General features: G+C 42.9%; 1 protein-coding gene and 1 long non-coding RNA gene across 2 annotated transcripts; both read right to left on the bottom strand.

Moving 5' to 3' along the window:
- Positions 1-18,208: 18,208 nt before the first annotated feature.
- LOC131273147 (NBPF family member NBPF4-like) lies at positions 18,209-57,459 on the bottom strand. The gene is made up of 9 exons (XM_058275393.2): positions 57,231-57,459; positions 55,364-55,412; positions 54,395-54,570; positions 52,824-52,872; positions 51,858-52,033; positions 49,937-50,176; positions 34,675-34,862; positions 22,142-22,391; positions 18,209-18,825 (listed from the first exon to the last, which is right to left on the bottom strand). Exons 1-9 carry the CDS (start codon positions 57,457-57,459, stop codon positions 18,209-18,211), a joined length of 1,974 nt encoding a protein of 657 aa, XP_058131376.2.
- Positions 57,460-58,239: 780 nt separating this feature from the next.
- LOC131273132 (uncharacterized) lies at positions 58,240-60,763 on the bottom strand. Its single transcript, XR_009180294.1, has 3 exons — positions 60,573-60,763; positions 60,269-60,480; positions 58,240-58,335 (listed from the first exon to the last, which is right to left on the bottom strand). It is a non-coding gene; the product is annotated as an uncharacterized lncRNA (long non-coding RNA).
- Between the last annotated feature and the right edge of the window lie 83,416 nt (positions 60,764-144,179).

Raw genomic sequence — 144,179 nt, forward strand, 5'->3', positions numbered from 1 at the left:
ATCTTTTTGCACAGAGCCAAAGATGTGGTGTGAAGTGGCATCTCACTGTGGATTTAATATGAAATTCCCTAATAGCTAATGATACTGAGAACCTTTTCAAATGCTTATGAATTTGTATTCTATGGTAACTGTCTATTCAGGCCTATTCCTGGTTAAAAAAAATTTTTTTTTTCTTATTAAATTAAAAGAGTGCTTTTTATAGTGTGAATGCAAGTCTTTTATCAGAAACATGATTTGCAAATATTATCTTCTAATCTCTGGCTTGTCTTTTCATTTTCTTAATGGTGCCTTTTGAAGCTCAAATGGTTTAATTTTAGTGAAGTACAATTTATTAGTTTTTTTATGGCTCATGCTTTGAGTGTGTTGTCTTAGAACTCTTGCCTAATCCAAAGTCACACAGATTTTATCCTATCTATGCTTCTTCAAGTTTTAAACTTTTAACTCTGAGCCATTTTGAATCATTTGCTGGGTATGGTGTGGTTTCAAGCAAAGTCCCTCAGGGGAGGTTCATCCTGTAGGAGAACATGGAATGTAAGTTAAGTCTAAGAGTCATTCTGCTCCATTCTGGGAAAAGGAGATTTCCTATGTTTGTCCCAGTTAGTGATTGTCAGGGAGTGGTATAAATGGGTTTGGGGGTCACACACTCCCTGGTTATTCTGGATGAGGTAGAGCAAAGTGGCTCCAGTACCTTAAAGGCAGAGTCCTTAGAAGCAAAACCCAAAACAGGGGAAGATGACCAGAGGGTAAAAGGGCTCCCTGTTGATCTGGCTGAGCTGCTAGAGGGTCGTCTTCTGGGAGGATGGAAAGGAAGGCTTGCACACAGCCGGAACTAGGAAACCCATGTCTGGGCATAGGAGCAGAGTCAGGGTACTACATAGGTTAGTAGTAATTTTTGCCAATAGGAAAATAGTGTTGTTTTGTGTTTTTCCTTTGCTATCATAAACTGTATCAGTGATCTAGAGTTACACCTACAAAGGAAATAGGGGTATTTGACTATCTAGGATCCTGCCAGACCAAGAGCCAGTCTGAGCACTGAGAGGAGTTGAATGTTGTTCGAAAGTTCCCAACCCAGAGACCCTATATTGTTAAGGTTGTTGGGTTTCCTGTGTGTGCTCCAGGTAGACAAGCACACTAATGGTGATACTCTTAGTACACAAATAGACCAGGAAACCTACTATTACACACACATACCACATTACCTATCACCCTCCTTGCACAGCATCCAAGAGGGAATGGGGAAAATGTGTAAGGCTGGTTGATTAGTTTGAATTATTTTGCATCCTCAGATTAAATTGAAGGCAAGTAACATAGGGAGTCTACTGGAATATTCTCTAGGTTTGGGAAGTGAAAATGTGGGCAAAAAGGACAATTCAATTGTAAAACCCAGTATAACAGATAATTTCTTAGCTTTCCCAATTCACAAAAGTTTTCTTTCATTTTTTTCCAATCCCATGGTCCCTGACCCAGGGCTAAACACACTCAGACCAAAAAATTGGATATCAATAGATAAGGGACCATATCTATATCTATATGCTTGGGAGTGCATATTCCTCCTGGGACTTTAGTGTGGGTTATGATGTCACACCATGTAGCTAAATTAAGGGTAACATTTGACCTACCTCATGCAGACTTCCTTAGGCTTCTCCTTAACCTCCACTCTAGGTTAAAGGTACATCTGTGCTGGTTTGACCATTGGGAAAGGATATGCATCAATGGAGGAGATGACAGCAGACAGAAGGTGAGCTCCTTTAAAGTATATCATCCACTAGTTCTGGCAGACAGTGCAGTGAAAAGCAGAGAGTGGCTGTGTTTCTAGGCCCTCCAGCAAAGACTACAAAGGCCTTGATGGACATGGACCATGAGTAATTTTTTTTAAATTATCTCTTCTTCCTAGATGTTCTGAGGTGCCTGATTTGTTAAAAGTAGAGTTAGTTAAGGAACACTTTTTCTTAATATCTTTTTGTTAAAATTCATAGGAACTATTGTTGGGTTTTTGGAATTACCAAACCTCCTCTCTGGGTAGTACACATTTTGTGCACCAGTTTGGGGAGGAGGGAGAAGGACCTGCCAAGGACTCTATGCTAGTGTGATTATAAGAGACAAGGTTAACCACTGTCCCTACATTCATGCATTTGGTTTTTCACTGTGCTGTGTATATAGTGCACATAATGGACAAACTCATCCTAATTTACCATATCTAGTCCTCTAGATGTTAAAGAGGTGACCAGTGAATGAGAAAGTTGAGTTGGTAAAATTGGCATGTTTTGTATATGTTGTGTTGAAATTCACTGGAACGATTTCTTCTGGACATGACTTTTGGGTTTGACTTTTTTCACCCACCTCTAGTCATTACACTTGCCTGCACTTGCCCCCTGAATTGGTGGTGGAGTAAAGAGAGTGAGGAGGGGATGATGGTAATGAGGCCAAATGGTAATGCTTAGACAGATTATAGACTCATAATCTATGATAGACAGATGGTCAGAATACAACCATTGTTATGTGTGTGCAATTTTGATTTTCAGGGGTTGGAGTTGTCCTGGGTGGTGCTGCAGGGACAGTTATCGTACATTGTATGTCCTCCCATGGCCCACTGGGTGGACTGTGGGAGAGTGTGGGCTATGGTGTGGACCATTAACCATGAGGTGCAGTGGTGCTCAGAGATGAATTCACCAAGTGCGATGCATGTCTCATGATGATGGAGGAGGTTGTTGTTGTGGGTGGAGGAGCTAGGTAAGGGGGGTGGGGGGTATATGGGGACCTCATATTTTTTTAATGTAACATTAAAAAATAAATAAAGACAAAAAACAATACTATTTATGTAAAGGACAAGTAAGTTCTTCTTTGAAATAAGTAATCTTTCTAAGTATTTTTAAAGCGTTTGATTTGCATGAAAATAGAGGTAGTAGAGCACTTTTAAACATAGGTGGGAAAGGGATGCAGATGTGGCTCGAATGACTGGGCACCCATCTGCGACACGGGAAGTCCAGGGTTTGATTTGTGGGCCCTTCTGGTGAAGGCAAGGTGGCCTGCATGGAGAGGTGGCCCACATGGAGCACTGGTCTACATGGAATGCTGACCCGCACAGGAGCGGTGGCCAGTGCAGAGAGCTGGAGCAGCAGGATGACACAAAAAAGAGGCACAGAGGAAAAAAATGGGAGACTTAGCAACCAGATAGCTGAGGTAGTACAAGAGATTGAGAGCCTCTCTCTCACTCCAAAGGTCCCAGGATTGGTTCCCAGTGCTGCCTAAGGAGAGGGCAGGTGGACATGGAAGAATGTGCAGCAGGTGGACACAGAGGAAGACAGCGAGCATATAAACAAGGGGGGGGGGGAGTTAAAGAAATCTTTTTAAAAATTGGTGGGAAATATTGTCTTTAGAAATGGAACTGTACTCTTGTTTATTGGTTTGAGGAAGTTGGGAGGGAAGAAGGTGCAAAAGGTATTTGCTAGTGTATACTAGAGAATATCTGATCATCCATTGGATGATGGATGATCCATTGATAATCCATTGCACTAGTGTTATATGCATTCATTTAACTTTGCTGTACTGCACATATTGTGTATACACTGGGCAAATCTGTTCTAATTTTATAATACCTAGTGTCTAGATATTAAAGAGGTTGCCAATGTGTGAAAAAAAGTAGGGTTAGTGAAGAAGAAAAAAAGTAGAGGGAGTGAAAGAACACATTTTATAGGTATCATTTTGTTAAAATGCATATGAACTATCTTTTGAAAAGGGAATAGTCAAACCACCTCCAGAGCAGTACATATTATGCTTGTGCTGTTTCAGGGAGGAGGGAGGAGGATGTGCCAAGGACTGTAAGTGAGTAGGACTGTGTTAGACAAGATAAGCTGTCATCCTGTGTGTTCTGTGTATTTTGTTTTACTTCGCTGAGTATATAGTGTATACAATGAACAAACAAGTCCTAATTTTATATCATCTAGTCTCTCTAGGTGTTAAAGAGGTTGACAGTGTTTGGCAGAAATAGGTTAGTAAACTAACACGTTTTGTACATTTTGTGTTATAATTCATAAGGAAGACTGTTGAAAACAATGGAATATTATTTATCTATGCAAAACTGTTAATATCCACTCTAGGCATTGCAGATGCCATCACTGAGTTGACAGTGATGAGAAGGGGAAGGTTTTTAGTCCAGAACACCCTTATTTAGAAGACGCTTTCAGATTTTATCCTTTCTTATATGCGTGTGGTTTATTCAACGTGACTGTATGTTCTGTGGACAAACTTAAGTCCTTATTTGAAACATCTAGTCTTTCTAGATGCTTAGAAGTATACAACATATGCTAAAGTAGAGTGTGAAATAATACTTTAAATGTTCTCTGTTAATACATGGGAATGGCTGTGTTTGGGGTTGAAAGGCAGGATGTGGGAGGAGAGGGGAGGAGGACAAGGGGATGTGGAGCTGAACACCAGGTGGTTCTGTTCCTAGGCCCCAGCATGGCAGACCGTCTCTTTGGAACCCCCATTTCTGCATCACACACTCCCACACCCCCTGTGGTCACTCCTTCCCCAGCCTCCTTTCTTCCCTAAAGAAGAGCCTCTCATCTTCTTCCTTCCTCTGATTTGCAAAGTTTTTCCTCTTCCACTGGATCCCCCAGGGGTGGGCCTAAGTCCTCACCAGCAGCAGAAATGTTCCCTCCCATTTCCCACACCCCAAGCCTTCTTATCCATACCCTGTCTGTGGCTGTGGAGAGTCTAAATACTGAAGTCTCCTGAGAAAACAGCAAGCACAGGCCTGGCCTCCTAGTCGGATTCTAGGTCCATCCTGCTGACTCAGAATCCAGCTGTCTCCAGTCATTTTAATAGAGGATTGTGAAGACATTCATCTTGAAAGTCTGAACTTGAGTCTCTGGGGAGGATGTACGTGGAAAATGATTAGTACTTTGGGATATAACTATCAATCTACTCATTCATATACATAACATATACACAGCTTTGTTTCATTTTATTCATAGGAATGATATCTCTGTATTCATTCATCAGCTTTCTTTTCTTTTTTCTTTTTTCACCACCTCCAAAATCCTTGGAGTGGCTTAACTGGAATTCCACTCCTTGTCCTGGAACCCAGAGAAACACGTGATCATGATCCCAAGGACATCGGTCTAAGAAGGACCCTAGCAAGATTGTGAGAGAAACAAACCAGAAGCAACCCAAATGTCAGCCTTGACCAGGAAGGGTAAACTATGGTGGTCTCTTTAATTAGCAATAAAATTGATGAAACACTGAGAACTATTAAATCCAACCTTTTTGGTGAAAAACCATATATAGCATATGTATACTGTAAGATTACAGGTTAAAACCTAAACCTGTTAGGACTGCCTAATGAGCACAAAAATATAAAGTCAAGCAAGGATCCAAATATGAATATTAGTGCTGACTGCTCAGGGCAGGAGTGGGTTAGATCAGGAGGGGACATGTGGGAGCTTCTAATAGATATGCTGTAGGTGTTGATCTAGTTAAGGTTACATGTTCATTTGTAACAATTCATATAAGTCTCTACATTTTTATGCCCTTTCTACATGTTTTATTATATAGCTAAGAAAAAACATCATGTCTTAAGGATACATCTCCTAAGATCTAATATTAACTGAGTTTTCTTCCCCCACAAATTTCTTCAAATGTGCAGTTGATTAATCTCAATCTGCACAACATTTTCTGAGGTGTGGGTCCTACTATGTCCACAATGAAACATGGAAAAGGAGAAAAGGTGGCCCCTGGCCCAACCTGTCAACTGGTGGTGCCAGCATGGGTACCAGCCTTGGGTGGCAGAGGCGGAACTGACAGCCACAGACCTGAGTGAATGTCTCTACCAACAGTGAGGGTCCTCGAACCTAGTGTTTGGTGGAAGACTTGGCCTGAGGAGTCAAGCATTGTCGGGGAGAGAGAATTATCCTAACTCGTGGGGCTTGCATGGTAAGAAATGTAGTAACCATGGCAGAGAATAGACTTCCCAGTACCTTGAGGTATATTTTACTCACAGCAGAAGTCACCTGGCAGTAGAGCAGCAGAGGCTTAAATAGCAGCTTCTGGAGGTGGCTCACCCACATAATATGTGGCTCTTTTGAGATCTCACTTGACTTGACCTTCCCCCCAACACATGCCCCACCACTTCCCTGCTCCCTTCTCCTCCCACTCTGCCAACTGGCCAATGGCAGGCCAGCACAAGGAAGAGGAGGTGACTTAATGAATCCCACACCATTTTCACTGATTCCATGGCCTGTCACCCCTTGATACTTCTTCATTCAGATCGCATTTTAAAACTATTGCTCTTGGAAATTAAAAAGATAATAGCAAGAATATAAAAAAACACTTTGAAACATTTGCAAGATAATATAAAGGATGTCCTCTGAAGATCAGAACAAGAATTGCAAGGAAATAGAGGAAAGATAAGACCAGAGGCCCTGCCCACATGTGCAAGTATGTGTCTCAGGATTTGCAGGTAGAAAAGAGCTGTTAGGACATCAGGGACTCACCCCCATCGGGGGAAGGAGTTGACAGCAACAGAGGGGCCAGGTGCCTCATGGAGAAGCGGTTGGAGAGGGCCTTCCACTACTCAGTGGATCGGCCTTTCCGCAGGATCCAGTAAAGCATTTTAGAACATCATACATTAAAGGCAGGTGGGGAAAACTTACAAATCTATATTAACTGTCTCCTAAAGAAATGTAGACTTTCCTTGGATAGTAGGTATATGAATTGTGTAAATTTATTGCCAACAGAACTTCCTGATTCTTTAGATATTGCTCTAATAGCTAAAGGAGCTCAGTGTTTAAGTTGGACCACCAGAAGATTGGAGAGCACTTCAGCTTGATGGCAGAGAGAGTACGCATATGGTGCTCAGTGCATGTCTCTGTCCAAGAAGTTGGTGGTTTGAGTCCATCTAGACAAATTAGGTTCTGCCTAATCCAGGCCCTTGAAAGCTGTGTTTCTGCTTGCACTTTCTCTGTTAACCAGCTTTTGAACCTTATCCTCCATATCTCTACTTTAAATCATACTGGGAACAACCTGCCACAACCCCAAAGATCCACATTACTAAAAGAATTTAGCAGAAAGAATCTTTTCTCACAAATAATTTGAACCAGTAGGTGTGTAAAGATATAGCTGTGGCTTGCCAGATGCTATAGCTTGTTTGCACATTTTTCTGGATTTGTGAGAGATGAGGTGATTCACAGAAGAGTCTTGAGATTGACTTCATTTTACTTGCCATGACTGTGATCCCAGTCTGCAGTGCACTGGTGACTCTCCCAGTCTGAGAAACGTGAACTCCATGATTGGGATTGAGAAAAATAAAAATTTTGAGAACAGAGATGATTTGGTTTTTTATTCATTGCCCCTAACCCTTGCAGCTTGCATGCTGTCTGTTCTCTGTGTCCATTCACTGCACGTTCTTCTGTGTTTGCTTGTCTCCTTTTGTTGCATCATCTTGCTGCATCAGCTCTCCATGCTGTGTGGGCTGTCAGCTCTCTGTGGTGCATAGGCCAGCTTGCCTTCACAAGGAGGCCACGGGATGTGAACCCAGGGCCTCCCATATGGTAGATGGGAGCCCAATCGATTGAGCCACAGCTCCTTCCCAAGATGATTTGTTTTTCATTTCCATTCAATTGGGACTTTAGATATTGGATCTTTCCTTTATTTCTAGTTATGAAAACTGAAGATTGCAGTTGTCAAAGTTGATCTGGAAGAAAATAGTGGTCATTGTTTTATCACTCTTCTTGGATTTGTTTCTTCTATGCTGATAAGTGATACTTTGTAAAAACCTCCAAACATGGGCTCAGGTAAACAGAAGCTAATACCAACTTGCCATAGGAAATAATGCTGATCATGAACTCTCAGATACTGTTAAACTGACATTAGGAATTTTACTATTTTCAATATTTCAGAATTTTGGTTCAGAACATTAAGGAGACATTCCTCAAGTGAGTGAAATATCCCTCAAAGTGTCCTTCTTTCAGGAAGTAGGACTTTGTAAGAGTTCCTTAAAAGGGAGTGCAAGGTTTTCATCTGTGGTTCTTTGATTTCTTTTAGTCATGTAAGTATTAGCATACACTTATATGAAAATAAGAAACCAAGATAGCAGAGAGGCATCAGGATATAGTTTTCTATTTTTACAAAACAAATTACACAATATTGAGTTAGTGGTTCAGAACAACACACACTTAATAGCTCACAGTTCTCTGGGTTGGAAGTCAGGGAAAATGTGGATGGATTTTCCCCTCAGGGATTGAGATAGTGAAATCAATGAATTGGGAGGCTGAATTCTCAGGCAGAGCTCATGTTCTTCTTCTGAGCTCATTCCAGTTATTGGCAGAACTCAGTTCCTGTATTTGCAGGACTGATTCTCAGTTTCCATCAGACATGGGATATTCTCTGATTCTAGAAGCTGCTTGAATCCTTTCTCATTACAGTCTTCATAATCTGTCTTCAAACCTGCAACAGTGCATCAAGTTCTCACATTCAGACCCTCTGACTCTGTCACCTCCTACCACCCAGAGCAATCTCTGTGCATTTAAGGAGTCATGTGATTAGTCAGGCCCACCTCTATAATTTCTACTTCAAGTCAACTGTGCCATAGAAATTAACATAATCACAAAATTGATGTCTCATTATACACAAAGATTCTGGGGGTTTCAGTGGGACATATTCAGGGGGCCATTTTAGAAGTTCTGCCTCCCACATTGTCACCCTGGGCCTCAGAGTTTCACATTCCTCCCTGATGCAAAACATGTTCACACCTTCCCAAGGTTCCCCAGGTCTCATCCGGATGCAGCATCATTTCAAATTCTATAAAATCTCATATAAAACCATTGGGTTCAAAAATCTAAAATCTCTTCTCCATCATTTACATCAGGTGTCGATGAGGCTGCTGAGGCAATCCATTTAATACTGATCGTGATTCCATTTCTTCTCCATGAGTGGTCCTGTGAAAATGAAGAAACAATTTATCTGCTCCAAACATATACTTGCAGGACAGGTATATGATAACATTAACATTCTAGTTCAAAATGGGGATATTGACAGCAAAAGATGAGGCCCCCAACCTGAGGGGAAATCCTCAGCCCTGACTGAAAATCACAGTGATGGTAGGAACCAGTTTCTTTCACCCAGATTGGCCTGCAAACCTTGCCTAGGCTTCACCTCCACCTCTGGCAGGGGGAGGCTGGTAGGTCCTGCACCAGTCTATCCCAGGTACCTTTTTCTGGCACAGAATGAAAATCAGAAGTTTACCGGGGCAACTGCAGTCATGTTGGACCCACACTGCACAGATTGCTGCCCATACCTGCAGCTCCATCCCCACCCCAGGCAGGGTAGAAAGGGGCATGAAGCTTCATCAGTCTCTCTGGGCATCTATAGTCTAGGCCTGCATGACTTGGATTATTCCTCACAGCTGTGTCTCTGTCCCTACCACTGGCAAAGGTGAAAGTTGGGAGAAGCTTCATTGGTCCCCAAGGCAGTGAGGGCAGCTTGAGCCTCTACAGCTTATAGTACCAACTACAACCTTGGTGCCCACTGTACAACCAGCAAGGCAGAAAGGGCAGGAAGCCCTAAACTAAAAAGAAAAACTGTACCCTGAATAAATACTCTAGTAAGCCAAATGTCAGGACACCAACAAAAAATTACAGTCCACACCAAGCTACAGGAAGCTATGGCCCTGTTAAAGGAAGAAGATAAGCCTTCAGATAATGTAAAGGAGTTGAGACAACTAATCATAGATATTCAAACAAATCTTCTTAATAAGTACAATGAGATGGCTAAAGAGATTAAGGATATTAAGAAGACATTGAATGAGCACAAAGAAGAATTTGAAAGCATACATAAAAAAGTAGCAGATCTTATGGGAGTGAAAGGTGCAGTAAATGAAATTAAAAAACATTGGAATCATGGGGGAAGTGACTGGCTCAATCAGATGAGCTTCTATCTACCACATATGAGGTCCTGGGTTCACATCCCAGAGACTCCTTGTAAAGGCAGGCTTGCCCACACACTGCAGAGGGCTGCCTGGCCCACAAGTGCTGTGGAGTGCTGCCTGGCCCACAAATGTCATGAAGCACCATCAGGTTCACAAGCACTGTGGTGCACCACTGGCCCACAGATACTGTGGAGCACTGCCTGGCTCGCAATCGCCATGGAGAGCCAACTCAGCAAGGTGACACAAAAAATAAGGAAGACAAACAAGAACACAGAAGACCACACAGTGAATGGACACAGAGAGCAGACAGCAAGCAAGCCCCAAGGGGGAAGAGGAAATAAAAAACAAACAAACATTGGAATCATATAGTAGCAGATTTGAGGAGGCAGAAGAAAGGATTGGTGAGCTTGAAGAAATGGGCTCTGAAAGTGAACATACCAAAGAACAGATGAGGAAAAGAATGGAAAAAATTGAACAACTTCTCAGGGAAATAAATGACAGCAAAATGTATGCAAAGATACATGTCAGAAGAATAAAAAAAGGGAAAAGGGGTAGAAGGAATATTTGAACAAATAATGGTAGAAAATTTCCCAACCCTATTGAAGGACATGGATATCCATGTCCAAGAAGCTCAATGTACTCCCAACTGAAAAAATCTGAACAGACCAACTCCAAGACACATACTCATCAGAATGTCAAATGCTAAAGACAAAAAGAGAATTGTGAGAACAACAAGAGAAAAACAATGCATAACGTATAAGGGATACACAATAAGATTAAGTGCTGATTTCTCACCAGTACCATGGAGGCAAGAAGACAGTGGTAGGATATATTTAAGATACTACAAGAGAAAAACCTCCAGCCAAGAATCTTATATTCAGCAAGACTGTCTTTCAAAAATGAGGGTGAAATTAGAATATTCACAGATAAACAGAAACTGAGAGAATATCTAAGGAATAGACCAGAATTTCAGGAAATACAGAAGGACATGCTAGAGCCTGAAAAGAAAAGACAAGAGAGAGAGTCCTGGAAGAGAATCTAGAAATGAAGATTATATCAATAAAAGTAATAAAAGTGTCAAAAGAGTGGTGAAAATAAAATATGACAGATGAAACTCAAATAGTCAGGAACAAACTTATCCAATGATGTAAAGCACTTGTATTCAGAAAACTGCAACTCAATGTTAAATCAAAAAAGCCCTAAATATCTGGAAGAACATTCCATGCTCATCATGGATTGGAAGACTAAATATCATTAAAATGTCAATTCTACTCAAATTGATATGCAGATTTAATGCAATCCCGATAAAAATTCCACCAGCATTAAAGAAAAAATTGAAAACATGATCATTAAATTTATTTGGAAGGGTAAGGAGTCCTGAATAGCCAGAAACATCATAAAAAGGAAAAGTGAACCCTCATCTCCAGACTTTAAATCATAATACCTACCTATAGTGGTAAAAACAGCATGGTACTGGTCTAAAGACAGACACAACAGACCAATGGAACCAAAATTATGGTTCAGAAATAGACCCTCACAGCTATGGTCAAGTAATTTTTGACTAGCCTGTCAAACTCACCCAACTCAGGCAGAACAATCCATTCAACAAATGGTGCTGAAAGAATTGGACATCCATAGCTGAAAGTAGGAAAGAGGACCCGATCTCACATCTTTTCCAAAAATTAACTCAAAATGGATTAAAAAACTAAAAATAATAGCAAGAACCATAAAACTTCTAGAAGAAATTATTGGAAAATATCTTCAAGACCTGATGGTAGGTGGTGGATTCTTAAAGGCGATAAGAGAACGACTGAGTGGATTACTGATGTTTAATGTATGTAGAAGTGTTAATTAACTTTACTATAAAATTATGGAAGTGTGTAGAGAGGATGGTAACACACTGAGTAACAGCTAGTTTAGGTGGGGATTTGGCTGAAAATGGTAGTCTAGTTATATAAATGCCAATTGACAGAATGCTTGAGAATAATCTAGGAACTGGACAGCACAGTAAACCAAGAGGTGGATGAGAATTGTGGCTGATGGTACAGATGCAAGAATGTCCTTTGTTAGCTAGAACAAATGTATATCACTGCCACAGGGTGTTGGGAATGTGGAGAAGCATGGGAAAAGTACAGGTGGAATGACCTCTGGACTGTGGTTAGTAGTAATAATATAATATTCTTGCATCTATGCAAAAGATGTATACTGTGTTGGTACTGAGGCAGTATGGAAAATGTGAGCCTAATGTACACTATGGACATGGCAATAATCTGATGGTATTATTTTATCTGTAGCAAATGACACAGCACATTCTGGTGTGTTGATGGAGGGGTGTTGTTTGGGAATTCTGCACATGTGCATGATGGTTTTATAAGTTTACAACTTCTGTCATAAAAAATATTTTAAAAATAATAGGGCGAGTTGGGGGAAGAACATACCAAAGGTAAGATAAGAACTATGATCAGTAGTAAGATTTTGACAGTGTTCTTTCATAGTTTGTAATAAATATCTCATGACAATCCAAGGTGTTGGTGAAGAGATGATGTATGGGATCCCTATATGGTGTTATGCATGTTTGCTTTGTAAGTTCACAACATTTACTATACACTTAAATGTTTATATACATTCATATATAAATGATATAAAGATAATAATCAGATTGGTTAGGGAAAAAATACTTTGGTAGTAATATTTTGACAATGCTCTTTAATCATTTGTTAAAAGGTTTAAAAACAACGCCAGTTATTGGTGGTAGGGTTTGATGTTATATATATTTGCTGTTATATATTTTTGTTTTGTAAGTTCACAGCTTATTATACATTTATTATTTATGTATGAGTGATATATTTCAATAAATTTAAAGAACATTAAAAAAAATCAAATAGTGGCTGGTGAATATGAGCATACAGACAAATAAATAAAAGGTGTTAAGAAACTTCCACAAGTATAAAAAAAACAAAATCCTATTTTAGCTCAGAGCTGGCTGTTGGCTGTCTGAGGCAGGTAATGAGTTGGGTGTCACTGAGAGTAGTCAAATAGAATCTGGAAGACCTTTTGCAGGGAAAAAAGAGACAGAATTCCTGCACTCCAGAGAAGTCAAACCAGATAACCTCTATGGTTCCCTGTGAAGCCTATCTTCTGTTTACTCTGAAGGTCATAATTACAAAGTTTTAAAAAATTAAAAATTAAAATAAAATAAAATAATAAAATAAAATACAGACAAAAAAATACAAGAAGGTGTCATGAGCAACTTTACACAAAATAATTTAAAGGTATAGCCCTACTGGTCAAACTCTCTCATAAACCAGTTCAAAATGCCTAAACAAATTGTAAACATTGCATCCAAAGAATAACGCCTTGACCAAGATTGTTTATTCCTGGAATGAAAACTTGGTTTTCCATTTGAAATCAATTAAGTTAATTAATCTCATTAATAGAAAAAAATGCAAGCTGATCTCAATATATGCTGATAAAAGCATTTGGATTGAAAAAAAAAAGTCTTAGCACAGGAGGACAACAAGGGAGCTTCTTTCAACTGATTAAGACAAAGGACGACAGTGAGAAGGCTTTCCTGCTGGCACTGAGGAGGAAACAAAAATACCTGCCACCAACACTTTTGTTCAGAAGGGTCCTGAAAAGTCTCAGCAGAAGAACAAGGCAAGAAATGACAAAAAGGTATAAAGATTGAAAAGAAATCAAAGATTATTAGTAGATGCCACAATTAGTAAATTTTCATGAATATTCAACAGAATTACATGTCTATATACCAGCTAAAGTCGTTAAATACTGAAATTTGGAAAAGATGCCATTTATAGTAGCATGAAAAAAATTAAGACAAAAGATATTTACCCAGAAAAGTGTCATAAAACATAACAGAGAAAAAATAACAAGACCTAGAAACAAGGACACATACAAGATGTTCATAGGTTAGAGAGTCACCAGGGAGAAGAGATCACTTCTCCAAGCTGATCAAGGCATTCCCAGTGAAAACTCCAGCCATTAGCTGACGGAGATGGACAGGCTAAGCTCTAAATTTAAATGAAAACAAAAAGATTATGAATAGCCAGGACAATCCTGACAAATTCAAAGTAGGAAACATAAGACTTGTGAGAGTTGCAGAGTAAGGGAAGTCTCCAACACAGATGGAGAGCCAACAGAACACTGGTATCCAGAATACATGAGGGATTCCGGGAAGATGACAGACTAGAAAGACACTGGCTCTCTTCTCTCTAGAAAAGCAGCTAGAGGACAGGCAGAAACAGCCTGGAAAAAGATCTTCTAGGGTTTAGAACACCAGGGGAAGGCTGGACACTGCCCGGAGGAGAGACAGAGAAAGGAGAGGAATTGTGATGGCAAAACTATGAGTTAACAGCTGTGGCTGCTGCCAGCACCCTCCCCACCCTGTAGAAACTTTAGAATTCTCAGGCCTCGATCTGGGCTATGAGGAAAGGGTGCCCAAGGGATCCACCTCCCCAGGAAAGGCGAGAGAGGGACACAACCTGAGGCTGACTCAGCTGACCCACAAATTTGGTCTGCTGTGTCCCATGAGCCCTTCCAGGCTGCACCATTTTTGCCTTGGAGCTGGCAAAGGGCTAAAGAGAGCCAGGAATAAAGGGATTAGATCCTTCCAGTCTCCCTCTCTCCTGACCAGGACTGGTTGTTGAGGAGTCACAGAGGTGAGTGGAATTATTCCCTACCCAGGGAAATGGAGGGCCTGCCAGCAAGGTCAGAGAGCTGCCTCTGAGAAAGTTTGAATTATGAGGCTCTTGGCCTCCTGGCAGGACACCCTCCATCACATTGATCCAGTCTGTCACAACAAACACACTCCACCAGGCATGGAACTGAGAGGGCTGTCAAGGAGAGCCATCTGCTGGCAGCCAAGGAAGTGCATGTGAAAAAATTAAAAGTAAATAAGTGAAGAGAGGCTTTTCCAGCCTTTCTAGCCTCCCTGCCAAGACCCTTGGAAGTGGGTCTGTGACCCGTTATGGGTCCAGGGCCCAGGTTTGAGCAACTAACAAGGGCAATCTTAATCAGAACAGGATGAACCAAGAATCAAAAAATAGCAGTAACACACAGCCTCCTGCCACTAATCTCTACAAGAGAGAAACTGAGCTTCTGAGAAAACTCAACATCCTAATTAGATTCCTAGCCAACAGCAAATATTTTCAGCCATACTCAGAAATTAGAAGACATGACCCCAAAATAGAGAAGAGACATAGGATTTGAGACAAATCATCACCAAGATGCATACAAATTTCCAAATTCAAATTAATGAGCTGAAAGACAATATGGCTAAAGAATTAAAGGACCTCAAGAAGACACAGAGCAAGCAAAAAGAAGAATGTGAAGATCTGAATAGGAAAGTAACAGAGCTCATGGGAAAGACACAATAGGTGAGATCAAAAACACACTAGAGGCCCACAATAGCAGACTTGAAATGATAGAAGAATTAGTGATACTGAAGACAGAACAGCTAAAACTGAAGACAGAAGAGAATGGAAAAAATTGAGCAAGGGCTCAGAGAGTTGAGTGACAGCATGATACGCAACAACATATGTGTCATGGGAGTTCCAGAAGGAGAAGAAAAGGGAAAAGGGGCAGAGAGAGTATTTGAGGAAATAATAATGGGAAATATCCCAACTCTCATGAGAGAAATTACTTTACAGAACACATAAAGAAATCCTACAAATCTGAAAGAAAAAGACATTAGAAAAATGGGCAATGAATGTGAAAAAGGCTTCCCCCAAGGGGAGACCCCCAGTAGCCAATAAACATAGGAAAAGCATTCAGGGAAATGCAATTCAAAAAGCTTAAACTAAACTGCATGACAATGCCCAGCATGAGTGGGCAAACAGCTATCAAAGTGGACACATGGCAACACCCAGCATGAGCATGTAAGTAAGCTACCAACGTGGACGAATGGCAACGCCAAACATGAGTGTGTAAATCAGCTACCAAAGTAGACACATGGCAAACAGCATGAGCATGTAAACCAACTACCAATGTGGACACGTGACAATAACCAGCATGAGCGTGTAAATCAGCTATCAAAGTAGATACGAGGCAACACTGAGCATGAGCGTGTAAATCAGCTATCAAAGTAGATACGAGGCAACACCCAGCATGAGTGTGTAAATCAGCTATCAAAGTGGACACATGGCAACACCAAGCATGAGCATGTAAATAAGCTACCAAAGTGGATGTGTGGTAACACCAAACATGAGCATGTAAATCAGCTACCAAAGTGGACACGGGGCAACAAGCAGCATGAGTGTAAATCAGCTATCAAAGTGTATACATGGCAACACCGAGCATGAGCATGTAAATGAGCTATCAAAGTGGACGCAGAACATGCTGTGACTGAGCATTTCCCCTCCACATATGCACACACAAGTGCACACCGACATGCACCAAAGACAAGTCAGAGAAGGCTCAAAGCAGCACTGCCCAGCAGGGCTAAGCAAGTGTGAGAGCCCACGTGCCCATCAGAGACGATCAAGGGCCTTAGTGTGGCAGCGTTCTCATAACAGAGATGTGGAACAGCCACGCTCAGTAGCACGCTTCACGTGAAAGAGACCAGCAAGGCCGCAGACCGTGGGACTCCATCGCGTAGGTTTGGAAATGGCTGAAAGGGACGTGTGGGTTCAGATCAGAAGGGGGCTCCTGGTACAGGGGGAAGGGCAGCCTCGCCCCACTCCCAGGTCCTGGAGACGGCACGGATGAGCCCCCTTCTCTGGAAGCATGCCCTACCCCAGCACGAAGCTGAGGAGCAGTGCACAGTTTAAAAGCGAGCTACCAGGGTGTAGACTCATGGCTGGGGCTGATTGCTCAGCCACACTTGTGGAGACCTCATGGGAGGGAGACATCCAGTGCTCCAGTGGCCGCAGGGTGGGGCTGAATGGGGTAGGAATGTTCCAGAAAGGCGGCATCAGGCGCATGAGGCACCAGATCCGACTGAGTCATGCCACTCCATGCGAGACGACAGAAGGCAGCAGGCAGAAGGCACACTGGGTCCCAGTCACAGGGCATGGGCTGGGACCCTGATGACCTGGGGGTCCTTTAAGGGGACAAAGTGCGTGGAGTGCCATCTAAAGATGACCCCACGGGAGCCCCCTTCTAATCTGACTGTGAAATGTGACTGGCTTCGCATGTGTGACCCGAGCCCCTCTGGGCTGACAGGCCTTCCCTCCCCAGGGTTGCCACGCAGCCTGACCCACTCCAGGGCAGCGGACTCTGTGGTGACCAGACCTCGTTCGGGCTCCTGCCCCGCCACTCCCGCAGCTTCCCCTCGGCCAGCGTCGCACCCTTTCGCAAAACGGTGCTGCCTGCGGCCAGCGGGAAGGGACTTCTCGTCCATGGCACGAACAGGAGCTCAGGGCGCCCACGCCCACGAATGGGTCACTGGCGTCGTGGGCACAGCCACCGCGCTGACGGCACCCAGGAGCGCTCTCGTCCACCCACAGCACAGGACACGCGCTGGAAGACACGAGGCCAAGGTCAGGGGCCCCCGGCGCTCCTCTGCCGTCCTCCAGATCAGCGCCATGCCAGCCGACTCAGAACTGCTCGCAGGTGACGTAGCGACGACAGCGAAAAGCCACTCCTGCAGCACGCAAGGAGCACGATGGCGCACCCTCCCAGGTGAGGGAAGGAAGGACACAGAGGGGAGTGGAATTATCCCCAACCCGGGAAAGGCCGAGCCCACGGAAAGGCTCGCGGGCCAGCACACGCCTCAGGAGACCAAGGAGGGCCAGGAGAGCCCAGTGTGCAAGTGACATTAAGGAGAGGAAACGGCGGCAGCGGGGCGGCGGCGCCAGCCCATCCTGAGCCCCCTGTCAGCTCAGCGCTCGCTGCAAGGAGAGAGCCGACCCCGGAGGTCAAGTGCACGGAGGGCGGCTGGCAGCAGGGGCAGCGCGGGGCTGAGCCCAGCTCACCTGCCCACGTGCGGGCTGGAGCCAAAGGCGCCCGCGGGAGGGTCCACCGCGCACGGCTGGGGCTTCGGCGTCAAGGCAGCCAAGGACTGACCCAGGGGACGACGACAGGACTGCACGGCTCAGGGCACTTCCACGGGCCACGAGGGTCCTAACAGGAAAAAACGGCAAACTGGGGAAAAGCACCAGCGACCCCAGAAACCTCCTCAAGTCTAAGGGAGTCACCACCGCGGTGACAGAAAACCAGGCCAGATAAGAGACAATGGCTGGGAGAAACGTCGCTAACGCCCAAGCAAAGCCCCGCGGGAGCCACGGGTCAGGCGACGGCGAGGAGTAGAGTGACGTCCCCGTGGGCTCAGAGTCCAGCCCCGCGCTCCTGAGCGGGCCCCGCTCCCCGGCGCCCAGAGCCGCTCCTGCTGCGCGGTCCCCAGCCCAGTTCCAAGGGACGAGGCAGCGCGGGCGGCGCGTCCCGCGGGCGCTGAATGGCGCGTCTGCCCCGGGAGCGCCCACGGCCGCCGGGCGGCGCGGGTGACGGGCTCGGGCCTGGGGGCGGCGGGGGCCGGGCGGGCCCTGCTGCGGGCGGGGCCGGCGGGGCGGGCTGGGGTCCCCTCGCGCTCGCGGCGGCCCCCGTGTCCCTCAGGGCGCGCCGCTGGGGCCGAGGACGGGGGCGCGGGCTGTAGGGGCGCCCGGCGCTCGGGGCCTCGAGCCCGGCTCTCCCAGGCCGCTGGCTCCGCCGAGGGCTCGGGGCCCCGGGAGGCGACGGGACCCTGGCGGGAGCAGCGCCCAGGCGGCCCGAGGGAGCCCGCAGCGCGCCCGGCTCAGAGCAGGGCGCTGGGGAGGGCAGGGAGGAGGACGGCGCCGGGGGCTGGGGGGCCCGGCCGGGAGCAGCGCTGAGCGCCCTGGAACTCGGGCGACCGCCCCCACCAGTGGCCCGAAGGAGGGGCCTCCCCGAGGCGGCTTGGCCGTGGCTAGCTCCAGGGACCCAGGGGAGTCAGGAGAGACAAGGAAGCACCTCAAGGAGGGGGCGCCGCGGGGCGCGGGGGCGAGTCCTGGCAGTCAGCCCTGTCCGCGGGGTCCCGACGCCCAGTGCCCAGGGCTGGAGCCCCGTGACCGGCTCTCAGCGCCTCAGGCCGGCGCGGGTGCAGTGGGACGCCCTGAGCCCCCCTGCAGCCCAGCGCGGCCCCAGGCGGGTGAGGACCCCCGGTTCGTGCACACGCTCAGGCCGCGGGAAGGGCGGTTGAGAAACCTCCCCTGGCGGCGCCCAGCGCCCTCTGTCACCAAATCGGGACCCAGGGCCACCAGGCAGGAGAGGCTGAGGAGGGCTCCGTGCCCCTCCTCCCCCACCGCAGCCTCTGATCACTGGGATCGCTGCTGTTTATGTGACAGCGTGTCCTGAAGAGGAGCTGCGGGGCCCACCAAATTCCCACAGCCAAATAAAGGGTGTCCGCAGAGCCCTCCCCCAAAGACCCACATGGACCCCAGGTAAGGGGAGCCCGGCTCAGCGCCCCCAGCTCTGCTGCCCTTGGAGCCAGCCCCAGGATGCATGCAGGGCGCCCCCAGCAACCTTCCTTCACCTCCCATCACCCTGGTCCTCTCTTCCCTGGGTCTTTTGCCATTTCCAAGACTTCTTGGGTTCCAGGGAGGGGTCTTCACCATAGGGAGCAGGAGGTTAAAATGCAGGTTTTAGTAAGTGGGGTGCATGCCCCCCGCGTGCTCCTGACTAGTGTGCCATAGTGGGAGCTCGATATGCTGCTAGTGTGTTGGCCTGTGCAGGGTCCTTTGCGTTTGTGCGTGTGTTTGTGTGTATGTAGGGGAGGGGGTGAGGATAGAGGCCCTATACCGGCTTATGGCAAGAGGTGTGGGTGCGTGTTTGTATGTGTGTGCTTGTATGTGTGAGCTTGAGTGTCTCTAATTAGGTCTCACCAGCTTACACGGAGTGGGGTCCTTGCTATAGGATCAGGTAGCCATCTGGGAACTGCCTAGACTTCCTCTTGGTGTTCTGGGCTGGGGGCTTGGGAAAGAATATGGGGAAAGGGTCGGCTCCCTGTTTCACCTGATGTTTGCACCCTCTAAAGGAAAATTCCTCCAAGGGATGGAGTCCTGCTTCACTTGGACCCACCTGTTAATATGGAAGAGAAATGGCCAAACCCTGAATCAAATGAGATGCTGTCACTTTAAAGTCCACACAGGGCAGACTCAGGGGTTTTGATGGGAATTTGGGGAATCTGGGTACTGGGTGACAGAGAAAGGGGGGAAGTCAAAGGCAGGTTCCTTTTCTGGGGCTTCACAAGTCCAGGAAAGAGCTCGGCCCCTGCCTCTGTAATCATAACAGCCTAGCAGTGTCTCAGGTTTCTGGTGCTCTGGGGAGGATCGGGGCAAGTGTGCACCCCTCACTGTTTATCAGGGGGAAGGAAGAGTCCTGGGGACCTGCTCACCCACCAGAGTTAGGCAGGGCCTCGAGGAAACTTCATTTGGGGGCAGCTCTGGGTAATGGGGAAGGAGATGGATGGAGCACTTTCTGAAGATAGATTCTTCCTTCCTTTCCCCCATCACAAGGCTTGAGAAGCCCCAGGGACTCCTTTCCTGAACGGCGCCTCCCCATGCTCCATTGGAGTGAGGGCCCCTGGGGAGGCCAGGCAGACACGGCGTGCATGTGAGTGTGTGCGTGCAAGTGTTTCCATACTGAGAGACCTATAATTTGGGAAAGGGTTGTAGATGGAGAACGCATGGCAGAAGATGGGGTTAATTGCCTGAAGCTGCTAGGGATTTCCTCTTGTTTCTTGCGTGGCTCCAGAACACTGCCGAGGCGCCAGGGGCTGTGGGAAGAACCTCACAGTGAGGAGGATGGTTCTGGGCAAGGCCTCCCTTCCTTTCCTCCCCTCTTAGGAGGCTCCAGTTAGGTCCCTTGCCACCCTGCCTAGGACTTGTCCTGGACTTGGTCCCAGGGGTCAGCCTTGATTTGATTCCCTGATGCCTCTTAAAGGCTTGCCCGACTCAGCAACAATGCTGCGTCTTCCTGCTGGTAGCGCGGCTTCCAGACTCAGCAGCTGTGACTTTCCTCAGGTAAGAGGCAGCAGTCCTGCTCTTAGACAGCGAGGCTCTGGGAGGGCAGGGGCTGAGATGCTGGGGTCGGGCTCTGGGCTCCTTGGCTCCAAGGGGCCACTGTAAAGGCCATTAGGGAAAAAAAGAGTGGAACTATATATGTGGCTTTAAATAATTTATATATATATATATATATATATATATATATATATATGTATGTATATCTTCTGGGGAGAGATAAAATCAAATGTGTGTGCAGGAACCTGCCAGGCGGGTGGGTGACTGAGCTCCACACATGCTCTTGTACATACACCAGTCTCGGGCCAGAGGCTGATGCACAGCCACAGGGAATCTGCCTTAGGAAGCTCCTGCGGAAGCACAGCTCCCCAGTTCATTTTGGAAGGGGGTGAGAAATCAGAAACGAGGTCCCATGTGAGGAGTTGTTCTCATTTTCTATTTAATTTTCAATTCATAGAAAAATGAAGCAGGAAGGAAAGTGAAAGAACATACAGGCAGGACTCTGGCCCAGAGAGGGGATGAGAATTCCACAACATTCTCTAGCAAGTTGGTGCCATGCCCAGGGCCAGCACCTATGTGGCCTGAGAGCCAGGGCAGTTTCCTCCCCATTCCCCCACACTAAGCTCTGTTCTGTCCCCAGCCCACCTCCACACTCCCCCCAATTCAACCCCGGGTCTTTCCTCATCAACTTCTCATTTCAGAGCCGCATTTCAAAGCTGCTCACCTGGACACAGGACTCTGGAGAGAAACAGTCCAATGTCTCAACCTCTCTCCCCACTAAGCACACACCCACATACAGGCGCACACACACACCATGCACACACACACACAGAATGCATGTTCTTTCCCCAGTGCCTTCAGAGCATTACAAACAAGCAGGGACCCAGTACTCAATATGACCACAACAGGTAGACAGAGTCCTGTACACCATTGGGGCTGTACCTCACCCCTTTATTAAGGAATGCTTTACTTTCCAGACATCAAAGAGGACTCCCATCCACCGATGCCAATACTTCAGGCTAATTTATTTCTTTATATTAATGAGAATCTCACCCCTACATGTTTATTCATACTGCAGGCACATGAGCTCACACAAGCATACATGCATACATGACCTCATGCACACATATTCACACACAGACCCAGAAAACTTTCCTACTTACTGTATTCTCCAAAGGAGAATTGCAACCTCTGCACCATATCCTGAGCCTCTGTGTAAAGACATCACCTACAGGAAGAAGGGGCCTTGTGGCCCCTGAGAAGGGGACATCTAAAGTCCTGTGAGTGACAGGTCCTTGAGAATTCACAATCGGGCCCATGCCAAAGGGTGCTCCCGATTCCTCGATGCCTACTTCAGAGGACAGGCCAGCCCTGGGAAGCATGGGGTTTGCAGGCTTATCTGCAACATAGCCTTTGCCTTGCAGCCTTTTCTGTGGCTGGTGGTACTTTAGTTCCCAGAAGTGGCAGCTGTGACTCCTCTTCAATGTAGGAGAATCAGCTCAGAGATTAAGAATCAGCATTTGGGCTCCTGCTGAGTTTAAACAGTCCAGCTCAGGCTGCAATGAATATATTTGAAGGGGTACAGCCAGGGACTCTAAAAGCACTCCCCCATCTTAAGCCCAAATAAGACATATTCTCCTCTGTAGTTCTTGCAAGAATTTGTGTTATTGACCACAAAGTCCTCTATTTCCCTGAATAGATCTTGCCTCAAGTGTCCTTCAGTGAGTGAGGAGACATTTTCTGATGTGCATCCTCTCTTTTGCCTGTAAAAATTAGCTGATCAGGCCACTAAGGATAGATACTGCTCTTTTCTCCCTGGGTCCCCTGTGCTTTAGTCCAGAGCTTAACAAAGTATCCCCTGAACTCCTGCTAAACACATTAAAAAACATGATGGGAGTCATGTGAATAGATCAGGTCTTCAAATGCCATTCTCCAAATAATGCCCCCTGCCCCCCACTGCTGGCATGGTTTTCCATTCCAGGTTTTCTGGAAAGAATAGATACCTTTCTTTCTTCCAAACCGTACCTTGAGTCTCCAGTTTTTGAAAACCTACCCATATCTCAACGTCAGCTCAAATGACCCATCCAGGATGTTTTCCCAAGAGCTGACTTTAGTGTTAATGTCCTTTTCCCATGTTCTGCCACATAATTCTATCTGGAACTCTATTTTGACTAGTGCCTCTCTTTGCCCTGTTTTACAGCTCCTAGGTATATATCCATCTTGGCCTTTCCAGTATGGTCTTCTTGGGGTCATCTTTTTATCCCCTGGGACCAATACATAGTACTTGTTCTGTGATTGTTGGCTGAATTTAATTTTAAAAAAAATAATTTTTATTGTCTTTTTTTTTTAAAGATACAGAGAATTTTTATTGTCTTTTTTTTTTTAAAGATACACACTCTCCCTGTCAATTTCCTCATACTTACTCAAAAGAATGTAATCATGGCTCCAAAATTACACCACCTATACCAACAATATAGGAGGACCAATGATGATATAGACAGGTAGAAGGGCATTCTACCTGGAAGCAAACATTGCCCTATTGTGTTCAGGGCCTTTACTTGTATTCTCTCACTGAATATTCCTTCCCACCCAGTGAGCAGATACAGCTTCTTTACAGAAGGAGAAAGTGAAGCTCAGGCTGATTAGGTGTCACACCTAGGTCTTCCTTGCTTCAGCGACTCTGCTTTTTCCACTGTACCCCTGGATTAATGGCAGCATTGGATAGCTAACAGGGTTGCCTTGTTTAATAGATTCTAGCAAGAGCAGGGACTTAGCACTGCCTCTTGGAAGTTAGGTTACAGAGTCCTAGAATCAAAACACCTCAGAGTTTAAAGGTTTCTCAACAACCAAACCTTTCTTCTTATTCAAGAACCAATAATTCCTTTTGTGCTATCCATATGCATGACTATTCAGTCTCAGCTTTGGCACTTTTAGCAACAGTGAGCTCATTACCACAGGATCCAGCCTAGTTCATATTTGGAGAGCTCTGACTTCTCTCCATCAGTCTTTGAATGATACAACACAAGTGTAAATCCTTTTTCAATGGTCATTTCTACAGCTATTATGGCAGCATAATCACATCACCACATGCATCTTCTTACAGACTGGAAGGTCCCACTTCCACAGCTCTGTCTCCTGTGTCATTCATTTGGAGGCCTCTGTGCAGGCTGGATATTCTTCTAGGGTTTATTTCACTTCGAGAGTTTAGAAGACTCAACTTTGTAAGAGTCACTTTACATTGAGTGAGAATGAAAAGGAGGATTCATTCATTTATTCATATAACAAATTCTTATTGGTATCCTACTCTATACCAAGCATTGCCCTAGACTACTGCTGTCAAATAGAGCATCTTTGATGATATAAATGTTCTCTCTGCTGTTCAATATGGTAGCCACTAAATGCACGTGTTTATTGAGCACTTGAAATGTAGCTTGTGTTACTAAGGAAAAGAACTTTTTAAATTTTTACTGATTTTTATTTTAACTTAAATACCTACATGAGGCTCGTGTCTACTCTATTGGATAGTGCTGAATTAGACATTTAAAAAGTAGGATGAATAGGGTCCTGTTTTCATGTAGCTCATACTGTAGAGGAAGAGATGGATAGTCAATGATTAAAGAAATAGATAAGCACACTAATTTCACATAGTGGTAAATAATTTGGATAGTCTTTTGGAAAAGAAGGTGGACAGTGTAAGTTTAGCTAGGTGAGTTGGGAAAAGCCTTCTATGAGAAGATATTGGAAGTCAGATTTAAATGAGAAGGTACCAGCCATGGAATGTTGCAGAGCAGGAGCATTGTAAACAAAGAGAAAAGCAAAGAAGAAGTCATGGAACATGGACAACCTCAGCAACATTCAGGCACAGGCCAAGGGCCAGAATGACTGAGGCTTTGAAGGAGAAGATGAGCGGCATATGACAAAGATAGAATTGTAGGCACAGGACAGATAATACCAGGGTTTCCACATGAGGAGGACCTGAAAAACCTCCACCTCTCCTTAGCATTTCCCTGTTTGAGGAACAGAGGAGTCTAAGGACTGAGGGAAGGTTGGGAATTGCCAGATGTTTAGCAAGAATCCCCAACAAATTTTCCCCATATCCATTCTTAATCAGTCATCCAATGGCTTCCTTTGATTCTTCATGTCTAGCTCTTCTCTAAATGCTTTGCCCTGGAAATAATCAAATCTAAAGGGAGGGGGAGAAACAGGGGAAGGGGAAATGGACAGAAAAAGAGGAAGAAAATGAATAGCTATGGAGAAGGCAATGGAAATGAAATCTGGTGAAAGAGGAGGAGAGATGGAGTCGGTGTGGATTGGTGATTGTGTGTCTTGTCTGTGAAAGGCCTGGAGTGAAGTCACTTAGTTGGGATGGTGGTGAGGCCTGCTAGCTGCTGGCAGCCTAGAGAGGAGATACACAAATCCATTCATTACCATTCATGGCAAACTGATAATTGTCATTACAGAAGTTGAATGAATATTTGAGGAAAGGAAAGGTAAGAGGATGATGCAGTGGTGGTGATGGTGAAAGTGATGCTGGGATGAGGAGGAAGAGAAGTGGAAGGTGACAGTGACTAGACACGTTTGCAGGACAGATACTGTATCTTTCAATGGCTATCTCCACTGATTCCTAATTTGATGTGGTAAGAGCAATGGCTCTGAGGACACCTGATTCTAATTCAGGCCCTACCTTTGATTATCTGGAAGGAGGACCAAACTGTGCCTTGACTTACTGAAGGGACATTGTCCAACTCTGAAGAAATGTTACATGGCAGAGTTCTTGTTAAAAGCAGAGAGAGAAATGGCCACGCTTTATCATAAGCCTGAGATGTCTTCTCAAAAAGAGCACATTTAAGAGAATTCAGGCCTCAGGACACAGTCTGTGACTCAATACAGGGGACAGAGTGGAATAGATGATAATCTGGCCCAAATATTGTAACTAATATTATCAGAGTGATTAAGTGTTTACATGAAACCCGCTGTCCTCGAATACACAAATCTAAAAGTGCAAGACACTACATATACTGCCTTAACCCAATGAATGGCCTGGAAGAGAGTATAACCTACTACATAAACTATAATCCATGCTGTATAGCTGTGCTCCAAAATGTACTCATCAAATGCAGTGAATGTACCACACTAATAAAAGAGGTTGTCAATGTGGGAATAGTGGGGTTGTGGGGAGAGGAGTGTGTGGGAGAGTCTTGTATTTTTAAGGTTACATTTAGTATAATTTATGTATCTTTAAAAAAGATAATAAAATGGGGTATGGGAAAGGTTGCCTAGAAACCTATACAGAGTCCTTGAAGCTGAGGGGGCAAAGAAAATAAGAAGATAATTATTCTGAAGAAAAGTGAAATTAACCTTTTTCATGTGAGGGTAAAGTGATTTTGTCTCCCAAGGGAAATATTTTGTCTCCCGAGGGAAAGATTGCAGGTGGCCTAAGGAGAATAGATTTAATCAGACAGGGTATGAGAAAGTTTTTAAAATTGGTAAATAACCAGGCATTCATGGTATCTCCATTGGAGGAGACACAAAGATGTAGAGAATCAAGATGCAGTTAGCCTGGTGAGGACACAAGATATATCTTTCTAATAAATCCTGTTCTCAGCTTGTAGGGGTTTTTTCACAGGGTACAAAGCTCTATACATGGATGTCAGGACCAATCTGGGAACACCTAAGAGACTCTGACCCCCAAGGATGGGGCGATAGATTATAAATAGGAAAAGATGCACTCATTTTTGTTAAATTGCAAAGTTTGGAGGAGCAGGGTTCCAAGTAAATGGCCCATCTGAAGAGCTAGAACCTTTTGTCAGGGTTGACCCAATACTCTCCTGGAGGAATTTCTGATGTATCCTTTATCTAGTTTGTGAAAAGCCCTGCAAATGAGCCAGTGGCCACCTGTAGGAGAAATAATGGATCCTGGGGCAATTTGAGACAGCAGCCTCACAGACTGCAAACTGGTTCAGACAGAAGATGGGTGGGCACCCAAGATGTGATTGCCTTTTGGGGGACCCACCACTCACAAAAGCTGCAGTCAGGGCTTCAGTCTCCATTCTAAGGATCTGCAAATGTATATGAAACTCTGCTGGCTTGTGGAATTCCTGGAATGTCCAGCATTCTCAGAATGCTGAGAGAGATTACTGCCAAAAGTTTGTGTGTTTACATGGTAATGGTTAAGCTAAATTTCTCATGGAATTTGAAGGGGTCTGAGTTTATAGACACTTCAGTGGGGAAGGACTTTCAAGGAGTATTGACTGCTATTGAAAAAAACATTGAACAAAGCACTGGGCATTAAAAAAGAAAATCAGTGCTTTGGTATGATGAAGAGTATTGAGGAAAGATAGAAAAATATAACACCCTGCAGAGGTGGTTTTGCTGCTAGGATGTATTTTGGAGACAAGACTCTTTTAGATGAAATGGTCCTCATCAGAAGCCATTGCCAGAGATGGCCAAAGCATGGCAGTGCCCAGAGGGGCCATAAAGAATTTTATTCTGAATGCTTATCAATAGGACAGAATCATTCAATGCTTGGTGATGCTTCTTACAACTGATTTCCAAAAATATTAACAGGTCAGTCACAGTTCTGCCTGTCCTCTCCTTTTATACCTGACAATGGGAGCTCTACATTTAGGTAGATGGAATTTGAGTGTATTCCAGAAATATCTTCACCCCTAACCTTTAGAGATGGTCAAAACATCAGAAAACTATTAGAAACCCATCTAAGGGTGGGAAAGTGTATGTGACAGACACGTAACCTTGCCTTTCTGCTGTAATCGGTTGTAGATATAGATTACCTTCTCAAATAGTCTAAAGAAGCTCCTGAATATATAGTAGCATTCCCTATTTGATATGAGGAAACTGAGCCTCACATCAGTGATGCCTCTTGTTCAAACCATAAACTGAGTCATTGGAAGATGGAGAATCTGAATCTCATTCTGTGTGACTTGAAAGTGTAGAGGTGAAAGCTTGGGCACTGGACTTTGAAGGCCAGCTCTGCTGTTTACTGGCTATCTGACCTTATCCAGATTACCAAATATTCCTGTGCCAGTTTCCTCATCTGTAAAATGAAAAGACAGGAACAGGAACTCTTCATATAGTCATTATGGGGAATGATGAGTGTCAGTGATAGGGGTTTGAACAATGCCTGGCACCTCATCAACACTGTATAAATATTAATCTATTGTTACTTTCATTATGATCACAGTATTGCATTAAGTTAAGCCTTGCCATGGTACCCCCAGCTATGTTCTAAAACTGGAAATATCCTGTAGCGAAGAGGCTTTTGCCAAGTTTTTGGCACCACATTGCAAATGAGCCTGGTCAGTGATGTTAATTCCCCTCCACCCAGTATAGTAACATCATAGCAAGGATTAGGGAAATGGAGCATTGGAGAAGTAGGCAAAGCACTGAAAGATGAAGAATTTCCAAGGCAGATATTTTATTTTTGATATTACCCTGAGACAGAACCCAAATATGGCCAGAAGATCATCTGCTATCAGAGCTGAAAGTCATCTTAAACATCATCCAGCTCCCACTTGCAATTTTTTAAAACATATAAACTCTTTCTTATCTAAAATCAAACAGTTTCTAAGTTGGTACTAAAAACTCAGCTCACAGCAGCCAAGCTCACTGTGTCTCTTGATGTTTTAATTAATAAAATTAATTAAATTGTTTCCTTGCACTAAAGAGAAGGGTCCCACTGATATTTGAACACTGTTCCCCCAGTTGTATTCCACTCCCCACGCTTTCTATCCCCCATCACCTCCCTCTTCTTTGGATCCTCCTCCCCCAATGCAGCGCATTCCAACATAGACATGAACAGCCAGAGTCTGAGAGGAGGATAAGGAATACATCTATCCCTGTTCTAGACCCTTTGGAGTCTTTGTGGGCAAGGTAAGGGAATTGACATCCACCAGTATGGGTTCAGAGTAAAAGTTGTTTTATTGTCTGGAATGGTCCCACTGAGATATGAACTCTTATGTTGGTTTCAGAGTCCAAAGATCTCACCATTACACCCTAGAACCACTGGCAAGTGTTAACCCCTGATGCTTTGGAGGTGTGTGGGCCTCCTCCCATGTTGTCTCCTTCTCAAGGACTTCCTTCCCAGACATTTCCTATCCTGGTCACACAGGACCCCCGTGGGATCCTCTGCAATAGAAGGAGATGCCCCTGGCTGATGATGTCCACAGACTAGGTGACCCATATAAGGAAACACTGGTCCAGAATGGCTAGTGTGTGTCCTTGGAAGTCCAGGGAAACTGAAACCAGGGAATACCTTTGCTTTTTGGAAGTGGAATTCAAAGTGGAAGGATCACAGCACCCCCTCGTGTCCCTACAGGGACCCATCTCACCTAGACCAGGGGCATGTCCAAAGTAAACCAACCTAATGCCCTGTTGACACCCTGGGGAAGTCTCCCATGGCCCCTGACCTTCAGCTTTTCTCAAGGCCTTTCTGTTCTCCTGGTGATGTGGGGAGTCTTCAGCACCACAGGCTCTTGAGGGTGCTGCCAACTTGTGGCCTCAGGGTCCTCCAGCAGTCTCCTTGCAGGGAAGGCCTTGTCTACTCTGAGCAGGATGTAGAGCACTGCCAGGTCCTAAGCATCACACTACACAGCATTGCTGGCCTCAGTTGGGGACAGAGAGTCATCTGTTATGACCAGGATTTGAACAGAAACTGCCATGGCCCTAACACAGGTCCCTAGGCACACCATGGTCACAGCTGGAACCAGTGTGGCCAGGTGTAAGTTACCATCTCTTGTAAGTAGACAACATTTTCTTCTGGGCTATTTCCTCAAGGCCTAGAGGGGCATCTCCTCTCTCTATCCTTTCAGCTTTCTCAGTTCACCCTCCTCCCCACGTGCTTGTGTCTCCCCTGTTGAAGGTTTGAGGCCTCTGCCCCATACTGGGTGGGGAGTTTAGAGCCATTCCAAGCAGTGCCGTCTAGATATTCCCATGATCAGGACCTATACCTGGTTCTAAAACAGATGTGGATATAAATTTTTTAAAAGAAATTTTTGGGATACAACAATATATAAAAAGAATTACACACAGTGACCCAGTGGTATTCATTCCATGTATGCAAGACTATTTCAACAGAAAATCAATTAATGTAATTCATTACATCAGTATGCCAAGAAACAAAACTAAATAGATATAGTAGTACATTTAACAAAATCCCCTCATTTATGATAAAAATAAATTCTCAGCAACCTAGATATTGGAACTTCCTCTACTTGATAAAATCCATCTACAAAAATCCTATAGCTAACATAATACTTAATGGTGAGAACTAGATGCTTTTCCTTGAGGTGAGGAGCAAGGCAAAGGATGGTCCCTCTTAACAAACCTATTCAACATTATACTGCAAATCCTAGCTAAAGAAAGAGACAGAAAAAGGATTGAGAGATATGCAGACTGTGAAGTAATAAAAACTTTCTTTGTTTGCAGATGAAATGATTGTTTATATAGAAAAATCCAAAAGGAAGGATAAAAAAAAAAAAAGACACTCCTGTAACTAATAAGTGATTGTAGCAAGGTCACAGGCTATAAGTATAATATTCAAACATCACTTGATTTCCTAATACCAGCAGAAATGAAAAATACAATATCATTTACTTTAGCCCTCCCGAAAAGCATAAATCTAACAAAATATGTACAGGATGTAAGGATGGAATACTAGAAGACTGTAGTTAAAGAAAGTTAAAAATGATCTACATAAATGGAGAGAGATTCTATGTCCTGGATAGGAGGAATTAGTACTACTAAGATGTCAGTTCTTCCCAACTTGATTAATAGATTCAGTGCAATCCAAATCAAAATCCAAGCACGTCGTTTGTGGATGCTAACAAACTTATTCTAAAACCTATAAGGAAATGCCAAAGAACTCTCACTTTTGAAAACTATTAACATTCTTCCATTTTGGCTAACTTTAGGACTAAAAGCATTGAATACACATGAAATGTTAGGCATACCCCTTCCACTGAATCCTAGGACAGAATGCCTTCATTCACTGAGCACCTATTTTGTGCTTACTAGATACCAGGATCAGCTGTGGATAAGGGGTGGTATCTGGAGCAAAGCTAAGGTCCCTGCCCCATGGGGCCCACACCTAGAGGCACCAAGAGGGGCAGCACTGTATAGACAGACAATTTGTGTTCTTTCCATGACCATCTACTGGTTCAGATCTGTGGATTCAGGGTGAGAATGACAGGCAAAGTAGAGTGAAGAATGGAATATGGATGACTTCAGCCTGATAAGCTGTGGTTGTCACCCTTGGGGGCAGCTTTCAAGGTAGTGAGAGGAGGTGGGGAAGGTAAGGGCCTGGCATTTGATTGCCAGAGTCCTGCACTCACTTGAACTCCTTGTCAATGCCCAAAGGAGCCCAATGACAGAACTCAGTGTCACTGGCACCAGTGATTATTTTCTTCCCATTTAAAAAAAAAAAAAGCCTATTTCTGTTACTCAGATTGAGCAAACTCTATAGAACTGTCCTCAAGTTCACAAATTCTATCTTTTGTCATCTCTACTATAGAGCTCATCCAGCAAGCGTTTTTCAATATTGGTTATAGGACTTTTCATTTTTATTTATAGCCATACCAGCCTAATTAGACTTAGTGTTTGCATGGCAATTAAATTTTCCATCTATTTACTTCCAACTTGTGTGGCTCCTTCTATTTAATGTCAGTTACTTATAAACGGGTAGAGTGCCACCATAGCTTTTTATGCAACATTAATCTATTGGCATATATGGAATTATTGATATGGCTCAGTTTGAGTCCACCACCTTGCTATTAGTATATTTTGTTCCCTTTATTGTTGGTTCTTTAGCTACTACGTTACAGTAAATTTCTTTATGTTTGACTACTTTAGCAAGTTTGAACTCCATTTCCTTTGGTAGATCCTCATTTAGCTTATCTCATAACGCTAGCCTTCACTTACAAAAATCAAGAAGACTTAGGTGATATTCAATATTGTTGATGAACTCTTAGTTAAACCACATAATTCATTATGTATATTTTTCATTTTCCACAGAACAACAGGCAATGTTGTTGTTAAATTATGGCTGCTACAGAATACACATGGCCCCCTTGCCTGATTCCAGTGTTTCTCATTTTGGTTTAAGCTTTGAAATGTGGAAGCCTCTTCAAATATCTTAGAGCTTTCACCCACAGCCTAGTTCCAAAGTTACTACCACATTTTATCTGCCAAATTCTATATTTCATTTTCTCTTGCTTTATGATGAATTACTAGAAAGGTTGGCAGCTTAAAATAATGAGCATTTCCTATTTCAGACATTTTTTGTTGAGCTATAATCTGGGAGCAGCATTCCTGGGTGGTTTTGACTCTGGATTGAACCAATGTATTCTCCTTGTAGAACTAAACCCAAAACCAAAGAAGGGAGAAGATGAGAAAATAGTCTATAAATGGTGTATGTTTAGGATGGCAGAGTTGACACAATGACAAGTGGCAGGTAAAAAGAGAAATAAAACAAGAGAATAGGGTCATTGATCAAGGGGTAGAAGTTTGAAGTGGAGAGAGATCTTTTAAAACTTATAAATCAAACAAAAGATGTTGCATACCTTAATAGGTTTTATTCCAATTGTAAAAATAGTGTATACTATTGTTTCTCAGTAAGAAATAACACACAAACATCACATGCTCAAACAAAAGAAATAACATGGAGAAATGCAGTAATATAATCTAATACATACAGTTAAGAGAGTCTACAGCTCATGAGTTGTAAAAATAAATATAAATAGGGAAAATTATATTTATGATGATATATATCCATGTGAAACAAAAAATAATGACCACAGTGAATAAAAAATACGTGAGTCCACAGTGATAGTCAAAACAAATTTAATAGTAAGGAAAGGGTTGGGAAAGCTATTTTTTTTTTACAGCAGAATAATAGCAATTAAAACAATAGAAGAATGACTAAACTAGGAAATTATCAACATAGAAACACAAATAGTGTAATTGCCAAGGAGCAGAGATGATCAAAGAAGCTGGGAAATTCAGAGAAATATTATTATAGAACAGGATATTAACTACTCTAAAAGTACCACTCTCCAGATTACTGCATCATAAAAATAAAATAATATATCTCCACAGTGCAGAGTTCTGCTAGACCCCTCCTTACCCGGGTGACAGACCTAGGACCACAGTAATGCTGGTGGACGCACTGGACATCATCCCTCTACTGGGATGTGCTAGGAAGCACACAATCTTTCAGAAATCTTGCCCAAAATGTTAATCTGAATTTAGTCTTGAGCAAAATAATCAAACAACTTCAGAATATAGAACATTCCATGAGAAACCTGACCTGGCCTCTTCAAAAAATTCAACATCACTATGAACTAGAACAACAAAACAGTGAGGACACACTTTTGGTTCAAAAGTACTATAGACTAAGACCCTTGGTTGTGAACCAAAAATACATCCACGCCATTGTGTTATTATAGCTGTTTGTGATGTTGGCTGTTTGAAGAGGACAAGTAGGTTGTCTTGTTGAATGGAATATATTCTGTAGTTGTCTGATAAATTCCTCCTGATTAAATTCAAGTTAAAAATTTTGAGCAAGACCACAGTATAGTTAATTCTGTGTGCTTCCTAGCTATCCCATCTGCTGTCAATAGATGTCCAATTTCACATGCTGTTTCTTCCACCTGCTCCTTCCTCCAGTTACAAATAGTTGGGGATGGAAAGGAGCAAGGATTAAGGACACTCATATTTGCCTGTCGAATTTGGCATTGGTCCCACTAAGTAGTAATCACATTTGAAGATGGAAAGAAGATGATTTTTCCAATCCATATACACTTTTGAACTAATAATAAGAAGTGGCTAGTAGTTTTGGAATTGATTCCCAGGGATGGATGTCTCCAAGGGTCCGTTTGGACTTTGACTTGAACTGTTGTTTTATATATATATTTTTTTGGTCAGGTAGAGAAGGTACTTTTCAAAAAAAATCATTTCATTCAAATTAGTAGCATCTTTCCAGCAGAACTTAATATCTAAGATAAAAAAGAAAAAAAAAATCAAATGAGATTCCTTGTCAGTGATTGCTGGTAGTTGAGCTGGAGTGACTGCTAAATTGTGATAGAGATCAGGCTTGTACTGAGATTCTATTGAACTTATGATCCTAAATGGTGGAGCTGTGGAATGGATCAGGGGTAGTGACAGCCTCAGATTAAAGGAAACATGGCCCCCCTTAAAGTACAGTCCAGCCTATGGAGGAAGACAGAGATCTGCCCAGCCCATACCAGGAATCAGCAATGGTCCTTCTCATCACTGCACAGAGGCCATGTCTGATCCCTACCACTCTTTCCTCAGCTGCCAGTTTTCACCTCTGTCCCCTTTGTGTAGAGCAAAATCAGATTTTCACACCTCCAGACTGGGATTGAGTTTAAAATAAAAAATGCAAATTCAGAAACTGACTGCTGTAGGAATGAGAGGGCACATTGCCGGGAAACAGACCCTCCTCAGATTTGAAGTCCCAGGTTTCCCTGTTATTGTGAAGCAAGGGGAGTGTGGCCAGCCGGACAGAAGCTGTGAAAAAAGCAGAGTTCAGAAAATAAACAGGAGATGGAGCTGGTAGGGTGGGTCTTGGACCAACTTCAAGGTAAAAACAGGCAGAACTAGATGAGGTAAAACCATCTCTTGGAGCAAATAAGGAAGTAAAACTGCAGTGGGAGAATGAGCAATGACCCCATAGAAAAAGCAAGAAGGAAAACATGCCCCAAAGAACCACAGATGTGTGATTACCTCTGTCTGAGCATGAAGGCCAGGGAATCGGCATGCCAACTTCCTCTTACTGAGCAGCAGTTTTCTTTTTAAAATCTTCTCTTTCAAGGCACTGGTGGCATCAGTGTGGCCAATGACTTGACACCCATGATTGTTGGCTGCCGGATTCTCAAGAGAATCACACTCTAGCTTGGGAGAGGTTTTCATGCCTATAGAAGCATCAAAACCCAGTTATGAAAAATAAAAACATGGCCAAACAGGTTCCATTGTTTAAAGCCTTACTATGATACATTTTATCAGTCAAAGAGGGGGCATCAAAGAACATAAGTCTCTGGGAAAAAACAAGGCCAATAGAAATTCCTGGCCTGGTAGAGGCACTTCAATATTAATTCCTTCTTGATCATTGTTCCATTAAACAATAATATACACAGTGAGAGTATAAACACTTCAGTAATTTCCTTCTTGTAGATCTCTTTTCCATTCAACAAAATAGATTGCTAGGAGGAAACTGCTCCCAATATTGAATATTAAATAAAAGTTGAGTCTCTAAAAAGGAATTGTCAATAGGTGGTGAGGGCAAAGGTAAGGAAATCACACTGGATGCAGACAGTTATTGGGAATGGAGAGATTGGAGTGAAGTTAATACGATAAAAAATTGAAGGAAATCCCATAGGGAAAAGACTTCTTGAGTCCGGTGGAAGTTAATTCTCTTTAAAATGGAGTACCCACGGACTTCATCTGGATTTAAAGTACTTGCTAAAATACATAATATATGTTATATATAACCCTTGTATAATACATATAGAAAATAAATATCATTTCTACGACATAAGATATGAGTGTACATATATATTTGTGTGTATATATCTAATTGAAAATATGATTAATGAGGATTTTGGTGATATGGAGTATGGCATTCTAATCTTTCTTCTGGTAGTTGAAATTCAAAAAATGTAGAAACAGAAGGAGAGGAGGGACTTCCGGCAAGATGGTGGCTGAGTGAGCTTGCCTTGCCGTCTCTCCTGGGAAGAGGCAGCTGGACACCGCTGGAGGTTCTCCGGGACCAGGCTTTTTCAGGATTTTTTCAGGGCAGGAAGTGTCTGGACATCGATTTGGTGGGAAGGTAATGGAAAGGACTGGTCTATAAGATATAAATTGAGACTTTTCAGGAGGGGGAGGCAAGATGGCGGCTGAGTGAACTTCCCGGTTACTAGCTCCTGGGGGGAATTGGCTGGGAGGCGTCGGAGACTCTTTGGGACCGGCTGTTTCGGGATTTTTCCTGGTCCGGAGGTGTCTGGACATCGATTTGGAGGGAAGGTAACAGAGAGGATCCATCTGTGAAATATACACGGAGATCCCAGCTACGTGTGGAGGATTCCCTCCTTGGGTAGGTGGAGCCGAGGCAGCTAGCACCACGCGGAGCCCCGGCGGGCGGCGGCCAGGGTAGCCCAGTCCGGCTGAGCCCGGCTGAGCCGCGGCGGGTGGAGGGGCGGAGCCCAGCTGAGCTCGGCCGAGCCCAGCCGCGCTGCGCCGGGCGGCAGGCGGGAAAGCCGAGCCCAGCCGAGCCCAGCCGAGCTGCGGCGGGCGGCGGGCGGCGGGCGGGGGACTGGAGTCCAGCTGAGCCCAGCCGAGCCTGGCGGTGGGGTTTCTGTTCTTTGGTTTTTTTTTTTTTTTTTTTTTGTTGTTGTTCTTTTTTTTTTTTTTTTCAATCCTCTCTTTCTTGTCCCCAATATTCTTCTTATACTATTTTACCTTAACAATACAATAGGTCCTACAGGAAATACCTCACATTTGCTGGGTTTCCTCACCCTCCACTGCCTCATTTCTCTGTGAATAGATTTAGCCTATCTACACTATCCCCTTTCCCCTACAACTTGATATCCTCCACCATCTGCTATCTCTCCTATATTCCATCTCCCTTTCTTTGATCCATAAAGTGTCTAACTCTTAATTTCTAATACCTTTGTTTAGTTTTCCATCTGGTATTCGTCCCTGAAACTATTACCTTTCTTTTCTCTTTCCCTCTCTCACGAAAACAATAGCCTCTTAGTACGTACCACATTCCTCCCATATTCAGTCGTCTACCTCATTATAGGTACTTTCCTACTACTATAACTCTACACAATTTACATGATCTAACCTCCATCCTCCCAGAACTCATATTATTGCTTTGTAAACATATATCACCAATACTACTTCACACTTTTTCCTTCCTTACACAATTGACTTTCCCCAGCACTAATACTTTCCTTTAAAGTGAGCTTAACTAGCAATAAGAAATTGGAATAAGAAGAACAAAGTGACAAAGAGAAGATATAACACTTACGCAAAAACAACAGCTAATTAATCTCCAAGACTAGACAAAGAGGCTAAGGAACTGATTAAACCCGTCAAGAAAAAATGCTGACAAGACAGCAACAAAAATCTACAAACCAAACCAGTAATCAGGAAAACATGGCTGAATCCAATCAACAAACTGAAAATCAGGAAGGGGGGCAGGACTTCGCACAAGCAATGAAAGATCTCAGAACATTTATCACTGACAAATTTGATGAAGTAATGAAAGAGGTTAACAGCGTGAAGACAACACTTGGAGGGGAAATTGCAGACATGCGCAAAAAAATAACAGATATGATGGAAATGAACACCACAATTCAAGAAATCAAAAATACACTTGCAGCAAATATCAGCAGACTAGAAGAGGCAGAGCAGAGAATTAGTGATGTGGAAGACAGTGCATTGGAAATCAAACAGATAGTAGAAGTGGTCAATAAAAAGGTAGAAAAAATCCAGATAGGACTTAGGGACCTGAATGATAACGCAAAACGCTCAAACATACGTATTATAGGCATTCCAGAAGGAGAAGAGAAGGGAAAGGGGTCAGAAGGAGTGTTGCAGGAAATAATGAATGAAAACTTCCCAAATCTACTGAAAGAGACAGATGTACATATCCAAGAAGCACAGCGCACTCCACTGGTCATAAACCCCAACAGGCCCACCCCAAGACATATACTTGTCAAATTATCCAATGCTCAAGACAAAGAAAAAATTCTAAAAGCAGCAAGAGAAAAGAAAACCATCACATACAAGGGAAATTCCATAAGATTAAGTGCTGATTTCTCATCTGAAACGATGGAGGCAAGAAGGCAGTGGTATGATATAGTCAAGGTACTAAAGGAAAAAAATTTCCAACCAAGAATACTCTATCCAGCTAAACTAGCATTCAAAAATGATGGAGAGTTCAAAATATTCACAGATAAACAGAAACTGAAAGAGTATATCAACAAGAAACCTCCCCTTCAAGAAATTCTTAAGGGAATTCTGCAGGAAGAAAGGAAAAAACAGGACAGTCAGAGATGGAGGAGAGTGTAAAAGCAACAAGAAAGACAAAAATAGAAGGGGAAAATAAAATGATACAAACAAAGTATAACAAACACAAATCCAACCAAAATATGGCTACCATAAATAACTCTCTAAACGTAATAACACTGAATGTCAACGGATTAAACTCACCTATCAAAAGATTCAGACTGGGACACTGGATAAGGAAATACGACCCATCTATATGCTGCCTACAAGAGACACATCTTAGACCCAGAGACTCATGGAGGTTGAAAGTGAATGGCTGGAAAACAATCATACAAGCAAACAACAACCAAAAAAAGGCAGGAGTAGCTATATTAATATCAGACAAAATAGACTTTAAATGCGAAACAATTGTGAGAGACAAAGAAGGATACTATATTTTAGTGAAAGGGACAATTTGTCAAGAAGATCGAACAATCATAAATATTTATGCTCCTAACAAGGGCGCCTCTAAATATGTGAGGCAAACGCTGGAAAAACTAAGTGAAAGAATAGATGCATCTACAATTATAGTGGGGGATTTTAATACACCACTATCAACTCTGGACAGAACCTCTCAAAAGAGAATCACTAAAGAAACAAAACATTTGAACAGTATATTAGAAGAGCTGGATCTAATAGACATATATAGATCATTACACCCAAACACAGCAGGATATACATTTTTCTCAAACGCACATGGAACATTCTCCAAGATTGACCATATGCTAGGCCACAAAGAAAGGCTTAATGAATTCAGAAAGATCGAAATCATACAAAACAATATCTCTGACCACAGTGGAGTCAAGCTGGAAATTTGCAAGGGACAGAGACCCAGACTTCACACGACAATTTGGAAATTAAACAGCACACTCTTAGAAAAACAGTGGGTCAAAGAGGAAATCTCAAAAGAAATCAATGACTACCTTGAAACAAATGATAATGATAACACAACATACCAAAATTTATGGGATGCAGCAAAAGTGGTACTGAGAGGGAAATTTATAGCCATAAATTCATATATCAAAAAAGAAGAAAGAGCAGAAATTGAAGAATTAACTGCACATTTGAAGGAATTAGAAAAACAACAACAAAGTAACCCAACAGGAAGAAGAAGGAAGGAAATAACAAAGATAAGAGCAGAACTAAATGAAATAGAAAATAAGAAAGCACTTGAAAAAATAAACAAGACCAAGAGCTGGTTTTTTGAGAAGATCAACAAAATTGACAAACCTTTAGCGAGACTAACAAAGAAAAAAAGAGAAAAGATGCAAATACACAAAATAAGAAATGAGAAAGGTGATATCACCACTGACCCCACAGAAATAAAGACTATCATAAGAGGATACTTTGAAAAACTATATTCCAACAAAAATGACAATCTAGAGGAAATGGACAAATTCCTAGAAATACATAAGCAGCCCATACTGACGAAAGAAGAAATTGATGATCTTAACAAACCAATCACAAGCAAAGAGATAGAATCAGTCATTAAAAATCTCCCAACTAAGAAGAGCCCAGGGCCAGACGGCTTCACAGGTGAATTCTACAAAACATTCCGGAAAGAACTAACACCAATCCTGTTGAAACTATTCCAAAAAATCGAAACAGAAGGAACACTGCCTAATTCCTTCTATGATGCCAACATTACCCTAGTACCAAAGCCAAACAAAGACACCACAAGAAAGGAAAATTACAGACCAATTTCTCTAATGAACCTAGACGCAAAAATACTTAACAAAATACTTGCTAATCGTATTCAACAACACATTAAACGAATTATACACCATGACCAAGTGGGATTTATTCCAGGTATGCAAGGATGGTTCAACATAAGAAAATCAATCAATGTAATACACCATATAAACAGATTGAGAGAAAAAAACCACATGATTATATCTATAGATGCAGAAAAGGCATTTGACAAAACACAGCACCCCTTCCTGATAAAAACACTCCAAAAGATCGGAATACAAGGAAACTTTTTGAACATGATAAAGAGTATATATGAAAAACCTAAAGCCAACATTGTTTACAATGGTGAAATCCTGAAATCCTTCCCTCTAAAATCAGGAACAAGACAAGGATGCCCATTGTCTCCGCTCCTATTTAACATTGTCTTGGAAGTACTGGCTCGAGCACTGAGACAAGAACCAGATATAAAAGGCATTCAAATTGGAAGGGAAGAAGTCAAAATTTCATTATTTGCAGATGACATGATCCTATATATAGAAAACCCTGCGAGATCTACAACAAAGCTCCTAGAACTCATAAATGAGTTTAGCAAAGTCGCAGGTTATAAGATCAATGCGCAAAAATCAGTAGCATTTCTATACACCAATAATGAGCAAGATCAGGAGGAAATCAAGAAACAAATACCATTCACAATAGTAAATAAAAAAATCAAATACTTAGGAATAAATTTAACTAAAGAGGTAAAAAACTTATACATCGAGACTATACAAGATTGTTCAAGGAAATCAAAGAAGACCTAAATAAATGGAAGAATATTCCCTGTTCATGGATAGGAAGACTGAATATTATTAAGATGTCTATCCTACCAAAACTGATCTACACATTCAACGCAATCCCAATAAAAATCAACACAGCCTTCTTTAAGGAACTAGAAAAACTAACTATGAAATTTATTTGGAATAAAAAGAGGCCCCGAATAGCCAAAGACATATTGAAAAAGAAAAACGAAATAGGAGGAATCACACTTCCTGACTTCAAAACATACTACAAAGCTACAGTAGTGAAAACAGCATGGTACTGGCATAAGGAGAGACACACAGACCAATGGAATCGAATTGAAAGTTCAGATATAGAACCTCATGTATATAGCCATATAATATTCGATAAAGCCACCAAACCCTCACAACTGGGAGAGAATGGCCTATTCAACAAATGGTGCCTGGAGAACTGGATAGCTATATGTAGAAGAATGAAAGAGGATTACCATCTCACACCTTATACAAAGATCAACTCAAGATGGATCAAAGACCTAAATATAAGAGCCAAGACCATAAAGACCTTAGAAAGCAGTGTAGGGAAACATCTACAGGACCTTGTAATAGGAAATGGCTTCATGAATATCACACCAAAAGCACGAGCAGCAAAAGAACAAATAGATAAATGGGACTACCTCAAAATTAAAGCCTTCTGTGGTGGGGACCGGGAGGGAGTGAGGGTTCAACAGTGAGCCCCTGATACTAATGACTATGCTTGTGAGCTGATAAACCCAAAATAATAACAAGGCCTAGAGCAACTTTGTGCCTGGGAATTTCCTTCTGTCAGCCTTCATGTTACTCAAATGTGGCCAGTCTCGAAGCCAAACTCAGCATGTAAATGCAATGCCTTCCCCCCAGCGTGGGACATGACACCCGGGGATGAGCCTCCCTGGCAACGAGGGACCACTATCAACTACCAACTGATGATGCAACTGGAAAATGACCTTATACGGAAGGTTCAATGCGGATCAGCAGAATATCCATGTCTACATAAAATACCATGACTTTAAAATGCTGTTTGACCTAAAGTAAGGGGGAAATGGAAAGGAGAAATGAGTTTATATGGCTACGAGTTTCTAAAAAAGAGTCTGGAGGCTGGCAGAAGGTTTGCCCTCATGCACAACTGAGCAGAGTCAGAGAGACAGATAAAGCAGATACAACCCCCAGATATTGGTTCCTTTGAGGGCTAAAGAGACCCATGGGAGTTATGGTCATGGCCGATGGGGTTAACTACCAGGGCAGATGGCCCCTCTTTGGAAATGGTGTTTATGTGTGATGAATCTGGACTCAGATGGGATCTCCCTTCATAAGACTTTCATGCTAATGTGCTGGAGGTGCAGTTAATGTTGGGGTTTAAGATATATTTAGGGGATTTGAATCTCTGGACTGACAATGTGATAGCCAGATCCTGAGCCTCAACAGACTCCAGCACCTACAATCTGATTTATTGGACTTACCACACTCAGCTAAGATGGAGGTGAAGAAGGACAACCACCACACCATGGAGCCTAGAGTGATTACAACTGAAAATGGGAGGATTGCATCCAGCATTCAGGTGGAATCTGAGCCTCCTCTTGACATAAAGGTGCAATGGACACAACCAATCCAGTGTCCACATAGAAGAGGTGGCATTGGATTGGGAAAAGTGGACATAATGGACAAAGGGTATGGGGAAAGGCAGGAAGAGATGAGAGGTGGAGGCGTCTTCGGGACATGGAGCTGCCCTGGATGGTGCTTCAGAGGTAATCACCGGACATTGTAAATCCTCACAGGGCCTACATGATGGAATAGAGGAGAGTATGGGCCATGATGTGAACCAATGTATATGAGGTGCAGAGGTGCCCAAAGATGTACTTACCAAATCCAATGGATGTGTCATGATGATGGGAACGAGTGTTGTTGGGGGGGGGGAGAGGGGGGGGGGGGGGGTGGGGTTGAATGGGACCTCACATATATATTTTTAATGTAATATTATTACAAAGTCAATAAAAAATAAAAAAATTAAAAAAAAAAAATTAAAGCCTTCTGCACCTCAAAGGAGTTTGTCAAGAAAGTAAAAAGGGAACCCACACAATGGGAGAAAATATTTGGCAACCATATATCTGATAAGAGACTTATAACTTGCATATATAAAGAACTCATAGATCTCGAAAACAAAAAGATAAACAACCCATTTAAAAAATGGGAAAAAGATTTAAACAGACACTTCTCCAAAGAAGAAATACAAATGGCTAAAAAGCACATGAAAAAATGCTCCAAATCCCTAGCTATCGGGGAAATGCAAATCAAAACTACAATGAGATACCATCTTACTCCCATAAGATTGGCAGCCATGAAAAAAACAGTAGAATACAAATGCTGGAGAGGATGTGAAGAAAGGGGAACACTCATCCATTGCTGGTGGGAATGCAGAAGGATCCAACCATTCTGGAGGACAGTTTGGCAGTTTCTCAAAAAATTATCCATAGATTTGCCATATGACCCAGCAATACCACTGCTGGGTATATACCCATCAGATCTGAAAACAAGGACACAAACCGATATATGTACACCAATGTTCATAGCAGCATTGTTCACCATCGCCAAAAGTTGGAATCAATCCAAAAGTCCATCAACAGATGAGTGGATCAATAAATGTGGTATATACACACAATGGAATACTACTCAGCTGTAAGAACCAATACACTACAATCGCACGTGATAACATGGATGAACCTTGAGAATCTTATGTTGAGTGAAGCAACCCAGGCATTGAAGGACAAATACTATATGACCTCAATGATATGAAATAAGTTAACTGCCTCAGAGAGCTAGAGTCTGGAAAAGTGGCTTACTGGAAATCGGGGGGTGGAGGAAGGCTGTGAGTTAATGTCTGTAGGGGTGGAATCTGTGATGAGCTGGGGGTAAGTATGAGCACAAAGAAGGGACAAAATGGGGGCAAGGGGTTACCTTCGGGTGGGGTTTTCTGGGCTTGAGGGGGGCTGGGGATGGGAAGAGGGGTAATATGGTCCAAGAAATAGGTGGGAGGGAGGGGCAACATACAAACATGGGAGAGTGCCAGAAGTTCATTGAGAACTAAATGTTGAGTAAAACGTATCAAAGTATAAGTAGGAGGGTTACCTGGTTAGGACGCCCAGGGGGTATGGTCTGATGCGGGACGGACTCCAGAGGGAATAGCTGAAGGCTCATTTTGCCAAGGTGGGTTCTACCATTGGGTGGGGTGGACCCATATCCTGGGGAAGACTAATGCCGTCGAATAGAGAGAACTGTATCTCTCGTGAGAAAGGACGGCTCCCAGGGCATTAGATTGGCAGGCGTTGTGGGCCCTAAGGGGAGGGGAAAATAGACGTGCAATGGATGGAACAAAGGTAAATAAGGGGGCAAAAGAGGAGTTATGTGAGAGTACACAAGGATGAATATAAAACAGCTAATATTACACCAAAAACATATAGGGGACGACAGACTAATAATGAAAACCATAAGACAAAACATAGGATAACTAAAAAATTTAGAAAACTGTACAACCTAAAGTATGGACCACATAGTAAGCACAAATGTTACCTTGTTTGAAAACTATAGTTTCGGAATCTGTACATCAGTTTCAGGAAATATGATATGAATAAGTTAAAAGATTATTGCTGTGGAAGGGAAAAGGTTTTATGGTGGATCTGGGGAAATACTGTATATTGTATATATGAGTTTTGGTGATCTAAGACTCTTCTGAAACTGACATTATGTTGGGATTCACTTTACGGGAAGTTTTGGATCACAGAGTGGTTCAACAATGGCAGCGGAGGAATACTGATATGGGATGTTATTGACAGGATATATATGGTTGACAGGGAGTTATACAGGGCATATGCCCAGGGTATATGGTAATGTCTATATATACTCATAGTGGAAACAATTAATAACAACAGCTAGGGGGGTACTGGGCTCCTGGCCGGGGGGTCACTGTTGTGGGCCCTGGGAGAGCAGCGGCAATCCTCCAGGTGCAACGGCAAGAACCAGGAAGGAAGGAGGGCCCAACAGTGGGCTCTTGATACTAATGGCTACACTTTTGAGCCTATGCACCTGCAATAAGAACAAGGCCTAGAGTAGCATTGTGCCTGGGGGTTTCCTCCTGACAGCCTTCATGTTACTCAAATGTGGCCACTCTCACAGCCAAACTCAGCGTGTAGATGTGATGCATTCCCCCCAGCGTGGGACACGACACCCGGGGATGAGCCTCCCTGGCACCGAGGGATCACTACCACATACCAGCTGAAGAAGCAACTAGAAAATGACCTTGAATTAAAGATTCAATGCGGAACAGCAGAATATACCTGTCTACATATAATAACATGACTTCGGGAAGCGGTTTGACCTAATGTAAGGGGGAAATGGAAAGGAGAAATGAGATTATAAGGCTGTGAGTCTCTAAAAAAGAGTCTGGAGGTTGTCAGAAGGAATACCCCTATGTACAACTGAACAGAGTCTAAGAGACAGATAAGGTAGATACAACCCCAGGTATTGGTTCTTTTGAGGGATAAAGAGACCCACGGGTTCTATGGTCATGGCAGAAGGAGTTCACTGCCATGACAGATGGCCCTTCTTTGGAGCTGGTGTTTCTGTGTGATGGAAATGGACTCAGAGGGGATCTCTTTTCACAAGACTTGCATGCTACTTTATTGGAATTGTAGTTGGTGCTGGGTTTAAGATATATGTAGGGGATTTGAATCTCTGGACTGATAATATGACACCCAGGCCCAGAGCCTCAACAGACTTCAGCTCCTACACTTTGACTTATTGGACTTACTCCACTCAGCTAACATCGAGTTGAAGAAGGTCAACCACCACAACATGGAGCCTAGAGTGTCTACAACTAGAAGCAGGAAGAGTGCATCCAGTACCCATGTGCAATCTAAGCCATCACTTGACATAGGTGTGCAATGGACACAACCAATCCAATGTCCACAGAGAAAATGTGGAATGGGTGTGGGAACGGTAGCCATGGGGGCTGCTGGGTGTGGGGAATGGGAGGAAGAGATGATATGTGGAGGCGTTTTCGGGACGTGGAGTCGTCCTGGATAGTGCTTCACGGACAATTACGGGACACTGTAGATCCCCCCAGGGCCCACTGGATGGAACGTGAGAGAGTCTGGGCTATGATGTGGACCATTGACTATGGGGTGCAGTGATGCTCAGAGATGAACTTACCAGGTGCAATGGATGTATCACGATGATGGGAGAAAGTGTTGCTGTGGGGGGAGTGGGGGGCGGGGGCGGTGGGGTTGAATGGGACCTCATATATTTTTTTAATTGTAATTAAAAATAATAATAATAAATAAATATTAAAAAAAAAAAGAAAGTGAAATGATAAAAAAAAAAAAAAAAAAAAGAAACAGAAGGAGAGAGAGATGTCAGAGTGGGAAAATGATGACCTGTTAGGGACCAGATAGAAATCACAGGGTGGAGGAGAGGGAGAATAAAACTAAGAGTCCTACCTACAATGGCTCTTTCTGCAAATGCTGGCATTTGGTCTGATTTCATGACATGGCCTGGGTGGGAAGTGAGTAGGAGAAAGAACAACCTAGCTGGTGGCCTTGAGTCTTGTTTGCTGTTGTGGGAAATCAAGAAGGAAAGGAGGGGCTAAAGGGAAGAGAAGATAACATCAAACACTTCAAGATAAAATAGCACTTTTGAGGACTGTGGGAAGATGGAGACAGACTAACAGGCAGAGCTGGGTGCACTCAAAAAACAATGGAGAAAGGACAAAAAGTGGTCTGAGGGACCTGCTTTGAGAGTCACTAGTCCAGGACAGTGTTTCACAACTCTCAGGAGGGTGCAGAATAGAGAAAAGCAAAAATAAGAAACATGAGTTACCAAGCCCTCCTAGCAGCCAGGAAGGGCTCCGCTCCCCCACCCCCAAGATATTACATTCAGGTAAAACCCCTGTCTCAATGTAGCCAAATGAGATCGGAACAGACACTGTCCTTCCTGTCAGCTGTTTCAAGAGAAAAGGAACCTGCATGGTTTTTTCCTGTGGATTTGGCCAAAGAATCCACTTAGAATCTCTAATCTGGATTCAACACAGGAACACACAAAGCCAGGACTGAAACACCTCCATGGAAAAATGCAATGGCTAGCACCATCTCTTGGCCTGTCTGGAAACAGTATGAACAAAAACTGTTTTTGCTCTCTCTATCCATCCCCTGGGAGAAAATCTACACCCCAAATGTGAGTCCCTGACCCAATTTTGAAAACTTATGATGGGCAATTTTTAAGACTGAGAATAAGTTGAATGAAAGACCTGAGAAGAACTTTGGAAAAACTAGGCAAGAGAAAGAAATTAGCCATCAGATTAAACACAATGCTATACTCAGATGCCTACATATCAGCAAAAAATTATAAGCCATACTAGGAAACAGGAAGAATGCCCCAGCCAAAAGAAGAACCAAATATTGAAAGGTATACAGGATTTAAGACAATCAGTGATAAACACACAACTCTTGTAAATCATTTCAAAAAATTAAAGGAAAACAGGATGAAAGAAACAAGGATCTTAAGAAGACACTGGGAGAGAATAAAGAACAATATAAAAGCCTGCAAAGAAAAATAACATGCCTTATGGAAATAAAAGACTTAGTGGATGAGATTAAAAATATATTAAAGGCACCTAAGAGCAGATTTGAATTGCTTGAAGGCACAATTAGTGTTTTCAAAGACAACATCTGAAATGGAAAAGAAAGGAGAATAGAAGAGAATAGAAAAAATGGAAGAGTCTCAGAGAATTGAATGACAAAGTAAAATGCACAAACATTCACATTATTGATGTCCCAGAAGAAGAGAATGCAAAAAGGGAAGTAAGATCATTTTAGAATATAATAACTGAGAACATCCCAACCCATATGAAAGATATAAAAACTAACATCCAAGAAGGGCAATGCACCCCAAAAAGAATAAATCATCATAGGCCTGTCCGAGACACCTACTATTCAGTATGACAAATATCAGAGATAAAGAGGATCCTGAAAGGACAAGACAAAAGCAAAGAATCAGACACAAGGGGAAATTGACCTCTCATCAGAAGCCATGGCAGAGAGATGAAAGTGGTATGATGATTTAAGGTCCCAAAAGTGAAAAACTGCCAGCCAAACATTCTGTATCCAGCAAAAATGTCCTTCAAATATGAGGGTGAGTTCAAAGCCTTCACAGACAAACAAAACCTGACAGAACATGTCACCAAGGGACCAGATTTGCAAAGGATATTCAAGGGGGTGCTGTAGCCTATAGGAAAAAAAACTAGGATAAGAAATTTGCAGAAGAGTTTAGAAAGGAAGACTATCAGGAAGGGTAAACCAAAGGGTAAGAAGACAAAAATAGAAAAATATAACAAGAGAAAGGTGAAGGACAAAAGGGATGAGGCAAAACAAAGTGTTCAAGTAGCCCTTCACATCTATCCAATGAACCCTGAAATATGGAAAGAACACTCCAGGAGTAGCAGAAAGTGGCAGAGAGGATTAAACAGAGTGAAACAGCAGCAGAAGTAAGATTTCTCACCAAAGTAAAATCCTGAATATGACTTTGAAAGTGATGAAATTGTTGCTGTTTGTGCATCTATTGCTGAGAAACCAAAGACGGCTTCGACAAGTAAAAGAATGGTTATCCTGTCTGCTTCTGGGACTGTAGAGACTGTAACTGAGAAGGAAGATGGTGCTCCAACACCAGATGGTTCTGTTTTCATCAAAGCTCGATGAAGGAAAATGCATAGCATGAATTATTTGAATCTGTCTTTTATGATTATCATTTAAAATTTTAGACACAGGGACATTTGTTCTGGAGAAACAGGGCAAAAGTCCTGTTTGTTAGATAACTTTTCCAGATGAAGCATATAAATCTAAATGGTAGCATTATTGTACAATATTTGGACAATTCTTTGTTAAGTAATGGCTTATACTTAAGATTAGAATTCTGAGAAATGTTTTCGATGTATGAATTTAATCCAAACATATGGATGAATATATTTTGAAGATGCAACTTGAAAGGCAAATTCTTGAATAGTAATAGCTAGGTCAATGGTATTAAAATGTTGAATCATTGACTTTTGCTTTATGAGAAAGGAAATGAGTGATTGCCTTCTCTCCTAGGAATATACTGCTCTTATTATTCACTCTGTGTGCCTGGCTTCTGTAGAGTATGTTACAAGGCTTTATGTTTTTTATATGTATTTTCATTCAAAGTTGTGGTTTTGTTATATATGCAATCTTTGAAAATTCAACCAAAAAGACATGCAAATGTGAATATTCTGAAGTTTCTCTAAATTTTGATTTTTGCTTAAGTTTTTGTCTATAAAGAAGTTATAACAATGGAAGTAGCCTCCTCCAGTATTTGTCAGATGTGTGAAGTAGTGATATCTGTCACAATGATGAGTTTTTAGATTATTACTCTATGTAGGTTAGTCCCTACAACAAATGTGAATTTCTAATGAGCTTTTCATGTAACTTTTTTGTAATCTAAAAATTCTTTTAAAAATAAAGTTTATTGTCTTTCTTTTAAAAAGAGCACTTGTGAGGTTGGTCTGTTCCTCAGTTCAGAGAAGAGGGCATCCTTGTACAGCTGAGCACCTAGTGATTAACACAGCACAGATAAAGTAGATGTTATGTGCTGAAAGCTGAGTGTCACAAAAAATTGGAGAAAAAGTAGATCCTGATGTGAAAAAAACTGAAGGCATGGTCACCGAAAGTGAGTGGAGATGACTATTTAAATGGAGTACCATAAAATAAGCTGCTTTGCATGCTTTACTTTATGAAAGTATCTTTTTTAAAAAAAAAGGTGTGGGGGTGAACAGTGAGTAGAAAAAGAAGCTTGATTTATCAGAAGACTGAATTGTGTGTCCAGGATTTACACCTATACACAATGTATGTAACAGGAGAAATTCACTTGATGAGGGAAGATAAGAGAAGAGGAAGAAAACTGGCAAACAGCCTTCTGAGATGCAGGGAAGGGAGGGTCTTGACCATAAAAATGTGTTACTCTAGATGTGATAATACATGTAAAATCAGAAAATAAGGGACCAGAGAAATACAAAGCTAATATTACATACTCCTGCCATTTACTGAACAATTTTTAATTAAAGTATGCATTGTGAAATATGATCTTGCTTAATGCTCCTATAGGAGGTGGATATTATTTTTCTGGTTTCACAGATGATGAAACTGAGATGAAAGGACCTAAAACATGAGTAACTTGGACAAGTAAAAATGCTGGTAAGTGGCCAGGTCATATCTGATCCTAAATCCAATGAACTTACTGACCTTGAAGTTTTAGAGAATCATGGGATTCAATGAGAGCTTAAGCAAGCAAGGGAGAGGCCCCATTCTTTTACCCAGATCACTTGCATGAAGTATAGCCTGACTAGAGCGTCATATTCTTCTCTTATTTCCTACCTTGCACAGATGACCATTTGTTTGCAGACTCAGTATTGGCTGTGAAGCTCCAGATGGTGGAGACAGGGCTGAACCTAGGTCTGTAATCCCCACTATCCCACTGGCGCTGCAGCTGCAATTGGAGGCAGTTGTTAACCAAAGGGCTTGGCGTCAGCTGCAGCTGCAAGCCTTGCATATATGAGATGGGATGGCTCATGTGTCCAATCAGGGGGCCTGGGTGGTAGGCATCACAGCTGGGAGCTGGAAGCAGAAGAGGTATTTAGGATAATCAGTCTAAGTTCTTGCTCTGATAAACTCTCCAGAACACCCTTCTTTTTCTTCCCAGTGACAGCACCCTGATCCTCAATATCTAGGCAAAAATTACAGGCACCACTGTGTGAAGATGTCACTTTTCATATGGTGGCAGGGGATACTGAGATGAAAATTAGTGCCACTAAGAGACAGTATTCACTGGCATGCATGGGGATGTGTGTGCAAATGAATGCCACTGTCACAGCCCATGCTGGTGGAGCTTATGGTCTGGCACTCAGGTGACATTGCTCCAAGGACAAACCAACTTAGAAAAGAGACAGACTGGTGCAGATCTGAGGAACAAAGTGGGTAGACATGCCCCAAAATTAGAGTCAAGATTGCTGACTCCTTGGATAGCAATATGTGCTCAAGGCACCCATTTCAGGGAAGAATATTCACAAGAATATTTCAGGGGAACTGAGATGTCCCATTTTAAGGAGGCAGCTCTTGGAGACACCTGCATGCATGTGTTGCCCTTGTGCCTGTGATTCACTTGATCCTTTCATTCAATAGACCTTGCCAGTTTCCTCTGCCCTCCAATATCTAGAGATGGCTGGGGTGACAGGCATGAGATGGGAGATGAGGAAAAGTGTGAAGATAGCTGACTCTGATATCTGTGGTTAAATATCTTCTAGAGGCAGTTTCAAAAGGAGATGGTTTGACAGGGGCATCTACACAGCCATGTGTCTCAGCCTAGACAGAAGTGTGGGGCACAAAGAATGTACAGACTCCCTGAGGTCCAGTAGGAGACTTTTTCTCTATCATAAGTGTTCCCTATGGGCCTGAGCTAGAAGAGTGAGGACTTCCAATTCATTATATCTGAGGGCCAGTTTACTGGGAGGTTCCTGGGAGCTAAGAAGTCCATGGCAACAGGAAGGAGTCAAAGAGCTTTGCTACATATTGGATAGGATCTGTGATCATTTTGGGAGAAGGGGAGAAGGTGCATGTCCAACGCTGACCTTCAGAGGTGAAGCCCCTGACAGGCCATGAACTTGAGGATAGAAGGGGCTCAGTACCAAGGAATTATCTAAAAATCTCCTAAATGAGAATCAAGGCTGTCAAACTCCTTGCACAGTTATAGGTACTCCAGGACATTGTTCCTAGTTGAATATTAGCAACAATTCTGGAGACACATGATTCCCAACCTTAAAAGGGAGCTCCTGCCAATGCAGGCTATACACATAGGTCAAGAGGGCTCAACAAATGAAATGAATGTCTCATGATGATGGAGGAGATTGTTGTTAGGGGGCAGGAGTGGGGGGAGGGTGGTAGGGAGTATAAGGAGACTTCATATATTTGAATGTAATATTAAAAAAATAAACACACAAAAAAAGAAGGTCTGAGAGTCGGTCTTGGATTCTTCACACTCTCCATCAGAGCTGCCTTGGAAGCTCCACCCACCACTTCTAGCAAACTCTACGTGAATTCAAATAAGGATGAATGAAAAAAGACCTAAACATAAGAACCTGAGCTTATGATTTGATCATACCTATTTTATGATCAAGTTTAGTCTCTAAAAAGAAAGTGAAGACAGAGTATATCAAAGCCTAGACGGGAAAGGGGAGAAAAAGAATGAAAGGCCTACTGAGAGTGCGGTGGAAGTTAATTCTCTTCCCAATGGCGTACTCACGGGCTTCGTCCACAGCCAAGTCAAGTTTGTAGTCATCAAACAGGAAGCCACCGCTGCGGCCAGGCCTGAGGGAACCAGGCAGGTCAGGAAGACTCGAGGGAGCCAGGTAACGTTCCTCCATGGAGTCCCGAAGGACTTCCTTCACTGACTCTGCCTCTTCCTCTGGACGGCAGAACCTGGTAGAGTTGACAAGAGAGACTTGAAACCCAGAGGGTTACCTAGCACAGAACCACCAGGTCCTGACAGGAGGCTTGAGAGAGAGGTCAGAGCAGGCAGAGGCTAGGGCCACTCGACATGGAAGCAAGCCACCCTGCTGGGACGAGGGCAAGTCGCGGTGTCCTAAGGGCAGGAGAGAGTGAGAAGTAGGTGACGAGTCACCTGTACACAGGCCAGAGACTGCCTGATGGAGGGGGCTCGGCTCCCTCTGTAAGGCACATAGCCAGGATGGCACAGAGCACCCCGGGAGAGCTCGGAGAAGGACTGCAATTTTCTATGTTTCATGTGCAGAGGCCTAAGGAGTACTTGTCCCAGAGGTACTGTAGTTTTTTTTCAGACCAATGCCTCCTATGTCTCTTTCTCGGAGCGTTTCGACATGGACGATACCTTTTCTGCACGTACATTCTTTTCTACAAGAAATCTGCCACAATCTAAGTCAAAGAGTGCTGCAGGCAGACACACAGCTCGGCGTGCTTTGACCCACCCAGGGGAGGACAGGTGGTTTCTGTGAGTGTAGACACTCCCTGAGGCCAGTTATACTAGTTCACCTGAGGCCCGACTGGCTACTCCAGGACCGTGAGGAGAAGAGAAGCCTTACGTGAGAGAAGGACGTCACCCTGGTGAAGGGAATGGAATCAGTTCAGGACACACTAGAACCTGAGGCTACTCTAGACTTCTCTGCCTTTCTTTCTGGGAGCTACTGTCCAAGCGCTTCCTGCTATTGGCCCTCGCCTGATCATTGGCTCTTACCTGGCCTCCAGTGGCAGTTCTTCTTCACCCGCCGCAGCCTCGGGACTTTCTGCAAACAAATGAACAAACACCCGGTCACACATGGAACTGCTTGACTTTCGCTTATTATCAAGACAGTAGCCGAAGTGATCATGGAAACCGAATTATTTTTGGATGAGTTCAAGGGACACTAAGAACATTTGACTGAAAGCCCCCCTAGTTTGTATTTCACGAAAATCAACGGGCTTGGATTTCTAACCCTTCAGGCCAAACCTTCCCAATCTGGATCCTTGTCGTGCCGTGCTCCGTATCCAATGGGGCAAGTGTTAAACATGTTCTTTAACCATCCCTTGAGGCTCTTACAGCTGTGTCTGCCATCCTGCCATGAATCTCCTTGGCAAACACAGTGCCTCCACGGCCATCAGGGCTCTAACACAGACCCATTCCTTCCTGGAAGGCACGGAAAAGAATTCCTGACACACTTCTCTCTACGCACTGGGCCTTCCTAGAGACTTATCGATCGACGTCTACTGTGTTCACTCGGGAAAAATTCACTACGGGGAGTGCTCCAGGGTTAACCACATCGAGCTCCTGCATCCGGCCCCTAAACTGAGGCCAAATTGAGGCTGTTTCTGCTTTTCTGACCTGGACTCATGATGATTACACTTTTCCTTCTATCACAACCGTGTGACACGAACTGTGCCACATGACACTTGTGGAAACCCAAATCCATGATTATAATTCAACCCCTTGCACTCAGTAAGAAAGGATGGGGGAAATCCTCAAGGTCCCCAACCCTGATTTGGGCAGAGGTAAACATCTGTTGTCTTCCCAGAGTTCCTAAGGAACTGGACGCAGTGCTGTCCAGAAGTGTTGCTGCAAGACGTAGGCTTTGCCCATTGAGCTCTCCTGACTGCTCTTGGTCTAGACGAGTGTATCCTGTTACTAGACTGATGGTTGGTTGGACTCTACAAACTTTCAGAAGGGGAAAACTGGGTTGAAGTTTCATAGACGATACGATCTGGGACCAATCGCGGGCTTGGGGACAGGGTCTGTGTCACAGGCCACGGCCATGGGATTTACACGGGGACACTTCTGGGTGAGGAGAGACTGGGGCCTAGCGCCCAGGACTCACGTGAGCAACACCCCCAGAATTAGAGTCAGGACGGCCAACCTCCTTCCCTAGCCATAGGTTGTCCAGGGATATTGTTGCCAGAGGAATGCGGGCAAAAGCGTTTCTGGGGAGACAAGGTGCCCCATCTTAGAGAGGAGCTCCTGCTGACCACGGCTGTACACGTGAGGCAGCGGTCACTCAGAGTCGGCCCTGGCTGCATCCTACTCCACGCCCAGGGCTGCCTTGTGAGCTACACCCACCGCGGGCCTGCAAGGTGAGGCGGGAGCGTGCAGATGCCTGACTCAACCGATGCCTGAGTTTCACATTTGTTCCTAGAGACTATTTTCAAATCAACATGGGTCTACAGGGCTTATGTGCAAAGACACCTCCCAGCCGAGACAGAAATGGCGAGCCCAAAGAAGGAGAAGCCTTCTGAGAGTCCGGTGGAAGTTAATTCTCTGCCAAACGGCGTACTCACGGGCTTCATCCACAGCCAAGTCAAGTTTGTAGTCATCAAACAGGAAGTCGCCGCTGCGGCCAGGCCCGAGGGAACCAGGCAGGTCAGGAAGACTTGGGGGAGCCAGGTAACGCTCATCCACGGTGTCCCGAAGGACTTCCTTCGCCGTCTCTGCCTCTTCCTCTGGACGGCAGAACCTGGTAGAGTTGACAAGAGAGACTTGAAACCCAGAGGGTTACCTAGCACAGAACCACCAGGTCCTGACAGGAGGCTTGAGAGAGAGGTCAGAGCAGGCAGAGGCTAGGGCCACTCAACATGGAAGCAAGCCACCCTGCTGGGACGAGGGCAAGTCACGGTGCCCTAAGGGCAGGAGAGAGTGAGAGGTAGGTGACGAGTCACCTGTACACAGGCCAGAGACTGCCTGATAGAGGGGGCTTGGCTCCCTCTGTAAGGTACATAGCCAGGATGGCACAGAGCACCCCGGGAGAGCTCGGAGAAGGACTGCAATTTTCTATGTTTCATGTGCAGAGGCCTAAGGAATACTTGTCCCGGAGGCACTGTAGTTTTTTTTCAGACCAATGCCTCCTACGTCTCTTTCTCGGAGCGTTTTGACATGGACGATACCTTTTCTGCACGTACATTCTTTTCTACAAGAAATCTGCCACAATCTAAGTCAAAGAGTGCTGCAGGCAGACACACAGCTCGGCGTGCTTTGACCCACCCAGGGGAAAACAGGTGGTTTCTGTGAGTGTAGACAATCCTTGAGGCCAGTTATACTTAGTTCACCTGAGCTCCGACTGAGTATTCCCCGACCGTGAGGAGAAGAGAAGCTTTACTTGAGAGAAGGACATCATCCCTGGTTAAGGGAATGGAATCAGTTCCAGACGCACTAGAACCTGGGGCTACTCTAGACCTCTCTGCCTGTTCTGTCTGGGAGTTACTGTCCAAGTTCTTCCTGCTAATGACCGTCGCCGGATCATTGGCTCTTACCTGGCCTCCAGCGGCAGTTCTTCTTCATCCCTCGCAGCCTCGGGTTTTTCTGCAAAGAAATGAACAAACAGATGGCCCTTCTTTGGAGCTGGTGTTTCTGCATGATGGAACTGGACTCAGATGGGATCTCTTTTCACAAGACTTTCATGCTACTTTACTGCAATTGTAGTTGGTGTTGGAGTTTAAGATATATTTAGGGGATTTGAATCTCTATACTGACAATATGATAGCCAGGCCCTGAGCCTCAACAGACTTCAGCTCCTACACTCTGATTTATTGGACTTACCCCACTCAGCTAACATGGAGTTGAAGAAAGTCAACCACCACACCATGGACCCTAGAGTGCCTACAACTGAATGCAGGAGGATTGCATCCAGTATCCATGTGGAATCTAAGCCCCCACTTGACATAGATGTACAATGGACACAACCAATCCAATGTCCACAGAGAAAATGTGGCAATTTTGTGGGAAGGGTGGCCATGGTGGCTGCTGGGTGCGGGGAATGGGAGGAAGAGATGAGATGGGGAGGTGTTTTCAGGACTTGGAGTTGTCCTGGGTGGTGCTTCACAGACAACTATGGGACATTGTAGATTCCCCCACGGCCCACTGGATGGAATGTGGGAGAGTGTGGGCTATGATGTGGACCATTGACTATGGGGTGCAGCGATGCCCAGAGATGTACTTACCAGGTGCAATGAATGTGTCATGATGATGGGAGAGAGTGTTGCTGTGGGGGGAGTGGGGGGTGGGGGCAGTGGGGTTGAATGGGACTTCATATTTTTTGAATGTAATATTTTTAAAAAAAATGAATAAAAAATTAAAAAAAAAAAAAAGATATGAACAAACGCCCAGTCAGACATGAAACTGCTTTAGTTTGCTTATTATCTAGACAGTAGCCTAAGTGATCACGGAAACCAAATTATTTTTGGATGAGTTCAAGGGACATTAACAACATTTGACTGAAAGTCCCCATGGTTTGTATTTCAAGAAGTTTCACTCAGGTGGGTTTTTAATACATCTGGTAAATTATTCCCAGTATGTACCATTGTCATGGTGTGTTGTATCTCAAATAGGACAAATATTTAAGTTGCTTTTTTCATCAATGCTTTGAACTTACCACCTAATCTCCATCCTATGATATTGTTCTTTTCCAAACACATTAGCTCTATGACCCATCAGAGCTCTAACGTTGACCCCCTCCTGTCTTTAATGTATGGAAAAATCATCCTGCTTCACTCACCTCTACACATTTGATCCTTCATGGAGACGTAGAAATCTGTTTCTACTGTGTTAATACAGGAAATTTATTATGGAAATCATTTCATATAAACTACCCTATGCTACTACATCAAGTAAGTACACTCACACAAAACACAGGGTCTTTATACTATTTTGAAGTGAATTCATAAATATTACATTTTTACTGAAACCATAATTGTGAAACACACTCAGATTCATATTGCTGGTGTGGAAACCCAAATTCCTGAGTTAGAAATCAAATCCTGATGTCTACACACAAAAGATGGGTAAAGTTCCCTATCTACTCCAGAGTTCCTTCAGTCTCACAATACCTCTTCTCACCACCTTACTTTGGTCAACTAAACTTCTTTGGGTGCTTCTTACTTCCCAAAAAGCCATGTTCTATTGAGTAATGAAGGAGACATAAGTAATAATGTGACCTCCAACCTAGTTATTTATTTTCTGACCTCCTGTGCAGGCAATCCTGATTGTTTTGTGGCCACAAATGCCCCCTGGGAAGGCAGAGAGCAGAAACAGTTGTCCTTTCCAGAGGTGGGGAGATGTGGCTCTCTTTTGACCCTGGCAATCAGAGCAGCTCTGGGTCCTCAGGGCCTGTGGCCAACTTACCTGACTGGAGCTCGTGGTAGAGGCACTCTGCCAGCTTGCCTCCTTGATCCAGTTTCTCTCTAAAGCTCGGCCACTGGGAGCTGTCAGGGTCATTGATCATGAGTAGGTCTCTGAAGAGCTGATGGAGCATGTAAGAGACATCTCTCCCTCCTTGCAGTTTCTGCCTCATCTGGAGCAGCTCTTGCAGGTGATCATGAATTGGGGAAATGTGTTTCCTATGATGGGACATGAGTGAAAGTTTAAAAATGCAAAGGGGTGAATAATTGTTTCTTTGTTTGCCTATTGTTTTTTAGACAGTATCAGGATCAAACCAGGCACATCACACTTGGAAAGTAGGTGCTCAACCACTTGAGCTACATTCGTTCCCCTGAATGACAGGTTTTAATGATTTAAAAGACTTCTTTGAGAATATCCCAAAACTTTTCCACAAAAATTCTATCTCATGTTTAGTGAAATGTGTCTTACAAAGAGAATGAAAAGTTTAAAAAACAAGAAACAGGAAAATGGCCTCCTTATCAGAGCCTCTCCTAAAAGATTCTGTGAAAAATCCCTAGCCCCACACCCCACTTCATTCTTCTGAAAACAAAACCAGGTGGTTTTTGACTCTGCTTCCTAAGGATTCCCCTTGATATCTTTTCTCCTCAGACAAGCCCATTTCATGATGTGATCAAGAGTGTAGTATGCAGAGAGGGGACAGAGAGCCAGACAGCCCGGTGGGAGAGGTACAGCTGGTGTGAACTGGACAGATGAAAGGACAAAAGGAAGGGTTAAGAAAACATTGTTTTCCATCAAAAGAAGACAAGTCATGATGAGTCAGAAGTAAAGTAAAAAGAAAGGAGGGTCTGCATAAGAAATGTCCATATTTTATGATACAGCTATTTAATTTTTGGATATATATCTGGCCAATCTGTACTCGGATTGTAAATTTCTGCCCTTGCCCTTGCTCTATTTTTCTCAGCTGAGCTGCCCCATGGCAGAGCTTTATCCACCTTCCCTCCTTACCCCAGTCTCACAGCAGATGCAGGCTTCTCTGCCAGCTCCTCCTCTTCAAACTGCAGCTTCTCCCCCAGCACGGATTCCAGGATGTCTTTATATTGTCCAGGCTCTGAGAAAAGAGAGACATGACGGCCTCACTTGAAGGTGGACATGCTGCCTTCAAGGGAGGAGGTAGGGTCCATCCCTTAGTCAAAAATAACCCAAGTGTGAGACTCAGTGCTGGGATTTCCATTTTTTTATTCCTCAATCTCCAGCTACATGGCATGATTTCTGATCATTTTAGAGATGAGAAATGAAAATCTAGCCCATTTCCAAAACTGGAAAACGCTGATTCAACTGCAATGAATCAAGCCAAATTCATGTTCCCTCAGGTCTCACGGTGAATGCTGGGCACCTTTACCAAGGCTCATCACCTCTTAGGTAGAGCAAGAAGCAGAGAGCTAAAGGAGAGAAATGTGGCAGACTGGGAAGACCCCTAAAGACTATCAGTTTTGTTCTACTGTGAGTTTCAAGAATTTCAAAGATTACACAGATAATATACATTATCTAGAAACTATTATGTAAACTATAAGGCTCAAGACCCATAAGTGCCTAGAAGAAATGAGACCAAACACTAGTACATTTGCTTTCAATTACAAGTAGAAGAAATAATAATAAAATATTATACACTACACCTGGCTCTGCTGTGAGAGCTTTACAAAATTTAACTAATCTCTTTGTTTAAAAAACTTAGTGAGGTAGGTACTACTGTGGAACCATTTTAATAGGTGGGGAACCAAGGGTCATAGAAGACAAACAAATTGGATCTGAACCCAGGAACTCTGGCCCAGGCTCCATGCTCTTCTTCACTGCACTGTTACCTTCATGCACAGTTCATGGGAGATATGTTTCTTCTTCAACTGCATTTTGCCTCCAACATTTATATTATGACCATGAAAAAAGGACAGGAGTATAACTCAGTTTATCCATTCCTCAAAGTGTTCCACTTAGTAACATACTTTAACTATTACTTTCCTGATTTTCAGGCATTTTCAATAAAGCAAATCCCCTCCATTGGTTTATACAAAAATAACTATAGGAAAATGAAGCCAATTCAGGTTCAGAGCTGACAAGATGCCATCGATTCATTCTGTTGTGCATGTCCCCTTGTTCTCATTATCCCTTCAGACCAATGGGTTTCCAAATGTGAAGGATGACTTTGGGGAGGGAAGTGGCTTTCCCCGACACCGTGACCTGGGCTTTCCTGGGCTTGGTGTCTCCTCCACTTAGCCTAGCTCTCAGCTTGCCCATGTGTCCTAGCTCAGATGCTGAAGGCCCACCCACAGCTCCTGGCTGCTCTGAGGCATGGAGGCTCCCCAGCTCAGGGAGAGGCAGGCAGGCAGTACCAGATACTCTGATTCTCCCAGATTCACACTCAACCACACCACAGAATGGAAAATGGCTTCCTTGTACTTAAGTGGAAGGAGACACTGCCTTCAGAAGCAGGACTTCCTTCTCACCAGGCAGAGATGCACAAGAAGTTCAGTGAGGAGCAGTCTCCTGTTTAAACTCCTTCAAGGCAAGCATAGTGTCCTAATGTGACATTTCCCCAGTGTAACAAGAACAGTGCTTTCCCAATGGGGCCACCATAGAAGGATCAGTTCATAGAAGCCCATTAGTCCCAGGATATCTAGACCAACAGTGATGTCATTTCTCCAGTATCTGATCCAACAGAGCTTTCTAGAGATATTGCGTCACTCATTACCAAGAAAAAAAAAAACAGTTTTGTGCCTATTCTGAGAACTCATAAAGTGAGATCTGAATTCTTGTTCTTTCACTCTTGCTGCTAACTTGGAAAATTAGTTTTACCTCCCTGTGCCTCAGATTTCCACCCTCTGCAAATGGAGAGAAAAATAGGTTATTTCAACCTAAAGATTGTGGCCTGGATGAAGTTCTTTTTGAGGTAGAGGAGAGAAGAATAAAACCTGGAGGGTCTTTATGTTATCACAGGGAAGACAGAAAGTCCATCATCACCATGGGAGTCTGGACCCTATAGGACTTACTGTATTTCTGTAGCTGGTTGGCCAGGGAGTATGCAGTCGCTTGCGATATAAGGAATTTCTCTGTGAGGTCTCTGAAATCCTGTTTGCTTTTGGCCAGCTGGGAGCGCAACTCCTGGTTGATTTCCTGGATGCTCATTTCTGTCCTGGGAGCACAGGAAGTGTGGAGAGAGACTGCCATGCTGAAGCAGGTGGCACAAGAGTGGAGGCCAGGACTGGGGAGAAAGTCAAGCACATGACGGATTAAAAGTGAAATCAAGTGTTGAATCAGGAAGGAGAGATGAGGATACTGTAATTCTTAACTTACTGTTAGGAAAACTTTGATCAATTCTCTACAGGTCTTGAAGGTCCTTAACACACAAAACAAGTTCAAGATGCCAGAGCACAGAGCCTTAGGCACTGCCTGGGGTTCAGCCTCCAACAGGAGAGCTGGAGGGAAGGCCCAGTGCTCCAGGTAACTGCCTGCTGGCTCAATAACAGAATTAGAAGGTGGGGGTGTCATGGAATGTTGGGAACCTATACCCTCCAGTTGCCTAGGGCAACTGATACATGAGGTCAACTGGTCCCCTCTAAAGGTCACCACCCATGGGGTCCACCCTTTCAGCAGTCCCTCTCAGTTTATGTGTGGCCTTGTGCTGGTACCACCCATCTAACACTTGCCAAAAAATCTAAGCATTTCTCATTATTCATTCTTGTATAGATAAAGAATATCGATCACTCCCCAAATCCTTATTTTCTTTAAGGCCTCCCTGAAGTCATGCCACCTCCTTTTAAAATTCAAACTGATTTTATGGTTTATCTTTGGCAAAAATGGAAAATTCTCAGACTAACATTGTTGTTCTCTGGGTTTTCTATATTTTACCTATCTTAAAAATGTAGAAAAAACAGCAACATATTATATAAAAAGTAAATGATTAAATACTCCTAAAAATGCTTAGTTTACGTTCTTTTTCTGTATCCTGTTTCTTTCCTAACTATGGGAAGCCCAGCAGGCTTTTCATTAAATTCACCTACAGACTGTCAGCCTACCAAGTAACCCTCATTCTATATGAGTGCGACACTTTGCTTTTACACATCACTAAACATTACATTTTGTACTCTTCAATTCTATATTTTATTCAGGCCCCACAAGAATTTTTTCCAAGATGTTCAAGTGATTAAAATAGTCAATTTTTCCTTAAATACTTGTCAACCTGATGCCATTTACGTGTTTTTAATACACCACATATTGAATAGAACAGGACTCAAGAATAGGTGTAAGGAATATTTCTTGGTAGGATGTTTGTGTTGGACTAAAATCAGAACATGGTAAGACCAAGTCATTACTCTGGGGTGGTTGGTGAACCCCAGGGAATGTGAACTATGGGGCTCAGTGTCAGAGAAGGTTAAGGAGAATTAGGCAGGCAGAGGATAGTGGGCAACTGGGTCATTCTTCAGTGACTCTTTCTCCCCACACTTTCTAGTCATCCCTTTCTACCTGGGTTTTGTAAGCCTGGCTCACAGATGAATCCGCTGTGGTATCCTCTCTTCATTTGAGTTGCTGGATTTACCTGAGTAGAAGGTGACATGGGTGTGACCATGAGCCTTTGAGCAGTCATGAAAAAGGAAAAAAGCAGTCAGGAATAGGAGGACTGGATCAACTACTTCCCCCACTTTCTTTTTAAATAGGAGGTACCAGGCATTGATCCCAGAACCTCATACATGGGATGAAAGCACAGAACAACTGAGCTCTATCTACTCCCCAATAGGAGTTTTTTGTTGGATTGTTTGCTCTTTAAGATGTGCTGGGAATTGAACCCAGCATCTCATATATGGGAAGCAAGTGCTCAACACTTGAGCTATATCCTCTCCCCTGCATCCACCCCTGCCTAATAATATAAATTTTTGTAGTTTCCAGTTTTGGGCAATTATAAACAAAACTACTAACAAACATCAAGGAAAAGATTGTTGTGTAGGATATATTGTGTGAACACTGAAACTTGAGCATCTGGTCATATCACTGGTATATGTTTAAATTTTTAACAATTTTATCTTTTCAAGTGCTTGTACCATTTTTCTTGATCACAAGTGGATGAGATTTTCTGTTGCTTTAAAACCTCCCTTACCTGGTAATTTCAGTCATTCAGTTTTAGTTATACTAAGAGATGTGTGATGGTGTTTCACTTTAGAGTTAATTTATTTCCCAGATGACTAATGCATTGAGCATTTATTCAAGTGCCATTGGCCCTTTATATATATTCTTTGTAAAGATCCATTCAAGTCTTTAGCCAATTATTTTATTGCATTGATTATCTTGTCGGGCTTCATGATATATTCTACAAATTGTTTCTTGGAAATAAATATATATTTTTTCCTATTTAGTGTCTTATTTTCTCATAATGGTGTTATTTTTTGACATAAACATTTATGTGTGTGTGTGTGTCTCTGTGTGTGATAATTTATGGAAAAATTCATTGCCTAATGTAATGATGAAAATTTTCCTATATTTTCTTTTGAGAATTTTAATAGTTGTAGTTTTTCCACCTGCTATAATCCAGGTTTAGGGAATTTTGCATACGTGGTGAGAAAAGGCTGCTATCTTCAATACAACATTTAACTTTGCTACCCTCATTTCCTGTAAAGAGTTAACATTATCCATTGAATAGCATTGGTCCTTTCAGTGAAAAGCAATTGACCAAGTTTGTCTGTCTATGCCTGGACCTCTCTGTTCCATTAATCTGTATGCTACAGTTTTTGTTTTTGATGACACACTATCTTGATTTCTCTAGATTTATGAAAATTCTGATATATGGTAGTGATTCCTTTTACCATGGAAAGACTTCAATATTCTTAAATGCTTCTTTGCATTGATTGAAATGATCGTGTGTTTTTTCTCCTTTATCCCACTAACATGAAAAATTGTATCACTGATAACTTTAAACATATAAAAGCATATAAGCTGTATTTCAGGTTATATAATTTTTGTGCATTAAAACTATTCTATTGGTTATATAGGAGTATACTTGACATACAATAAAGTACTCAAAGTTGAGGTCAAAAAATTAAGAAATTTTGACACATATTTATATGCATGCATCATCAAGAGTGTGGGTACATCTATATCCCCAAAAGTTTCTTCATATTCCTTAGAAACCTCCTCACTCCTTTTCCAAACTGCAAAAAATCACTCTGATAATAGATTCATATGCATTTTAAAAAGTTTTCTATAAATGCAGTCATTCATTATACACAGTATTTTGTTGGGGATTTCTTTCAGTCATAATCATGTGATTCATCCATGTTTTTGTTGGTTTCCTCTTTTATTATCATTGAGAGGAATCCATGACATAGGTACATAGGAAATTGTATTATTCATTCAAATGTTGGTGGATCTGGGAGTGATTTTGTGAAATAAATAGAAACTGCTAAAATCCTTTTTGCATGGATATATATATATGCTTTCTTTTCACTCAGCAGAGTGGCTTTATCACATAATGGGTGTATATTTAACCTTAAAGACGGTCAAACTATTTACAGAGTGTTTATACAATTTTACTTTCCCATTAGCAGGTTAGAAGTTCAAGTTCATGTTCATTTATATTTTTGTCAGTACTTGGTGTGATCAGGTTTCCAGTTTGAGATATTTGTAACATTGGGTATTAGTACTTCATGGAAGTTTAAATTTGCATTTACTTAATGATGAATGGTGTTGAGTATCTTCTTTGTTGTTGAGTATCTTCCTTTCAAAGTATATCTACAAATCTTTTTTCCCTTTTATTTATTTTCTGAAAAAGAAACCAGGTTTAACATTTGAAAATTACTTCACCATAAAAAGGTCTGATTTTGAAAGACAATGTTTTTCACTGTTGTTAAGTGTACATGAATGAATAATGAAGATCTTAAAAATAATAGCTCTAATGGTACCAGCATTCATTTATTAAATTAGAGAGGTGTAAACTTACAAAAAATTCATGCACAATGTGCAGATTCTCATGCATCATCCTTCCACCAACATCTTGTATTTTTGTGGCACATTGATTACTTATTATGGAAGAACATTGAAATATTACTACTAAGTATGGGCTAAATCTTACATTTGGTATATTTTTCAGTATGCCTCCCTAATAGTAACCATGCATTAGTATTGCACATTTTATACTTCATGAGAAAATGGTGTCATATTTCTACAATCTTTTGTCCTTTTACAAATTGTTTTTTTTTTAGTGTGTCCTTATTGAATTTTGAGAGCTCTTTATATCATCTAGATAGAAGTTCTTTATCAGCAGTTCCTTCTGGAGACGACTAATCTACCATGGAGCCAAGGTGTAGCTTACATCTACTAGGCTGAAATCTGGCTGATGAAGGCTGAAATCTGGCTGATGTTCAGAGACATACCATCCAGCTGTTGGAAATAACCAGGAGGACCAGGAAAAGCACTGAGGTGAGGCCCCAGGCAGCAGTGATCAGTTCCTCCTATCAACCCTCCTTCAAACATTTCTCCTGCTTTACTGTTTCCTAGACCAAGAGCACCCTGGATTGGTTAAGTTCATAGGTGACTTGGCTAGTTATGTGTCCAAAGGTTTGCCCAAGCAAGCACTGGCCTGATGGTCACTGGGAGGGTACTTTGCAGATTTTAATCTTTAGTCAGAACTGTGCTTTGTTATTGATTACCTCTATAATCCACCAAGGAGATTGCCTTCAACCAGGAGAGAAGTCCCACCCAATCCTTTGAAGGCCTTAAAGGGAGAACTGGTGATTTCAGCAGTTAGGAAAGAACCATTTCTATCTCTACTCCAGCCAGCCAGCTTCTGGAGAATTGATTGAAATTTACAATGATTCAATATGTGTTCATCAATTGTAGCAAATGTAACACACTAAATGAAAGATGTTAATGTGGGAAAGTGTGGAAGGGGGTGGGGTGGGATGTATGGAAATCCCCGATATTTCTGATGTTACATTTATGTAATCTGAAGTTTCTGTAAAAAATTTTTTAAATACAAAAAGTAAAAAAGAAACTTACACTGTCGTTCCTACTTCTGCCCTATGTCATGGAATTGGGACTTGCCAGTACCCATTGTCACATGAGCCAATTTCTATAACAGTCCTCTTAATATTTATATACATCCTGGCAGTTCTGTTTCTCTGCTGACCCCTGACTGATATGGCCTATGAATTGGGATAATATTACACACATCTCTGTATCCATGGGTCCAGGTACAGAAGCAATCACTGAGGAGCCTCACAATAAAGTTCTTCACAGACTGAAAAGGGAAGTAACTGCAAACCTCAAATGATCTCACCTACACTCCTGTTCCAAGCATCCTCTCAGGGATGCTCTGCATTCTCCAAAGGGGAGCAAATCCACAGTCCACATCCCTTTACCATGCGCACTCTATGACCAGTCACCCAGGAAAGCTCAGATGAAAATGGGACTGTTTCAAGTATTCAACTCAATACACCTCTCAATAGGAGCAGGTGTCTTTGGCCACCTACACCTCTTGTCAGATGCCACAATACCTGAAATAGGGGATATAACATAATTTGTTGAAACTGTTTTTCCTCTCACTACTTTAAGATCATGTAGGAAGTCTTAATGACATATGCCTCCCAGAGTTTAACACAGTGAAAGGAAAACCAAGCATCAGCAATTATTGACACAGTGTGTGCAAAGTCCATCTCAACTGTTAGCACAATAGACTATTATATCACTGATTTGGTGCAAGGATCCCCTTACCTGGACTCTGCAGAACTCAGGGAAAAACTGTTGAAGGTAAGCCTGGAGACATCTCCAACACTTCCTCAAGCATTATTTACTCCAGCAAAGGTCATACCTACTTAGATGGTATCCACTGTGAGGGCAGCCCTAAGGTAAAGGATCTGAGTCAGGGACAGGCCTAGTGGTCACATCCACCTCCTCTTGAAATTGGTGTTTCCCAGCAGTATAAACCAGCCCTCAGCATGTCCTCCGCATTTCCGTAACCAGGTAAGCAAGTTCTCAGCTGAGTAAAGGGACTTTTCCAGTGCTCATGGGGCAGATAGGGCTATTCTTGGCAGGTGTGTTGATATCATGGCCAGCCTTCAATTTCCCCATAACTTTGAGAACCCAATCTGGAGACTGTCCTCATTCTGATCCCCTATGTTTACCATTTGCTCATGTCTTTGGGACACTATTACCTGGTCCTTCAATGGAGTATTCTCGTCCTCCAAACCTGCTGACTTTCTTTCTTCCATCTGATTCCTCAGCTCTGTGTTAACAGGTCTTGAGCTCAGGTCAGGTTCCTGTAAGAAATATACACAGCAGAGACCAAGTCAGGTCTCAGGGACACTGTAAGCACATATCTCAATCCCTCACAGACTCGGGAAAAAGTGCACAGGAATCAATCCTGAGAAAGAAAACAGAAACCTGAATTTACTGATGAGGAAAATGAGGCCAAGAATAAATAAGGGAATTTTTGCAATGCCCACATTTGTGGATGACAGCAGAGCCCCCATCCGTAGACGTGAGTTCAACTTTCTCTGTCCAGAGCACACGAACAAATGCTCCAGGTCCATGGACCTGAATATCAGGCAGTTTGGAACAAATATGGGTATTTCCACAGTAAAAACAGAAATTTCAGAAAGGCCTTTGCTGGGACAAATCTTTATCAGAGCTCTGTTTTCCTACATTTATACTCAGTCAGTGTTCAAACTCTGGCTGATAGCAGGGAATCAATGAACACAGAAGTATTCAGTAATGCTCACTACAACTAAGTTGAAAAGATATTTATTTATATAGTTACATGGAACATGCCTTCCTTTTCTGCCAGAAAATAGTCTCCCCAAGAGCAGGGAGCCTGTCTGCCTTATGCACCCCATATCACTGACATATAAAACAATCAGTAAATAATTCTGAAATTAATGAACATAAGTCACTAGGATTAACCAACTTGCACCAATGCCCTCGATTTCCAACCGTAGTTCTAACAGATCCTATGCTTGGTCAGAGTTGAAGCAATAAAACAGCAGCCTTTAGGAAAGAAGAGCAAGATAGAAATATCACTTTCACAAAGCAACAAGGATATTTTAGTGGACATTTTCCTTACCATGTTTGAATCTATTCTCTTCATGTATAAAATAGATATGACAGCATTAAGCAGTAGGGCACTGGGTGATTAAGTTAAATACTAGGCACCAGAGAGGTCTCCTGATTCCTAAGTAATAGCTGCAAAGATAAAGAACAATGACATTGTTGTCACTGGGGTGCTTGTTTAAAAATCTCTGGAGATATAGCCCAACAAAGAGCAATTCAGACAAACTCCCAAAGAGGTTTCCTGCAAAGTAAAAGCCCCATCATGAAGCAAACAGCCTGGAGTAGAGAGCCTCAGTGCCAAAAAATCTACTCATATGGAGCAGTGCTAGGCCTTGACCATGGTGGCCATCCAAAGGGAATTGTTTTCTTTCCAAGGGAGGGTAGTCTACAGGCAGCAGGAATAAGGTAGACTGCAACCTCAGTCTAAGCCTTTAGCTTTCCATTGTCTTTCATCCTCTTGCCTCTGCTCTAATTGTTGGGGATCTGGGAGCTCATATGGACTTCAGGAGCAGGATGCTTGATATTTTCTTCTCTTATTGGAGAAGGAGAGGTGAGAGATTGGTTCTGGGTGACTTTTGTCCTACAATGTTTCATAATCTACCTAGTGTTGCTGAAAGAAGTAATGACTGATAGAAGTCAGATCAATACAGATGATCCCGGTAGACTGTGAGACCACAGGCCCTTTTAGGAACCAGTCACATCCATGACATCGTCAGCAGATTTGTTGGTGTTGGAAAGACACATTGACAAATAGTAAGGAAGATTGGGGTATGGGAATGGGAAATGAAATGAAGATTCAGAGGAGTGGGAAGAAAGAGATAATTACCAGAATACAAATGGGAAGGCATGAGTCACAGGCAGACCCCATGTCACAGAGCATTCTTTCCAGGCTGTTGGGGATTGAATCATGTCCCCACAAAAGGCATGTTTGGCTCCCATCCCTGGGTCCTGTGGCGGTGAACCCATTTGTAAGTAGGATCTTTGAAGATGTCATAAATTGTTGTGCCCAAAGTGACTAGGATGGGCCTTAAGCCCATATGGATGAAGGATTCACAAGCAGAGGAAATTGGACACGAAGGAGAATGTACAAGAAGCACCCAGAAGCCCGAATCAATGGAATCTGGATGAGAAAGGAGAAGGTGCCACCATGTGCACAGACATGATGGAAAAGTCAAGGGCCCCCAATGATTATCAGTCAGCAAGAAGACACTGATCCTGAAGGAAGCAAGAATTCTCACCTCTGAACCAGTGAGCCAATAAATTCCCATTGTTTAAATCAATCCCTGGTATGGTATTTGTTTTAGCATCCTGGAAACAAGAAGAGCTTTTGGTAGTAGAATGTGGAGTGAGGCTAAACAAAATACCTAAAATGTGGAAACAGCTTTGGAAATGGATAATGGGTAGAGACTGGAGGAATGATAAGGTGTTTGACAGAAGAAGCCTAGATTGCTTTGAAGAAAATGTTGGTAGGAAAGTGGACATTAAAGCTACTTTTGGTGAAGCCTTAGAAGAAAGTGTTGAATGCATTCTGGGAAACTGTAGAAAAGGAAATCCTTATTTTAAAGTGGCCAAGAACTTGGAAAAATTGTGTTAGATGAAAGGGAGAACTTGAAAGTGATGAACCTGGGAACTTAGTTGAGGATTCTAAGCTAAGCATAGAAGGTGCAGCCTGGTGTCTCCGCTGCTTAGAGTGAAATGAGAGAGGAAAGGGACAAATTGAGGATTGAAATGTTGAGCATAAAAAAACCAGCAACTGGAGAACCAGCAACAAAAATATGAAACTTCATGGTGCTTTATCCACAAGCTTCTAAGTAATTTTGGTTACTTTTCATACTCTTGACATTCAAAACACCAGAAATACAATCTTCAGTGCACCCTTCCTTACACCTGTTGTGTGCCACAGGCAAGCACTGAGACAATGGCTAAAACCAGTGAGCATATATCGGTGACTACATTTCTTTCTAAACTATTCAAGCACTTTAAATCCTGAAGCCTATTGCTTATTTTAATGTGGAGAACTGTATGAGCACTAAATATTGAAAATTATAGGCCTCCATCTACTGCCACTACCAAATGAATGTAGATAAGCCATACTTCTCTTGGTATACTTGGTGAAATACTGAATTTAAAAGTGGATATTATATTTGAAAATATCTTTGTACATAGAAAATTCTAACTCTGGAAGATCTGAGTTCTTTCTGGAAGTACTGAATAAAGAGCATGCCTTTATTTAAAGAAACTTAAAGGGGTCAATAAAGAATAATTCTCAAAAGGAACCAAACTTGCACCTAATCTGATTTACTTATGTCATTCAATAATCAGCTCAAACGATACTAGAGGCAAAGGTTTACTCTAAACACCTGAATTGCCTTTACCTCTGCTCTTTAACTTGGCCCTCCTAATACTTAGGAATCAAGTATTCCAAGACTGCTTTCCTGGTTTTGATTACCTACTGCTAAAGATTGTAACATTTTAGCAGGGTCATTCCTAAATGCTCTCAATTGTTCTCTCTCTCCCATCTTGTAACATTTCCTTGAGTTGGTTAAAAAAAAAAAAAAACCTTTCAAAGAGCACGAGTTGATTGAATAACAAAAATACTACACACACACACACATTTGTGACATGATTGGAAAAATGAAATGGATTGTGAAACTAGGGAAGGAATAAACTTTATTGGTCAATAGAAGTGATGAGGAAGGGAGTTCCAGGAAAATGGTGTCAATGTAGGTAGGCACTGCTCAGCTCTTTCACACACACACACACATCAGAGAAGGGGCAAAAACCTACCCCAGTGAGCTGTTTTGGGAATCAACAGAGCAGGAGGCTTTAGGGCATCACTCTGGAGGGAGCTGGACAAACAGATAAAGAGCTCAAGGGAAAACCAGGAGTTGCTCCTCCTGTGGCAGGAAAGGGCAGGCAGATAAGCCCCACCCTCAAGACAAGAGCCTCTTTGGACCTGCTGGTTCTCCCCAGCCAGCTGGAGGGAGGGAGCAGAGAAGGCACCCAGCTAGCATCTTATGATAGGGAACTTGTAGACTGAGTTTCTACTGTTTTGTTTTACAGTTTGGGGGATGTTTTTCACTCTTTTTCCTTTTTTTCATTCACTAAAACTGGATACATCCCCTGGGTGGGCAGCCTGCAGGGGGGATTAACTGGTGAGCAACAGCAGCCTGAGAAGGTCCCTAGGGGCCTAACAGGGAAGGCTGTTTCTCTTCAGTCACTCTCTGTTGCTGTTTGATTTCTTGTTTGTCGCTTTGTCTTTCTCTGCTTCCTTTTCTTTCTTTACTTATCTTTTCAACCTAATTATCTCTCTACTTTCCTTCATCTTTCTATTTTCTGACTTCTGTGCTTCTCTTCCATTCCACCACTTCTTGTTTGGTGTTCATTTTTTCTTCTTTATCTCTCTCTCTCCTTTTTTTCCTTTCCTTCTATTTTATTCTCTTCTCATCTGTGCACCTCATTCTATTCTTTCAATCTTCTTTACTTCTTGTTTTTTCTATTCCACCTGCTTTTACTCTTATTCCCTTGTATCTCCTATGATTTTTAACTTATTTTAAATGTATTGAAGTATACACTCATACATAAATATACATAATCAATAAGTGTATAGTAATAGTTGTGAACTTACAAAACAAACATATATAGCATCATATAGAACTCTCTAACTCACCCTACCACCAATACTTTGAATTGTTGTTAAACATTTTTAACTAATGATTAAAGAGCATTGTCAAAATATTACTACTAATCAAGGTATTTTCCCCCAATGAATCTTATTATCTTTATATGATTTATATATGAATGTACATAATATATGTGTATAGAAAAGTTGTAAACTTACAAAGCAAGCATGCATAATATACTGGGGTCCCATACTTCAACCATCCACCAACACCTTGCTTTGTCATGACACATAGGTTAGAGATTATGAAAGAATATTCTCAAAATCTTACTGTTAACTATAGTCCTTATCTTACATATTGTAAATTTTCCCCCCAACCACACTATTACTATTTTAAAGTATATTTTTATGACAGAAGTTGTAAACTTATAGAATAGTCATGCACATGTGCAGAATTCCCAAACAACACCCCTCTATCAACATACCACACTGTGTGGGAATATTTGTTACAGATAAGATAATACCATCTGATTGTTACCATGTTCATAGTGTGCATTTGGCACATATTTTCCATACTACCCCATTATCAAAAAGTACATCTTTGGCATAGATGCAAGCCTATTACATTATTACTGCTAACCACAGTCCATAGGTCACTCTAGTTGTCCTTTTCCCAATTCTCTTCATATTCTCACTACCTGCAGTAGTGATGTACATTTGCTCTAGCTCACAAAGGACACTTCTGCATTTGTACCATCAACTGCAATTCTCATCCAACTCTTGGTTTACTGTGCAATTCAGTTCCTAGATTATTCTATAGCATTCTGTCAATTAGCATTTACATCCCTAGTCTACCATTTTCAGCCACATGCCCATTTCTAAACTAGTTGTTACTCACTATTTGTTACCATCCACTCTATAATTTCCTCACTTTTACATTAAAGATAATTAAAACTCCTACATACATTAAACATTAGTAGTCCATCTCAGTTCTCCTCTTAACTCCTTTAAGAATTCCCCAGCTACTACCAGGACTTGAAGATATTTAACGACAATTTCTTCTAGAAGCTTTATGGTTCTTGTTTTATATTGAGGTTTTTGATCAATTTTGAGATTGCATAAGGTATGAGATACTGGTCCTCTTTCCTTCTTTTGGTTATGGATATCCAGATTTTTCAGCACCTTTTGTTGAATGGACTATTCTACCTGAGCGGTGTGGGCTTGAAAGGCTGGTCAAAAATGACTTGACCATACATATGAAGGTCTGTTTCTGAACCATCAGTTTGGTTCCATCAATCTATGTGCCTGACTTTATGACAGTACCATGTTGTTTTTACAACTGTAGCCAGGTAATAGGATTTAAAGTCTGGAGATGAGAGTTCACTTTTCCCTTTTAAGATGTTTCTGGCTATTCAGAACCCCTTACCCTTTCAAATAAATTTCAGAGTCATGTATTCTACTTTTAAAAAAATGTTAGTGGAATTTTTATTGGGATTGCATTGAATCTGTATATCAATTTCAGTAGAACTACGTCTTAAGATATTTAGTCTTCCAATCCATGAGCATGGAATGTTCTTCCAGTTATTTAGAACTTTTTTGATTTCTATTAAAATTGACTTACAGTTTTCTGAATACAAGTGCTTTACATCATTGGTTAAGTTTCTTCCTCTTTGAGTTTTATCTGTCATATTTTATTTTCCCCACTCTTTTGACACTTTTGGTTGCTTTTATTGATATAATCTTCATTTCTAGACTCTCCTCCAGGCCTTTCTCACCTTTCTTTTTTTTTCAGGTTCTAGCACATCCTTTCGCATTTCCTGAAAATCTGGTCTCTTGGTTAGAAATTCTCTCAGTTTCTGTTTATCTGTGAATATACTAATCTCACCCTCATTTTTGAAAGACAATCTTGCCAGATGTAAATTTCTTGACTGGATGTTTTTCTCTTGTAATATCTTTAATATATCATACCACTGTCTTCTTGCCTCCATGGTTTCTGGTGAGAAATCAGTACTTAATCTTATTGGGTATTCCTTATATGTTATGCATTGCTTTTCTCTTGCTGCTCTCAGAATTCCCTCTTTATCTTTGGCATTTGATATTCAATTAGTATGTGTCTTAGAGCTGGTCTATGAAGATTTGTTCAGATGGGAGTACATTGCACTTCTTAGACATGGATATCTGTCCTTCAAGAGGGTTGGGAAATTTTCTACCATTATTTTTCAAATATTCTTTCTGTCCCTTTTTCCTTCTCTTCCTCTTCTGGGACACCAAGGATACATATGTTTGCACACTTTTGCTTTCATTTATTTCCTTGAGATCTTGATCAATTTTTTTCCATTCTTTTCTTTATCTGTTCTTTTGTATGTTCACTTTCAGAAGCCATTTCTTAAAGCCCAACAATTCTTTCTTCTGCCTCCTCAAATCTGCTCTTACATGATTCCAATGCTTTTTAAATTTCTTTTATTGCACCTTTCATTCTGATAAGATCTGCTATTTTTCTATTATGTTTTCAAATTCTTCTTTGTGCTCATCCAGTGTCTTGATAATATCCTTAGTCTCTTTAGCCATGTCATTGAATTTATTAAGGAGATTTGTTTGAACATCTACGATTACTTATCTCAACTCCTTTATGTTATCTGGAGGTTATCTGGTTCCTTTTACTAGCCCAGAGCTTTCTGTTTCTTGGTATGGATTGTAATTTTTTGTTGGTGTCTTGGCATCTGGCTTACCAGAGTATTTATTCTGGGTACAGTTTCTCTTTTTAGTTTAGGCCTTCCTCACTTTCTCCCTTTCTGGTTGTGAAGTAGGAGCAAAGGATGTAGTTGGTGCTATAAGCTGTGGAGTGTCAAGCTGCCCTCATTGCCCCAGGGACCAATGATGCTTCTCCCAATTTCAACCTTTGCCAATAGTAGGACAGAGTCACAGCTGTGTGGAATAACCCAAGTTTTTCATGCCTAGACTGAAGTTGCCTAGAGAGACTGATGAGGTTTAATGCTCCTTTCTTTCCTGCCTGAGGCAGGGATGGAGCTGCAGGTGTGGACAGCAATCTATGCCGTATGGGTCCAAAATGACTGCAGTTGCCTGGGTAGACTTCCAATTATTCAGTCTGTGCCAGCCAAAAATACTACCACTTACGTGGGTAGGCTGGTGCAGGACCAACCAGCCTCCTCCTTTCTAGAGTGGGTTGAAGCTTAGCCTAGGGCTTCAGGCCAATCTGGATGAAAGAACCCCATTCTTACCATCACTGTGATTTTTGCTCCTGGCTTCCCCTAATGCTGTGGCTGCAGTCAAAATGGCCTCCCTCTGACCTGGACAGATTCAAGTCTGTCCAACCAACCAACTCTACCTATCAGCATCCCAAATCAGTGGTCAACTGTCTCCTCCTCCCTTGCTTTGGTAAAATGAAGCTCCGAATTCCAGCTTCAAAATAGCTCCTGGGTGGCTTGCACTGAAAGAGTAGGAAAATTACCAGCCTCCATGACTTGGCCAGTAATTTCCTGGAGACACTGACACAGGTGCCCCCAGCTTCCTCCCTGCCAGAGGGCTGGGGCTGAGGCTGGAGCTCCAAATCTGATCTGGATAGAGAGAAGCCTATCCCCACCAATACTGTGATTTTCAGTTTGCCCTTCATGAAATATTAAAGTCAGTTCTGATAGTTGAAAAGAAAAACAGGAGAGAGAGAGAGAGAGTTGGAGGAAGAGAGTGTAAAAATAACAAAAAGAAAAGAGAAATAAGAAACAACACATGGTATACATAAACCTAAAGAATACATGGCTACTGTAATTCCTTGACAGTATAACATTGAATGTTATTGGATTAAGTTCTCCAATCAAGAGACAGAGATGGTCAGAATGGATCAGGAAATATGACCCATCTATATGCTGTGTGCCAGAAACTCACCTTAGAACCAGGGAGGCAAGGAGGCTAAAAGTGAAAGGTTGGGAAACAATTTTATATGCAAACAATAATCAGAAAAGGGCAGGAGTAGCTATACTAATAGTAGACAAAACAGACTTTAAATGCACAACTACTGGAGGAGACAAAGAAGGACATTATATGTGAATAAAAGTGTCACCCTATCAAGAAAAAAGAATCATAATCACCTATGCACTTAACCAGGGTGCCCCAAAATACATGAGGCAAACATTGACAAAACTAAGTGGAGAAACAGAGGCCTCTACAATTATAGTGGGAGATTTTAATACACCATTATCACCATTAGAGAGAACTTTTCAACATCAATAAAGAAACAAAGACTTTGAAAAATACATTCAGATCTGGACTGAATAGACATATATAGAACAGTACACCCAAATACAGTGAGATATACATTCTTCTCACATGCACATGGATCATTCTATAAGATAGATCATGTGCTATGCCACAAAACAACTCTCAATAAATTCAGAAATTTGAAATTATACAAAGCAATTTGCCTGACCAAAAAGGAATGACACTGGGAATCCATCAGGAACAGAGGAGCAGATTGGGCACAAAGATTTTAAAAAGTACTTGAAAAGATAGGAATAGAAGGAAACTTTCTCAACATGATAAAGTGTATAGATGAAAAACCCACAGCTAACATCATATTCAATGGTGAAATCCTAAAAGCTTTCCAAGATCTGCATCAAGACAAGCATGCCCACTGTTCTTAGTTAACATTCTGTTAGAAGTACTTAGGCAAGAAAAAGAAAAAGATATAAAAGGCATCCAAATTGGAGAGGAATAAGTAAATATTTCACTATTGGCACATGACATGATCCTATACAGAAAACTCTGAGAAACCTGGAACTCAGATATGACTTCCCTTAAGTAGCAGGTTTTAAGATCAATATGCAAAAACCAATAGCATTTCTGTACACCAATAATGAGCAATCTGAGAAGGAAATCAAGAAAAAATCTCATTTACGATAGGAACTAAATGAATACCTAGGAATAAATTCAATTAAAGATATAAAAAACATGCACGCAGAAAAGGACTCAACACTGTTAAAGGAAATAAAGACCTAAATAAATGGAAGAATATTCCCTGTTCAGGGATAGGAAGACTAAACATCATTAAGATGACCCCAAACTCATCTACAGATTTAACACAATCCCAATAAAAATTACCACAGAACTTTTTACTGAAATGGAAAAGCTAACTATGAAATTTATTTGGAACAGCAAGAGACCCCAAAGAGCCAAAGACATATGGAAAAAGAAAATGAAATTGGAGGAATCGAATTCCTGACTTTAAAACATACTACCTACATGTGTTTATGGGCATTTGGGTTGTTTCTAACTTTTGGAAATAGTGGAAAATTCATCTATGAACATTGGTGTGCATAGTTCTGTTCATGTCCTTGCTTTTCCACCAGCAGTAGATGAGGGTTCCATTCCTCCACATCCACTTCAACACTTGTTAGCCTCTTCTTTTTTAATAACCAGTAGTCTAATGGGTATAAGATGATATCTCATTGTAGTTTTGATTTGCATTTCTATAATAGCTAGTGATGTTGAGCATGTTTTCATGTGCTTTTTAGTCATTTGTTTTTTTCTTTGGAGTACTGTCTGTTCAAATCACTTGCCTACTCATAAAAGGATAGGTTGTCTTTTTATTTTTGAAGTGTAGAGAACTCTTATCCACTGCTGGTCAGAATGTAGAATGCTGCATCCGTTTTGGAAGATAGTTTGGTTGTTGCTCAGGAAACTAACTACACAACTGCCATATGATCCAGCAATCCCACTGCTGAGTATATACCCAGAATAATTGAAAACAGGGACATGAACAGATACATGCCCACCAATGTTCCTAGCAGCATTATTCATTATTGCCAAAAGTTGGAAACAACCAAAATATCCATCAACAGATGAATGGATAAACAAATTGTGGTATACACATGCAATGGAAAATTACTCACCTGTCAGAAAGAATGCAGTACTAATACATAGGATGACATGGATGAATCTTGAGGATCTTATGCTGAAAGCAAGCCAAACACTGAAGGACAAAGACTACATGATCTTATTATATGAACTAAGCAAATTGAGCAGACTCCCAGAGCTAGAATCTGGAAAATAGGAGTACAGGAGATAAAATGGGAGAAGGTTGTGAGCCAATGGCTATAAGGGCAAAATCTATAAGGTGACGTGTGTAGTTGTGCACTGGAGGAGCACAACAGGGGTGCAAGTGTATTATTGGTTTGTGCAGTGCTAGTTTCTTAGGGGGTAGCGTGGGAAGAATGGGTTGAACAGTCCATGGACCTGGGGGTAGGGTTGGGAGAGAGAACAGGTGAACACTGGTGACTTGTGGGTATGTGGTTGCAACGACAACATTGGGAATGTTCTTTTGGCAATATAGCAGTGGAAGGTTCCTGGTTTAGGGTATTGGATGTGGGAGGCATTCAGGGCAGGGTGCACCTGGGCATGCTTCAGGGAGTGTGTGCTAATCTTTGAATAGTGTGTTGTATCAGTGGATGGAGACCCACATAATGAGCAAGAAGGTGTTGGACTCCCATCCTGGGCAGTACTGCTATGATCTCAAACAGAGGGGTGGGAGACTCTCAAGAGCCTAGGGAATGCTTAATAGAGGAGGACAGACCAGTATGTCAAGCACTCAATGTTGTTGCAAGTAAATATGAATCTTTTTCTTCAAGGAGTGGGGCCTGTTGGTTGTGATGGCCTGAGGGGTGGGGGAGACAGGAATAAAATAGATGGAACATGCAGCATTTTGGGGGTGATGGAAGTGTTCTACATGAACTTGCAATGATGGATATAGGCCATATTAAATATCATCAAAATTTAAAAGTGTATGGTCCAAAATGTAAACCATAATGTAAATGATTCCCAATGGAAACAGCTATGTTTCACTATTAGTACATCAATTGTAATAAACGTATGATTCACATATAAAATGTAATTAATAGGGGAAAGGGGGAAGAGGGAGGATTTTGGGTATCCGGGATACCCCTATATTTACATGACTTTTCAATAAGATAAAACTTCTTTGAAGATGAAATGAAAAAAGTAAGACATGTGGGAATAGAGCAAAGAAAATCTCACTGTCCATACAAAACAACAGATCTTAAGCTGAAAAAAAACATGTCAAAATTTTCTAAAAAATATTTTTCCATTGTTTTTTCTTGTTTCACTTTTGATTTTTTTAAGATTTTTTTCTTTTTTTATATTTTTTTATTCATTTTTAAAAAATATTACATTAAAAAAATATGAGGTCCCATTCAACCCCACCACCCCCACCCCACCACTCCCCCCACAGCAACACTCTCTCCCATCATCATGACACATCCATTGCATTTGGTAAGTACATCTCTGGGTACTGCTGCACCTCATGTCAATGCTCCACATCATAGCCCATACTTTCCCACGTTCCATCCAGTGGGCCCTGGGAGGATCTACAAAGTCCAGTAATTATCCCTGAGGCACCACCCAGGACAACTCCAAGTCCTGAAAATGCCTCCACATCTCATCTCTTCCTCCCATTCCCTGTACCCATTAGCCACCATAGCCACTTTTCCCACACCAATGCCACATTTTCTCTGTGGACCTTGGATTGGTTGTATCCATTGCACCTCTATGTCAAGAGGAGGCTTAGATTCCATATGGATACTGGATGCAATCCTCCTGCTTTCAGTTGTAGGCACTCTAGGCTCCATGGTGTGGTGGTTGACATTCTTCAACTCCATGTTAGCGGAGTGGGGTAAGTCCAATAAATCAGAGTATAGGAGTTGAAGTCTGTTGAGGCTCAGAGCCTGGCTATCATATTGTCAGTCCAGAGATTCAAATCTCCTAGATATATCTTAAACCCCAGCACCAACTACAATTCCAGTAAAATAGCATGAAAGTCTTGTGAAAAGAGATCCCATCTGTGTCCAGCTCCATCACGCAGAAACACCAGCTCCAAAGAAGGGACAACTGACATGGCAGTGAACCCCATCTGCCATGACCATAGAACCTGTGGGTCTCTTTAGTCCTCAAAAGGACCAATACCTGAGGTTGTATCTACTTTATCTGTCTCTGAGACTCTGCTCAGGTGTGCATAAGGGCAATCCTTTTGACAACCTCCAGACTCTTTTTTAGAAACTCATAGCCATATAAACTCATTTCTCCTTTCCATTTCCCCCTTACATTAGGTCAAACAGCATTTTAAACTCCTGTTATTATATGTAGACAGGGATATTCTGCTGGCCCATGTTGAACCTTTAATTCAAGGTCATTTTCTAGTTGCATCATCAGCTGGTACTTGGTAGTGATCCCTCAGTGCCAGGGAGGCTAATCCCCGGGTGTCATATCCCACGCTGGGGGAAATGCGTTGCATTTACATGCTGAGTTTGGCTTCGAGACTGGCCACATTTGAGTAACATGAAGGCTGTGAGGAGGAAACTCCTAGGCACAGTGCTGCTCTAGGCCTTGTTCTTATTTCAGGTGTATAGGCTCAGAAGCATAGTCATTAGTATCAGGGGCTCACTGTTGGACCCTCATTCCTTCCTGGTCCTTACCGTTGCACCTGGGGGACTGCCACTTCTCCCCTAGGGACCACGACAGAGCACTCCCAGCCAGGAACCCAGTACCCCCCCAGTTTTTGTTTTTAATTGTTGCCACTATGAGTATATCCAAACATTACCATGCACCCTGGACTTATGCCCTGTATAACTCCCTGTCAACCATATATTACCTGTCAATAACATCTTATACAAGTATTCCTCCGCTGCCATTGTTGAACCACTCTGTGATCCAAAACTTCCTGAAAAGTGAAGCCCAATATAATGTCAGGATCCCTTACTAGTGAAATAGAATATAGCGATGGGTTTAAAGGTTAGATATAGAATATGTATTGATTTGGAAAAATTCTACATCCTATCTTTTTCTTTTCTTTTTTCCTAATTATTGAGCTTCTCTTCACAAGAGCCCTAGATCACAGTAATTCATATATACAATATACAGTACTCCCACACATCCACCATAAAACCTTTTCCCTTCCACAGCGATATTCTTATAACCTATTCATATCATTTTTACTTAAACTGATGTACAGACTCTGAGACAATAGCTTTCAAACAAGGTGACATCTGTGCTTAAATTGTGGTCCATACTTTAGGATATACAGTTTTCTAAATTTTTAGGTATCCTATGTTTTACATTATGGTTTCCATTATTAGTCTGTCATCCCCTATATGTTTTTGGTATAATATTATATGTTTTATATCCATCCTTGTGTACTCTCTCAAAACTCCTCTCTTACCCCCACATTTACCTTGGTTCCATCCATTCAACATCCATTTTCCCCTCCCCTTGGGGCCACAGCAACAGCCAATCTCCATTTCCTGAGGAGCCACATCCAGAGATACTTGCAACAGTGTTCAGGGCCTGACTTGCTTAACTGCCCTAATGCCCTGGGAGCCATCCTTTCTCTCGAGAGATACAGTTCCCTCTTTTTTGATGGCATTAGTCCTCCCCAGGATGTGGGTCCACACCACTCTCACTACTTGGGTCTCTATCCAATGGTACAACCCACCCTGGCAAAATGAGCATTCAGACATTCCCCAGGAGTCCGTCCCTCTGAGCATCCTAAACAGGTAACCCTCTTAATTATATTTTGATACGGTTTTCTCAGCATTTTACTCTCAACCAACACCTGACACTCTCCTATGTTCATATGTTGCCCCTCCCTCCCCCGAATTTTTTGGGCACTATTACCCATCCGCCCATCCCCAGCCCCCCTCAAATCCGCAAAGCCCCACCCAAAGGCAACCTATTGCCCCCATTTTATCTCCTTTGTGCTCATACTTACTGCCAGCTCATCATAGATTCCACCCTTGCAGACGTCGGCTCACATCCTTCCTCCACCCTCCAATTTCCTGTAAGTCTATCTTCCAGTCTCTAGCTCTCTGAGGCAGCTTGCTTATTTCATATCATTGAGGTCATGTAGCATTTGTCCTTCAATGCCTGGGTTACTTCACTCAGCATAAGGTTCTCAAGATTCTTCCATGTTATCATGTGTGTTTGTAGTGTATTTGTTCTTAAAGCTGAGTAGTATTCCATTATATGTATATACCACATTTTATTGATCCACTCATCTGTTGATGGGCATTTGGGTTGATTCCAACTTTTGCCGATAGTGAACGATGCTGCTATGAACATTGGTGTGCATATATCGGTTTGTGTCCTTGTTTTCAGTTCTGCTGGGTATACCCAGCAGTGGTATTGCTGGGTCATATGGCAAATCTATGGTTAGTTTTTTGAGAAACCACCAAACTGTCCTCCAGAATGGTTGTGTCATTCTGCATTCCCACCAGCAGTGGATGAGTGTTCCCATTTCTTCACATCCTCTCCAGCATTTGTATTCTTCTGTTTTTTTCATAGCTGCCAATCTTATGGGAGTAAGATGGTATCTCACTGTAGTTTTGATTAGCATTTCCCTGATAGCTAGAGATTTGGAGCATTTTTTCATGTGCTTTTTAGCCATTTGTATTTCTTCTATGGAGAAGTGTCTGTTTAAATCTTTTTCCCATTTTTTAAGTGGGTTGTTTATCTTTTTATTTTCAAGATATAGGAGTTCTTTATATATGAAAGTTATAAGTCTCTTATCGGATATATGGTTGCCAAATATTTTCTCCCATTGTGTGGGTTCCCTTTTTACTTTCTTGACAAACTCCTTTGAGGTGCAGAAGGCTTTAATTTTGAGGAAGTCCCATTTATCTATTAGTTCTTTTGCTGCTCATGCTTTTGGTGTGATATTCATGAAGCCGTTTCCTATTACAAGGTCCTGTAGATGTTTCCCTACACTGCTTTCCAAGGTCTTTATGGTCTTGGCTCTTATATTTAGGTCTTTGATCCATCTTGAGTTGATCTTTGTATAAGGTATGAGATGGTAATCATCTTTCATTCTTCTACATATGGATAATCAGTTCTCCAGGCACCATTTGTTGAATAGGCCATTCTCTCCCAGTTGAGAGGGTTTGGTGGCTGTATCAAATATTATATGGCTATATATGTGAGGTTCTATATCAGAGCTTTCAGTTCAATTCCATTGGTCTGTGTGTCTCTCCTTATGCCAATACCATGCTGTTTTCACTACTGTAGCTTTGTCGTATGTTTTGAAGTCAGGTAGTGTGATTCCTCCAATTTCGTTTTTCTTTTTCAATATGTCTTCGGCTATTTGGGGCCTCTTTCCTTTCCAAATAAATTTCAGAGTTAGTTTTTCTAGTTCCTTAAAGAAGGCTGTGTTGATTTTTATTGGGATTGCCTTGGCTGTGTAGATCAGTTTTGGTAGGATAGACATCTTAATAATATTTAGTCTTCCTATCCATGAAAAAGGAATATCATTCCGTTTATTTAGGTCTTCTTTGATTTCCTTGAACAGTCTTGTATAGTTCTCAGTGTATAAGTTTTTTACATCTTTAGTTAAATTTATTCCTAAATATTTGATTTTTTAATTTACTATTGTAAATGGTATTTGTTTCTTGATTTCCTCCTGATCTTGCTCATTATTGGTGTACAGAAATGCTACTGATATTTGTGCATTGATCTTATAACCTGCGACATTACTAAACTCACTTATGAGTTCTAGAAGCTTTGTTGTAGATCTCTCAGGGTTTTCTATGTATAGGATCATGTCATCTGCAAATAACGAAATTTTGACTTCTTCCTTTCCAATTTGAATGCCTTTTATATCTGGTTCTTGCCTCAGTGCTCGAGGAAGTACTTCTAAGACAATGTTAAACAGAAGGGGAGACAATGGGCATCCTTGTCTTGTTCCTGACTTTAGAGGGAAGGATTTTAGGATTTCTCCATTGTAAACACTGTTGGCTGTAGGTTTTTCATATATACTTTTTATCATGTTCAAAAAATTTCCTTGTATTCCGATCTTTTGGAGTGTTTTTATCAAGAAAGGGTGCTGTATTTTGTCAAATGCTTTTTCTGCATCTATAGATATAATCATCTGATTTTTTCCCTTTAATCTGTTTATATGGTGTATTACATTGATTGATTTTCTTATGTTGAACCATCCTTGCATATCTGGAATGAATCCCACTTGGTCGTGGTATATAATTCATTCAATGTGTTGTTGAATACGATTAGCAAGTATTTTGTTAAGTATTTTTGCGTCTAGGTTCATTAGAGAAATTGGTCTGTAATTTTCCTTTCTTGTGGTGTCTTTGTTTGGCTTTGGTACTAGGGTAATGTTGGCATCATAGAAGGAGTTAGGCAACGTTCCTTCTGTTTCGATTTTTTGGAAAGTTTCAGCAGGATTGGTGTTAGTTCTTTCCGGAATGTTTTGTAGAATTCACCTGTGAAGCCATCTGGCCCTGGGCTCTTCTTAGTTGGGAGGTTTTTAATGATGGATTCTATCTCTTTACTTGTGATTGGTTTGAGATCATCAATTTCTTCTTTCGTCAATATGGGCTGCTTATGTGTTTCTAGGAATTTGTCCATTTCCTCTGAATTGTCATTTTTGTTGGAATAATAATTTTTCAAAATATCCTCTTATGATAGTCTTTATTTCTGTGGGGTCAGTGGTGATATCTCCTTTCTCATTTCTTATTTTGTGTATTTGCATCTTCTCTCTTTTTTTCTTTGTTAGTCTTGCTAAAGGTTTGTCAATTTTGATCTTCTCAAAAAACCAGCTCTTGGTCTTGTTTATCTTTTCAAGTGCTTTCTTATGTTCTATTTCATTTAGTTCTGCTCTTATCTTTGTTATTTCCTTCCTTCTTCTTCGTACTGGATTACTTTTTTTTTTTTTTTCTAATTCCTCCAAATGTGCAGTTAGTTCTTCAATTTTGGCTCTTTCTTCTTTTTTGATATATGAATTTATGGCTATAAATTTCCCTCTCAGTACTGCTTTTACTGCATCCCATAAATTTTGGTATGTTATCATTATCATTTGTTTCAAGGTAGTCATTGATTTCTTTTGAGATTTCCTCTTTCACTCACTGTTTTTCTAAGAGTGTGCTGTTTAATTTCCAAATCATGGTGTGAAATCTGGGCCTCTGACCCTTGCAAATTTTGAGCTTCACTCCACTGTGGTCAGAGATATTATTTTGTATGATTTCGATCTTTCTGAATTCATTAAGCCTTTCTTTGTGGCCTAGCATATGGTCTATCTTAGAGAATGATCCATGTGCACTTGAGAAAAATGTATATCCTGCTGTGTTTGGGTGTAATGATCTATATATGTCTATTAGATTCAGCTCCTCTAATATACTGTTCAAATGTTTTGTTTCTTTAGTGATTCTCTTTTGAGATGTTCTGTCCAGAGTTGATAGTGGTGTATTAAAATCCCCCACTATAATTGTAGATGTATCTATTCTTTCACTTAGTTTTTCCAGCGTTTGCCTCACGTATTTAGAGGTGCCCTTGTTAGAAGCATAAATGTTTATGATTGTTCGATCTTCTTCACAGATTGTCCCTTTCACTAAAATGTTGTATCCTTCTTTGTCTCTCACAATTGTTTCACATTTTCAGTCTATTTTGTCTGATATTAATATAGCTACTCCTGCCTTTTTTTGGTTATTGTTTGCTTGTAAGATTGTTTTCCAACCATTCACTTTCAACCTCCATGAGTCTCTGGATCTAAGATGTGTCTCTTGTAGACAGCATATAGATGGTTCATATTTCCTTATCCAATGTCCCAGTCTGAATCTTTTGATAGGTGAGTTTAATCCGTTGACATTCAGTGTTATTACTTTCAAGGAATTATTTGTGTTAGCTATATTTTGATCAGACTTGTGTTTGTCATATTTTGTTTGCTTTTTTTTCCCCCTTCTCTTTTTGTCTTTTTTGTTGCTCTTACACTCTCCTCCAACTCTGCCTGTCCTGTTTTTTCCTTTCTTCCTGCAGAACTCCCTTTAGAATTTATTGAAGGGGAGGTTTCTTGTTGGCATACTCTTTCAGTTTCTGTTTATCTGTGAATATTTTGAACTCCCCATCATTTTTGAATGCTAGTTTAGCTGGATAGAGTATTCTTGGTTGGAAAGTTTTTTCCTTTAGTACCTTGACTATATCATACCACTGCCTTCTTGCCTCCATGGTTTCAGATGAGAAATCAGTACTTAATCTTATGGAGCCTCCCTTGTATGTGATGGTTTTCTTTTCTCTTGCTGCTTTTAGAATTTTCTCTTTGTCTTGAGTGTTGGATAATTTGACAAGTGTATGTCTTGGGGTGGGCCTGTTGGGGTTTAAGACGATTGGGGTGTGCTGTGCTTCTTGGATATGTACTTTTGTCTCTTTCAGTAATTTGGGAAGTTTTCAGCCATTATTTCCTGCAACACTCCTTCTGACCCCTTTCCCTTCTCTTCTCCTTCTGGAATGCCTATAATACGTTTATTTGACCATTTTGCATTATCATTCAGGTCCCTAAGTCCTAGCTGGATTTTTTCTATCTTTTCATCAACCAATTCTACTATCTGTTTGATTTCCGATGTACTATCTTCCACATCACTAATTCTCTGCTCTGCCTCTTCTAGTCTGCTGATATTTGCTGCAAGTGTATTTTTGATTTCTTGAACTGTGGTGTTCTTTCCCATCATATCTCTTATCTTTTTGCGCATGTCTGCAATTTCCCCTCCAAGTGTTGTCTTCATGTGGTTAACCTCTTCCTTTACTTCATTAAGTTTGTTGGTGATAAATGCTCTGAGATCTTTCATTACTTGTGTGAAGTTCTGCTCCCCTTTCTGATTTTTAGTTTGTTCATTGGATTCAGCCATGTTTTCCTGATTACTGGTTTGGTTTGTAGATTTTTGTTGCTGTCTGGTCATCATTTTATCTTGACGGGTTTAATCAGTTTCTTAGCTTCTTTGTCTAGTCTTGGGGATTAATTAGCTGTTGTTTTTGCATGTTATATCTTCTCTTTGTCACTTTGTTCTTCTTATTCTAATTTCTTATTGCTGGTTGAGTTCACTTTAAAGGAAAGTATTAGGGCCAGGGAAAGGCGATTGTGTAAGCAAGGAAAAAATGTAAAGTAGTATTGATAATAAATGTTAATAGAGCAACAGTATGAGATCTGGGAGGATGGATATTAGATTCATGTAAGTTGTGTAGAGTTACAGCAGTAGGTATGTTACCTATAATGAGGTAGTCGACTGATATGGGAGGAATATGGTATAAATTAAAAAGCTAGTATTTTCGTGAGAGAGGGAAAGAGAAAAGAAAGGCAATAGTTTCAAGAGTGGATAACAGACAGAAAACAAAACAAAGGCATTAGAAATTAAGAGTTAGACACTTTGGGGATCAAAGAAAGGGAGGTGGAATATAGGAGAGACAGTAGATGATGGAGGATATAAGATGTAGGGGAAAGGGGATAGTGTAGGTAGCCAAAATTAATTCACACAGAAATGAGGCAGTGGAGGATGAGGAAACCCAGCAAATGTGAGGTGTTCCCTGCAGCATCTATTGTATAATTAAGATAAAATAAAATAAGAAGAAAATATGGGAGGAGAGAGAAAAAACAGAAAAAAAGAAGAAAGGAAGAAAGAAAAAGGGGGTGGGTAAAGGGCGGGGAACAGGTAGGGAAAAGAAAAAAAAGATATACACCAACCAAAACAGCAACAACAACAGAAAAAAAACCCTACATAACTGAAAAAAAAAGACTTTGGGGGATACGCTGGGAGAAAAGCCTAGGGGATAATGCAATGTTAGCAATCAGGACATTAAAAAAAATAAAAAATAAGATAAAATAAAAATAAAAACAAAACAAAATGAAACAAAAAAGAAAAAACGCAAACGTTGAGGGCTAGGACATTCAAGGACCTCAGATGGACCTCAGGGCGTGATGGATTCAGGGATGGAAAGTCTGAGATATTGAAGACTCAAGAGGTGTTAGTCTCTAGGGTGTGGGCCACCAGGGTTTAGGACCTGGCAACCTCAAATCTGGTCAACAGGGAGCCTGGGAGCACCGCAGTGTAACACAGCCTTCAGGGATCCCCGCAGCTGGGTGCCAGCCCTTCCCACCATATTGATGTCCAGACACCTCCTGCCCTGCAAAAATCCCAAAACAGCCTGGTCCTGGAGAACCTCCAACGCTGCCCAGCCGCTTCTTTGCAGGAGAGATCGTCAGGTAAGCTCACTCAGCCACCATCTTGGCAAGTCCCTCCTTTTTCTTTTTTTTAAAACTATCATTATTATCTATCTCTTTCTCTTATTAATTGTATTTAATTATTTGTTGGCTTCATTTTTTTAAGAAGTTTTGGATCACAGAAGAGTGATAAGTATGACAGGGGAGGAGCATTGGCATGGGGTGTCAGTGGTCAGGAATACATGGGAAGAGGTTCATCTGGGGCATATATATAAGACATGCGGGGAGTTTCACACAATAACTGAAAGAATATTGAATTCCCATCCTGGGAAGCTCTGCCATGTTCTCTAATAAAACAGTAAGAAGAGAAATGGGGACAGTGACTACGGAAGGAGCATGGACCACTGATGGGCCCTTGATATTGCTGACATTACTTTTAAAATGGAAACTTACACTAGTATTGTATGAAACTTTACTTTTGAAATTGAAACTCCAAACATTGAAACTGAAACTTCCATGCAAATGGAGAAAGATATTGAACAAAAGAGGGTAAAGGAAAAGTCAAATGAGTTCATACAAAAAAAAAGACTACAGAGTTTACATTTATGCACATCTCAGCAGGATCTCATTGACTGCCAAAGTAAATATTGCCTCAAATACCAGGGCTCCTGAGGACTCTGGAGCTATCCAGACACTATGGTCAGGGCAGGTAGCTCAGGAGTTTGGGGCCCTGCCAGTGGGCCCTACTTTGGAATTTATGCTCCCCAGTGTGACAGAGTTGGACTCAGTTGTGTTTTCCCTACACATGGTTCTTCTGTCCCTTCTATTTGAAACTATAATTAGTATGAGATATGATAGGTGTATGTCCAAGAGATTTAAATCTTTGGACTGTCCTTAACCAGATTTGCCCTGAATCTCAATGGAGTTGTAACACCTACACTCGAGGTCAATGGACTCACCCAGGACAACTAAGAAGGAAATAATAATAGATAATGATCATCTCAAGGAACTGAGAGAGAGCGCCTACGATTGCAAGCAAGAGATGCCCATCAATCTGCCCTATGGAATTGAAGCACCCTCTCAATTAGAGGTGGAGTGGATACCACAATCCCAGAATCCTTAGGATGGGTAATCAACTATGGACTAAAGTAGACTTACTATTATTTCATTGTAGACATTATTTTCCAAATGGAAGAACTCTTATCATGCACATAAAGGCACTTGGCATAAGAAGTTCTGAGACGAGGGAGAGGAAAAAAACAGGTGCCATATGGGGCATTTTTTAAATTTGGGAATTATCCTAAATAACATGGCCATGACAGACACAGGCCATTATAAATCTTGCCAGAACCTACAAAATTGTGCAGAAGACAGTGCAAACTACAATGCAAACAATAATTCATGCTCATGTACAATGCTCCAAAATGTGTTCAGCAATTGAAGTGAATGTACTACACTAATGAAGGAGGTTGTTAATGTGGGAAATGTGAGAGGAGTAAGGAGTGGGGCATAATGGAATCCTGTCTATTTTTATTTAATGCTTATGTAATCTAGGTATCTTTTTTAAAAATGAAAAATATATTTTAAAAAAATACTAGAAAGCTACAGTGGTCAAAACTGCTAGGTATTGGCAAAAGGATAGACATAGTGACCAATGGAACTGAATTGAGAGTTCTGCTATAGATCCTTGAATGTACAGTCAACTGATATTCAATAAGGCCATCAAGCCCATTCACTGGGAGAGAGTGGCCCCTTCAACAAATGTTCCTTAGAGAGTATCCATATCCAAAAGACTGAGAGAGAAACAGCATCTCACACCTTATACAAAAATTAACTCAAATGGATCAAAGATCTAAATGTAAGAGCCTAGGCCATGAAATCTTGGAAGATAATGTAGAGTTCCAGATCAGGAAATGGTTTCATGAACTTTACACCCAAAGCAAGAGCATGAAAGATAAAATAGAAAAATGGGATCTCCTCAAAATTAAAACTTTTGCACCTCAAAGGAGTTTGACAGGAAAGTGAAAAGGCAGCTTACCCAATGGTAGAAAATATTTCATAACAATATATCTGATAGGGAACTAATACTCATTATACATAAAGAAATCTTACACCTTAAAAATAGACAAGCAACCCATTTAAAAAAGGGCAAATGATGTGAATAGAGACTTCTCCAAACAAGAAATATAAATGGCTAAAAAGCACATGAAAAGACACTCAACATCATGACCTATTAGGGAAATGCAGATCGAAACCACAATGAGATATCATCTTATGCCCATTAGACTGGTGGCTATTAAAAAACATTGAGGACTATGAGCATTGGAGAGGATGTGGCTGAATGGGAACATTCATCCACTGCTGGTGGGAATGTAGAATGGTGCACCCACTGAGGAGCATAGTTTGGGAGTTGTGTAGGAAGCTAGCTATAGAACTGCCACATGATGGAGCAATCCCACTCAGGTATACACCCAGAACTGAAAGCAGGAACATGAACAGATACATGCATACCGATATTCATAATGGCATTATTCATTATTGCCAAAAGAAGGAAACAACCCAAATGTCCATCAATAGATGGACTAATTGTGGTATACACATACAATGGAATATCACTCAGCTGTAAGAAGGAATACCGTATTAACACACAGGATAATATGGGTAAATCTTGAAGACCTTATGTTGAGTGAACCAAGTCAGACACTAAAGGACAACTATTACATGACCTCACTGATATGAATTAAAGAAATTGAGCAGACTCACAGAGCTAAAGTCTGGAAGATACGTTCAGCAGAGACAAAAAGGGAGAAGAAAGTTGTGAGCCAATGCGCACATGGACAAAATCTATGATAAAGGGGAAGGATGTAGATGAACAGAAAATGGGTATGACAATTGTACAGTGAAGTTATTGGGCTGGGTGGTGTATGGAGGGGGGAATGGATTCTCCATGGAACTGGGGTGAGTGTTGGGGGAGGAATGAGGTGAACACTGAGGATTAGAAGGTAGGTGGTTGAAACTACAATGAAGGGAAAGTGCTTTTGACAAATATGGCAGGTGAGCTGAGCATATGGGAATCCTCTATGTTTCTTATGTAACATTTATGTAATCTAATTATCCTTTAAAAATTAAAAAGTTCATTTAAAAAAAGGGATGGGGATGAGGAGTGACTAAGGAAAAGAATGTGTGTAATTGGGAAAACTAAAATGGAATGATTTAAATGTGCATTTAAGTACTCTTCATAGCCTCTATTATCCAATTTAGACATAGGTAAATAGAGTGAGATATAGGTAAACTAAACTGAGTTCCACTTTATGATTGGTGCTACTTCTACACAGCTATCTTAGTTAGTTACCAGTTAACATGCTAAGGGCATGCAAGACACTCTCTGGTGAGTGCAAACAAGGTTTTCCATCCTGGGCTGCAGTCTGCTCAGAAGAGATGCTCGTGACTAACTTGCACACTTTCCAGTTCCCCACCTTCAGTGGTGCCCAGGATCTCAAGCCTCCTTAAGCATGCCAGGCTTCTTCCAAGAACTTTCCAGTTCCAACTGCAGACTCTATCTCTTTCACAGCTAACTGAATATGCCACATGGAAGAAATAATTAGCAATCAACACAAACCTAGCTAAAAGCCATCAATACACTTTGAGCCATGAGACTTTCTAAAGTAATTGTTCTCCAGGACACAATAAGTGAATGTGGTATTTCTTATGGCACTTGTGTTAATTGCTAGTGGATTAGCAAGGCCTGCTCTTCTCTATAAAGTGTGCCTTTATGGTAGATCTTGGGCCAGTCTCAAATGAAATCATAGTTCTTAAAAATTTGCTCACACACGTATAGCCCACATAAGAAAAATTTTGTTACTTACCTAAGTGCTTTACACTCTGATAAACTAAAACCAGGAAAAACTAAATGCTAACTGAAGCAAGATTGAGCCATGCAAGTCTGCCACTAAAGATAACATTTTTTCATTTGTGAACAAACTTGACAGAGCTCTGAAAATGAATCTGACTCATGGAGACCAAAGATTCAGAGGTTCTTTCCTAAAAACGCCATCAAGTAGTCCAATCATATCTTTCTTCTGCCTTCACACTCTTGAAATAGAAGAAAAAAATGTTTAAACCCAACAATACACTAGTAGAAAATGAGTAATAAAAGAACAAAAATTAGGAAAGGCAAAAATGAGGGGGATGGGGGAAAGAGAAGGGATATAAAATGAATCAGAAAGTTATAATATATACATGGACTGAAACCAAGTGATAGAAGGAAATACATTCATCAGGGTAGTAAATAGCATCCCAGCATCAGTGCTCATTTATAACCTTACTCTTAAAATACAACAGAGTTTAGCATGGCATGGAGCAGAGAAAGGAAAGGAACATACACTGAATGCTTACTATACCTGAGGTTTAAGAGACCTGAGATAACTACTCAGTTAATCTCTGCAATAAGCTGTGTGAAATAAGACTTATTCCTCACTGATGATTTTGACATTGAAGCTCAGAGATCCACACAACAAATGACAACGTGAGTAGCTCCAGTACTATCTCTGCTTTCTTTTTCTCCTGCCTCAGTAAGGTAGGTATCTTCACTTAAAGAGGAATAATAGGAAAAACAGTGTACTCATTCTCTTACCTCTCTGAATGGGCATGGAACTTCACCAGCCTGCTGCTGAGCTGCCTCTCTGCTTGTAAGTCCTCATAGACTGAGCCGACTCTGTTCATCTTCCACTCCTTCTAACATCATAGCAACTGAGGAAAGAAACTGCAACATGCACATGGGAAAATTAAACATGAAGCCACAGCTAATCCTGAGAAAAGGACTGAAAGGATGCATTAGCATTTTCTTATGAGGGTAAAAGCCCATTATTTCATGACTTGGACTTTCCATAGAGTTACTGTTTTCAAAAGAAATGATACATTCATTATATCTCTCCCTTCCAAACTCTATAAGGCAGAATTCAAACATGGGAGCAAAGAGGAGGAAGCAGAATAAAGAGACTAAGGGAAATAGGGGAAAAGAAGAAGGAAGGGTAGTAAAAAACATATACGGTAGCATAATTACTGAACATCTTCTATATGTCAGACTCTATTCTAGGTTCTGGGGATACTATCAAAAACTCGCTATCCAGGAGGACGAAAAAATCCATCAATCACAGACATCTCTCACCTTGAGTAGTAGTAAATACAATCAAGAAGATGTGTTCTGATAGTCTATACCCAGCAGGGATCTGTTTAGTTGAACTGGTAGAACTAAAAGTCAGATTGGAGGGTGAGGAATGATAAAAGTGACAAAGATGAGAATGGAGAGAAGAAAAATAGGCAAGCAACTCTTTTTGAAAAGTTTGGCATTGAAGAAAGGATGGGGTAGCAGCTACAATGGAATCTGAGGAAAAGGCAGGGATTTCCCCCTTTTTGGTTTTTTATTATTTTTTAATTGAAATTGGTTTGACTGTATTTAAATTCAGGTAGATAAGAAGGGTTCAGTTGAAAAAGGGATGTCTGATGGATGAGAATGTGGAAAACTGAGATGGTGGGTTCAAAAGCAGTTGCTATTCCCTTTCAGACTATTAATGTCATGAAAAGGGCAGCTCTGGCCACTGCTGACCAAGGTAGGAAATTTTAGAGTACAGAGTCTCCATGAAATATCTTCAACTGACCACTTTATAAGTAACTGAGACCAGCAGCCTTTTCATTGCCTACTTCAGAATAAAAATAAAGTTTGCCTCCCCAAAATTTTGCCTATTGTCTTCAGTTTCCTGATGTTTCTTGATCTTATGATTCTACTGAAATAACTTTTTCTTAAAGAAGTAATACTTTCTGGGTCAGGTGCTCCATAGCTGGAATGTCTTCAAGATCAACCAGTTACATTTGCAGATACTAGAGTAAAAATAAAAAAATAGTTATACTGATAAAAATATTACTCATTAGAAGAGAAAGGGAGTAAGAAACTGCTCCTGAAATACCTGCTATGTGTTCAAGGGAGATCTTGGTAAGTCATATGATGATAATGACATTTTCTTTTTGAAATCTTAGCAAGTTGAAGTCACTTAGAATGTGGTGATATCAAGAAATTCAAACTAACAGTGCAGCAATGAAGTAAGTACCAGCCAAAGGACTAAATGTACCCAATACTGTGTGAAGATGCCATTTTGGTCTTCTGAGCTGTGATAATTTCCAATAGTTTTTAAAACACTTTGAAAGACCCTTATGAGGTCTCCTTTAATCTGTATGTTCCTGGTCAGGGACTCCATATCAGTAGCCTGAACCAGCAGCTCTTCCTCTTGCACAGCCACCATGGATTGTAAGCCAGAAAGTTCCATCTGTGAAAAGAAGAAATGAAATTCTGATGTCAGTGGGTAGAGGAAACAATGTCATGTTTACATCTTAATATTTAGGCAAATGTTTTTTCCATATTACTATCACCAGTAATGCAAATGAAAACTAAAACAATAGTGCTCTATTGAATAAAAGCTATAAACTATACAGTGTGGTGCCAAAGGGTGTTTTATGGGAAGCTGTAACAGTAAATTTAATGAAGGCCTCCATTTGAGTGAACACTGTAAAATGTATCAAATGTGTTTAACTCAAGAGTTTATTATGATACTTTAAAACAAGTGTTCACTTTTAGTAGATACAGGAATAGATCAAGTGTTTCTTTATAAAAGTATTTCCACTAATAGATGAAGAAATGATAGAATTAGAATATCTCCATTTTACAACCCCTAGCCAATAAAAGATGTATGCACTGAGGATCCACACTTGCAAACTCTAGCAGTTTGGTATTGTTTATGGATTCCAAAAATAGATATTGGACTGTGTTTGTAGACTGGTCTGTTCCTCTGGGCATATTAGATCATACTAGATTCAGAGGTTTCACTTTTACTTGATGAAATTAAGTTTGGGTCTTTGATTTAGCCACATCAGTAGGATGTTGAGTCCCCACTCCCTTGGTGGACAGATACTCACATGGAAGTAAACATACAGAAAAGAAGAACACTGAGGAAGAGAGACAGCCCATTAGAAACAGCAGAGGCCCCATGAAGAGAGATGAGCATGATAGTCTATAGCTGAACTTGTGAAGAGAGCTGAGAAACTGAGCGCAGGAAGAAACAAGCCCTGGGGATACAGGTGAAACTTATACTAGCCTACAGGTGAGACTAGAAGAAGCTGGGACCATGGAGTCTTAAGAGGAAGAAGGAAGGCTGAACCCTTTCAGATATCACCCACCATCTTGATCCAACACATGGCCAATGACATCGGGTGAGAACTACCTTTTATGGAACCTTGAGTTGGACTCCTTAGGGCCTTGTGACTGTAAGCTTCTCCCCCAAATAAATACCCCTTCTAAAAGACAAGAAAATTCTTGTATTTGCATCAGCACTCCTTTGGTTGTCTAAAACACAGATTAAATTTCCTGATGCAAGAACATGCCACCATCTAAGAAGTCTTATCAAAAGTTCCTACCATTCAGTGGGGCAAGATGGTGTCTGAGTGAGTGCACCTTATAGTCTCTCCTGCAAAGAAGTGGCTGAGCAGCATTGGAAATTTTTCTGGACCAGGCTGTTTTGGGGTTTTGCAGGGCAGGAGGTGTCTGGACATCAATTTGGTGGGACAGTGACAGAGAAGATTTGTGTAAAAGGCAGAATTTAGGGTCTCTTTCATGGAGATTGGGGCTGCACGTGGGACACTTCCCCCTGGGGTGGGGGGCACAGCGGCGGCGATTCCTGGAGGCTCTGCCGTGCTGGGGAATTCCTAAGTCCTGAGTGGGCTATTCAGGGGCTTGCAGGGCTGGAGGTGTTTGGAAACCGATTTGGTGAAACAGAGACAGAGGAGATTTTTGTGAGACGTGGAATTTTGGGTTTCTGACAGGGAGATCAGAGCTTCAGCCTAAAGCCCCACCCCCTAGGGCTGGTGGCCGATTTGTGGTGGTCCTTGAATTGTTTGCAATTCAGAGGCATCACCAGCAGTCTGTTTCAGGGGCTTGCAGGGCGGGAGGTGTCTGGAAGCCAATTTGGTGAGACAGAGACAGAGGAGTGTTTTGCGAGACGTGGAATTTTGGGTTTCTGACATGGAGATCAGAGCTTCCGGCTAGGGCCCCTTCCCCTAGGGCTGGTGGCTGATCTGCAGCGGTCCTTGAATTGTTTGCAATACAGAGGCATCACCAGCAGGCTGTTTCAGGGGCTTGCAGGGTGGGAGGTGTCCTGAAGTTGACTTGGTGAGACAGCGACAGAGAAGACTCTTGTGAGAGGGGGAATTGTGGGTTTCTGTCACAGAGGTCAGAGTTTGCAGATGTGACCCACCCCCCCCCCCACAGGGCTGGCACCCAGCTGCAGGGATCCCTCAAGGCTGTGTTGTACTGCGGTGCTCCCAGGCTCCCTGTTAACTAGATTCGTGGTTCCCAGGTCTGTGTCCCCTAAACCCTGGTGGCCCACACCCCAGAGACTCACATCTCTTGAGTATGCAATATCACAGACTTACCATCCCTGAATCCACCATGCCCAGAGGGCCATCTGAGGTCCTTGATTGTCCTAGCCCTCGGCATTTGCATTTTATTTTTCTTTTCTTTTTCTCTTTTTTCTTTTTTTTTAATGTCTTGGTTGCTAATATTGCATTATCTCCTAGTCTTTTCTGCCATTGTATCCCCTAAGGTCTTTTTTCATTTATTTAGGGTTTTTTTTCTTTTCTTTTTCTTGCTTGTTTCCCCCCATTTTCTTTGCCCACCCCCCATTTTTTTCTTCTCTTTTTTTCTTTTCTCTCTTTTTCTTCTTATTTTATTTTCTCTTAATTATACAATAGGTGCTGCAGGGGACACCTCAAATTCGCTGAGTTTCCTCATCCTCCATTTCCTTGTTTCTGTGTGAATTGATTTTGGCCACCTACACTATCCCCTGTCCTCCACATCTTGATATCCTCCATCATCTACTGTCTCTCCTACATTCCACCTCCCTTTCTTTGGTCCCCAAATTGTTTAACTTTTAATTTCTAATACCTTGGTTTGTTTTCTGTCTTTTATGCACTCTTGATACTATTGTCTTTCTTTTCTCTTTCCCTCTCTCATGAAAACACTGGCTTTTTAATTCATACTATATTCCTCCCCATATTCAGTAGACTATCTCATAGGTACTCTACTTACTGCTATAACTCTATACAACTTACATGAATCTAATATCCATTCTCCCAGATCTCATATTGTTGCTCTGTTAACATTATACATTTTCCTTTTTTACACAATTGCCTTTCCCTGGCCCTAATATTTTCCTTCAAAGTGAACTCAGCCAGCAACAAGAAATTAGAATAAGAAGAATAAAGTGACAAAGAGAAGACATAACACTTATGAAAGAACAACAGCTAATTAATCCCCAAGGCTAGACAAAGAAGCTAAGGAACTGATTAAACCTGTCAAGACAAAATGATGACCAGACAGCAACAAAAACTACAAACCAAACCAGTAATCAGGAAAACATGGCTGAATCCAATGAACAAACTGAAAACCAGGAAGGGGAGCAGAACTTCAGACAAGTAAATAAGGATCTCAGAACATATATTAGAGACAAACTTAACGAACTAAAGGAAGAGTTTAACAATATGAAGAAAACACTTGGAGAGGAAATCACAGACATATACAAAAAGATAAGAGATATGATGGGAATGAACACCACAGTTCAAGAAATCAAAAATACACTCGCAGCAAATAGCAGGAGATTGGAAGAGGCAGAGGAGAGAATTAGCGATGTGGAACACAGTACATCAGAAATCAAACAGATAGTAGAACTGATTGATAAAAAGATAGAAAACATCCAGCTAGGACTTAGGGACCTGAATGACAATGCAAAACACACAAACATATGCATTATAGGCATCCCAGATGGAGAAGAGAAGGGAAAGGGGTCAGAAGGGGTGTTGCAGGAAATAATGGCTGAAAACTTCCCAAAGCTACTGAGAGAGACAGATGTACATATCCAGGAAGCACAACACACCCCAAACATCATAAACCCCAACAGGCACAACCCCAGACATATACTTGTCAAATTATCCAACACTCAAGACAAAGAGAAAATTCTAAAAGCAGCAAGAGAAAAGAAAACCATTACATACAAGGGAGGCTCCATAAGATTAAGTGCTGATTTCTGAGCTGAAACCATGGAGGTAAGAAGGCAGTGGTATGATATAGTCAAGGTACTAAAAGAAAAAAATTTCCAACCAAGAATACTCTACCAAGCTAAACTAACATTCAAAAATGATGGAGAGTTCAAAATATTCACAGATAAACAGAAACTGAAAGAGTATGCCAACAAGAAACCTCCCCTTCAAAGGGAGTTCTGCAGGAAGAAAGGAAAAAACAGGAGAGGTAGAATTGGAGGAGAGTGTAAGAGCAACAAAAAAGACAAAAAGAGAAGAAGAAAAAAACAAACAAAATATGACAAACACAAGTCCAATCAAAATATGGCTAACAAAATTATTCCTTGAAAGTAATAACACTGAATGTCAACAGATTAAACTCACCTATCAAAAGATTCAGACTGGGACATTGGATAAGGAAATGTGACCCATCTATATGCTGTCTACAAGAAACACATCTTAGACCCAGAGATTCATGGAGGCTGAAAGTGAATGGGTGGAAAACAATCTTACAAGCAAACAATAACCAAAAAAAGGCAGAAGTAGCTGTATTAATATCAGACAAAATAGACTTAAAATGCAAAACAATTGTGAGAGATAAAGAAGGATACTACAGGGAAACGGACTTTGGCCCAGTGGTTAGGGCGTCCGTCTACCATATGGGAGGTCCGCGGTTCAAGCCCCGGGCCTCCTTGACCCGTGTGGAGCTGGCCCATGCGCAGTGCTAATGCGCGCAAGGAGTGCCGTGCCACACAGGGGTGTCCCCCGTGTAGGAGAGCCCCACGCGCAAGGAGTCCACCCATAAGGAGAGCTGCCCAGCGCGAAGGAGGGAGCAGCCTGCTGAGGAATGGCGCCGCCCACACTTCCCATGCTGCTGACAACAACAGAAGCGGACAAAAGAAAACAAGACCCAGCAAAAAGACACAGAAAACAGACAACCAGGGGAGGGGAGGGGAATTAAATAAATAAAAATAAATCTTTAAAAAAAAAAAAAAAAAAAAAAGAAGGATACTACATATTAGTGAAATGGGCAATCTCTCAAGAAGAACAAACAATCCTAAATATTTATACTCCTAACAAGGGTGCCTCCAAATACATGAGGCAAACACTGGAAAAACTAAGTGAGAGAATAGAGGCCTCTACAATTATAGTGGGAGATTTTAATACACCACTATCAACTTTGGACAGAACATCTCAAAAGAGAATCACTAAAGAAACAAAATATTTGAACAGTATATTAGAGAAGATGGATCTAATAGACATATACAGATGATACACCCCAATACAGAAGGATATACATTTTTCTCAAGTGCACATGGATCATTCTCCAAGATAGACTACATGCTAGGAAACAAAGAAAGGCTCAATGAATTCAGAAAGAGCGAAATCCTACAAAATAATATCTCTGACCACAGTGGAGTGAAGCTGGAAATCTGCAAGGGCCAGAGGCCCAGATTTCACACCAAGATATGGTAATGAAACAGCACAGTCTTAGAAAAACAGTGGGTCAGAGAGGAAATCTCAAAAGAAATCAGTAACTACCTTGAAACAAATGATAATGATAACACAACATACCAAAACTTATGGGATGCAGCAAAAGCAGTACTGAGAGGGAAATTTATAGCCATAAATTCATATATCAAAAAAGAAGAAAGCAAAAATTGAAGAACTAACTGCACATTTGGAGGAATTAGTGGAAAAAAACAACGTAATCCCACAGGAAGAAAGAAATAACAAAGATAAGAGCAGAACTAAATGAAATAGAAAATAAGAAAACACTTGAAAAAATAAACAAGACCAAGAGCTGGTTTTTTGAGAAGATCAATAAAATTGACAAATCCTTAGCAAGACTAACAAAGAAAAAAAGAGAGAAGATGCAAATACACAAAATAAGAAATGAGAAAGGAGATATCACCACTGGCCCCACAGTAATAAAGACAATCATAAGAGAATACTTTGAAAAACTATATTCCAACAAAAATGACAATTCAGAGGAAATGGACTAATTCCTAGAAACACATAAGCAGCCTATATTGATGAAGGAAGAAATTGATGATCTCAACAAACCAATCACAAGTAAAGAGATAGAATCAGTCATTAAAAACCTCCCAACTAAGAAGAGCCCAGGGCCAGAAGGCTTCACAGGTGAATTCTACAAAACATTCCAGAAAGAACTAACACGAATCCTGCTAAAACTCTTCCAAAAAATCGAAACAGAAGGAACTTTACCGAACTCATTCTATGATACCAACATTATCCTATTATGAATGCCAAATAAAGACACCACAAGAAAGTAAATTACAGACCAACTTCTCTAATGGACCTAAACACAAAAATACTTAACAAAATACTTGCTAATCGTATTCAACAACATATTAAATGAATTATATACCACGACCAAGTGGGATTCATTCCAGGTATGCAAGGATGGTTCAACATAAGAAAATCAATCAATGTAATACACCATATAAACAGATTGAAGGAAAAAAATCACATGATTATATCTATAGATGCAGAAAAAGCATATGAGAAAATACAGCACCCTTTCTTGATAAAAACACTCCAAAAGATTGGAATACAAGGAAATTTTTTGAACATGATAAAGAGTATATATGAAAAGCCCACAGCCAACATCATTGACAATGGTGAAATCCTAAAATCCTTCCCTCTAAGATCAGGAACAAGACAAGGATGCCCACTCTCTCCCCTTCTATTTAACATTGTCTTAGAAGTACTTGCCTGAGCACTGTGGCCAGAACCGGATATAATAAGGCATGCAAATTGGAAAGGAAGAAGTCAAAATTTCATTATTTGCAGATGACATGATTCTATACATAGAACACCGTGAGAGGTCTACAATGAAGCTTCTAGAACTCATAAATGAGTTTAGTAAAGTTGCAGGTTATAAGATCAATGTGCAAAAATCAGTAGCATTTCTGTACACCAATAATGAGCAAGCACAGGAGGAAATCAAGAAACAAATACCACTTACAAAAGTCAATAAAAAAATCAAATATTTAGGAATAAATTTAACTAAAGAGGTAAAGAACTTATATACAGAGAACTACACAAGACTGTTCAAGGAAATCAAAGAAGACCTAAATAAATGGAAGAATATTCTCTGTTCATGGATAGGGAGACTAAATAATATTAAGATGTCTATCCTACCAAAACTGATCTACACATTCAATGCAATCCCAATAAAAATCAACACAACCTTCTTTAAGGAACTAGAAAAACTAACTATGAAATTTATTTGGAATAAAAAGAGGCCCCGAATAGCCAAAGACATATTGAAAAAGAAAAACGAAATTGGAGGAATCACACTACCTGACTTCAAAACGTACTACAAAGCTACAGTAGTGAAAAAAGCATGGTATTGGTATAAGGAGAGACACACAGACCAATGGAATCGAACTGAAAGTTCTGATATAGAACCTCATATATATAGCCATATAATATTCAATAAAACCACCAAACCCTCTCAACTGGGAGAGAATGGCCTATTCAACAAATGGTGCCTGGAGAACTGATTATCCATATGTAGAATAATGAAAGAGGATTACCATCTCACACCTTATACAAAGATCAACTCAAGATGGATCAAAGACCTAAATATAAGACCCAAGACCATAAAGACTTTGGAAAGCAGTGTAGAGAAACATCTAAAGACCTTGTAATAGGAAACAGCTTCATGAACTTCACACCAAAAGCAGGAGCAGCAAAAGAACTAATAGATAAATGGGACTTCCTCAAAATTAAAGCCTTCTGCACCTCAAAGGAGTTTGTCAAGAAAGTAAAAAGGGAGCCTACACAATGGGAGAAAATATTCGGTAACCATATATTGGATAAGAGACTTATAATTTTCATATATAAAGAACTTCTATATCTTCAAAATAAAAAGATAACCCATTTAAAAAATGGGAAAAAGATTTAAACAGACACGTCTCCAAAGAAGAAATACAAATGGATAAAAAACACATGAAAAAAATGCTCCAAATCTTTAGCTATCAGGGAAATGCAAATCATAACTACAATGAGATACCATCTTACTCTCATAAGACTGGCAGCTATGAAAAAAACAGAATACAAATGCTGGAGAGGATGTGGAGAAATGGGAACACTCATCCACTGCTAGTGGGAATGCAGAAGAATCCAACCACTCTGGAGGACAGTTTGGCGGTTTCTCAAAAAACTAACCATAGATTTGCCATATGTCCCAGCAATTACACTGCTGGGTATGTAGCCAGTAGAAATGAAAACAAGGACACAAACCGATATATGCACACCAATTGTCATAGCAGCATTGTTCACTATCGCCAAAAGTTGGAATCAACCCAAATGCCCATCAACAGATGAATGGATAAATAAAATGTGGTATATACATACAATGGAATGCTACTCGGCTTTAAGAACAAATACACTACAAACACACGTGGTAACATGGATGAATCTTTTGAACCTTATGTTGAGTGAAGCAACCCAGGCATTGAAGGACAAATACTACATGACCTCAGTGATATAAAATAAGTAAACCAAGCTGCCTCAGAGAGCTAGAGACTGGATGATAGGCTTACAGGAAATTGGGGGGTAGAGGAAGGATGTAAGCTGACATCTACATGGGTGAAATCTATGATAAGCTGGAGGTAAGTATGTGTACAAGGAAGGGATAAAATGGGGGCATAGGGTTACCTTTGGGTGGGGCTTTGCGGGCTTCAGGGGGCTAGGAATGGGTGGATGGGTAATATTGCCCAAGAAATTGGGGGGAGGGTGGGGAAACATATGAACATAGGAGATTGTCAGGTGTTCATTGAGAGTATAATGCTGAGAAAACCTTTTCAAAATATAACAAGGAAAGTTACCTGTTTAAGATACTTAAATGGGATAATCTGATGTAGGACAGAGTCCTAGGGAATATGTGAATGCTTATTTTGCCAGAGTGGGTTATATCATTGGGTAGAGACACATATAATGAGAGTGAAGGTATACCCATATCCTGGGGAGGACTGATGCCATCAAATAGAGGGAACTGTATCTCTCAAGAGAAATGATGGTTCCCAGGGCATTAGGGTAGTTGAGCATGTCAAGCCCTCAACATTGTTGTAAGTAACTCTGAGCATGGCTCTTCAAGAAATGAAGATTGACTGTCACTGTGGGCCCTAAGGGGAGGGGGAAATAGGTATTGAATACATGGAACCAACTTAAATGTGAGGGCAATAGAAGTGTTTCACAAGAGGATGCAAGGATGGATATAAAACATGTAATATTACACCAAAAACATATAGGGACCAATAGACTAATAATGTAAATCATAATGTAAAACATAGGATAACTAAAAATTTAGAAAATTGTATAGGGTAAAGTATAAACCACAATGTAGACCCAAATATTACCTTGTTTGAAAGCTATTGTCTCAATATCTGTATATCAGTTTCAGTAAATATGGTATGAATATGTTAAAAGATTATTGCTGTGGAATGGAAAAGGTTTTATATTGGATATGTGGGAGTACTGTATATTGGATATATGAATTACTGTGATCTAAAACTCTTGTGAAGATAGGCTTAATAATTGGAAAAAAGAAAAGATAGGATGTAGAATTTCTCCAAATTAATATGCATCCTATATCTAACCTTTAAACTCATCGCTATATTCCATTTTACTATTAAGGGAACTTGGCATTATATTGGGCTTCAATTTTCAGGAAGTTTTGGATCACAGAGTGGTTCAACAATGGCAGTGGAGGAATACTGGTATGGGATGTTATTGACAGGGGACATATGGTTGACAGGGAGTTATACAGGGCATGTGTCTGGGGCGCATGGAAATGTTTGGATATATTCATAGTGGAACAATTAAAAGCAACAGCTGGGGGGGGTGCTGGGTTCCTGCCCGGGGGCTCTGTCACGGTCCCTAGGGGAGCAGTGGCAGTCCCCCTGGTGCAACGGCAAGGACCAGGAAGGAATGAGGGTCCGACAGTGAGCCCCGGATACTAATGACTATGCTTGTGAGCCTGTGCACTTGAAATAAGAACAAGGCCTAGAGCAGCAGTGTGCCTAAGAGTTCCCTCCTGAGAGCCTCCGTGTTACTCAAATGTGGCCAGTCTCAAAGCCAAACTCAGCGTGTAAATGCATTGCCTTCCCCCCAGCATGGGACATAACTCCTGGGGATAAGCCTCCCTGGCACCGATGGATCACTACCAAATACCAGCTGATGATGTAACTAGAAAATGACCTTGAATAAAAGGTTCAACTCAGAGCAGCAGAATATCCCTGTCGACATATAATAACAGGAGTTAAAAACGCTTTTTGACCTAAATCAAGGGGGAAATGGAAAGCACAAATGAGTTTATATGGCTATGAGTCTCTAAAAAGAGTCTGGAGGTTATCAGAGGGGTTGCCCTTATGCACACATGAGCAGAGTCTCAGAGACAGATAAAGTAGATACAACCCCAGGTATTGGTTCTTCTGAGGGCTAAAGAGACCCACAGGTTTTATGATCATGGCAGATGAAGTTCACTTCCATGTCAGTTGGCCCTTCTTTGGAGTTGGTGTTTCTGCGTGATGGAACTGGACTCAGATGTGATCTCTTTTCACAAGCCTTTTCTGTTACTTTACCAGAATTGTAGTTGGTGCTGGAGCTTAAGATATATCTAGGGGATCTGAATCTCTGGACTGACAATATGATAGCCAGGCCCTGAGCCTCAACAGACTTCAGCTACTACACTCTGGTTTATTGGACTTACCCCACTCAGCTAACATGGAGTTGAAGAAAGTCAACCACCACACCATGGAGTCGAGTGCCTACAACTGAAAGCAGGAGGATTGCATCCAGCATCCATGTGGAATCTAAGCCCTCTCTTGACATCGATGTGGAATGGACACAACCAATCCAAGGTCCATAGGATGGAGGAATAGAGTAAGGATTAGAGTGGACTTACTGATATTCTATTCATGAACTATTGTGGTTAGTAATCGAAGAAAATGTGGCATTGCTGTGGAAAAAGTGGCCATGGTGGCTGCTGGGTGCTGGGAATGAGAGGAAGAGATAAGATGTGGAGGTGTTTTTGGGACTTGGAGTTGTCCTGGGTGGTGCTGCAGGGCCAATTACTGGACATTGTAGATCCTCCCATGGACCACTGGATGGAACGTGGGAGAGTGTGGGCTATGATGTGGACCATTGACCATGAGGTGCAGTGATGGCCAGAGATGTATTCACCAAATGCAATGGATATGTCATGATGTTGTTGCTGTGGGGGGAGTGGTGGGGTGGGGGGGTGGCGGGTGAGTGGGGACCTCATATATTTTGAATGTAATATTTTTAAAAAATGAATTAAAAAAAGTTCCTACCATTTACCTTAAACTTTCAGTGTTGTAACTTTCATCCATCCTCACCACGAAACAACCAAATACTGAATTATGACAATTCAGTAATAAACATAATAACAGCCGCTGCTAACATTTGTTGGATGTTTACTACAAACCAAGTAGGATAATAAATGATTGCATACATTTAATTCCCTTAATAAGCCTTTTTATCTGATTCTTGCCTACTTCATCAATTTCAATACTGCCAATTTACTTCTCATTCAAAACTCTCTAGGCACACCAGAATTATGTGTTCTAGGAATACCAGACTTTGCCTTTACTTGAACCTACTATTTCTTCTGTATTAACTATTGTGTCAGTTTGGTATTGTTTATAGATTTCAAAAATAGATATTGCATTGTGATTGTAAACTGGTCTGTTCCTCTGGGCAATATTAGATTGTATTAGATTTAGAGGTTACACTTTTACTTTATTAAATCAAGATTAGGGCTTTTATTTGACTGCATCATTAGGCAAATCTGTTTACAACCCCAACACCCATTTTCTAGGCGATATAAATGGAGGTTCAGTCAAAGACAGGGAAGTAAATACATGCAGAAGAAGAACACAGAGAGTTTAGTTTTGAAAGCTGGAGCCCCAGAGAGAGAGCCCTGTCTTTTGCATGATAGTGTATAGGTGGCATGGTAGAAAGAGCAGAGCAACTGAGAAAGCCCAGAACAAAACAAGCTCTGGAGAGAGATGAACCTTAGGCTAGCCTATAGCTGAAATCAGAAGAGGCTGGAACCATGGAGCCTTAGGAGGAAAAGAAAAACCAGCTTCACAGAGAACCATCCTACTCAAACATGTGGCAAAAGACTTTGGTCAGGGAAGTAACTTACTCCTTATGGCCTTGTGATTGTAAGCTTCTACCCAAAATAAATCCCCTTTATAAAAACCAACAGACTTTGGTATTTTGCATCAGCACCTCTTTGGCTGACTATGCAACTATCTTCCTTATAGTTTTATCTTCTACTTCCATCATTGTTTATAGGATCACTGACTGGGTTCATGATGATTTATAAATATTAATACATGAAGCTACCTAATGGTTCTAGGCTAGGTAGCATGGTAGGAATAAATACTATCCTAATGTTTCCTTGTTGAGCGAGCTCAATTAGTGTAACTCCTGACCTCTTTCCATCCTTTCACTCACTCAGGAAGGTAGAGGGACTTATCTTAATGGTACACAAGGGAAGAATAAATCAGTCATACTTAACTCAGCCCAGACTTTCCTGGTAGATGGGGGTCTACAGGAAGCTTGTTTCCTCCATTGCTTCTGGGAAGATATGATATTCTTTACCATGTAGGATGGGGTCTGGCATGGCCCAATGTTTTCTGTGACTGGGTAAGGAATCTACCTAATTCTGAGGTTTGTCTAACAGGCCCTCTTGCCTTGGACATCATGTCCTCTCTATGAGTAACAAAGCTGGCAGAGTACCAAATTATCTGCTCCAACTTTAGTTCTCAATTTCTTCTGATCTTGGGTAGAGAAAAGGGATGCTGAGGCCACCTCTTAAAATTGACTCTTCTTTTCATGAAAGATTTCTCTGTAGCATATGATACTGTTTGACAGCATTTCACCCACAGTAGAACTTCTTTTGAAATTGGAGGCAATCCTCTCAAATCCTGCTGCTGCTGTATCAACTAAGTTTATGTCATATCCTAAATGTTTTCTTGTCTTTTCAGCAATATTAACAGCATCTTCACGAGGTGTAGTTCCCACCTCAAGAAACCACTTTCTTTGCTCATCAATCAGAAACAACTCCTTGCTGTTTAAGATTCAGTCACATCTTCATGCTCCATTTCTACTTCTAATTCTTTTGCTACTCTACCACATCTAAAATTACTTCCTCCACTGAAGTCTGGAAATGCTCAAAGTCATCCACTATAACTGGGATCAACTTCTTCCAAACTCATATTAATGTTGATATTTTGACCTCCTCCCCTGAATTAAGAATGTTCTCAATGGCATCTAGAATGGTGGTAACTCCTCTCCAGAAGGTTTTTACCTTACTTTGCCCAGACCTATCACAGTAATCACCTTCTATGGCAGCTATAGTTTTAGAAAATATATTTTTTAATAATAGGATTCAAAAGAAGAAATTACTCCTTCATCCATGGGGTTCAAAACAGATGTTGTATCAGTAAGCATGAAAACAACATTCACCTCATTGCACAACTCCATCAAAGCCATGGGGTACCAGGTGCATTGTCAGACTGCTAACTTTTTTAAAGGAATCCTTTTCTGAGCAGTAGCTTTCAATGGTTGGCTTAAAATATTTAGTGCCATGTCAGTGGGCTCTTCTTTGGAATTTGTTTTCCTGAGTGTGATAGAGATGAACTCAGATGTGACCTTTCTACACATGCCTCTTCTATCCCTTTTACAGAACATGTGGTTGGTGCTAGGTTTGGTGTATACTCAGGAGACCTAAATCTCTGGACTGTCCATGTACCAGTTGGGCTCTGAGCCTCAGCATAGTTGCAACTCCTACTCTTTGGTTTTTGGACTTACCCAGGTCAATTATAGGAAGGTATAGATGGTCAACCACCACATCTGGGAACTGAGAGTGCCTACAACTGGAAGCAGGAAAATTGCATTCATCACCCATATGGAATCTAAGACCCCTCTTAATATAGAGGTGAGGTGGACATCCCCGTCACAGGGTGCACAGAATGGAGTAATAAAATATGGATTAGAGTGGACTTACTGATATTCTACCAAAGAACTACTGTGACTAGTATGGAAGAAATTGTAGCATTGATATGCAGAAAGTGGTGAAGGTAATTGCTGCAGGCAGGGAGAGGGAAGAAGAGATGTAATGTGGGGCAATTTTTGGGACTTGGAGTTGTCCTAAATAATACTGCAGGGACAGACACTGGACATTATATATCCTGACATAACCCACTGAATGTACTGGGGGCGAGTGTAAACCTTAATGTAAACTTTTATCCATGTGGTGCAGGAATACTCCAAAATGTATTCATCAAATGCAATGAATGTGCTACAATGATGAAAGAAGTTGTTGATGTAGGAGTGGGGTGGGGGGGTAGGGGATATATGGGAACCTCACATTTTTTAATGTAACATTTTTTGTCACCTATGTATCTTCAAAAAAATCCAATTAAAAATAATGTGGGTGGGGAGTGAGGAGTGGGGTATATGGGAACCTCATGTTTTCTTTAAGATTCATTTATTTTTATTTATTTCCCTTCCCCTTGTGGCTTCTTTGCTACCTGTTCTCTGTGTCCATTTGCTGTGCATTATTCTGTGTCTGCTTGTCTCCCTTTCTTGTGTCACCTTGTTGTACCAGCTCTCCACGGGCATGGGCCGTCAGCTCGGCACAGGCACAGGTGCAGGGCATCAGCTCTCTGTGGGCATCGGCCGTGACTTCTCCGTGGGCACGGGCCAGGTGCCTTCACAAAGAGGCCCTTGGACATGAAACCAGGGCCCCCCATATGGTAGACAGGAGCCAAATCAATTGAGCCACAGTAGCTTCCCTCTCTGAAGTTTTCAATGTAACATTTTGTGTGATCTGGTAACTTAAAAAAAATAATTAAAAAATTAAATTAAATTAAAAATATTTAGTAAACCATACAGTAAACAGATGTGCTGTCATCAGGCATTGCTCCATTTATAGAGCTCAGGCAAAGGAGATTTAGCATAATTCTTTAGGGCCCTAGAATTTTTGGAATGGTAAATGAGCCTTGGTTTCTGGTTAAAGTCACCAGCTGCATCCAGCAAGAGAGTAGGCCTGTCCTCCTTTGAAGCCAGGCACTGACTTCTCTCTAGCTAGGAAAACCTTACATGGCTTCTTCTTCCAGCAGAAGTTTGTTTCATCTACAGTGTGTATCTGTTGTTTAGTGTAGCCACCTTTTTCAATTATCTTAGCTAAATCTTCTGGATAACATGCTGGAACTTCTAGATCAGCTCTTGGTGTTTCACCCTGCACTTTTATGTTTTAGAGACAGCTTCTTTCATTAACACTCAAGAACCAACCTCTCTTAGCTAAACTTTTCTTCTGTAGCTTCCTCATCTCTGTCTTCCTTCATAAAACTGAAAGATTTAGAGCCTTGCTCTGGATTAGGCTTTGGCTTAAGGGAATGTTGTTACTGATTTGATATTCTGTCCAGACACTGGTGGTTAAGGTCATGTCTCAACTTGGCAATGAGATGGTGTCCAGTTGTTTGCTTAAGCAAACATGGGTTTGATTGTTACCTGTGAGGATATTTTATGAATTTAAATCTTCAGTAAGTTGATTGTACCAATGGCTGATTATAGCTACTATCCACAAAGGAGAAGGCCTTCTAGAATGAGAGAAGTCTCATGCAATCAGTTGAAGCCCTTAAAAGAAGTGATGATTTCAGCAGTCCAAAGGGAGAATTTCTAGCTCTACTTCAGCCAGTCAACTTCTCCTAGGGAACTCATCCAAAACCTTCATTGGAGTTCCAAACTTGTGGCCTGCCCTACAGAATCTGAACTTGCCAATTCCCAGAGATATATGAGCGAAGTCCCATAATAAATCTCATAATATTAAATATATGTACATCAGGTTGGTTTCTCTGGAGTACCCTGACTAATGTAGTCACATAACCTGAGGTTGGTATTGAGGAGGACGTGGTAATGAATAGAGAAATTCAGATGTACAATAAGATAATTCTATCACAAATATGAACACAGGTGTTACAGCATGGATCTAATTACTTCCAAAATATAGAACAAACAAAAATTAGAAATTATACAGACTAGCAGGCTAAACATAACTTAGGAACCAATGACACTGACTGATCTTCTAAAATAGATCTCATACAAACATAAAGGCTTTTAGTTTTAAATTATAACTCTATACTAACATTTCTTCTACATCAATGTTGGACACAGAACTGGCATTTCAGGGAATGCAGAAGGAGAAGAGAATTTCTGTAAGGCCGAAAGACCTCCTCTAAGGAACTAGCTGAAAACTCTATTGCTGGAAATAAAGCATGAAAGTGGGAAAAATTATCTGCCGCAGGACATGGCATTTGCTTGGCCATTTTTCAGTTATGTATTTCTCACCCCATTTATTTTAAGTCACTGTCTTTGCTTCTTCACCTATAAAACAGGGTCAATACATTTTTCTCTGTATGATGGCGAGAGCATTAGCACTAATATATTTTAAGCACATACCACAGTGTATTGCTATTAGTAATCAATAACCTTATTAACCATGTTCAAATTTCTTTTGTTCCATGTTCCTAAAACTAATTTTTAATTATAAGCAGCAATTATACAGCACTTCATTTTTTTGGCAAAGGTTTTAGAAGTATTTTATTTCAACTAGCAATGAGGGGAGAAAGCTGAGTTGTCTTAGCACTTGAAAAGTTTTAAAACTCCCCATTTATATAAACAAGAGCACATTGGTGACTTAATGAGTATCTAAAATAACTTAGATTTTTCTCCAAAAAGAAAGAAGGCATCTGTTGAGCTTGGAGCCAGATATTAACGAATATCCTCTTTTAAATATAAACTATTTTGGAAAAAAAGAAATAGGAATTTAGAAATTACCCTTGGGTAGAAAATACTCACCCGAATTTCCCTTTCTTTCTTAGCCATGAGTTCAAGTTCTTCTTTCACATAACTCAGTTCTTTTTCCAGTCCTCCAACTGTGTCCAAGTCTCCTAAAAATGAACACACAATGCATGTTTGAATTACAATTAATCTAATGTGATTTTGCCTGCATCAATTCTGAGGTTTTTATTCTGAAGGCAAATTCTAAAAATACATGTACATATATATATACACATACACACACACAACGTGGTTCTTTGAAGCATCACTTGCAATAGCACAATATGGAAATTCATCTACATGCCTTCAAAGAGACAATAAACAAACCATAGTATATCCACACAATGGGACACTGTATACAACTGTAAAAAAAATGAGGAAGAACTTCTTGAACTAATATGGAATAATTTCAGGATATACTGTTAAATAAAACAACCTAGGTGAAAAAGAATACATCTAGTGTGTACATTTTCTATTAGAGAAGCAGGAAGTAACAGCACACACATGCAACCTACATATACACATAGGATTCAATGTTTTTTAAGGTTATAAAAGAAATACTGGATGAATAACTCAGAAATAAACTTGGTTACATACAGAGGGATGAGTGCAAACAATAAAGAAGAGATAGGGAAGTAGATGGGACTTCTGAGAAGATATTCCCCATTTATTTAAGTTTTGAACCATGTTAATGCTTCACCTTTTAAAGTGTTCATTTGAAAACATTGGGGGAGAAAAAGCCTAAAACTGAACAATAACAGAATGAAATGAACCTATATAGCAAATACATAATAGAATCACCTAGAAGATAATAATAATAAAATAATAATCCAAGAAATGTTGAACATACTACTCTAAGCACATACCCTCCACGGAATATAATAGAATTTCAAAGAAATCCTAAATGTTACTTAATAACATCTAGAAACATCTAGAAAAGGAGATATTTTTAAAAAACTGCTTAGCATTGTCAAGTATATAGAGTTGTCAGGAATAAAATGCACACACAGAATAATGGTTCTAATATGAAAGGATCTTCTAAATATGACCAGTCTGGCATAGAACCTTCTCTTCCTCTTCTCAGCCTTCTGCTCGCTGTCCTCTAACCCACAGAACCAGCCTGGATCCTGGATGTGTGACGCTCCTGGTGTCCCGTCCAGAGGCAGTCAAATTCCATCTCAAAGTTATTTCCAGAAGACATTTTCCTATGATTTTTAAATTTTTAACAAATGGGCATTACAAGACCTGTGATTTTCTAACTCTACTTTATCATACCTCAGCAACCCCTTTACATCTACAAAGCCTGGATGGAGCAAAAGTTTGCTTGTAGAAGGTTGGGGGGAGTTGGGAGCAGCTTTTTCACATTGTATGCAGAGGCCTTTATAAACGGCCAGGACATCTTCCCGAAGGCCCACGGGCACCTCTAGGCCAAATGGGGCGCGTTGCTCTACTCTTTCCCTCCTCAGTGCCAAGCAGGGTCTGGGGGAGGAAGACACCGCCCACACCCACGCCCACGGCCGCTCACCTCCCGTCGACGTCCTCCTGGCTCCGCTCGCCCTGCAGGCCCCTCAAGGCCTTTGTCATCTTCATGGGAACGAAGTGGCCTCTGGTCCGCCTGGGGCAGTACGGTCACATGAGGCCCCGGGGCTGCTCCGCGGGCTCAGAGGAGGCCGGGCGTGGGTCCAGCAGACCCGCCTCTGGCCTGGAACCGCCTTCCTTCTCTCTCTGCCGCCCAAAAGGGCCGCGTCCTCTGGGGCCTTGCGGGGACTTAGCCTCCGCCCAGCAGGTTTGGGCGACGAAACATGGCGGCCTGCGGGGTCCAGGAGGAGAGGCCGCCGCCCCAGGGCCTGGCGGGGGAGGGAGGGCAGGGCCGGCCGCCGCCCCAGGGCCTGACCTAGACCAGTGAGGACCACAGGCACGGCTCAGGGTCTCCCAGGGCGGGGACCAGTGGCCGCCCCGGCACCCCCAGCGTCAGAGCAGGACCGACGCCTTAGGGCCTGCAAACGCAGCCACGCTCCGCTTTGCACAGCGCCCTCTGCTGGACTCGAGAATGGAGTACTTTAGAGCAGCTCGCCTTCTCTCTGAGCCATCTCTTATTTCCATTTAGGATTTGCTGGCCCACGTCTTTCCCCAATGGCGGAGCCAGCTTGATGTACCCATTAACTAGGCAGGTTAATTGGAAGCACCAGGAAGCCTGTATGGAAGTGTATAAAATGTTAGCCTTAATTTGGCTACATGGTGTGACATCAAACCCACTCTAAAGTCCCAGGAGCAATATGTACAGTCAAACTTCATGGTGCAGATATGGAATATTTTCCATGATGTCCAGTTCTTTGGTAAACTATGTTTAAGCCTGGGCCAGGGGTCATGGGAACAAAGTGAAAGAAAATTTTAGTAAACTCGTAAAGATAAGAAATTACCTAGTTACGTTGGGTTATAAAATTGTATTCTCCTTTTTATGCACATTTCCACTTCCAAAACTTAGAAAACATTCCAGTGTATTGCCCACCTTCCATGACATAAATTCAAATTGAAGAGACATCTATTTAGACTAATCGATCAACCTTACACATTTTCCCCATCCGCTATTTGATTATCATGTCTTTTAATTCACCATTCCCCCAAAATGATTAGTAACTAAAGTAATGACCTGTTATCTGCTCCTATGCCCTCACATAAAAGTTTACTGATTTCCACTGTGTGCAAAACTTCCTTTCCATCTTGCCCAGAAAGACTCTTTCTTGGAGCTCAATTACATCAACTTGGAGCCCTTTTACCCTCTGGTCATCTTTCCCTGTTTGGGGTGTGTGTTTTCCTTCTGAGGATTCTGACTTTAGGCTATGGGAACCACTTTGCTCTATATCATGGAGAATAACCTGGGAGTCTGTGACCACTAATCCCCATTTAATCAGTTCCCCAATAATTACTAATTGGGCCAGAAATAGGAAATCTCTTTTTACCAGCCTGGAGCAGAGTGACACATAGACGTAACTTGCACTTCATGTTCTACTGCAAAAGGAACCTCCCCTGAAGGACTTTGCTGGAAACAACACCATACCCAGCAATTAATTCAAAATGGCTCAGAGACCCAAATGTAAGAGACAAAAGTTTGAAACCTTAAAGAGAATAGATAGGATAAAATCTCTGTGACTCTGGATTAGGCAAGAATTCTAAGACACTATACTCAAAGCATGAGCCATTAAAAAAACTAATAAATAGTCCTTCATGAAAATTAAACCATTTGAGCTTCAAAAGACACCATTAGAAAAATGAAAAGACAAGCCACAGATTGGGAGAAAATATTTGCAAAAATAATTTCAATAATGGTCTTGCATTCACACTGTATAAAGAACTCTTTCAATTCAATAATAAAAGCACCCCAATTCTAAAATCCAGGAAAAGGCTTGACTGGACAGTTACCAGAGAATACGTATATATGATTCATAAGCATATAAAAAGGTACTCAGGAATTACAGATTAAAACCACAGGGATGTGCCCCACTTCTTTGGCTGTGAGTGAATGGATAGAGAAATACAGAGAGTTGCTAAAGATGTGGTAAAATGGGAACCCTCCTATATAATTGGTGGGAAGGTGAAATCATGCAGCCACCTTGGCAGTTACTTAGACAGTTTCTTATAAAGTTAAACTTAACCTTTCTATGACCTAGTGAGACCGCTCCTAGAAATTAACAGAAATGGAAAAATATGTCCAAAGAAGATGTGTACAGGGATGTTCATGGCTTCATCAGTTTTAATAGTCAAAAGACAGAAACAATTCAAATTCCCATCATGTGGGGAATGGATAAACAAAAAGGGGTATATCTTTACAATGGCATTCTATTAAACAATAAAAAGCAAAGAAATCAGATACATGCTACAACATAGTTTAAACACAAAGCATGATACTGAGTGAAAGAAGCCAGTCACAAAAGACTACACACTATCTGATTCCCTCTATGACAAGTTTTTGGTCCTAGGGTAACCCTGGAATGGGATGAGATGAAGGATTTTTCAAGGGTAGACACTTTACAAAACCTTTCTTTGTCCATCTGATTCAGAAACAGGTATAGGTCCCCATGAAAGAAATGTCTAGAGGTGTCACCTGGAACTTTCCTAAGCTCCCCAGACCCAGGAGGGTGCTGTGGTCTTAGCCTGGGGGTGTGTGTGGGCAGGCAGGGAAGTGAACCAGAGGGCTGAAGGGAAGAAGAAGAAAGAGGGTGGGGCAGAGTGGGAATCTTCTCCTACATTTGGTATGGACAGCCTTTAAATTAGGCATTCAAATAGTTTTGCAGTGGAATCTTATCTTTTAAAATACAAATCAGTTTTACTGATGCATATTAAAGTATAAAATTATCAAAAGTGTACAATCAATGGTATTTGTATAATCACATAGCTTTATGTACATCATGTCTATCATTGTTAGAATGTTTTTCATTATTTCAATAAAAATAATAATAAACATAAAACAGTGCTACTGAGAGGAAATTCATAGTAATAAATACATATTTCTAAAAAGAAGAAAGAGCTAAAATCAGAGACCTAACTGCACACCTGGAGGAATTATAAATAAACAACAACCTAACTCCAAAGGAAGTTGAAAGATTAGAGAAGAACTAAATGAAATAGAAATAATAAAGCAATAGAAAAAAATGAAAAAAACCAAAACCTGGATCTTACAGAAGATCAATAATATTGATAATCCCCTAGCTAGACTCACAAAGAAATAAAGAGAGAAGAGGCAAATACACAAAATAAGAAAGGAGGAAGGGGATATCACCAATGACACCACAGAAATAAAGAGTAGCATAAGAGGGTACTTTGAAAAGTTATACACCAACAAAGTTAATATTTTAAAGGAAATGGACAAATTACTAGAAATACACAAGCAGCTGACTTTGACCAAAGAAGTTAATGAGCTCAACAGACCAAGTAGTGAGATTTAAACAGATATAAACAGTCATCAAAAAACTCCCAACTAAGAGGAGCTCAGGACCAGAGGGCTTCACAGATGAATTCTACCAAATATTCCAGAAAGAATTAACACCAGTCCTGGTTTAACTACTCTAAAAAACAGAAGTGGAAGGAACATTGCCTAACTAACTCCATGATGCAAACATCACCCTAATACCAAAGATGCCACAAGGGAAACTATAGACCAATCTTCCCAATGAACCCAGATGCTAACATCCTCAACAAAATTCTTGCTAATCATATTCAACAACATATCAAATGAATTATAAAACATAACCTAGTGGGCATCATCTCTGGTATGCAAGGATAGTTCAATATAAGAAAATCAATATTATACACCACATAAACTGATTGAAAGAAAAAATCACATAATCATAACTATGGATGCAGAAAAAGCATTCAACATAATACAGCAGTGTTTCCTGATAAAAACACTACAAAAGACAGGGATAGAAGGAAACTTCCTCAACATGATAAAGGGAATATATGAAAATCCCACAACGAACATCATACAATGGTGAAATCCAAAAAGCATTCCATCAAAATATGGAACCAAATAAGGATGCCACTGTCACTGCTCCTATGTAACATTGGGTTGGAAGTACTTGCTCAAGCATGAAGGCAAGAAAAAGATGTGAAAGTCATCCAAATTGGAAAAAAATTAAAAAGTACAAATTTCACTTCTTGCAGACAACATGATCCTATACATAAAAAGCCCTGAGAAATCTACAACAAAGCTTCCAGATTTTATAAATGAGTTTGGTAAAGTCACAAGTTATAGGATCAATGCATAAAAATTAGTACCATTTTTGTACACCAGTAATTAGCAATATGAGTAGGAAAACAGGAAAAAATACCATTTACAATAGCAACTAACAGAATTAAATACCTATGAATAAATTTATCTAAAGATGTCTGTGACTTATATGCAGGAAACTAGACGACACTGTAATGAAAGTCAAAGAAGACTTTAATAAATGGAAGAATATTCCCTGTTTATGGAAAGGAAGACTAAATATCGTTAAAATGTCTATACTACCCAATCTGATATAGAGATTTAATGCAATCCCAATAAAAATCACAACATCATTTTTTACTGAAATGTAAAAAATACCCATGAAATCTATTTGGAAGGGCAAGAGGCCCTGCATAGCCAAAAAGATACTCTAAAAGAAAAACGCAATCTGAGGAATCAGGTAAAGAAACGACCTGACTTTAAAATATACTACAAAGCTACAGTGGTCAAAACTGCATGGTATTGACACAAGGATAGACATACTGACCAGTGGAACTGAATGAAGATTTCTGATATAGATCCTCACATACACAGTCATCTGATATTCAATGAGACCACAAGCCCATTTGACTGAGAGAGAATGGCCTCTATAACAAATGGTGTTTGGAGAAGTGCATATCCGTATCCAAAAGAATGAAAGAGGAACACCATCTCAGATCTTAAACAAAAATTAACTCAAGATGGATCAAAGATCTAAATGTAAGAGCTGAGACAGTAAAGATCTTGGAAGATAACGTAGGGAAACATCTACAGGACCTTGTAATAAGAAATGATATCATGAACTTTACACCCAAAGCAGAAGCAGTGAAAGAAAAAATAGACAAATGGGACCTCCTCAAGATTAAAAACATTTGTGCCTCAAAGAAGTTTGTCAAGAAAGTGAAGAGGCAGCCTACCCAATCTGAGAAAATATTTTCTAATCATATATCTGATAGGAATCTACTATCTATCATATAAAAAGAAATCCTACACCTCAAAAATAAAAAAACAACCCATTTTAAAAATGGGCAAGTGGTTTGAATAAACGCTTCTCCAAAGAAGAAATACAAATGGCTTAAGAGCACATGAAAAGAATGTGCTATAGGGAAATGCAAATCAAAACTAAAATGAGATGCCACTTTCACCCTTAGATTAGCAGCTATTAAAAAAACAGAGGACTTCAACTATTAGAGAGGATGCGGAGGAACGGGAACCCTCACCCACTACTGGTCAGAATGGAGAATGGGGCAGCCATTGTGGAGGACATTTTGGCGGTTCCTTAAAAAACAAACTATAGGTCTGCCATATGGTTCAGCAACTCTATTGCTGGGTATATACCCAGAAGAAGTGAAAGCAAGGACATGAACGGATAAATGAACACCAATGTTCAGAGTATCATTATTAATTATGGCCAAAAGTTGGAATCAACCCAAATGTCAATGAACTGATAAATGGATTAAAAAAAATGTGGTATATACAAACAATAGAATATTATTTATGTGTAAGAAAGGATACAGTACTAACACACAAGATAACTTAGATAACCTTGAGGAACACATGGTGAGTGAAGCAAGCCAGACATTGAAACACAAATATTACATGACCTCACTAATATGAATAAAGCAAATTGGCAGATTCAAAGAGATAGTCTGGAAGATAGGTTTACAGGAAATAGAAAGAGAGAAGGTGTTAGGCCAATGCCCATATGGACAAAATCTATAACAAGGTAGAAGTGTGTAGCTGTGTAGTGAAGGGACATGACAGGGATATAGTGATAATATTGGGTTGGGTGTTGCAGGTTTGACAGGGGGGTAGGGTGGGGAGGGTGGGCTGGATGATCCATAGAAGTGGGGGCAGAATTGGGGGAGGAGCAGGTGAACACTGGGGATTGTCAGGTATGTGGCTGAAATTACAATTGTTGGGAATGCTCATTTGGTGATATGGCAAGGAAGGGTTACTGGGTTAGGGTGTTGGATGGGGGGCATTCAGGCCAGGGCACACCTGGGGCTGGCGTCTAGGGAGGGTGTGAGTGATCGATTATATTGGCATAATGTGATGCATCAGTCAGTAGAGACCCACATAATGAGCAGGAAGGTGTTAGACTCCCATCCTAGGGAGGCCCGCTATGTTCTCAAACAGGCATGGTGGTCACTTGTGAGTGATGGCAGTGCCTAATAGGGGAGGACAATGTGACAAGCCCTCAGTGGGGAGGCAACTAACTATGAACCCTGTTTGTCAAGGAGTGAAGCCTGGTGGTAGCCATGGGCCAGAATAGGAAGGGGAGGGTGGAATAAAATAGATGGAACAGGGGCATTTTGGAGGTGGTGGAAGTGTTCTGCATGATCTTGCAAAGATGGATACAGGCCACATAAAATTTTATCAGGTTTTACAAAAGTATATGGTCCAGAATGTAAACCATAACGTGAACAATTGGTGATGGTTAGTAGCTTTGTTTCAATATTTGTGCATCAATGGTAACAAATGTACCACCCACATATAAAACGTTATTGATGGGGGAAAGAGGTAAAGGGAGTAGATATTGGGTATATAGGAAATCTCTGTATTCTGTGCGTGATGCAACTGTGACTTAAACTTCACTGAAAAAAAATTAAGACACTGGGGGATATATTAAATAAAATATCACTGTACATACAGGACAAAAGTCTTACAGTCATGAAAGGCAAAATGTAAAAATGAAGATTTTTCTTTAAAAAGGTTTTCATTATTTTATTATTTACTTTTACTTTTTGTTAATCTTTTCTGTATTTTCCTTCCTATATATAATATAATACTATCATTACTATTTCATTTTCTTATTAATTGTATGTGGCTATTTACGTGGGGTGTCACTGAGGGGGGATACACGGGAAGAAGTTCATCTTCGTATACATATAAGAAATACAAATGTGTTCAAATGTTTGTGGGACATTGTCAAAGTGGGTGGAGATTCACACAATAATCACAGGAATATCAAATTCCCATCCCAGGAAGCTCTGCCTCATTCTCTAACGGAACAACAAGAATGCCCCAAGTACAAGGACAATGCCTTGTGAAGGAGGATGGCCCATTGAAGGGCCCTTGACATTAAAGACAATGCTTATGAGCCTTTGATCTTGAAATTGAAACTTAGCCTAGTGACCTAGGGTGCCTAAGAGTTACCTACTGGGAACCTCGTTGTTGCTCAAATGTGGCCTCTCTCTTAGCTAAACTCAGCTATAAAAGCAATAATTCTCCCCAGTGTGGGGCAGGACTCCCAGGGATGAAGCTCCCTGTTACTGTGGGATTGCTACCAAGTACCAATAAACAATGCAGCTGGGGGGAAAAAAAGAAACAACTTTGACCAAAAAGGGGAAAAGCTAAAGAGACATGAGTTTGCATGGCTAAGAGACTTCCAAGTGAGTTGGGAGGCCATCCCAGAGGTAGCACTTAGGCACATCTCAAATGGATCTCATTGACATCCAAAGTAGATACTGCCCCAAACAGTGAAGCCCTTCAAGGAGATGGGACATCCAGGCACTAGAGTCAGGGCAGATAGCTCAGGACATCGGCCCCTTGCTAGTGGGCCACAATTTGGTATTTATGCTCCCTGGCATGACAGAGTTAGACTCAGCAGTGGTTTCCCTATTCACGTCTCTTCTGAACTTATATTTGAACCTATAATTAGTACTAGAGTTGGTAGGAGTACATCCAAGAGACTTAAACCTTTGGCCTGTCCACGTGCCAGCTGAGCCCTAATCTCAATGGAGTGGCAACACCTACTCTCCAGTTCAATGGACTCACCCAGGACAACTAATGGTGAGGAGGTGATGGACAAACAACATACCAAGGAACTGAGGGTACCTACAACTGCAAGCAAGAGAGTCCCATCCATTGGATATGGGATCAAAGCCCCCCTCAATTAATGACGTAATGGGCATCACCATCCCAGGGTCCTCAGGATTGGAAATGAACTGTGGACTAAAAGTAACTTACTAGTATTCTACTACAGACTTCTTATGATTCTAGCAATGGAAGAAATACCATTGCTGTGGAGGCAGTCACCCATGGATGTTCTGGGGTTAGGGAGAGGGAAAAACAGGTCTATTAGAGGGGCATTTTCAGGATTTGGGAATCATCCTGAATGATATTACAGTGACAGATACAGGCCATTATATATCTAACCATAACCTACAGAGTCAAATGAGAGTGTAAACTGAAATGTAAAGTACAATCTATGCTTAGTGTCAATGTTCCGAAAGGTTTTTATCAATTGCAATGAATGTACCACACTGATGAAAGATGTTGCTACTGTGGGAAAATGTCGGAGGAGTGGGGCATGTGGGAATGCCCTATATATTCTTGGTAATATCTATGTAATTGAAGTATCTTCTCAAAAAAGTGGGAAAGAAAAGCAGCGTCAAGATAGAATGAAATTCTTGACCAACAGTATTTGAAAAGCTAGGTTCAGATATGTGTGAAGCTAGGTCTCACTCTGTACTCTTAATAATGCTACTAATCATCACAAGTATATAGAAGTTACTATGTTCCAGACATTTTTCTAAAATGCAAGAGAGTTACGCTCATCTGATCTTCACAACAATTCTATTTGGGAGAATCCCTTTCCCAAATAGAAAACTGAGGCACAGAGAAGTTAAGTGACTTGCCTTAGGTCAAACAGCTAGTAAATGCCAAAGCCAGGGATCACACCCAAGCAGTCTTGCTCCATATGCTTGCATCCTTTATATGTTTCTAATCGAGCCAAGGTATCCTTTTTTAGCTTAAGGCAGTTTGAGTTTTGGGATTTTATTTCTTTTTGCTATCATACTGAATGTCCTAAATATTAATATCACTTCTCCACAATGAAAGTAATTTCTGCCTCCTCTAAACTCACAGTCCTCATACATTCCTATCTTTTAGGTTGCTTATCCATTACTTTCTTGTAATCTATTTACATGTATACATTTCAAAGGAAGGTTATTACACATGTTAAATAACTGTGTGAAACTGTAATATGAACCAGTAATCCAGGATAATGTAAATTCAGGATGAAAGTCAAATCTTAAGAAAATTTCATTCCTTAAATACTCAAAAGCATAGACATGAATTTTGTCTTAAGTGCTCATTTCTGGAAATAAACATTTTCATTAGGGGAAACAATAATATTAGCAAAAGAGAGTTCAAGAAAAAGAGCATTAGCAGAGATAAAGAGGGACATTTTATAATGATAAAGAAGTCATGAATGTTTCAAGAAAACACAAAACTCCTATATGTATATATACATAATAGAGCTTCAAGAAATACAAGGCAATAATTGACAGACTTAAAGGGAAAATAGACAAATCCACAATCACCAAGTTCCAAACTCTCATATCCCTCTGCAATTCATAGAACAAGTAAAGAAATAAAAATTTGTAGGACTAAAGAAGATTTGAATAACAGATTTGTAGAATGCTACACCCAACGACTGTAGAATTCACTTCTTTTCAAGTTTACACAGTATATTCACTAAGACACCCTACCAACTAGACCCTAAAATGAGTCTCCAAAACATATAAGAACTGAGTTGAGTATGTCCTTTGACCATAACAATTAAATTACAAATCAACAGTAAAATCTCCAAATATTTTGAAGCCACATAGTTTAAAAACAAAACAAACAAAACACACCATATGGGTCCAAGAAGAAGTTGAATGAGAACAAACAAAATATTTTTAACTGCAGTGAGGAATAATTGAAAAGCAATATATCAAAATGTATAGGATGTACCTGAGAAAGTCCTTAGAGGACTGTTTATATCTCTAAGTAACTACATTAAATTTAATATGCCCTTGGCAAGGCTTAGCAAGAGAATGAAAGAGAGAGAGAGAGGGAGACTAACAATATCAGAAAATACAGTGCAATGTCCAAAACGAAGCAAAGAAAAACTGAATGCCAGACCTCCCATGCCTCCTACCCTTCCATTTCCTTCCTACCTCCATTCTCTCCTTTCTCTCTGCTCTTTCCCATTTCTCCTTATTCTCTCTTCAGCTACCTCTCTGTGCCCTCAACTTCCTTTTTTTTAGACCTCCAAAGTAAGTCCCAGAAAAAACAGTTGATTCAATAGTCTTTTGCAACCACTTTGAATTCCAAAACCTTAAAATCAAAGAAGGCTGCTCTCTAGCACCTGGGGGAAAACATTTGGTCCTTTGAAATCATCTATATTTTTCTATGAGCAGAAGGGAAATCTTTCTTCTGGCCATGACCTTCCCTCCTAAACACATCTTCTCCTGGGAGCAGAGTCCTGGCAGGCCTGACAGGGAGCCCCGTGGTTTTGGACTCGCCCCTCAGGGCTGCTCAGGTCCATCTCCAATTCACCCCTGGAGGAACCCCTGGGTTGCACACCTTGAGGTCCGGATGTCTGGTCTCTGTAGATGCTCATCACCTGCCCTGAACCCTCTTTAGGGCTGAGTTTAGGACAGTTCCCTAGACCCAGGTGCAAGGTCAGCACTGCTGAGGCCCTGGTGGCCCCCTAGCGGGCTGCACAGGATCCCATGAAACCAAATGAAACACACCCGACCTAGGGCTGGAACCCACGACCCCAAGACTGTGCTAAGAAACACAATTTCATGGTTGAATTATTTTCCAAGTAGATCCAATTCCTATCTGTCTCTGGTGAAATAAACCCCGTCTCTAGGATTTAGTGGATGCAGCCTATTCCTTTTGCTCCTGAGGCCCAAGGTCGGAGTCACAAGGGACTCACAGGGTCGCTGGGCTCCTCGGCAGCGCAGGCAGAGCTGCACCCAGGAGGGTTCACCAGGATGGGGCACCCCAGTCTCAGTCACCCCTAAGGGTCCAGGGACGCAAGCTCTGCAGGGCAAGGCCAACATCCTCTGCACTGCCGTGTTCCAGAGCCCAGGGCACCCACTAGCCAGGGCAAGCCTCTGAGGGTTTCCCCCACCCTCCCCAGCCAGCGAGTCCTCAGACCACAGCCCTGGGCCCCGGGGAAATGCAATGGCCCACATCCATCAATGGGTGCTCCATGAGTCTCTGGAACCACTTATACAGCCCCTGCCCCAGTCCCAGATTCGGCCACTTCTCCAGAGCACCCTGGCTCTTTGCAGAGGACCCTGTGGGTGCCAGGTGTGCTTCCTGCCACTGGAGCACTGCTGCTTCTAAGTCATCTCAGCTGGCCCAGCAAAGATATAGTGTGCATACGAACCCACGTGAGTCCGTGTTCCCAGCAGTGCTTCCACGTGCAGTCATCGGCTGTTTCAGTTTTTTGGCTGCAAAACAAATATTATGAAACTAGTTGGCTTAAACAACAGGAACCCTTTTGCTCTGGGGCGTCCCTGCTCAGCTTCGCTGGACCGAGTTAGCTCAGGGAAAGGGACTGCTGCTTCACGGAAGAAGGAAGGTGACCCCTGCCCTCACCCGCAGGGGCACACGTGGGAGCTGAGGTGCGGGCCAGGCACCATGGTTCTCAGGCAGCCCCCTGACATGGGGGGAAGAGCGGTGGCTGTCTCCATTCATGGAAAGACTCAGGCGGGCGGACGAAGCCCCACACCTAGTGGGTTTGCTCTGGCTGCAAAGCCCACTCTACCCTGTCCACTGGTCCTGTCTGCTCAGTCCCATTCAGGTACAGCTGCTGCTTGCTGGCAGCTGGCCAAGGACTCCAGGCCACCCCCCCCCTGCATTCTCCTCCCTGTGCACAGCCCATGGCCTTCTCCCCGCATCCCTGGCTGCCAGCCCAGTGCTCTATATCCGCACCACCCCTCCTCTCGGGAGCTCGGGGTGGAGAGACCGGGCACCAACAGTCCAGCCCATTTCCAGAGCTGGCACTGGCTTCTGGACTGGGGCTTGATGAAAGGCTCAGGTGAAGGCTCACCAGTGGGTCTGATTTCTCTAGAGGTGCTGGTGAAGCAACAGATAGAGCCTCTACAAAAGCTCTTTACCAGGCCCAGAGGAAGCCCCAGGAAGGAGACAGTCGCTGAGAGCAACACAGGGATGGCAGAGTGGGAGGTCCTGCCACCAGGAGAGGAAAGGGACGGGCCAGGCCCAGTGGGGAGGCAGCGCAGCTGGAGGTGGGGCAGCCACCGAGCACTGGCCCCCACAGCCCACGGTGTCCCCAGGGGTGAGAGCACCCCTCCCGAGATGAAGACGAAGCCCACGGGAGTGAGGGGCATTAGTGGGGCCACTTCCCAAGTCGACCGCCAAACTCTCTGCACCCCCCAGATAGACGGCCTTAGGCCCCCTCCGTCCCTGAGTCTCCGACCCTGAGCACAAAGAGCATCTCTAAGTTCCCTCTTCCCCAACACTGGAGAGCTGGCAATGACCTGTGTCAAAAGCAAGCACCGGGAATTCTGGAGGGGACCCAGGAAGCCGCTGGCTCTGGCACACATGCGACGGTTTGCTCGGTCGGTAGAGGTGGGGTCTGGCTGCGGACGAGGGGTCGGTCCAGCTCTGGACGAGGGGTCAGTCCCGCTTGGGACGAGGGGTCGGTCCCACTTGGGACGAGGGGTCGGTCCGGCAGCAGACGAGGGATCGGTCTCACAAGGGGTTGCGCGGTTCGGCTGACGGGGTCGCCCGGCGAAGCCGGCGACGAAGGGGTCGCCCGGAGAAGCCGGCGATGAAGGGGTCGCCCGGAGAAGCAGGCGACGAACTGGGGACAAGGGAGGCCAGGCCCTTGTCGGGGGCTCTCAGGACTGGAGGGCGCACGGCAGAAGAACTACCGCGGAGACAAGGTAAACACGCAAGTCCACTTTATTGAGGGAGAGGCAACAGTTTTATAGGGGCTGGGGAAGGCTGATTGGTCGAAGCCACGCCCTGTTCTGATTGGTTGCCGGCGAAAGGTCAGTGGGCGGTACTGGACAGGGGAGGGGTGGTGCTTAGGGATTGGCTGTCGCTGTTGCTGGGGGAAGGGGCAGGGTTTAGGGATTGGTGGCTGCTGTTGCTGGGGTGGAGGGCAGACTTGAGTTTCCCGCCCATGCCTGGCTGTTGCTGCTGTCGGGGGGAGGGAAAAGGGCAGACTGGATTTTTCCGCCCACACCTGGCTGTTGCTGCTGTCGGGGGAGGGGAAAAGGGCAGACTGGAATTTTCCACCCTGCGCCTGCGCAGGGAGAAAGAAGAAGAAGGGTGCCGCCCCACAAGGCATCGTGTGGCGCCATCCAGGAGGAGGGGCGGCCACAGAAGCATGGCTGCCGAGAAGGGGAGACCCGAGGGCACTCTGCGCCCATGCCAAGCTTCCTTCAGGGGTGGCGGTGGGCCCGACCAACCACCCTATTATGGGGGCAGCGGAATTAGGCCTACCACGACCGCTCCCCTCGCCAGGCCAGCAAACTACACTTCAGCCCGAGGGGTGACCGCACACACAGCCAGGAGAAGAGGTGCAGCAGGGATGGCCCTGAAACTGCCGGAGGCCGTAGGCCGGAGGCCGAGGAGGCAGCAGCGACAGCCCGAGCCCCAGAGGTCGGCCGGCGACAGCTTTGGCTTTGGCCTCCTCTCCTCCTTCTTGTTCCAGTTTGGATCTTTACGGGTGAAGTTAAGCTAAAGAATATTAGCCCCAGATGTCACTCCCCGCACCTGACGGCTTTTTGTTGGATGACAGAATATTTCTGCAAACACAACCCGCTTCACTGCTTCTTCCTAACTCTGACGATGGCCATCCTTGTCCACTGGGCTGAATGTGCCATGAAGGTCTGAGAAGGAGCCAAACTGCATCAAGCAGGCATTCCAGAACAGACTAACCTTCCAGAGGACAGGAAAGACTGGAGGACGGAGCCCAGAGGCAAGGAAGGAGCAAGGGTGGGGGCCAACAGAGCTGAGCTAGAAGCACCTCGCTGGCAGGTCCCCCTTCTATGAAATGAGTGTTAGGCAATCAGCACCCAGCAAATGAGTTTTTCACAGGTTATTACAGAAATGCTCGTGAAAATGGCCAGCAGGTCCGAGGAAGCCTGGCCCAGTCCACTGCCAGGTGCCTGCTTGCTCCGGCTCCCAGGCACCTGACCTACGAGGTTAGAAAGGGGTTTTACCAGAGACAAGGCCCAGCACACAGCAAGTCAGGAGGCAGCCGGCGGCCCACTGCCTGCTGTGAAAACGCAGCTCCGTTCTGACTTGTGAGTAAGCATGTTCATCGACAACTTCAGTGTAGCACAGGTTTTGCACCTGCTCAGGGGAGGTCTTGAGCACACAGCAGGGCTGGTCTCCACCATGGCACCTTGGACTTGAGGGCTGCGGGCCCCCCGGCCTCTGCACCCTCATCACCAGCAGTGCCTTTGCAGCCCTGACAACCAAGAGCACCTCTGGACATGGCCAGTGCTCCTCTGGAGGCAAAATCATGCCCTAAATGAAGGTGGAAAATGGAATTCAGCTGAACAGAGCCCCCTAGGAAGGCACGGCACACACTGCAAACAGCCAGCAGCTCCCCAGCTCACTGCCTGTGCTTGGAGCGCACCCATCCACACCTGGGGTCACCATTTCCATCTGGTTTCAGGCAACCCTCTGTCCACTGCTTCACCATGACTCGTGAGCTGCCACCCATCCGTCCGTGGCCCACTTCACAAGCAAACTTTGTCCTCTTCAAGGTAAAGTACTATGTACACCACACTTTCCATATGCTCCTGAATGGATGACATGGGTGAAGTTGTGCTTTACCTTGTGGGGGCCCATGGCTGGTTTTCACCTTGTGCCTGATGAGGTGTTGAGTGACTCTGCACATTAGGTGATCTTCAGGAGCACGTGTCACATTATAGCAAAAGTGATTGTAAATGTTTATTGATGAGCTGATGATGAACTATCTCCCACCGGTACTTGAATATAACCTTATGATTTTAAAATATTTTTAAACCATTTCCTTGTGTAGGCCTTGAGCCTGTCTGAAGGGCAGATGGAGCAGGCACACAGGCTCATCCCTCAGGGCAGGAAGTGAGGTGCAGGGGATACAGCGACTTCTGCTGGGCCGAGGCTGCGAGGGGTCAGAGTCCAGGCTCCCAGGCTCTCCCAGTGAGGGCCCCTGCCATCCCAATGGGCTCGTGCCTGCCCATGCAACATGGGTGCAGAGCAGCATGCAAGTCCAGAGGGCAGAGCCAGAGGCTTCCGGAGAGGACAGGAGGAAAGGGGGCAGAAGTGGCCTGCCACTGGCATCACCCATGCACGGAGAGCAGCAGGTCCTACACAGGCAGGACCACGGCAGCTGCATGCCTCGGTCACACTTCCCTATGGCATGCCCACAGAACTACACCACCCGGGCTCCACAGCAGCTCAAGGGTTGAGAAGCAGGGGTGACCCCCAGCTCAGGAATGAGGGGTGAGTGTACAGTTGGGAACTGCAAGGGGTCACTTCCTGCAGCTCAGAATTCACAGCTTGTTCCTGCAGATGCATGCCCATGCCTGAAGAAGAAACAGAAGCAGCTGAGCTGGAGGGTGCTAGAGGGTGCTGGAGGATGCAGGAGAGCACTGGAAGGTGCTGGAGGGCACTGGAGGATGCTGGAGAACATGCAAGATGATGCTGGAGAACACTGAACAATGTTGGAGGATGCTGGAGTGCACTGGAGAGTGCTAGAGGATGCTGGAGGACACTGGAGGGCACTGGAGGGTGCTGGAGAAGGCTGCAGGGGATTGGAGAGCTCTGGACAATGCTGGAGCATGCAAGATGATGCTGGAGGATGCTGGAGGGTGCTGGAGGGCACTGGAGAGTGCTGAAGGGGCCTGGAGAGAGCTAGACGATGCTAAAGGACACTGGAGGATGCTGGACAATGCTGGAGGGTGCTGGAGGGTGCTGGAGGGCACTGGAAGGTGCTGAGGGCTGGGGCGAAGGCCTCCGCTGGGCTGGGTGTGCTGGCCTTTCTCTACCTCGGCCGCCTCCCTGGGAGCACGGTCCACTCCAGCAGTGTCCATATGCTCAAAGTCAAGCTCACACTTGTTGCTGAGCTGGGGATCCCAGCAAGGAAGGGCAAGGGGATGGCCCAGAGCCTTGTGTGCCTCCTGGGTCTGAGGCGAGTGCTGCTCCCTACAGGGCCACCATGGGCAGGGTCCCCAAGGACAGTGTGTGGGGCAGAGGCCACTCCACCAGGGATGCCACTCAGCCATGTAGGGGTCCAGGCCATGCCCCCAGGCCACGGGCAGGCTCCTCTGAGCCAGGAACAGCCAGTGGAGGCCAATGGTGGCCTTAACATCTTTTCAAATAATCCCCAGGAGCGGCTTGAAGACAATTCAAACAACAAGACTATTTGTAGCAGGCTGAAATTTTTGGAGCTAACAGTCGAGAGGCTGCTTGGCAGGAAGTTGCGTCTCTGAGCATGACCGTCAATTTTCACCTGCAGCCAACTCCTTTTCCCTTCAGGATCAAGGTTATTCAAAGATTCGGATTTCTTTGAAACTGAATTAGAGAGTAGGTCTCCACAGAAGGCGATAGGGGATTTTAAGGCTCAAACGAGGACGGGCCCCCTAGAGAGCCTCGGATATCTTAAGGCAAGCTCCCAACACCCAGGCCAGGCATGTGGGGCCTCGTGTACCCTCCAGGCCAAGCCAAGTTCCCCATGTCTCATTATGAAGCCTCAGCCAAGCCAGAAGGAAAACTGGAAGGCAGCGCTCTCCAGTGAAGGCTGCAGGCTCCCGGGGCAGATGCCTCCAGCCTTGGAGCAGTGGTCAGCTGGGGCCTGGAGAAGGGAGAGGTGCACCCTGGGCCCAAACCTATGGAGCTTCTGAGACCTCAGGTATGTCTCAACGTAACATCCCAAAAACTGAAAATTAAGGCCAAAAACCACACATAAAATATTACAATGCTACTGAAAAGAGGACCTGGCCCTGCACTTGCACAACTCACCCCACTTGCCCCACCCAGAGCGGGGTCCCTTAGTATGTCTTGGAGCTGTGGATGTGCAAATCAGCTTGATCTAGGGGCGGGGGCATGGCACAGCAACTAGCACTGGGACTGCGTGTTGTGCTAACAGAACTGGGACTGGGGGTCGTGCTAACAGCACTGGGACTGGGGGTATGTGCTAACAGCACTGGAACTGGGGGTCATGCTAATAGCACTGGGACTGGGGGTGTGTGCTAACAGCACTGGAACTGGGGGTCATGCTAATAGCACTGGGACTGGGGGTCGTGCTAACAGCACTGGGACTGGGGGTCATGCTAACAGCACTGGGACTGGGGGTGTGTGCTAACAGCACTGGGACTGGGGGTTGTCCTAAGCAGCACTGGGACTGGGGGTCATGCTAACAGCACTGGGACTGGGGGTTGTGCTAACAGCACTGGAACTGGGGGTCGTGCTAACAGCACTGGGACTGGGGGTCATGTTAACAGCACTGGGACTGGGGGTCATGTTAACAGCACTGGGACTGGGGGTTGTCCTAAGCAGCACTGGGACTGTGGGTTGTCCTAAGCAGCACTGGCTGGGGGAGAGGACATGGCAACTAGCACGGGGACTGGGGAGCCGTGGTCACAGCTCTGGCTGGGGCTTGCGCACACAGCGCTGCAAGAGCTCATTTCACTGGAGACCTTTCTGTTCAGCACATCTGCAGGGACCGTGCTGTGGTCACTTGTCTGGTCACTGGCATTGTGCCCTGGCCCATGGGCCTCTCAGAGACTCCCCACACCTCCTAACACCCTCTACCTGCTGCAGCCGGCCCCACGGCAACGAGAACACACCTGGTAGGCTCTTACCCACACTCCAAAAAGCCAGCTGACAACCGCAGTCCCCTAGAAGGGAGCACAGAAGCCAGATCAGGAGGGACGCGTGGCAGGGGGGCCGCAGCCTGAAGGCCTCCCCGCTCGTCTCGGAGGAGCAAGGCGGCTGCTGACCCAGCTCTGTCAGCATCAGGTCATGATGCCGTGGGTCTCAGCGGCATCATGACCAGCACCACCCGCCGAGAGGCCACGTGAAGAGGAGGCCAGGGCCCAGAACCCATGGCGGGGGTAAGGAAGGCTGCCCCATGTGGAAAGGGCCCCCATGCCGCTGTGCTTTTAGGAGTACGGAGCGAGTTGTTCACCAGTGTTCCATTATGTAGTGTTTCACTGTCGACCTGGTCATCTCAAGACTGACGTGCTCACGATGCACATACTACAAGCATTTGTCGCCAAGGGATGCTCGACCAGAGTCTGGAGGAAACAGCTGGGACAGGACAGAGAACCAGGGCAACCTGCACCCACCTTGTGCATGAAGAGGAAGGGACAGTGTTGGGCAGGGCCAGGCTGAGTCTAGACCAGGTGGGGAAGCCCAAGGATGTGCACGTGGGAGTGTTGGGGTGTCAGGGCCACCCTCAGCAGACCAGCAGCTCAGCGCACCTGACCCTGCACCCCCACCCCAAGCACAGCCCACCCAAGGAGCTGCAGAGTAGAGGGGGTGTGGGCATGTGGGAGGAGCCCTTGGCAAGCCTGAGCAGGGCAGGGCAGGGCAGGGCTGTGCTGGCTCACGCTGCTGCCTGCCTGTGCCTTGACTTCAGGCAGCCCCACTTTCAGCTGCCATCATTAGCAGAAGGACGGCCTCCTTTCCAAGGGCTAAGCTAAGTCACAGCCTCATAAGTGGACACGTCTGCGCTCCTTACCTTGCTGCAAGCGCTTTCAGAGGCTTCAACAAACCCAAAACCCGCTGGTTAGAAGGAGCAGCACAAGCCTGTTTCCAGCCAAGAGCTAGCGAAGCCTCATGACTGGTGCAAGGGCTGAGGGTGGGGACAGCACAGCCCCTGGCTCGCTGTGGCCCTGGCCTGTTCCCCTCACTATCAGGTCTTACCTCTGCAGGCTTAGCACCTATGGCATGCGAGAAGTGCTGCTACTTGCTGGTGCCGCCATGGGGAGAGAGAAAGTGGGGTGAGGGCCTGGCACGGGTGTGGAGAGCTGGCCACGCAGAGGCTGGAGGGGTGGAGGAAAAGCCAGGCGCTGAAGGGGAGAGGGCAGCGAGGAGCAGGCCGCTGAGTCCCAGCGCCTCCACCCCACCCCGCACTGCCGAGTCGATGCAGGGAGCCCGGGCAGGAGGGGTCTAGAGCCCAGGGCGGGTGCAGGGCAGGTGCTCTGAGATGCAGGTGAGGCCTGGGAGCCACTCACGGCTACGAGGGGGGCACTTGACCCTTGCCAAGACGCGGGGTCATGGGCGAGCACTCCTGGCAACAGGAAGCAGGTGCCAAGTAGAGGCGCTGCGGGGTTGGCCAGAACAAGTCATGGGTCTCCAAGAGCCCAGGTACTACCGGGAAGCCGAGGGTCAGGTGAGCACATGGCCATGGGCAGGGCTGTGGGTGGGAGGGAGGCGGGGGCTCCCGGGAGCCTTCAGACTGGGGCTGGGGTCTGCAAGGCACATGGTTCCCAGGGCCAAGCCACTCGTGGGTCAGTGTCTCCTTCACACTGTCACTCTAGAGTCTTCCAGAAGGCACGGAGGCCACAGTGGAATGCAGCCTTGGCACCATGCAAGCAGCAGAGAGGGCAATGCCCCTGCAGGGGACCCCAGGGGAGGCCAGGAGGGCACAACGGCCTTCCCTGTCCCCAATCCTTCCATCTCGGAGGCCACAGGCACCTCTCCAGACCCCCACCAGCCCCATCCTAATGAACATCTTCCAACGGGAGAGGAATAAAAGGCATTTTGTTTTGATTTCATTCTATTTCCTAAAATTGTTTTCTTTCTGAAACTTTTTTTCCTGCCCAACCCAGTTCCAGTGGCCTTCTCAGGGGAATAATGCAATAATATTTTTGACAAAGTTGGCTTTCTAATAACTTTGTAAATGACATTTTCCCATAACAGAACAGGTGGGGTTTTTCCTTAAATGGGCATAAAAGAAATGCCAGCCTAGAAGGGTAAAACCTGGAAGTTAAATTTCAAAGCCAAGGAATCCTTGCGTATCTGGAAAAGGAAGAGGGCAATCTCAGGAAGCAGAATAAATGTTCAATTAGAATTCCAGGGCTGGGGACCTTCTCACTAACCTGCCTTTATGCTTTTGCCAATATTGGGCAAAAAGTAGATAGATATATCTTTTAAATGAGAAAAGAAGCGGGGTCTGAATCTGAACTTGGGCAGCTCTTGAGCTTCAAGGAACACAGATAATGCACCTGGGCCCTGTGCTGTCAGGAGGGCTGGGAAGACCCTGCTGCCAGAGGGGCCGGGGGGCCAGGGTGGCACAGGACCCATCAGCCGTGCCTCAGGATGCCTGGAGGATGGCTGGGAGCTGACAGAGCCCCGAGTGTGCAGTTCACAGGGCAGGCGCTTGAGCCTAGTGTGCTGCACAGCCCGGGACCCTCTGATGCACCTGCCAACTGAAAGCTCAGGGCTGTGCCAGTGAGAGGGTGGCCAGAGGGTGGGGGGATGAGGGGACAGGGGCCCCAAAGCCGAGTCCCTGGACAGGGAGCAGGGTGAGAGGCACCAGCGCCCAGCTCCTTACCTGGACACGCCAACGGGGAGCATGGGGGCCGAGGGCCAGGCCAGGCCAGTGGGCTGCAGCCACCAGAGGTCGGTGGGCGAGAGTGGGTTCCACCTGCATGTGGAGGACGACAGTTCGGCCTCTCTATGTGCCAGCCCCCCGCAGTGCGGCACCTCGTCAGGGTGAGGAGTGTGCGAGGAAGATGACAGGAACGTTCCGGCTCAGTGTGTGGAGGTGCAGCTGAACTGTAAGGCCGTGGCTGGGGTTACCACAATGGTCTCCAGCAACACCTTCATCTCAGCAACAGGCCTGACCCCTGCCTCAACAAAGGGTCTGCAGAGCTGCGATGATGCCGTCGTGATAGCTGGCGAGGACTGCAGGGCCTCCCCAGAGAGGCCTAATCCGAGAGGGCACACGTTCAGAGATGCCAGGAGACAGCGTCCCTGTCACCAACATGACACAAACAGGAACATGCAGCACGGGCGCCAGGGACTAGGCGGGGCCAGGTCAGCAGGGCCAGCACGAGGGGCAGTCCCTGCCCTGCCACGTGCCAGCTGTGTGGCCTCGGCCGTCTCCAGGCTGGTCTGAAGCCTCGCTTTGCGGCACTCTCTGGAACCACTCGGCCCGGTGGCTGCCGAAGGAGCCCCTGGGTAGAGAAGCACCGTGAGGTCCTCCGGAAGCCAGAGAGCTACACAGGACTGCTGTTTCTCCGGAGGTGGGTGGGCAGCGGGCAGTTCAAGCCCTCTCCAGAGCTCCCCGAGACCAAGACGTCAGCACTAAAGAGGAAAGAGCAAGTGAGAAGCCCCTGTAATACGATTATGTGTCAGCAGGTGATGGTGCCAAGCTAGTGGCTGGCGCATGTATGTTCTTTCGCCAGGAGAATGGGCAGGGCTGCTGTGCGCTGAGGAGCCAGAGGTGTGGGCAGAGCCCTTCAGGTGGCACCCGTGGTGGACAGAGCGACAGGCACAGCTGCTCCAGAGGGGAGCTGCAGGAGCCACAGGCCTGTCCCTGCACTGCCGAGCTGGCTGAGGGGACGACGGGTCACGCCAGCCAAGGAGGTCCAGCTAGAGCATAAGGGAAGAAGAGGAAGCAGAGGTGGAGGATTGGAAGGGGGGAAGTCAAGGCATGGAGCCCATGCACAGATGATTCGGCTGCACACAGAGGAAACCACTCTTAGAATCAGGATTTAGCAAGGTGGTCAGGTACAGTCAACCCACAAAACTTAAGAGCACGACTGTGCACCAGTACAAGCAAATGGGAGGGAAAATTCCTTAAAATTACCCATCAGAGGTAGAAACTGCATGGAAAAATTTTAATGATATGCAACCATCTACCCTAAAAACTATGGAACACTGCTGAGAGAGCTTGAAGACCTAAATAAATGTTCAAATACATAATGCTCATTGTTTAGAAGACAAAACATCATGAACATGTCATTTCTAACCAAATTGACCTGTAAATTCATTGCAATCTTAATCCCATCTAGCACGGTTTTTGTGGATGCTGACATAAGTAAATGCAAAGGACCAGAAACAGCTGAGAAACCTTAAAGAAGAACTTGAAGGATTCCTCTACCAGTATCAGGACTTATTATAAAGTCCTAGTAATGAAGATAAGACAGTATTGCAGAAAAGACCAGCAAAAAGGGCCAGCGGCCCTGAGCCCAGAACCCAGAATCCTGGGTCAACAGGGTCTTCACAGAGGACTGTGGACTCCTGATGGTGACTTCACACCCACACCTGAGCCAGTGCCGGGTGCACGTCCAGGTCAAGACATAAAAGGGATGCCGGGCCGGGTCCAGATGTGCTGCTCTGGGGCCACAAGCAAACCAGACACCAGTGGATGCCTGCCTGGCCCCGCCTGGGCCTTGTGCCCCCACAAGACGCCCCGCGTGGTTGCCGCCACTGCTCTTACAAGCGCCCCGTCTGCCTACATGCAGCTCTTGAGAAGCAGCTGCCAGCCCCTCGATGCGAGGACCCACCTGCTCTCCAGCACTCCACAGGCCTGTGCACCAAAACCAGAGCTGCAGATGAAGTTGGCATCACCTGGACCTGACTGCTGGCCACCGTGTCCTCTCCAGACACCTGAACCTGCAGAGGCCGAAGCAGCCGCAGCACTGGCCCCTGGAGCTCATGCTGGAGCTGTAGGCTTGAAGGTGTGGACAACCCCAAACTCTGGAAGTTTTTCTAATTTACCAGGGGTGCTTTGGGACTCGAGTCTGACCCCGACGAGCCAGAAAAATATGGGATGCGAACAATGGTCACTGCCCCAGCCCCAGAGATGTGAGCTGAGGATTTGTAGCTCATGGTAATACCACCAGCGGTGCAAGGCCAGGACCCAGCCCCGACCCCAAAGCCAGACCCGCTCTGCTTCTGGGATGTGGCAAAGGTGGAGCCAGCTAGGCCCTGACCTGAGCTCCAGCCTTGGTCAGCCACACCAGCAGCAGCGAGGGCCACAAAGAATTCGCGGGGCAGGGGGGCAGCCTTTCCTTCAATTGTTTATAAGAACAACTTCTCCCTAAAAGTTTGCTTTTACAGCTTAGGCTCTATAAATAACAAGATTCTGCAAACATATTGTGAAATATTAGGGGCAAACTGGAAACAGCTCATTTCAAATAGGAAAATGGTTTGTGTTCACCCATTTCTAGAAGCTATTTTTGTTACTAAAATAGTCATATTTTACCAAGATAATTATACCTTCAGTTCTCAGTAACAATTAAGACTTTAGACGGGCTACTTAACACAGGTCTCAAGATAAACCCACACGCATCCAGCACACACGCTGAAATGTCAAGCACACACGTGCCCCTCGATGGCAGCCCAGCGCCGGGTACCACCGGCAGGTACCCACATGGGCAGGGGCGAGCCACTGTCCTTGGGTTCAGGGGTGACCCTCCCCAGCAAGGCAGGGAAAAGGAACCAACCTAAAAATGCTCTGGGGGTCCTGTGGAAAGGAGCCACTTCCCAACTGCAGCCAGGCCAGGCAGCTGCGTGTCAACTGCCCAGTAGCTGAGGACAACCTGGTCACCATGCCAGCGGCTCAGAGCCCATTGCACCTCCCAGGCCAGGCTCCACCAATGGCGTCATTGCACTGGCAGGACGGCTCTCTGCGTCCCAGGTCCCGGGGTGCACAGGGCTGGGATTGACTCAACCAACTCGCTGAGGGGGGGCCTGGACAGACAACTGACCTGCGCCAGGCAACCCAGAGCCACTTTCTCCTGAATCAAGGAGCACCCAGGAACACAGCGCGGCCATGTGGGCCCCGAGCCTGATCAGGCCCCAACCCCTGAGCCCGAGGAGGAATGGAAACTTCCTGCCTTGGAGCCCAGGTAGGGACCTTCAGGACAGGAAAATGTCAAGAAGGAAAGCTGGGGACCCTACTGGAACTGACCGGGTGGATGAGAGCCTGAGGCTCAGGAACTGACTAGGTGGACGGGAGCCCAGAGGCAAGAGGTGGCCAAAGCTCCTCAGCATGCGCCTCCATGCTAATTGGTGAGGACAGGGGTTTCCCAGCACCCTGAGATGGCTCCAAAGTTGCACTCACAGCAGAGTTGTAGTCAGACAGAGCAGGCCACAAACCGACAGCTGCAAGCCAAGCCACAATAGGGAGGCTTGCAAGTGGCACCCAGAGGAGAGTGCGTGTGGACCTTCTGCAGAATCGGGAGGCTCCCACAGGAGACATCAGCCGAGGCGAGCTGGCCGCCGGGGTGCACCCTCCTCAGCCCACCCCGCCCACAGCACATGTGCCTGCTCAGCATGGTCCCAGGACGTGGGTTTTCAGGACATGGAGTCTGGGACCCTGCCCACCACTGACCCCAGGTGTGGTCACAGGTAGCCACGTGCAGGCAGCCCAGCCCAGCACATGGGACAAAGGTTCCAGACCTGAAGGCAGGGAGATGCCGAGGGTCACTTGGGCAGGTGTAGCAGAGCTGCCGGGCAGGAGGAAAGACCCCTGGAGGGGCCACGAGGTACAGCCGAGAGAAGGCGGAGCACCCCCAGGCCTGAGAGGCCCCCGCCAAAGGCACACACTGCGGCCTACAGGGTCTGCTGACTGGCCTCACCTGTGCAGGGTCAGGGGTGACCCTGGCCCAGGAACCAGACCCAAAACTCCCAGGCCGCCCACCTAAGGGCAGTCTGAGAACAGCCCAGACATCTCGGGAGGCCGATGACAGTCACGAGAGGCCCTGGATGCCTGGGACAGAACGAAACTGGGAACTGAGCAAAGGCACAGACAAGGTGGCCTCGGCAGTGTGGCAGGCACCTGCTGACCTACAGCTACGTGGGAATGACACTCCCCACACCCGAAGGCTCTCAACTACCTTTCTACAACTTGGGGAAACCTAAAACTGTTTCAAAAAATAAAGCCCATTTTTAAAAGACTAGTCCTTGCTTGAAACCAAACAAGGCACCGTCAGCCCCCCTCGTGATGAGCAGTGCTCAGCGGCAGCAGGTGGACCTCAGGACCTCGGACCAGGCCCTGCAAGGCCCGCCAGGGCTCCCTGGAACCCGTGGCCAGGGCTCCCCGGAGCACCCGCAGTGGGACCGCCGCAGACAACTGCCAAGCCCCCGGGCCCTGGACCAGGCTGTGCGACCTGTGGACGAGCAGGGCTGGGGGCCCTCCTGGGCCGGGGGCGGCACCCCACACCACGATGCCAGGCACAGGGGCAGGCACATGGCTGCCTCCCTGCTCCCCGCGGCAGCCACGCAGGAGACTGTGGGACAGGCAGGGGGCTGCTGCAAGTGGCCCGGGCTCCGCTGGTGGCCCTCGGCCACGGTGGGTCAGGAAAGGCGGTGTGAGGGGCCCTGGGCGGTCAGGAGAGGGGTTGCCGAGCCTCGGCCCTGTCCCGCAGTACGGCTGCCCACGGCCCTGCGCTGGCCAGAGACCCAGAAGGGCGCGCGGGACTCGGCGAACCTTCCCCAGGAGCCTCCAGAGCTGGCTCGGAGCCTCTGCCCAGGCTCAGGGCTGGACGGGCCCAGAGCCCCTCTCCCACCAGGGGGACACGAGTCAGGAGCACATGGGGGGCATGCATACCACTTACTAAAACCTGCACTTCAATCCCCTACACCCTAGGAGAGAACCCCCTTCCCAGAACCCAGGAAGACCTGGAAGGGGCAGGAGGCCTGGGAAGAGAGGAGGACTTGTGCATTGGATAATTTGACAAGTATATGTCTTGGGTCAGGCCTGTTGGGATTTATGCTGTTTGAGGTGCGTTATGCTTCCTGGACATGTACATGCATCTGCCTCAATAGGTTTGGGATGTTTTCAATCATTATTTCCTCCAACATCCCTTCTGTCCCCTTTCCCTTCTCTTCTCTTTCGGGGATGCCTATAATGTGTATGTTTGTGCATTTTGCATTGTCATTCAGGTCCCTAAATCCCAGCTGGATTTTTTCTATATTTCTATCGATCGTTCCACTATGTTTGATTTCAGATGTACTGTCTTCCACATCGCTAATTCTTTCCTCTACCTCTTCAAATCTGCTGTTATTTGCTGAGAGTGTATTTTTAGTTTCTTAGATTGTGCGATTGATCCACGTCATGTCTGTGATCTTTTTGTGCATGATCACAATTTCTATTGTATGCTCTGAAACTGTTTTCTTAATATGCTTAATCTCTTCCTTCACTTTATTGAATTGTTCCATGGCACATGTTTTGAGAGCTTTAATTCCTTGTTCAATGTTCCACTTCTCTTCCTGGTTTTTAGGTTGTTCATTAGATTGGGCCATGTTTTCCTGATTATTGGTATGGTCTGTAGTTTTTTGTTGCTGCCTGGTCATTATTTTATCTTGTTGGGTTTATTCTGTTGATTATCTTCTTATTCTAGACTTGCTGTTTAATTAGTTGTTGTTTTTGTATGCATGTTAAGTCTTTTCTTTGTCACTTTTTCCTTCTTATTCTATTTCCTTGTTGTTGGCTAAGTTCCCTTGAAGGAAATATTAGGTCCAGAGTAAGCCAAAGGGATAAGAAAAGAAAAATATAATAGTAGTATTGATAGTGAGTGTTAGCAGAAGAACCATTTGAGATCTAGGAGAATGGATATAGAACTCATGGAAGCTGTGTACAGTTATAACTGTAAAATGTGGAGTACCTATAATGAGATATTAAACTGGATAGGAGAGGAACATACTATGAATTAAAAAGTCAGTGTGGTCAGGAGAGAGGGAAAAAGATAAGGGAGGACAATAACATAAAGAATGAATAAATGATAGAAAACAGATTAGAGGTATTAGAGATAAAAAGTCAGAAGTATTGGGGGCTAAACAGAGAGAGGTGGAATGTAAGAGAAACAATAAATGATGGAGGAGGGAACAATGTAAAGGAAAGGGAATAGCATTGGTAGAAAAAATAGTACACACAGAAAAGAGAAAACTGAGGATGAGGAACCACAGCAAATAAGAAATATTGCCTGCAGTACTAATATAAAAAAAGAAAAAGGAAAAAGAAAGAGAGAAGAAAACAAAAGCAGATCAAGGAAAAGAGAAGGGAGAAAAAAGAAAAAGGAAAAAAAAGGGCAGTGGGGGGGATAAGGAAGAAGAAAAATCAAGAAAACAAACCAACAAAAAAGTCCAGACAAATCCTCAGGCAAAGAATCCTCTTTGCAATTGAATAAACTGCTAAGGAGTCTGACCTTCCCCCTTCCTCCCTTCCTCACTTCCCTCTCTCCCAAGGCAGCAGGAAGGCTGCATGAGGGCTCCTGTAGGAAATTCAAATGGGTCCTTGGTGAACAAACTCACCTGAGAAAATAATGACTCTTAATTTCTTGAGGGAGCACCCATCCCTTGCCAGGAACCCCAAACATGCTATTGGAAGCCTGTAAAGCACATCCTACCGTTCCTTTCCCTTAGGTGTGCTACAAGGGGGCTAGTTAATTTTTTGACTCCACCTTCTCCCAGACCAAGTTTCCTATCCCAGGGCATTTAGTAAATCAGATGCCCTCAGCAGTTTTGCCTCTCCTCTCTTCCTAGGCTCCCCCCAAGTCAGCTGATATGCTCCTCCAAACTCATTAAAAGGGGGGACCAGAAAATTGAACCTGCACTCCTTGGGCCCCTCTGCACCTCCCACCCAAACTCTCCCACTCTAGGAGTTAGTCTGCGACCAGATGGGTAGAGCAATGCCGGATTTCTGGGAGTGCTGGGGTCGGGAAACAGGCCCAGGAGAATGTGGACTTGGGGTATTTAAGTCTGTGAATCATGGGCCACAGGGATTCAGGGACACAGGGTTGGGATTCATGTGTTGGGGGAACATGGGGCTTGGAAACTTTGCCCCATGACCGGCAGCTTTCAGTGAATGTGGTGGCTCTTAGCCCTAGGGGGAAGGGATTTACCTTCCCACGGCTTCCAAGTTCAGTGTTAGAAACCCACAGTTCTACCTTGAGCAAACACCAGTTCTGCTGCAGTCTCACCAGATGGATGTCCAGACACCTCCCACCCTGCAAATATCCTAAACAGCCTGCTCTGGCAGGACTCCATCACCACACAGCCGGTCTATTGTAAGAGAGATGATGGGGATGGTGTACTTACTCACAGGCCATCTTGACCCACCCAAGTCTTTGTTTCTTTTTTGATTCTTTGTTGAGAATTCTGTCTAATGGTGTTAATGGTGTAATAAAGCCCCCACTATAATTGTAGGGCATCTATTTCTCCAATTAGTTTTTCCAGTGTTTGCCTCATGTATTTTGAGGTGCAATGGTTAGGAATAAATGTTTATGATTCTTCTTTCTTCTTGAAAGATGATGCCTTTTATTAATATGTAGTGTCCATCTTTGCCTCTTATGATGATTTTGCATTTAAAGTCTATTTTGTCTGATATTAGTAAAGCTACTCCTTCCCTTTTTTGGATATTGTTTGCTTGTAAAATTGTTTTCAACCATTCACTTTTAGACTTCTTGATTCCCTGGGTATAAGGTGGGTTTCTTTTAGACAGCATATAGATGGCTTATGTTTCCTTATTCATTCTGCCAGTCTGTGTCTCTTGACTGGTGAGTTTAGTCCATTAACATTCAATGCTATTCATGTCATGGAATTACATAGATTAACTGTATTTTCTATGGGTTTATGGATGTCAAATATTGTTTTTATTACTCTTTTTGTCTTTTTAGATGTTTTTACACTCTCATCCAACTCTGTGTCTTTTGTTTTTTCCTTTCAATCTACCAAACGCCCTTTAGTATTTCCTGAAGTGCAGATTTCTTATTGACATACACTCTTAGATTCTGTTTGTGAATATTTTAACTCACCCTCATTTTTGAATGCTGATTTTGCTGGATAGAGAATTCTTGGATGGAAGTCTTTTTCATTTAGTACCTTAATGATATCACACCAGTGTCTTCTTGCCTCTATGAATTCATGTGAGAAATCGGCACTTAATCTTATGGTGCTTCCCTTGTAAGTGATGGTTCTCTTTTCTCTTGCTGCTTTCAGTATTCTTTCTTTGTCTTGAGCATTGTACAATGTGACAAGTATATGTCTTGGAGTTGGCCTGTTGGGATTTACACTGTTTGGGTTGTGCTGCACTACTTAGGTATGTACATTCATCTAAGTTTTCAGCTATTATTTCCTTCAACACCCCTGCTGTCCCCTTCTCTTCTCCTTCTGGGCTGCCTATAATCCCATGTTATCGTACAAGTTCCTCAGTCCCTGCTGGATTTTTTCTATTTTTTAATCTGTCTTTTCTATTATCTGTTTGATTTCAGATGGAGTTTCTTCCACATCACTAATTCTTTCCCTTGCCTGTTCAAATGTGCTGTTGCGTGCTTCCATTCTTTTTTGATTTCTTGGATTGTGCCATACATCATCATCATATCCATTATCATTTAATGTATGTTTACAGTTTCTTCAAGTATGTTCTCACAGTGTCTTCCTAATATCCTTAATCTCTTCCTTTACTTCATTAAGTTGTTTCCTGATATTTGTTTGGATAGCTGTGATTATGTGTTCCATGTTCTGCATCTTCTCTTGCATTTTTTGTTCCTTCATTGCACTTGGCAATGTCTTCTTGTTTCTTAGCATGGCTTGTATTTTTTGTTGTTGCTATCTAGTCATTTGTTTATCTTGATGTGTTTATTCACTTGATTGTCTTCTCTTGCTGCTCTATGGTTTTATTTTCTTGTTTTTGAATATAGTAAAGTTTAACTTTTACACTTTGTTCTTCTTTTTCTCTTTCTTTGCCATTCTCTATGTTCCCTTGAAAAATATGTTAGGGTCAGAGAAATAGGAAAAGATAGGAGGAGAAAATGAGTGATAGTAGTGACAGTACTAAAAGGTAGGAGAGGGACTGTACAAGATGTAGGCAATTGAATAATGAACCTGAGTAAGAAGTATAGAAGAATAAGATTAGAGAACTGGAATAGAAACAATGAAACATGAAACAGAATGGAGAAACATATAGAGTGAATTAAAAGTCCAGAGTGATGGGAGAGGGGAAAAGAGAAATTAGAAGAGAAAAGGAAAGAGGGAAAAAAAGGTGGATTGTGGGAACATGGCTGATGGGGTAGACAGATAAATCTTAACTCTTCCTAAAACAACTGACAGGAAGACTAGGGCTGCCTTGGCAACCTGCTTAAGGGTACAGCAGACCAGGACACTGCTGACTAACTGGAGAGTCAGGGCAGAGACGAGGAAGCTGAAATAGCAACTCTGAGTTATGGATCCTCCTGGCCACCTGGAAGGGCTCCCCTCCCCCATCCGTGGGATCTCAGACATATGTAAAACCCCTGGCAAATGGTGTCTAAAAGGAGAGCAGGCTTCTTCTTCCCTGCCAGCACCTCTAGATACATATAGAGCCAGGGGTTAGGGAGGAGATGCTCTGGGTCATCTAGGAGGTTGCTAAAAAGAAAAGGAAGTAGGTGAAAACTCTTGAGTTTCTCTCACCTGTGTCTGGAAGTGGAACTTATCCCTGGCCCTCAGGGAAACAGCCTAAGTGTAGTGAGGCTTCCTCCTCCAAAAGGAGTGTGGTGGCAACTCCCTGGGAGGAGGAGTGATCTGAGAGGGTGGGGAGTGGTCTCTTTGCTGTTTTTTAACCAGTGGAGCCCTCCTTGGATGTCAGAAGGGACCCTGATGGGACAGGGATAGGGAAGGGGGATCTCCTCAGGCAGGCTGCCACTCCTAGCAGCCTAGGTAAAGAAAGAATTTACCTCAGAAAGGAGTCCCAGATAACAGGGAGGGAACAGGGCCTGATAGGTTCCTGCAAAGCCTTGGTAACCCAAGAAGGCACATTAGCTCCTTGGAAGAGCTCCTACCCAGCATGTACAAGGTTTCTCACTTGGACCTCAGCTCCTGTCTGAGAGACAATAATGGTTATGAAGCATCCAGTGGAACTTTATGACAGGGAACATATTGACATCCTCTTTGTATCAGCTTTTATTGGACCTCTTATTTTTAAAAAAACTTTCCATTTTACTTTCCTTATTTACTCACTAAATCCTGGCTTAAAACCTGCAGATGACAGGCTGCAGGGTGATTGTTGAATAGCAAAAACCTGAGAAGATCACTAGGCGTCCAAAAGAAAAGGGTGTTTTTCTGTATTTATCTTGGCTTTTTTATCCTTTCCTGATTTCTTCCTCTTTTCCTTAAAAAAAAAAAAACCAAAAACAAGCAAAATAAAAAAATGAGTAGCTATCTTGATTTCTTGTGGTTGCAGTTCCCCTTCCTTTGCTTCTCTGATTGATGTTAGTTTTTTTCTCTCTTTACTTGGTTTCCCAATTTTCTTTATCTACACCATAGTTTCCCTCCTTTTTCCTTATATTTTCTGTTTCTTGTTGTTGTTATTCTACCTCTTTTGGTTTGTTCTTCAATTTTTCTTGAACTAATTTCTCTCTCCACCTTTCTCTGTGTTTTATTTTCTCTTTTTTCAATTGCTAATATTGGTTTGTACTGTGTTGACTTGACTAAGTTGGAAGTATATTCCTCAGAAAATATCCTTTCCTATACGGTTTTGAGTTAGAGTTGGCAAAAGGGAAATTAGACAAAAAAGGAGTTTGTATGAGATTTGGAAAGATTACTTTCTTAAGATTGTTATTGATGAAGAAGTGTTGGAAAATCCCAACTTTCCCTTGCTCTCCTCCATTTTATATCCAACTCTTCTTCCTGACAACAGGCACTGATTATCAACAGTGGTTCTAAACCCATCACCAGATGTACGGCTTCAGGCCCACAAAAGCAACAGCTTCATATACTTCTACATCATTTCCCCCTTTGCTGTCCCACTTGGTCAACTGGGCATGCTTGCCCTCAAAGATAAACTTCTCAGTGACACTTCTGAAACTCCAATTCCTTTTTTCAGATCGTCCCTTCCCATACTCTTCTCCCAATTCCACAAATAAATGAAAAGTCTTATTATCTGAGAAAGTGAATTTAACTGAGAAACCTCTAGTCATCCTGATCATAATTGAGAAAATAAAGACATAGATTACCAATGTCAGGAATGACATACCATATCACTACAGACCCTAAAGACATCTAAAAGGTAATAGTGGAATATTATGAAGTACTCTACACACATAGTTTCAAAAACTTTGGTGAAGTGGTCTAATTTTTCAAGGACACAAAATTATCAAAATCCACACAAGATAAAATAAATAACTTGACTATTACTATAACTTTATGGAAATTATATTCGTAATCATATCAATTGGTAGAGAAAAATTATTAGACAATTTACAATATCTATTCATGATCAAAATGCTCAGCAAAGTAGAAATAGAAGACAACATTCTCAACCTAATAAAGGGCATCTCCAAAGCCCTATAACTAAAATCATTCTTAATGCTTAAAGACTGAATGGTTTCTCCTAATGGTTGGATACAAGGCATGCATGTCTGCTCTCACCACTCCTATTCAGCATCATGTTGCAAATCTTAACCACTATGATAAGGTAATAAAAATAAATGAAAGGCATCCATTTTGGAAAGGAAGAAATAAAGCTGTTCCTTTCACAGACAATATGTGTTTTGTCCACATAGAAAATCCCAAGGATTGTGGAAAAAAGAGAACCAAAAACAAACAAACAAACAAACAAACAAAAACAGGAAAAACAAAACAAATCCCACAATCCCAAATCAAATGACTAGAACTAATGAGTTTATTAATGTTGCAGGACACAAAGTGAACATACAAAAAGCTAACATATGTTTAAGAACAAGCAATATACAACTGGAAACA

The sequence above is a fragment of the Dasypus novemcinctus genome, chromosome 13 (genome assembly GCF_030445035.2).
Source record: "Dasypus novemcinctus isolate mDasNov1 chromosome 13, mDasNov1.1.hap2, whole genome shotgun sequence".
In the NCBI taxonomy this organism is placed as follows: Eukaryota; Metazoa; Chordata; class Mammalia; order Cingulata; family Dasypodidae; genus Dasypus; species Dasypus novemcinctus.

Bases quoted from the DNA above. Each gene is read 5' to 3' on its own strand.
- LOC131273147 (XM_058275393.2), bottom strand. From the start codon at position 57,459: ATGTCCCATCATAGGAAACACATTTCCCCAATTCATGATCACCTGCAA. The intron at 50,177-51,857 runs GTGAGTACGCCA...TTCTGCTTCCAG, and splicing joins CTTGGCTGTGGACGAAGCCC to CTCCCAGCTGTGATGCCTAC. The intron at 18,826-22,141 runs GTGATGTCTTTA...GGGTCCCTGGAG, and splicing joins AAGGCCCCTTCTTCCTGTAG to CTAGCCACGGCCAAGCCGCC.